At 42.9% G+C, this 144,179-nt stretch overlaps 1 pseudogene; it reads left to right on the forward strand.

The window, feature by feature from the left end:
- The first annotated feature begins 10,224 nt into the window (after positions 1-10,224).
- LOC101442623 (DNA ligase 4-like) lies at positions 10,225-108,102 on the forward strand (annotated as a pseudogene).
- Positions 108,103-144,179: the final 36,077 nt, after the last annotated feature.

The following is a 144,179-nucleotide window of genomic DNA, read 5'->3' on the forward strand; positions in this document are numbered from 1 at the left end:
TGTTAACATACTTCTGGAGGTCTTGGGATGTGGTTTAAAACTAGAACGTGGCTGACTCTACACCCACGAGATCCTGAAAGTGAGCCCCCCTTAAATTCTGTGCCCCGGGTGCCTGGCTTGCCTCACCCTCCTCCTGGCCCCCGGGTCTTTCTAATATCGACATTCCAGAGCAGGTGGTCCCACACAGAAGGGCTCCACCTGTGTGCTCGAGCTACTGCCAAGGGAGGCGTCAGAGATTCACACACGGAAACAAACGTGAACATAAAATGAGCCGAGCCAAGTGGGCCGAAGGTCCGTGCGCCACGACGGTGACCCCGCAGAGACCCGGGCAGGGCCGCTGGGCCTCGCCGAGGCCTGCTTCCCGCAGGCCCACCCGCCCGAGGTGTCAGGCCACCCACCCCGGGGCGGCTCCCATCACCCAGGCCGGCCCTCGCCGCCCTCGCCGCGCAGGCCCCTCGGGACCTGGCCTCGCGTCTCGCCCCGGAGAGCCCCCTGTTCTGGGCGCGGCGTGAAGGGAGACCAGGCAGCCCACCGTGGGCCACCCGCGCAGCATGCCAGCAGCTGCCCCTCAGCCCCCTCTGCGTCCCTGGGCCGCTTCCGGGGCCCCTGGGCCTTGCAGGGCCTGTGCTCCCTCCCCCTCACCCCGGGTGCCTCGGACTCTAGCCCTGGACTGCTCCCCTGGACGCCCGCTGCTGCTCCTGGCCAGCACAGGCGGCCTGGGCCAAGAGGCAGCACGAAGACGAGAGGGCCTGACGTCGTCACGGGGCCCACAGACTCCACGGCGTTACTCTGGATTGGGAGGAAAAGTGAACTTTGGAGACAAAAGAGACCATAGAAATGATGACGCTTATGGGTCAAGACTTTCAGGTTTTCCACATGAATAGAATATAGAAAAAAATGGGGTGAGGAGGGGGGAAACAAGGGCCATGTGTTTCCACCATAATATGGAAAAAACATTCACACCAGGAATATAGGATAAATATAATCTCAGAATTCAAAACTATGTAAACCAGTTTATGTAAAGAAAACCCCGCCATCTTTTACTGGGTCTTAGAGTCATGAAAACCCCGTCCTGGGCCCACAGTGCTGCTCCAGCCAGCACTCAGCAATCACCGCGCAAGGCGACGCTCCTGTCACGGTGAGCCTTGTTTTAATAGAGGCTCACTGGGTAAAACTTTGCTTCGTAGATTGATTTGAAGATGTTGCTCCAACTGAAATTAACAGAGGATCACTCCTTTCAAATTTTCCCACGCCTCACGTACATGCAAGTTTGGGAATAAGAGCCATTTTCTGTTCTCTTTTCTTTCCCTGACATTATCCAATTTCTACTCCCATGCTCTGTGCTATTTTTATCAGTTTTATTCCAAGATATTGTTTCAGCTTTTCTCATTCCAGTCCACTTTTCCACACCCTTCTCATTCATGTTTTCCTAAAGAAGTTTAGGAATTTGACTTCTGGCCCTGACAAGAATAAATCACCCTTAATGTGGCATGTGAATGAATATCCAATCAAAATTCTACTTGACTTTGAGCGCCTGCAACTATTTCTGCTTCACTAATCCTGAGAAATTTTAGACATCTGACCCATTCTGAGGAAGGTTTTATAAATCACAAAAAAGGAGTATAAATAAGTTTCTCTTAGGATAAGAATAAGAGACCAAAAGTTTTGGAAAGAATAGTTTAAGCCACAAATACCCTGCCAATTAAAAAATGACACCATAATTCCAGTTTATTTTTTCTGACTTTTATACACACAAACTATTTTCCTGTTTCCAAAAGATAAATTCAACTCTAGGAGACAAAACTGAGCTTGTTCATTTCTTTGCCACAAATATATTTGGGGTTTTGACTGCAAATTTTTGGAAATAAGGAACTGAAATATCTTACTAATTTTATAATTTTCACTTTTAGAAAGCAATACGGTTTGGAAGTTAAGAAATTTGATATTAACCAATGGTTAAAGTTCCACCTCTGCTACTTAGTAGCTGTGTTACCAAGCAAGTTACTTAATTATCCAAAACCTCCCTCTTCTCCTCTGTATAACCTACCTGATAGAGCTGAGTGATAATAATAATAAACACCACTCATTTATTGGACATTTGCTATTTCAGACACTGAGCTAAGCATTTTACACAATTATCCTGAAGGCTTCTCAATCCAGTAGGCTTGGAGGTCATCCCGGCTGGTGGATAAGCTGGAATTTGAATCCAGACCCTCTAACCACAGATGCTAGACTGAAAAATAACCTTAAAGTAGGTATCATTTGACATAACACATATAAAGCATTTAGCGTAATTTCTGACATACCTTAAGAAACCTCAGTAAAATTCTGCTCTTTCTGTTAAATATCAAAAGAATATTAACATAATAATATTTCAAGGGATATGGCATCTGGCTGATGTTCTGGGGAGAAGCTGACCCATGTTGGCTAGAGTCCCTGAGAACAGGGCTGGGTGACAGCTATTTCTGTCCCTTAGATGTAATACTGACTGCCCAGTAAAGAGTAGGTGGTCTATAAACACCAGTTCAGAAGGCTCACAATTATTTCCTGTAGTCCATATTTAATCTAAAATAAAAACTAAAAGAACTACAATCATCAAACTCCCAAACGAAAGCTTGGCATTAGCAACTGACCTACCCAAAGTCTATTTAGAACCAAGAGCCCATCTCCTTTCACCAGTCTATAGGCATAGGGCCATCGCCAGTGGCAGGGCCTCATAAGACTATTGAGACGTCTTCAAGATGTAAAAAATAATGTTGGCCTCTTTATGACCTTATCAAATAGTAACCACCTGCTTCTCAATTTTTATGAAGCCATATAAGCAAGCTAAGTTCTGACCCCTCCCTTGACCAAGTCAAAACGAGGCACTGAAATATCTCAAGAGAGCTTGTATATTTGGTTATTAGGAAATAAAAGATTTTCAAGGTCATTTCTACTTGAATATATATGGTTTTTATCATTTTTAATTGCTAGTTCAACATGAAAAGGAAAAAACTCATTATTTCTTATTATTTTGAAGCCAAAAATGATACATCCTTTTAATAAATTGCATTCTTACATATGATTCATAATGTAAATGATTTTAGAGATTGTTTAGACACAGTCCTGCGTTATAAACAGGAGGTCCAAAGAAGTTTTGTGCTTTGCTTATGGTCATACAACTGAGTTGTGACAGAACCCTGATTATCCCGATTTCCCTAAATTTTTCAGACACTGGAAAGAAACATGGCCCTGGAATAACCTGCAGGCTGAGTAAGACAAGAGAAGGGACAGCTTTAAAACAGTTCAAATATTCAAAACTATGAATATTTTGAATATTATGAATATGAATATGTGGCATTATGCAATCACACAGATCTGAATAGCGTTCATAATTTTACAACATTTTATTATTTCTCTCAAGGCCAAATTCTCTTGAAATTTTCCTTGCCTTTAATTTTTTTTAAAAGGAAAAGGCAAATTAAAACTATACTGCTTTGTTAACATAACTAAAGATTTTATACACATCGACATATATTTCTAGATAACTACTTTAATAATAGGCAAAATATGTAGCTGTTTGGTCGAAAACTTGCTATGCTATTACTGCTAAAGACCTATAAGTACTCAAGTCATTATTTCAAATTTCCTGTAAGCTTTCAATTGTACACATACCATTTTAAACTCAACTGAATGGACTTGAATTTAATTTTGTCCAACAATCTCTGAGGTTTTAAAAACCATTGTAATAAGAAACCTTAGATCCACATGAATCTAATTGTTATATGCACAAAAGTTTGCTTCACTGGATAAATAAATGTTGGCAATACAGGGTAGGTCTCATTACAAAGAAAATAATCAAGTGCAATAATTGCTTAGGCGTGTAAACTACCTGGAGTAGTTTCTTGGCTGGAATGAGCGAGAATAGCAGGAATAACACGCCAGCTAAACGTCTTCATGCTCTAGTAGAGCAGAGTGTGTGTTATAAAGACAGCCAAGGCACTCTTCTTTCCTGAGAGGGGCAGGACCTGGGGACTGCCTGGGTGCTGGAATGTGGCGGAAAGGAATCTGCCTAACTGAGGAATCGGCCGGGTCACAGAAGCAGATGCGGCTTCCACCTGGCTCTCAGGGTGCTCGCTCTTGGAACCCAACCTCCACATTGTGAGGAAGCTTGGGACCCACGAAGGGGCCACCTGTAGGTGCCCCGGGCGCCGGCCCTCGCTCAGCGCGCAGCCGGCAGTCAGAACCGGCAGTCAGAACCAACCGCCAGGTGTGCGAGCGAGCGAGCCTTCAGATGACACCATCACCCGCCCCGGCACAGGACGAGCTCTCCCTGCTGGGTCCAGCCAAATCGGAGATTCGTGAGCAAAATGAATGTGTCATTGTAAGCCACTACTTTTGTGGTTCAATGTTAGGAAATAGATAACCATAAAATAAGTAAATAGATATAAAGAAGAACATGCAGTTTTTGAAAATGTAATAATGAAGGGCAGGTTAATTTTCTTTAATTCATTCTTTTGGTTTTCAACCGTCTCTTATTTCCAAAATTCCCACCCAAGGAATGAATAAATTATACCAATGTAAACCTTGTGATCAGTGTGCTAAAATTAACACAGAAGTGCTCAGGCTAAAACCTGGCACATTGAAACATTCACATGTTGTACCTCTGACAAGCATTTGCCACCCAGAAACATCGAGTATTTGTACAATGTAATCAGCACCTCTTGCACTTGGATCTGGGCTGGGCTCAAGCAAATCCCCACCACAAGGGGGCTCTGCCTTCAGCAGCCCCTCTTCTTTCTTCCTAGCCCTGTGAGTGTCCTCGTCCCCTAGCCACCACCCAGCACCCGAGTAAACCACGTGTAAAAAAGCCCTATGGAAATGAGACTTTTATGAGCCAGTTGGTAATTTTTAAAGAAAAGTTGAAGAAAATCATATAGACTTTCCTATTATTTTAAATGTATTGTGTAAAAATTTTAAAAACCATATTATATAAATAATTATAAAAACATTTCAAAAGCAGAAATAAAAATATAAATGAGGCCCCATACTACAAAATAAAAGAAGTGAATTCTTCATTATGACTGAATAATATTTCGTGGCATGTATATACCAGGCTTTGTTCATCCATTCACCTGTTATGGATATCGGCAATTATAAATAATGCTGCTATGAAAATTGGTGTGCAAATACCTGTTTGAGTCCCTGTTTTCCATTCTTTGTGTATATACCTAGAATTGGGATGGCTTGGCCATAGGGTAATTCTATACTTAACTTCATGAGAACCACCAAACTGTTCTCCACAGCGGAAACACCAACAATGAATGTTTCTTTAAATCCTCCCCAATACCTATTTTCTCTTTTTGTTGAACAGCAGCCATTCTACTGGGTGTGAAATGGTATCTCATTATAGTTTAGATTTGCATCACCTAACGATGTTGGGCATCTTTACCCGTGAGTAATGGCCATTTGTATATCTTCTTTGGAGAAATGTCTATTCAAGGCTTTTGCCTATTTTTAACTGGATGGCTGGTCTTTTTGATGTTGGGTTGTAGGATGTCTTTATATATTCTGGATAACCCTTGCTGGATATTTAACCCTTGCTGGATATGTGCTTTCCAAATACTTTCTCCCATTTTGTAGGCTGTCTTTGTTTTCGTGATGAAGCCCTTTCCACAAAAGTTTTAAGATTTGATGATGTCCCATTTATCTATTTTTTCTTTTGCTGCTCATATTTTTGGTGTAAAGTCTAAGAAACCATTACCTAACACCAGGTCCTGAAGATGATTCCCTAGGTTTTCTTCTGTGAGTTTTATATTTTTGTTTTGATCCATTTTTAAATAATATTTGAATATGGTATGCAGTAGGGGTCCACATTCATTCTTTCATATGGACATCCAGTTTTCTCAGCACCATTTGTAGACAAGACTAATCTTTCCCCATTGAGTGGACTTGGCATCCTAGTCAAAAACCAAATTGACCAGGGGAGAGTGTGGACCACAATGTGGACCACTGTCCACGTGCTGCAGCCGTGCTCCAGAATGTATTCGCCAGGTGCAGTGGATGTGCCGCAATGATGGAAGAGTTTGTTGATGTGGGAGGGGTGGCGTGGGTGGGGTGGGGGTTATATGGGGACCTCATATTTTTTTAATGTATCATTTAAAAGAAAATAAAGAAAAAAAACCCAATTGACCAAAGATGTGAGGGTTTATTTCTGAACTCAGTTAAATTCCATTGGTCTTTATGTCTTTCCTTGTGCCAATACCAACTCATCAGCTTAATTTTGAAAACAATAATATTCATGAATGATTCTTTCATTTAAAATCAATTGTTCAAAATACTATTTCCTGGGGAGCGATGTAGCTCGGTGGTTGAGTGCCTGCCTCCCATATATGAGGTCCAGGATTCAATCCCTGGTACCTCCTAAAAACAAAACAATGAACAACAACAAATGAAAAAAAAAAAAAAACAGCTCTCATTGGGAAGCAGATGTAGCTCAGTAGTTGAGCATCTGCTTCCCATGTACAGAGTCCTGGGTTCGATCCCCAGTACCTCCTAAAAAATACTATTTCTTCTTCCTTCACCCCAATCTCTCAAGTTGTATTTAAGATGATTTTTTTTTTCAATTGCTTGTGGATCCTTCAAGCACAAAAGTGGAAAATTAGGCAAAACTATATCAATAAGATACATGTGAATTTCCTAGAAGAGGAAATACTAGGGATAATGCCCAATTTTGAAACTGGGGATCAAAAATTGGCTAGACATTTTTTAGCTTATTTGACAAAATTTTTGTATAAAAATATGGCTTATTTCAACCAAATAAATTCAGATAAAACTTAAACACGATGTGAAGGACAAGAAAGAAGGAATTTGTGGCATTTTCCAAAGCAAACATTGTACCAATGGAAGAGTCAATGGAAGCAAACATATTACTAATTACATAGGAAAAGAAGAGGCATGAAAATTAAAAGCTAATGGAACAGCCATCAAAGGCACATGTTATTTCTGATGGAAGCAAACGTATTACTAATTACATGGGAAAGGAAGAGGCATGAAAATTAAAAGCTAATGGAACAGCCATCAAAGGCACATGTTATTTCTGCTGCTGATTAACCACGACTTCAGACGCATCGCCTCCTCTTGCTGGGCTTTAACTGCCACATCGTGTCAAGAAGGCGATGACCTGCCTGCTCCTCCTGTAGCACCCTACCTCACATCAGCAGAGCACCCGCAGCAGGTGCTGCTGGCTCGAAGCTCATCTCCAGGCTTGGGCGGGTGCTCCTGAGCTGCAAGGGTGAATGTGTTCTCAGCACCCGTTACAGCCTCTGAGTCACTGGGTCCCTGCGCAGCCGCATCTTAGAGGGCGGCTGAGGAGCCAGCAGGGTTCTCAGCACCGCCCAGCACCGCCCAGCACCCCGGCCAGCCTGGGCCCAAGGACCCGAGCACCCGGCTTCTGCACACGGGCGAGCAGGAGAAACAGAGACAGACTCACACACACGTCCACGTGCAGGCACTTGGACACACACACAGACACACACAGACACACACGGACACTCACAGGCACTTGTATACACACACACAGGCACTTGGATACACACACATACATACATGCATAGACACACACATCCACATGCAGGCACTCGGACACACACACACACAGACACAGACTCACACACAGACACACACATGTCCACAGAGGCACTCAGATACACACACGCATAGACACACACATGTCCACACATGCACTCAGATACACATATACACACAGATAAGACAGACACACACATGTCCACACAGACACTCAGATACACACACACACAGACACACACACAGAGGCACTCGGATACACACACACATGCATAGACACACACGTCTACACATGCACTCAGATACACATATACACACACAGATAAGACAGACACACACACAGACACACACATGTCCAGACACAAGCACTCAGATACACACACACAAATACAACAGATGCACACAGACACACACATGTCCACACAGGCATTCAGATACACACACAGAGGCACTCGGATACACACACATGCATAGACACACACGTCTACACACGCACTCAGATACATATATACACACAGATAAGACAGACACACACACACACACAGACACACACACACGTCCAGACACAGGCACTCAGATACACACACACAAATACAACAGATGCACACAGACACACACACCTGTCCACACATAGGCACTCAGATACATACACACACATGCACACACACAGATAGACACACACATGCCCCATATGTGTACACAGACAAGACTGGTGTGCAGAACACACAGATACACACACGTACAGATAAGACAGGCGTGCATAATCAGCGTTGCCCCCATGACACACAGATACACACACGCGTGCCCCGTATCACACAGACAGAGCAGCCACACAGCAGGCCGTGCGCACACGCCCGACGCGCCCTGGGGCCGGTGCTGTGCAGTGTCGGCTGAGGGCCTGGCGGCTGCCCCTGTCCATCCCACACAGGACGGCTCGTCCCCCGCGGGCTGCTCCGCCACGGAGGCGGGGGACGGCCCTCAGCACGAGCGCTGTCACCACGGCCAGCAGCGCCGGTGCGCGGGGGTGTTTCTTGCAGCGCTGCAAGAGCGCAGCCGTAGCTCAGGCCCAAAGGTCCCCTCGGCGGCCCCGGCCCCGGCTGTCGGCATTGACTTATCCGTCTTTGGTGAAGCTGGTGACAGTGACGCCCCATTCAGCCCTGGATTAAGGCGCTCGCCAAGCTGACAGCTGGCACGGGCTGAACCCTCTTTGCTTATAGACTCTGCTGGATTCGCATCCGAGGCCACAGAGTCTGAGAATTGTTAATATTTCCCCCCGACGTGTGTTGGACTCAGCTGTGTAGACCAAGGTGTTTTGACAGCTGTGAGGAAAACCTAGCAAACAGCTAAGCCCGGCTTCGGGGGGCACAGCAGCCCCTGTGCTCTCTCTCCTTCTGCCCTCCCCATCTTCCTGCCCCAGAGCAGAGACGGTTTCTTTCCTCCGGCCCATGGATCGCAATCCAGAGTGCAGCTTGGGAACACAGACCTGCCCACACAGTCATTTGCCGGCGGCGTGCTTGGGTTTTACGCTGTGCCGTACAGGTGGGCTTTGAAGGAATAGATCCCGGGCACGCCACATCTCCACGGCCTTTAAGACGTGTCCCTCCAGCAGCATTCCGCGCCTATTCCACCGCAGCGCCCCGCGCCCACCGTCCAGGATCCGAGGCCCTCCTCTGGCCCGTCACTGCCCTCACCTCCTGCTCTGCACCTGCTGATGAGCTGCTTTGCCTCTACAGTGAGTTCCTTCAGGCACACGTGCCCATAGTGAAAACTGTCTCGGGAGCAGGCACGGACGTAGCAGCTACTCAGTGAAAATGGGGTGTATGAGAAGAACCATGGGTGCAGGGGCTCGCGTGCACCAGCCTGGCCTTTACGGGCCCCCCACCAGGTAAGCCCCCTCTGCAGCCCACGCAGAGCAGATGCCACAAGACGTTGAGGTGGCACGTCCTCGGGCCGCGAGCACACAGGCTGTCTTATGAGGTTTGGCAGAATTGACACTGGCAGGAGGCGTTTTCCTCACGACGCAGGGCTCGTCTTCTGGATTCTTTGGGTGTATTTGTTGCCCTTTATTACTGTCCAGCCTCCAGTGACCACACAGCTTCCTTGCTTAGAAGAATTAGCATGTTTCACAGATGTGTATTATTTTCATCTTTAAAGAACTTTTCAACTGAGCATACTGGAGACCTCCGATCACCTGATTCCACGTTCTTCTTGGACGTTCACGAGTCACGTTCAAATTCCAGGTTTGCGAGATGCGGTGGACGCCAGCAGATACGTGACTTACCTGGAAGGATCTAAACTTGTGCCAGGTATTTAAACGGATTTTCATGTGAGAGGAAGGTATTACTATCCCCATTCAAAAACTGCTGCATCTCTTGGATCTGTGGGCTCCTCACAAATAATTTCAATCACAAACACAGCACCGGCAAACACCAAGGCCACACGTGTCTGCTAAGGGCTCAGCTCAGGTGCTGCCTGTTTTAGGAATATTCTTTCCTATTGTCGGGAAGGAAAAGGCACCAGGGAATTTCGAGTTGAGTGAATCAGAGGCACAGGCTGGTTTGAGACGTCACAGAGCTTTGGATGCACAGAAGTCCTTACACTTGTAGGTGCTACAGTGATGACCCTAACAAGGGTCCCACCGGACGACGGTAACTCACCATGTCCTCGGAGCAGGACCTGAGGCCGAGCCAACAACTGCCGGACCAGAACGAGAGCGGGCAGGAAGGTGAGGGCCGGGCAGGAGCAGCTGGCCGGGCGGCTCAGGCCAGCAGGGCCCGCCTGGCTCGGGGCCTCGCGGGAGCTGGGCTCCCTCTGCCCCTTTCCCCCACTGCCCGGCCTGTGGCCTCCCTCAGGGGCCCCCTCCTCCTCCGGCCCCTGGCCCACCCGTCCCCGCGGGCTGCTCCCTCCTCGCGTTTGAAATCCACCCCGCTGCCCCTCTGGCTCACTTGTATTTCTATCAGGTTTCGGAACTTGTACGAGCCACTCTGTTTATAAAGACGTTCAAGTTATAGAGGATTTTAAATGTGTAAAGTATCCATTGTTTATTCAGCAAATGAGATCGAACTCAAGTCTGTATTAGTCTGGTCAGAAAAGTTTGCATGTTTATGGTTACCATGGAACCACGTGCTACAGTCAGCCTCTTAGGATTCAAGCACGACCTAGACCCCGAATGCCACGGCAGCAATGCTGGGGAAGCCGGGACACCCCGGGGCAGGCTCGAGGCAGGCAGGAACAACGAGGAGGGCTCGAAGTCTAGGTCTGCTGCCCCGTCTCAAGAGGCACAGCCAGGCCGGCCTGGCCGGCTCCACATGGCCAGAGCGGAGGAGGCGGCTCTCCGCGGCCACAGCACAGGTCACAGAGAGCCTCAGATGCAGAGTCGGGGGACAGACAAACCTACCCTGACAGCCAGAGGCCACAACCCAACAAGGAGAAAACACGGGTGAACAACGAGGAGAAAACACGGTGAGCTTGCAGATTTCCATAGTGTGGCCTCCTGGGAACCTCTTCTGTTTTTTTAATGTAACTTTTTTTGTGATCTATGTATCTTCAAAAAAAGAAAACAAAAAATACAGTGTGGCTGCCCAGCCACAGGCTCCATGACTCAAACCTGCAGTACCGTTTCCTCACGTGCGTGGCTATAAAATCCAGTCAAACGTGCACAGAAAGAGAAAGCACATCAAAGGGAAATGAAGAAAATAAGCAGCAGCAGAGGAAAAAAGACTTTCCTGTGTGCTCTTCTCCTAGCCAATTCAAATACTGCTTTTCAAAGGCCAGGTTCTCCCCCAGAAGCACTGCCACACGCATTATTCATCAGAGTAAAGTGCGGGTGAAAATGCAGAATGTTCATGCCCTGAGAGCCTACATTTTGTGTTTTGGATTCTGAACTAAATTTTCTGCATATAATTTTTTGTTTTTAATCAAATTTCTCACAAACTAGGTCATGTTAAAACTCTTCTCCCCATCAAACTAAAATATGGTCTATGCATTTATTGTATATAAATTACACCTTGATTAAAAACAGAAATCCTTATCTAACAAGAGAAAATATTTACCTTTAGGAGATTAAGCAGGTAAGATACTGCAGCTTTTACTATAAGCATCAATGAACAAATTCATAGCTCTATTTACATGTGAAGAACATTCTGCTTATGTGTTTTCAAATGTTCAAAGGGAAATAAGGCAACGCCCTTTGAAAAATCACTTCTCCAAAGAGTAAGATGGGAAAAGAGCAGGGTCTAGCCCCGAAACGCCATGCAGGAGAAGGAAAGTGATCAGGGAGTTAGAAACACGGAGGTGAAGAAATACTTTTCCAATTGAAAGAAACATTACAGAACTTGATGGCGCTCTGGGGAGGGTCAGATAACATGAACTTTCTTGCCGTTGTCGACAATTGTGACTAGAAATGGGGGAGGAAGTAGAAATCAATCTCTTGGTGTGTGGGGGGTTAAGAGTCAAGTGGGAAAAGGAACTGGAAGGAAGGGCTTGGTCTACATGCCCGTAGACCCTTCCAAATCACAGATTTCATGTGTGCTATGAGAGTTAGACACAGAAAAGGAAAACAAACAAACAGAATACCTGATACGTAGCAACTGGTGGAGAGTAGAGCTAGCATCTCTCACGCGCTTACTCTGCGCCAGGTGTTTCATTTACACCGCCGCGGTGACGCTCGTGGAAACCAGTCCAAGTGCAGTTACTTCCACCTTACCCGTGAAGAAAGGACGTCTCAAAGGGATGAACTAGTTTAGCTGAGTTCATCCCGGTGAGAGACCAGGCCCGGTTTAGCCTGAGGTTTGCTAATTGCAAAGCCCGCCCAGCTATTCTCAAATTCGGAGCAGGTCCAGCCCGGCCACGGGTCAGCAGTGCATGATGGAAACGCGCTCTGCCAGCGGCGAGTCGCAGAGAGCCAGGGGCTGCCGGGAGACGAGGGTTTCGGGAACGTCTCAGGGCCGAGTCTCCAGCTGGGGCCTCCCTGCCTCCCTGTGCCGCAGACGCAGCCCTGCTGCCACTCGTGCGCCGCTCCAGGAGGCGCGCCCACAGGCCGTGGGTTCTGCACGGAGCTCCCTCCCTCCCGAAACAGCACGCTCGTCTGTGTAAGTATTCCAGATGGACCCGCTTGTGCGCCCGAGAGTACGACACACGTGTGCACTAGACACAATGTTTCTCCGTACGAACAGGAAAGTTATATTCCAATATTCCTCTCTCCTCGTCTATTTTAACCATCATTCAAATGCAATACCCTTTCCTCCTTGTATTTTAACAAAAGCCTTCAAGCTCTCTGTTAAAATTGTCCCTCTGGGTAAGGAAAGCAAGAGAAGGCTGGAGAACACTCACCGTCCAGGGCCCATGCGGGCAGGTGGAACAAACAGCACAGCTGGACCGCGGCCAGGTGGGACAAACGGTCCTCGGGGACACCAAGCCCGTACGTCCTCTGCTGCTTGTTATCGCAGCCACGTCATTTCTCTTTCATACCCAGTTCTTTACTATATCAAATTTTATATTAATTTGCCAGGAATATAATCACATGACCTCTCAACCTCATATTTGTTATGGAAAATTATATTTTTTACTAAAGTCCTATAATATTTGCTATAGGACACTGAATTTGTTCAAAATAAGTGGTACATAAACTCATTCGCCTTGTGCTTTTCTGCCATTATCTGAAACATTCATTTACTTCCTCCACAAATATTAACTGTCCACGCTGGACAAGCCCTGTCCTGGTACCAGATATACAATGGGGGCCAAACGAAGTTCATGGCATTGCAAGCTCGTGGGAGCTTGCCTAACAAGACGCCAGGTAACTCTCATGTTCTGAGATGAATCACGCAAGGTGAGACTCTGCAGGGTGACAGGGTGCTATTTTAGATGGATGGTGAGGAAACCTTCTCTGGGAAGGGAATATTTGCGTGTGGCCCCAACTCAAGATGAGGGATTAACCCTTTCAACTAGCTGCGGAAGGGCTTTCCAGGGAGGGGACACCAACCGTCAAGGCCCGAAGCCTTTTGTCACCTGGCATTTGTCTGCTTTTCTCCCACCACAGTAGAAAATAAAATCATTTATTCAAGCTCAATCCACAATTCCCACGAAGCCTCATTTTCCCACAATAGACACGTGTGTGTGACAAATATGAACACAGACCTCATAATAGTGCTGCAATTTGAGGGACCACAACAAGGGCCCCGGGGACACCAGGCGGGTGCTTCGGCGGGGAGTGTGAGCTGAGACCGGGCAGATGAGGAGCAGTGTTCACTTGGCCAGAGGGTGGCCAGGTGGCCAGTGCCCCTTCTGGAGCATTCAATGCTGGGAATCCGCTCAGGTGGGCAAAGCTGGAGAACCCGAGCAGCGGCTCTGCTCGAAGAGAGTTGTGCCTTCTTGCTGCAGAACCAAAGCCATCTGGGAAAACTCAGGGTCAAACAAGAGATTGGTGACATCTGAGAACACCCACCAGGCCCTCCTGGCTCGAGAAGGCCATGGCCCAGGGCTGGGCACTAGATGGGCAACCCAGAGAGCCAAGGAGCACCAGCCAAACCCCAGCCTGAGCTCAGGCCGAGTGGTGGAAGGGAGGGGTGGAGCACCACAGGGGCTGCTTCCTTCCCGCTCAACCCGTCCCACTTGCAGAAAAGGAAAGCATCAACTTGCAGAAGGGGTCCTCCGTGAAGTTTGCTTTGATGAAGCAGAGGAAACAGGTGGAGCAGGTGCAGGTACACACCTGTGTAAGTGAGACGCATGCACACATTGGGAGCTCCCAGGGACACAGATATGCCTGCAGGAGTAGCCTTCTACCTCTGTCCCCACCCAGGGGTGCCTTAGACACACGTCTGTCCACCACAACCTCTGAGTGCCCCTCACTCGAGGAATGACTCCTAATTATTGCACTTAGTTTTGACACATGGAAAATGCCACTTTCATTCTCTAATCTAACATTGACAAGAAGAAAAAGCTGAAAGTTCCACACTTTAATTTACTTAGTGAAGATCCAAATAGTTTAGAGCAACAGTTCCTAAAGGCAGATAAGAACTCAACACACTTTATCAAACAAACTTACAGAGAAAGTCCTGACTTCCTCAAGGCCACACTGGTATGAAAGGAACAATGAATCTAGCAAGCATCTCCCTTAGCAGCTAAACATGACAGGAGAGATGCACTTGGAGAGCTGAGTTTCGGGGAGAACTTCTATTAACGGTCTCGTTGATTCCTGTTAACAATCAACATGTTCCTCCAAAAGCAAAACAACTTCTAAGTCAAAATGCAGTGATTCTCTTTGGACAAAGTCCACTTTCCTACTTCTAAGTACATGGTGATAAAGCATGATGGATTATTTAGCATTTAAGAAGAGATGAAAAGCCATTTTCAGAGAAAACTGACTCGATGGAACAGCCTTCTTTCTCCATCTTTAACTGTGCATTCCAACAGCCTACCTTCCAGAACTTAAAAATGTTAATGGAACAAGGAAATGTAGTAAAGGCCCTGCCTTTTAAAATTATTCTCAAATACCTGTATTTTTCTACTCAGGCATTCACACGTGGATTTTCATTGTTTCACGACATATATTCTTTATAAGGACCACTCGCCACTGAACGGCATCCACTAAACCTGTATATAAGGGAAAGAAAATTTTGCATGCATACTGATGTGGGCTACGGGTGGGAGGCTCTTCATCTCTTCGTAGATCACCTGCTGTCTGTGACCTGTGGGTGTGGGACAGTAAGAGGCTGCAGTCCTGCCCTCGGTGACCATGGCAACGACTCCAGTCCCAGGAAACTGTTTAACTATACAAACTCTATAAACTTTAAATATTCAGGGGAAATGCAAACCAAATGTGCTAAAAGCTTATCTAGAATGTATAAAGTCCATGCTAAAAGCTTACCTAGGGTGTGGAGGATATATGCTAATTCAAGCCTATTGAGCACTGAAACAAAGAACAATTTAACCCTTCCTCTCTGTATAAAAGGAACTCAAAATTCTTGTTCAGGGCTCGGGTTTGAAACAGAAAGCTCCCGAGTCCAGCCGGCCGTCAATAAATCATTTTTCCTTCTCAAAATCACTCCTGATTCCTAGCCTTTCTATACTCAAATAATTGAACCTCTCTTAACTTCTACAACAATACGAGGCTTAAAACTGTGTTACAGTAAGAGTGAAAACCCAAACCTTTAATGAATGATTGGTGACTGGGAGTTCTTTCTTCCCCGCAAAAGGCTTTTAAGACTTTTAAGAGTTCCAGACAGAAAAGAAAGGGTGAAACTGGTTTCCGCATAACCCCTGGCTTTGAATTATTCCTGCACCTTTTCATAGAGATGGTCGAGCTCGCTGGCCGGAGGCACTGGGTGGGAAAGGAGCGTGGAGGGCCTGGGGAGGGCTAGGACACCCGGCGCTCCTCCTCACGGTCGCTCTTTAACATCAATCACACGCGCTCTCCCGCCGGGAACTAACTGAAGCCACCTCGGGCACCTAAGAGTGGCCCAAAAGCTGGGACACCTGCTGGCTTCTGGTGATGAGAGCCAGATGGGATGTAATTGTGAGAGCAAATCTTAGACAAAATTCTGCCAGAAATACTAAGTTCTGTGAGCAAGCAGATAAAGAGGAGCCCTGCAGCCGCTGCTGTGCACAGCCAGGGAGTCCCACGCCGCCCGCGGCTCTGCCCCCGAGCTCTGCGTGGCTCCTCCGTGGGGACGGACTGGTATTCTCAGCTCCTCTCCTACCAGGCCTGCGGGGACATGGGACCTGCAAATTAAATTTAATTTTGTTAACTAGTGTTCTTGGAATACCTTTGATAACCAAATCTTTATTTTGAGTAACTTCCCTAAACAGCTCATAAAATGTTGGAACACCCTTGGAAAAACGTTGGCACACAATATTCCAGACAGACCGAGGTTAAGAGGAGATTCTCCACTTTTCTTGCCCTCCGTCCAGAACCCCTCCCCGCTGGCCTCGGTTTGGGGGGCGAGCTGGAGGTGGGCATCTCCATTTCCTGGGGACGGCGCCAAGCACTCTCCACGCAGCACTTGGCTCCCTGCTGATTCCCAATCACCTCCAGGGGCGGGATTTGGACAGGCGCGTTGGCAGTGCTCCCGAGGGCCGTGGGGACACGGCCTCCTGATCTGAGGTGCTCACTGAGTCCCGGGGATGTGCACAGAAGCAGCCCCCCCCCCCCCCCAAGCACAGTTATCATGAAGTGGACCCGGCCCCTTCCCTCCCACCCCTGTGCTGCTCGCTTCCAGTTGCCCTTGCAGCAGGTGCATGGGCAGCTGCTCCCCGCACATCCTCCCAGCTCTGCTGATGTGGCCTCCAGCTGCTCGCTCGGCGCTCAGTGTGTGACAGGTGGAGGGTGGGTCTCTGGCCTCCACGGGCAGCCACGACAGCAGGCAGTGCCAGCCGCTAGGCGTGAAACTCTCCTCCCCAAGTGGTAACATCTCTCAAGGGGCCTTGTCACCGACTCACTCCATCACGAGCCTTCAGAGCCACGCTCCTCATTGCAGCCAAACCAGCATGCGCCGTGGTAGATGTCATCTCCAGCTTCCATTAGCACCAAAAAGCCATGTGCTTGGCAGCCACGTGAGGATGAAGGCGCCGCGACTCTTTCTGGTTCTGGAGATGCTTTGCTATCCCTCCACTCTGGCCACTGGGAAACGTCTCACGCCACAAAAGAAACAGTTCCAAGGAATCCTTCCTTCAGTGGGTTTTCAGGAAGAGTTGCCTGTGAAAATTTCTTCATTTTTGATTTTGCAGGTAGGAATATGGCAAGCCAGAAAATGTTTAAATATTGTACCAGAAGGGACTCTCAAAGGCCCACTTAATTTATTCACCACCTTCAAATGTCTGGGTCAACATATCTCAAAAAAAGGTAACACAGAACACCAATCTTATAAGGAACCTCTAAAAACTGGCTCACATGTGCAAATAAATTGTAGATTTAGATGTAGATTATATTGTTTCCTCTGTCTTCCCTCCCCACCAGTCTAGGAAAGGGTCTGCAAGGGCTCTACAGAAGACCTTTGTGACACCCAGTGTTCTTGAAATACCTTTGATAACCGAACCTTTATTTTGAGTAACTTCCCTTAACAGCTCATAAAATGTTAGGTAATACTTTGAAAAATGTTGGCATACACGATTCCAGGCAGAATGAGGTTAGAAAGAAAAGCTTCCGGGAAGTGGACTTGGCCCAGTGGTTAGGGCGTCCGTCTACCACATGGGAGGTCCGCGGTTCAAACCCCGGGCCTCCTTGACCCGTGTGGAGCTGGCCCATGCGCAGTGCTGAGGCGCGCAAGGAGTGCCCTGCCAGGCAGGGGTGTCCCCGCGTAGGGGAGCCCCATGCGCAAGGAGTGCGCCCCGTAAGGAGAGCCGCCCAGCGCAAAAGAAGTGCAGCCTGCCCAGGAATGGCGCCGCACACACGGAGAGCTGACACAGCAAGATGACGCAACAAAAAGAAACATAGATCCCGTGCCACTGACAACAACAGAAGCAGACAAAGAAGAAGACGCAGCAAATAGACAGAACGGACAACCAGGGTGGGGAAGGGGGGTGTTAGGGGAGAGAAATAAATAAAATAAGTCTTCAAAAAAAAAAAAGAAAAGCTTCCCTGTTTGGAGATTCTGTCCCTCTGTCCAGAAGTCCACCTGGGGCCTGGCCAACAGAAGAACGTTCTGGTCTGAGCTAAGTCCTTCGTGCATATTCTCCCCGTGGCTGCCGCTGGGTGCTCAGCGGGGAGGGGGAGCAGCGCGCCGCCCCTTTCCACGGAGGGAACCATCACTCACTGGAGAGCCTCCTTAGGGCGCCCACCTGCCTCCCACCACCACAAGTCATGATGCAGCCTTTCTTAAATATTCATCTCCCGTCAGCTTTAACTACCTCTGTTTCTCTACTTGGCACCATCTACCTTTTTTTTTTTCTTTAATTACCTTTTTAGTTAGAAAGACCATAAATTCAGGTACTACACTAGAGATAAAACCTGCACTTAGTGCCGTCCTGCTTACAAATGACTGTGGAATGATACCTTGTACGGGAATAGGTCAGAGAGTCAGCAAAGAAAGTAAAATCATGTAGAGTGAAAATCACTCAAAAAATATTTTAGAAAGGCTTCATGATGGAGACAACGTGCCATCTCCAGAGAAGCCCCAGAGCAATGGATTGCCCGCCCCAGTGGGGCCCTGGCAGTAGACCACCAGCGAGAGCTGCTGGCTCCTTCTCCTGGGCCACGCTGTGTTTAAAACGCAGGTATTTAAACACCAGAGTCCCACGTGCCACAGCAAGATGCTGTCACCGTGAGGGGGCATGAGAACCAAGGCTGCCTGGAGAGAAAGACAAATTCACCCCTTCCCCCTGCTCATTCCCAGGATGGCTCCCTGGGGTCACAGCAAGCCCTTCAGCTACACTGTTTTGTTTTTTTGGTTTTTTTGTTTTGTTTTGTTTTGTGGTATCTTTTTTTTTTGTCTTTATTTTTTTAATGTTACATTAAAAAATATGAGGTCCCCATATACCCCCACCCCCCTCATCCCTCTCCTCTCCCCATAACAACAACCTCCTCCATCATCATGAGACATTCATTGCATTTGGTGAATACATCTCTGAGCACCACTGCACCTCATGGTCAATGGTCCACATCATAGCCCACACTCTTCCACAGTCCACCCAGTGGGCCATGGGAGGACATACGGTGTCCAGTAACTGTCCCTGCAGCACCACCCAGGACAACTCCAAGTCCTGAAAATGCCCCCACATCTCATCTCTTCCTCCCACTCCCTACCCCCAGCAGCCACCATGGCCACTTTCTCCACACCAATGCCACATTTTCTTCAATTACTAATCACAATAGTTTATGAATAGAATATCGGTAAGTCCACTCTAATCCATACTCTATTCCTCCATCCTGTGGACCTTAGAATGGTTGTGTCCACTCCACATCTATATCAAGAGGGGGCTTAGATTCCACATGGATGCCAGATGCAATCCCCCAATCCCCCTGCTTTTACTTGCAGGCAGTCTTGGCTCCCTGGTGTGGTGGTTGACCTTCTTCTCCTCCATGTTAGCTGAGTGGGGTAAGTCCAATAAACCAGAGTGTAGGAGCTGAAGTGTGTTGAGGCTCAGGGCCTGGCTATCACATGGTCAGTCCAGAGATTCAGGTCCCCTGGGTATATATTAAACCCCAGCACCAACTACAGTTTTAGCTACACTGTTGACCCAGCTCTCTTCCACCAGCCCCGTTCTCATGCTCTCCCACACCTCTCAGTTTTAATTTTTGCTTTTGATTCTTTAAATTGATCTAATATGGTTGAATTGGTGTGAACGCCCTATAATGCAAAATGTGTTTCATTATCATTGTGGTTAAACTTAAAAACAGTCAGCCTCTTTGTGCAGGGACAGGGGGCATTATTTTTCTCTTTAGTTTTCTTTTGCTTCCACTCTGCAGACGTTCGACCAGCACCTGCTGTGTGCAGAGAGCAGGGTACGTCGGGCAGGAAGATGACAACCCCACCCCTGGTCTCAGACTTCAGAAACAGACCACAGAAATCCTAGCAGAGCTGGATGAAGTCCCGTGGGGGACAGGAAGGTAAGGAGAGCTGTTCTGACTCAGGATGGAAAACGCTGCATCAAGAAAGTGACACCGACTCAGGCCTTGTAAAAGGAGTAGGAGGGTAATAAACACAGAAAGGAGGGTGTGTAGGGGTGTGGGTGCACGCCTGGGAGGGGGCCGGGAAAATATTATCCCAACGAAGCAAGAGAAGAGTCTAGAATTAAATGAGGGGAAACAAGAACTGAAACTGGAAAGGCGCCTGGGGCCAGGATGTCAGGACAGAATGAGTTGCTAGGAAACACCGGCTGGGAGGAGAAGGGAGAGCACCAAGATTCCTGGGCAGGTCGGGGGTGCTTGGCTCTGTCCACGGCAGGCAGGGCGGAATGCAAACAGCGAGAGCCACGCGCCTCCAGGCAGCGCCTGCTCCATTCTACGCCCTTTTCCAGGCGGAGTGACAGTGAGGGACGAGGAGATTCAAGGCCAACAGGAAGGAGTTTGGAGCAAGCAAACGGCAGAACCGACTTCCTCTCATGCCAGATGGAGAAGAGTCAGGGAGGCTGGCGGCGAGAATCTGCGGGAAAGTTTAGGAGCCCCGTTTTGTCCACGTATCAGGCATCCACGTGCAGACGCGTTTCCACGCCATCTCTTTTCTTTTTGAATATCCTTAGGTAATCTGCAATATTTCTGGGAAGAAGAAGGCTTAACAGCCATATCATCATTCTATGTATAAAAATCAGATTCCCCTAGTCACCGCCCAGGAGTTCTTTTTATCCCATTTGCTGTTCCTTCTTTGCCCAGCTGGGCAGTGCCTTGTTTCAAATCTGTCACTCAATCTTGTTAGTCACCTTTGTATTTCCCAATTGAGTAAACAAATTCCTATTGTCTATGTAGAAGGTCTCTGTTTAGCTACTTTTATCTCTTTGAATGCTAATTATAGTTTTTCTGTTCTGAAAGAAATTAGGGAGGACAGAATGGCTTCAGGAATTAAAAAGAAATATGTCTTTTGACCTTTGTAGCATATTTTTAAAAAGAATTCAAAAGCACAGTAAGGCTAACTGGTAATGAGTTGCTTTTGAGTATGGATCATTATGTTAGGAAAGCAATTTGGGTCTAAAAAACTAGATTTTCAATTCAAAAGTAGGCAATGATTTATTAAAAGTAAATTACAATGCAGACTATGAAATCTGACTGAATATTAAAATGGGTACAAGTCAAGAAAAAGAAATTAGGGGTATCTGAGAATTCCTTTTTCTGCAAGATGCTTATCTAATTCTGTCAGTAATAACTTTAGTGAGTTTCCCAGCTAAGGTATAAACACATAAGAAGCAAGTAAATGACTTTGTATTAAATACCTTGACTTTTAGAAATGGAATTGCATCATGAAGGCAAAGTATAAAATGGTAACTTTTTTTAATGATGTGGAAAATTTCCTGCCAGTCTAGATCAAACACCAAGCAAAGCACTTGTAGTATGATTGAAGTTTCTGTTATACATGACCTTAGGAAAAAGGATTTGTAGAAGATTCAGAACCAGAACAAGGAAAATAATGTTTAAAATGATATACTAATAATTGACAGAAATGAATGCCTTGGGAAAGACTTCACTTAAAAGCCTCAGATATTTGCATAGCTCAGAGGTAAAAATTACTCTTTGTTTTTCTCTCTTTTTCGATCCAACCACCACCACAGAGAAGAATAGGCAAATCTGATATAAATAAGAATAGCAGCATGAACTGCCGACCTCTTTTTAAAGTTACCTATATTTTTCTATAACTTGAATGTGTAAGAAACAAAGATTAGTTTAGTTTTCACATAAAGGAAGAAAATATTGATTAATGTAACCTGGCAGCCTACTGCCTCAATCTCCCACTCCCGGGTTAAACAGCAACAAAGGAAACCAGCTTAAGCCAGTTCTATAGGCAATAAAAAGATGCCCAAGAAAGAGTAAGTCAATACGAATTCAGCACTAAATTCCATTCCTTATTTGACAAAGGGGAGCAGGTAAAAACTAAAATGGTTGGAATGTGATGGGGGAAGTGGTTAATCACAGACTTTCGCAGACTTTCGCGCAGGAAAGTTAGATCTTCTCGGATGGGCTGTAACTTCTGAAGTATCCAATCTAAGGAGAAACAGAGGAAGGGCTTGAGGGCTGGGCTGAGGGGTATAAATCGTGTCATTCTTCTTTGTTCGGGGCACCAGCCATATTTTCTGGTTGTGCGCCCCTTCTTGCAAGACTGAGAATAAATTCTTTTCTTCTCCACAATCAGCTGAGCCTTATTTTCTTCCAGAAGAAAATCTCTTTCTAACAAATGCTCAGTTAAGGAGCTTCGATATTCATTTACAAATAAGTCAGTGAAGTTTTCTCCTGTTTCCCCATCTAAACATTCATTTTTTAATCAACAGAACAGTTTAATGTTATGATTCTGTACTTCTCTTACAATTAACCATACACAGTTTCCAAAGTGCTGAAGCATTAAAAACCTGGATGTAGATTACTACCATCAGCCTCTGAGAAAGCTCACCCTTCCCCTCCCAGCCCGGGGTCCGTGGTGGTGAAAAGTGGACGGAGCCCTGTTTATTTCTAAAGTGACCATAGCGAGTTCTGGTTTCAGCAATTGCAGAGTAGCTGGTCCTTCCACAGATTCCAATGATAAATTCTGGACAAAATGTAATAACCAGCTGTTTGTAGGCACGGAGAATGATAAAAAAAACAGTGGCACCGGAGGCCATTCGGCCCCTGGGAGAAGGGCAGCCCGCGGCTGGGGTCCAGGGAGCTGCAGCGTGCTCTCGAGCCTGCGTGGAGCAGGTGGGCCTGAATCGGGGGGAAGGCAGCAGTGCCCGAGCCGCTGAAAACTGATCGTGGAAGTCCAGAAAGACTCGCCCCCTCAAATGCTCACCGGACACCACGAAGCACATAATGCCCGGGCACAAGGTGATAGCTTGAAAACACTGGGCAGAAAGCAGACCGCTGCCCTCCGCAAGGGAAGCAGTTTGGAGGCGAGCCCTGCCCGACAGAGGGGTGTGGGGAAAGCCTCGGCCTTTTGCTGAAAGCAGAGAAGGGCCACACGTTAGCAGCAAAGGCCACCGCCAGGGCTAAGGGCCTCGGCCTAAGGGCCGGGCAGGAAAAGCCCTGCCGAGGCTCAGAGCCACCAAGAGGGACTGAACTGCTGCCTGGGGCACAGCTTGGGAGCCCCACATTCGGAGTCGGTAACCTCGTGGGAAGTTAGCATCGCCAAAAAGCCAAGACAGAAGAGGACAGAGTGACATTTGTTCATTCATTCATTCCCTCGTTCAACTGATGGCTTTTTGCCACACCTGCTTTGGACTAGTTTCTACATTAGGCGCTCACTAGGAGGTGCACAAATAATGACAAATCTTTAACAGATATTAAAAAACTCGCATACAAACATGTTACAAAATAGATAAATGCCAAGAAGGGAAGAGTGCTCGGAGAGCATGTGCTGGGGCGTTTGGGGTGTTAGGGGAAGGCTCTTTGGGCGATGAGGGCCAGCCAAGAAGGCAGGCAAGGCCAGGTTACTAGATCAAAGAGGCCAGAGGAGGAGGAGAGGGGAGAATGAGGAGGAGGAGGGAGCTGGGGGGCGGGCGGAGCCCACGCGGGTCCCAGGGCTTGGCCGTCACACGAGGAAGAGGCAGGGCGTTCCTGCGGATTCGCAGGGGTTCCCAGCTCAGCTGCAGGGGCTGTTTGGATAGGCAGGAGTGGTGGGAGCAATCTCTTATCATCCAAGCCACCTGGAGATACCTGCTTGATGGTGGAAGTTGGGAAAAGGCAAGAGGCCATGGGCCGTTTAGGAAAAAAGTGGCAGGGGCCATTTGGAGACACGAGGGCTTCTTATCCAGAGCTTTTGAGGTGCGCGCTCTGCCACTTGCGTTGGCCCCAGGGCCGAGCTAGCTGGGGTGCCCACCCACAAGGGAACGGAGGGCCAAGATGATGAGACACCAAGTGTAGTTCCTTTTGCACCAATACATGGTCAGAAAAGGCTTCCCCGAGAAAGAGACACTTTAGCTGAGCAGTCAAAGAACATTCTAAGTAGGGAGAAGAAAGTCTGGGGTGGCAGAAAGGTATGTGTGCAGTGACATTGAAGAGTCAGGCATGGACTTGATCTCATGGGAGAAAATGGGAAATTGCTGAAGGAACCCGGAAGCGGAAGGGACACATTCAACTAACGTGACTGAATGACACGGCTGGAAGTTAACGGTTGTGCTTTGGAGTGAAGAACGTGTAGGAGAGCAGCAGAGGTGAAAGCAAGGAGCGGCGGGAGCTGGGACTGGAGAGAAGACAACGAAGAGAAAGAGGTTATCAGGTATGTAGAGTTAATGAAAAACAGGAAAATGAGAATAAAACATATGAGAAATTTTGTTGGGAAAATATGTAAATGGAGGTGGGGGCTCCATGGCTCCCAGAGAGCAGGAAGAGAGGTAAAAGGAGGGAGAGGGACTCGATGTGGAGAGGGGCATCTCCCTGTGGGGTTGACAAGCAAAGCTTTGGGGGTGGAGATGCCCTGGCTTGTGCAGCTTGGGCTCCAAACCACACTGGGAACCCAGTGGTGACCCCTGGAGAGGGACAAACTCTAAGCGATGAGGTGGACTGAGTGATGGGTGTGGCAAGAGGACCCTGTGGGAACCTGGGAACCTGGAACTCCAGACCAGGTGCAAGTTCACATGCTATCTGACAGCATGCTTTGGTAGCGCAGTCCCCACAGTGGGGCCACAGCTTCCACCCCCCACCACCACCACTACATCCTGCTCTTCCCTGACCTTCAAGCTTCCCACGAAGTGCTGCCCATCTGGAACCTGGAAACACCAACTAGAATAAAAAAGAGGCTGAAGAAAGGATGAATAAGCTTGTGAGAATCACCCTAATCGTGCCTGAAATACTGAAATTGAGAATTCAAGTGCATTTTTAAAAGTTCTAAATGCGTTGGTAAAGGATGGGGATACACCGCAGCACGGAAGGGGCTGCCGGCTGCCTTCGGGAGGATGGCGTCACCTCCAGGAGAGACCAGGCTGGCCCAGGGATGGCGGTTGACGGATGCAGTTAGGGAACAAGTTTACCAAGCTTTTATTCCCCTCTTCTGCCTATGATTAGGCACTGAGATGAGACAGAGAGCAATCTAAGAATAGTCCCCTTTGGAGCTGGAAAGACAGTGGACTTATGGCTTTAATTTTGATGAGTCAGCACAAGTTTAGTAAGATAAGCGGTGTCACTCCCTATGAGGGATACAAAGATGAATTAGATAAATCCCTTCTCCTCAAAGAACCTGTGAGCCAATGGTAAAAATAAGAAAGTCCAACAAATAAAATGGCAGAAGTGAACAGAGGGTGATTTTCAACTATCAGAGATGCCTTTATTTTAATTCCTGAAATGGAAAGAGATCAGACCACCTGATCTCTAATTTACCTACCACTTAAAGAGCCAATTCTGCTACGATTCCTCCGCAAACATTGCCATGGATTGGGGTCATCATTCCCAGCTCTTCCCACTGGATCCTCCCTGCTTTCCTTGCATTCTTCCAGTGTTGACAGTGGTAAATCACCAATGCTGATCAATGTAGGAGTCAACCGGCAGGATGAATCATTCCACCACCCTCAAATCCTACAGATTAAATAGGGCAGAAGATGTGAGGATGGGGTTATTCCAGTGATGTTTTTCACTATGGTATTATTCCTTATAAAAATACTAATGAATGAACAATACACACTGTACAAACAAAAAAAGTTCAGAATCTATATAATCAATTTAAAATTTCTGCCCTGCCAGATCTCTTTGCTAAAACAAATGCAATTTTCAACAAAGTCTGCTATGGGAAGACGGCCATTAAAAACCTTGCCAAGAAAATAGAATATACAGCAAAAAAATAAGTCAGTGATTCAGTGTAAACAATTTAGGTATGCATTTTCATTGGTTACCCAGAAAAGAGTCAAGAACTTACTGAAAAGGTATATTTGAAAGGGAAAAAGGAGATAAGATTACAGGGCATTCCAGTTTGGTTTTTTTATTTTTTAAATATTTCCTTTCTCCTTTCAAATGTGGCCCTGTTGTCCTCAACAAGTCATGGGTTACTGTGGGATTTAGTTTTTACAGAGTGTCTAGGCCAATATTATATTCCAATCATATTATTCAAGTTTCTTTGTGACTTGGCATTAAAATCTATAAAGATAAGAAACGAACAAAACCTTGCAGGAAACCACATAGTTTTGTCACTAAATCACACCCTTACTCAAAAAGTTATATTTTAAAAAACACAGTCTGTATTAGACAGCCAAAGGGGTGCTGATGCAAAATACCAGTAATCTGTTGGCTTTTATAAAGGGTATTTTTAGGGGGAGTAGAGCTTCAAGTTTCCAGTCCATAAAGCATAAGTTATGTCCCTCACCAAAGTATGTTGTCATGTGTTGGATCAAAATGGCTGCCAACGTCTGCAAGGGTTCAGCCTTCTCCTTCCTCTTAAGGCTCCGTGGTCCAGCTTTGTCTATCTCAGCTGTAGGCTGGGATAAGTCTTGTCTCTCTGGGCTCAGCTGCTGTGGTCTCTCCACAAGGTCAGCTGCAGACTCTCAGGCTCTCTCTCTTCCCAGGGCCTCTGCTGTGTCTATGGAGCTGTCTTTATTCTTCTGTGTTCTTCTCCTCTGTGTTTACTTCCTGGGGCTCTAGCTCAAAACTCTAAACTCTGTCCTCTGTCATGTCTTTTCAACATCCTATTGATGTGGTCCAATCAAAGCCCTAATCATAATTTAATCACACCCAGAGGAACAGACCAGTTTACAAACATAATCAGTATATCTTTTTGGAATTCATCAATAATATCAAACTGCCACACTCCACCCTCTGAATTCCAAAAAGACATTACAATATTTTTTTTAAAACACCATAAATCAGTAACAATGCTAAGTCCAAAATCATATCACAATCATTTTAAAGAAATACAGTTTGCCTTGGGGCAAAGTCCCATCTGGCTGTAAACTTCTGAAACTTGCAAAAGAATTTATCTGCTTCCAATATGCAAATGGACAGACAAAAGATAAACATTTTCATTACAATAAGGAGAAGTTGGGAGGGAAACATGAGTCATGGTCCTTTACAGTTCAGTAAACTTGCAGAGCAGCCTCCATTTGTTTTCAAAGTCTGAGAGTCATTTTCAAGATGATGGTTTCTTCTCCCTAGGGCCATATGGGGACCCACCCTTTCCACATGCTTGCCCAACAGTCATTTTCTTGGTTCCATCCTCATCAAGCATCTGGGTGGCAACCAAACTCCAGACCCCACCCTCCAAGAGTGTTGCGGTGATTGCCACACTTTACCCAATCTTTGGGTTAGAGTCTTAACCCCCCTAGTATAGTGAAATGAAGAAAACATCCTCCCTAAAGTTTGGCAAATAGGCCCAAGACTCTCAGAGCAATGAGTTGGCCACCTGGTCTTCCATAATCCATGGGAGACAGGCCCGCCCCTCTCAGACCTGTGGGGCCTTGACCTCAACCTCCCTAATCCCCAGGGAATGTGTTCCATCCTCTCTGCACCCTGGGGTGGTAAAACTCTCCCTGTACATTGGGTGGGAACATTCACCCTCTTCTACTGCTGGGGCAAAGTCACCCTTTCTGTACACATGGATAAGGTTCCTCTCTTGACACAAGGCAATGTCTTAGTTCCAGATCTCAGCTTCCATGGTTTTCTTCTTGAAGTTATTTCCCTTCAATCTCTCCCTTCCAAGTCCCTTTTAGTCCAAGGTGACTGTGGTTTTGTTCATATAGCTCTCTCAAAACCTTGTTGGTTTAGCATGCAAGAAGCAGGGGTCCAAACCATCAGATAGTAAGACTTTCCACAAGTCTTTACTAGATAACTGAATCTTCAATACTCATTTACAAGTTCCAAGTTAAGTCAAGTCCTCAAATGGGGCACTGTCATCTGGGAGCTTGATTTCCAGAGGCTTGGAATTTCCATAATCAGTTTTTGTTTTCTTTGTGCCCAATAATTCAGTCCTCAGCTTATCTCTCTCATCTAGTATTTGGCTCTAAGTTGCAAGGAGAAGTCAAGCCCCATTCTCTGAGTTTACTTTGGAAAGTTCTTCAACTAAATGCCCAGGTTCACTGTTACCAAATTTTGCCTTCCATAAACACCAGGAGCTATTCTTGCTAAGTTCTCTGCAACTTAAAAACATGGATTGCCTTTCCTCCAGTTTCCAATCATTGTTTCATCATTTACTTCTAAGGCATCATAAAAAGTCTCTTCAAAGTACTCTAGGTCTTTTCTATCAAACATCTCACAATTCCTCCAGAAAATACCCCTTACCCATTTATAAAACTGTTTCAATATTTTGATAATTGCAAAAGCATGATCCCACTTCTGGTACCAAATTCTCGTCAGCCAAAGGGGTACCATGCAATCTCTCCTTCAAATAATAGATCTAAAGCAATGGTTACCAAAATTATAATTATGATTCTGTTATTGTTTTTTTATATTAAGTGTGGTTTAAGGTGATGTATATGGCTGCTAAGCTGCAAAGGGTGGACTGTGATGGTTAGGTACATGTGTCAACTTTGCCAGGTAATGGTGCCCAGTTATTTGGTCAGGCAGGCACTGCTCTGGTTGTTACTGCGAGGAAAGTTCATGGATTTAAATGATTAGTCAGTTGATTGCATCGATGGCTGACTACATCTACAATCAACTGACGAGATTGACTTCAGCAATGAGTGATGTTTCATCCAATCAGTTGAAGGCCTTAAAAGGAGAAGTGATGATTTCAGCAGTCAGAAGAGAGTATTTCCATCTCTACTTCAGCCACCCAGCTTCTGGTGAATTCATAGAAAACCTTCTTCGGTGTTCCCAGTTTGCAGCCTGGAATTTGGACTTGTAAGACAATTTTATAAAATTTTGTAATATTTACAAAATGGCTTTTAAGGTGAAAAGCTTTTAGGAAACAATCACAGATGGATCAGACTACCAACACTTAAACTCAGAAAACTAACATTACAAAGTGAGACAATTAGTTTTGCATATCCTGATGGAAATTCAGAACAGCACTGAGGAAGTAGTCTTGCCAAAAATCAAACCTGAATTTTGACCTCTAAGCTATCCAACAGATTATCCAAGAAATATAGAAAGCAAAGCAAGATATTAAATAAAATCATGGAAATGTAACCAGTGAAATCCGGATTGTGGGAAAATCTATAGAAATAAATGACCACTTTAAAAAATGTATTGCAAGAAAACAAAATAGAGGGAGGAGGAACCTATGACTAAAAGAGATTTGTGGCATATTGACCAAAGATAATGTGGACCTTGTTTCCATCCTGATTTAGAAAGAAAAACAACAAAAAAAGTATGTGAGGAGCCTACCCAAATCGCGATAGTGGAATGAGAAGCTTCAGGGCTCTGTCTCCCCACAGAAGCTTTGAGCAACCTGCAAGAACTGACAGAGATATCTTTCTCAAAGCTCCAGAAAACAGTGAAAGGACTGCAGAAAGAGGGCAAGTGCCAACTCAAGAGAAAAGCTCCTTAAAGCACTATGATCTCGTGGTGAACGGCTGGCTCCTCCCCCACCCCTCGTGCCTTGGCCCAGAGCTGGTGCACGCTCCGGGTGTGAATCCCGGATCCTGGGGAGGGGGCAGTGGAAAGCTCATGCACGTGGTTGCGAGCATGCATATCTGGCACAATCTGTCTTGTGGTAGCTTGAGGGACTCTCTGTTCCAGAACTTAGCCTGCCTGTGGAAGGCACTCACAGAGCTTTCTCACAGAATGCTATAGAGAATAGTCAAGTGGATGCCTGGGGCAAGGGATTCCTGAATGTAGGACATAAAGTACAGTGCTCGGTACCATGAGGAAACTGTTTCCTAGAGAAGAAGGGACATTTGGAACCATATAAATGGGGAATTTCTAGAGGTGCATGTATTGCCCAAGACAAGACACATGCGCAAGGACCAGTGAGCCCCTACGCTTTGGCCTAGAGCTATTCTCTAAACTCACCGAAGGAGAGCAGGCACCAGGTCAATCTGGGAATGGTGGTCTCTATCTTTCCTTTGAATTTTTTTTTGTTAGCTCCTGGCATTCAAGGAAAGCTATATCAAAACACTACCTGGGGAAACGGACTTTGGCCCAGTGGTTAGGGCGTCCGTCTACCATATGGGAGGTCCGCGGTTCAAACCCCGGGCCTCCTTGACCCGTGTGGAGCTGGCCATGTGCAGTGCTGATGCACGCAAGGAGTGCAGTGCCACGCAAGGGTGTCCCCCGCGTGGGGGAGCCCCACGCGCAAGGAGTGCGCCCCTGAGGAAAAGCCGCCCAGCGTGAAATGAAAGAGCAGCCTGCCCAGGAATGGCGCCGCCCACACTTCCCTTGCCGCTGACGACAACAGAAGCGGACAAAGAAACAAGACGCAGCAAATAGACACCAAGAACAGACAACCAGGGGAGGGGGGGAAATTAAATAAATAAATGAATCTTTAAAAAAAAAAAAAAAAAAAAAACACTACCTGGATACAATCTTAAGGAATAGGTGCTTCAGAACCTAAATTTCAGTAATAATACACTAAAATATAAAAATGTCTGGGTTTCAACCTTAGATTACAAAATATACAAAGAAACAGGAAGAAATGGCACGGGCAAAGGAGATGTTCAGAGCTTTAGAAACCATTAATGAGGAAGATCAGACTTGGAATATACCAGAAAAAGACATTTTAAAAATAATCCTAAATATGCTCAAAGAGCTAAGGGAAATAATGGGTTAAAAAATGTGGGGAAAGAGCTTGAATTTGAATGTGGGAACCTGGCTTGAAGTTGAAACGTTTCCATAATGCAGATAACAAGTGTGGGCTTAGGAACACCGGCCTTGACTAGACAGAACACTGTCTGGTCAGCATGAAAATTGTTTGCATGTGGAGATGTTTGAACTTTGTTATGGCCTGCTCCCTAGCATTGCTGGTGCTGCAGTTTTAATAACAAGCAGCCTTGAAAGTAAACATAGATAACCACTGCTTTGTAATTTCTAATAAATACAATGTGGAAACTGGGGTTGAAGTTCTCAGTTCCAGAAGCTGTTGATTCCCCTGGTCCCATCTTTATTTTCTCTCTTGTGTCTTTCTTTCTGTCCTTTTATTTCTTTAGTTCTGTGCTGCTTCCCTTTGTGTAAACCTATTGCTGAGCTAGTCTCAGAAAAAGAAAAAAAAAAAAAAACTAAAGGAAAACAAGAAATGGCAGATTAACAGAAAGAGAATATCAATAGAGAGATGGAAATTATGAAAAATCATCAGAGCTGAAGACCACAGTAACATAAATTAAAAATTCCTAGAGGGATTTAATAGCAGAAGAAGCAGCGAACTTGAATAAAACACAATTGAAATCATCCAGTCTGAGAAGAAAGAGGAAAAAATGAAGAAAAGAATCAAGAGCCTGAGGAACCTGTGGGACACCATTAGGAATACCAATATGTGCAATGTGGGAATTCCAGGAGGAGAAGAAAGGGAGAAAAGGACAGAGAAAAGATTGAATAATGGCTGAACACTTACCAAATTTAACAAAAGACATGAATAGACACATTCAATGAATGCCAAACAAGAAAAACCCAAATAGATCCACATAGCACCATGTTATAATCAAACTGCCAAATGCCAAAAATAGAGTATCCTGAAATCCACAAGAGAGAAGCAACATGCCAAATACATAGGAGCCCCAATAAGATTAACTACCAATTTCTCATTGGAAACTATGGAGGCAAGAAGGTAGTGGGAAGACATATTTAAAGCACTGAAAGCAAAAAAATTGTTAACCAAAAATTCTATATCTGGCAAAACTGTCTTTTAAAATTGAAGAAGGGAATAAGATATTCCTAGATAAACAAAAGTTTGAGGAACTTTGTCACCACTAGACCAGCTCACAAGAAACACCAAAGGAAGTTCTGCAGGTTGAAAGGAAACAACACTAGACAATTGTCGTAAGCCATATCAGGAAATAAAGATCTTACTTCCTTCAGAACTAAAAGGCAAATCAATGGTTTTGGACTCATAATGTAAAAATAAGTAATTTGTGACAAGAATTACATACAGGTGGGGAAAAGATGGGTATAGGAACATAGTTTTATGCTATTTAAGTTAAGATAGTATCAAAGCAAACAAGATTGTTATAGATTTGGGATGTTAAACTTAAGCCCCATTGTAATCACAAAGAAAATATCAGAGAATATGCCAACTCATAGAGATAGAAAGTAGAGTACAGGTTACCAGGGGTGGGGGAAAAGGGAAATAAGAAATTAATCCAAAGTGAGTGTAGGGTGAAGGTAAAGTTATAGTAATGGAGGGTGCAGAGGGCACTGCAACTTTCTGAATATAATTAATTCCATTGAATGGTATGCTTGGGAGGGGTTGGGATGGGAAGATTTATGTTGTACATATATTTCTGTTATTTAAAAAGATAAACTAGATGCAAGAATATAATATTATTACTACTAACCACAGTCCATAGGTCACTCCAGCTATATTTTTCCCATGCTTCTCCACATTCCCATCACCCTGCAGTAGTGATATACATTTGCTCTAGCTCACAAAGGACACTCTTGCATCTGTACCATCAACCACAATTCTTACCCACCTCTTGGTTTACTGTGCTATCCAGTTCCTAGATTATTCTCAAGCATTCTATCAAGTGGCATTTACATAACTAGACTACCATTTTCAGTCACATCCCCATTTATAAACTAACTGTTACTCACTGTGTGTTACCATCCACTCTATACGTTTCCACAATTTTACAGTAAAGCTAATTAAAACTTCTACATCCAGTAAACATCAGTAGTCCACTCAGTCCTTTTCTTATCTCCTTTAAGAATCCACTACTACCACCAGGTCTTGAAGATATTTTCCCTTAATTTCTTCTAGAAGTTTTATGGTTCTTGCTTTTATTTTTAGTTATTTTGATCCATTTTGAGTTAATTTTTGGGTAAGGTGTAAGATAGGGGTCCTCTTTCCTTCTTTCAGCTATGGATATGGATGTACTGTGTTGATACTGAGGCAGTATGGAGAATGTGAGCCAAATGTACACTATGGACATGATAACAATCAGATGATATTATTTTATCTGTAGCAAATGACACACCACATTGTGGTATGTTGATGGAGGTATGTTGTTTCGGAATTCTACACATGTGCAGGATTGTTATATATGTTTACAACTTGTCATAAAAAATATTTTTAAAAAATAATAATAGGGTGGGTTGGGGGAAAAACACACCAAATGTAAGATAAGGACTATGATTAGTAGTAAGATTTTGACAGTGTTCTTTCATAGTTTGTAACAAACGTCTCATGACAATGAAGGGTGTTGGTGGAGGGTTGATGTATGGGGCCCTGTATGATGTTATTCATATTTGCTTTGTAAGATCACAACTTTTACTATACACTTAATTGTTTATGTATGTTCATATATAAATGATATAAAGATAATAACAATCGGATTGGTTAGGGGAAAACTATGTTTAGTAGTAACATTTTGACAATGCTCTTTAGTCATTAGTTAAATAGGTTTAAAAACAATGCAAGTTATTGGTGGTAGGGTGAGATGTTATCTATGTTTGTTTGATGTTATATATGTTTGGTTTGTAAGTTCACAACTATTATACACTTACTGTTTATATATGTTTATGTATGAATGATATATTTCAATAAATTTTAAAAATCACAATTGTGCAACTATAGAGTGTTTATGTATGAATAAATACGATCTTAAAATGTAAAAAAAAAAGATAAACTAAAGAAATAATGACAATTAAATGTGATAAATGATACCGGATAGGATCTAAGAATGGAGGCACAAAGGCTCAAAAGGACATTACTGAAACAAACAAAAAAACCAGTGTATAGAATATAAGCTTTTGATCAGTGTTAAATACTTGAACTTGATAACTACCCTTATAGTGGTTATATAAATGAATATTCTTGTTAGTAGAAAATGTACATGGAAGTATTATGTGCTCGAGGATTAAGATGTATGCAACCTGTTCTCAAATGTCCAGAAGATGGGATGGGATGGGATGGGATGGGATGGGATGGGATGGGATGGGATGGGATGGGATGGTGGGATGGGATGGGATGGGATGGGATGGGATGGGATGGGATGGGATGGGATGGGATGGGATGGGATGGGATGAGACAGAAAGATAGAAAGAAAGAAAAATAGATAGGCAGAGAAGCGGACTTGGCCCAGTGGATAGGGCGTCCGTCTACCACATGGGAGGTCCGCGGTTCAAACCCTGGGTCTCCTTGACCCGTGTGGAGCTGGCCCATGCGCAGTGCTGATGCATGCAAGGAGTGCTGTGCCACACAGGGGTGTCCCCCGCGTAGGGGAGCCCCACGCGCAAGGAGTGCACCCCGTAAGGAGAGCCACCCAGTGCAAAAGAAAGTGCAGCCTGCCCAGGAATGGTGCCGCACACATGGAGAGCTGACACAACAAGATGACGCAACAAAAAGAAACATAGATTCCTGGTGCCGCTGATAAGGATAGAAGTGGTCACAGAAGGACACTTGGTGAATGGACATAGAGAGCAGACAATGGGGGGGGGGAGGGAGAAATAAATAAAATAAATAAATCTTAAAAAAAAAAGAGAAAAATAGACATGGCAAATTTGGCAATATATTAAAATTTGTGGATTTGTGTACCTGTGGGGGTGGGGTATGTTGGAGTTCTCTGGATTGGGTTTGTATTGTTTTTGCAACTGTCTTGTAAGTTTGAAATTATTTCTAAATAAAAAGTTTAAAAAGTACATGAGACAAAATAGGGAGTTTAAAGTTGATACTTGATTATATTAAGGAAATATTTTCAATATTTCAGAGGTGAAAATGGTATTAAAGTTGTGTCTTTAAAAGTAATTCTTTTAATTTAGAAATCATATTGAAATATTTATATGTGACATGGGGTAACATCTGAAATAGCCTTCAAAAAAAATCCTGTGCAAGGTGAAGGAAAAAATAGGCAGATATATAGAAGAAACAAGGTTGGTCATGAGTTAATGATTGTTGAAGCTTCGTATTAGCCACACAGAGGCTTACCATGCTGTTCCCTCGTCTTATGTGAATGTTTGAAATTACTCATAAAAAAATTTTTTTTTAAGAAAAAGGAAAATAATGCCTTAGGGGAAAAGGGTTATAGAGTTGTAAGTACACTGGGATGAGTTAGGATTAAGCATTTACCCAAACTGGTGTCCATGTATATTGTGTCCAGAAATTCAGACATAACCCCTACTTTCCAGTGCATTTGAAGTAAGACACTCTTGCTAATCAACTCTCTAAATACTACTTGAAATACTGATGCAGCATTGAAATTTTTTTTGCAAATCTGGCAGAAAGAAGCCTTTGGAATCATTCCTAAAGTGAATTACATTTTAGTGGGTCTCTTTGAGAGAGCTGTAATTAGCAACTCAGGTATTTCTTTTAACGCATTGACCATGAATTACATTTAAAACTAATCATCTTATTTATTTCTGCTTAAATTTCAGAAACAAAGTGATCAGTTAGAAATTTTTGCCCTGCTAGCTCCCTTTTTTAAAGTGAAACAAATTTTCTACCATAAATTCTACTAATGGAAGGAAAGGCATTAAAACATCTTGCCAGCAAAATAGAATATACAGCAAAAATAAACCAGCAATTCAGCTTAAACAATTTAGGCATGTGTTTTCATCTGTTAGCCAAGAAAGAGTAAAGAAATTCTTAACAGGAAAACATTAAAGGGAGAGAGAAGATGAAACGGTGGCACAACTGGCATTGATCAACTGGCACTTAATTAAACTGCATGGCTTTGTACATTCAAATCATCATTTTAATCAAGAAATTTTTTAAAAATTCGGAATGCATTTCATCACTGTGCTCTTGTGCCTTTCAGACCACCTTTTCAACAAAGACATCATTAACATGGCAACATCAGACACCTCCTGCAAAAACTTCCCCAGAGATTTAGTGAATGAAAGTTCAAGGCCCACTTTCTTAAGACTGGAGGAAAGTAGAGATGGAAAAAGGACTACACAAATGCTGCATCAAAGAAAGTGAAAATATTAGGTAGGAAACTTCCACCCCGGACCCACCAGTCCATTCCACTCCTACTCACTTGGTCCTGCCAGCTTGGACAAAGGCAGGATGCAGTCCCTTCCCACAAAAAGAGATTACAGAGGAACTCGCAGCACTGAGTTAGAACCCTGCACATTTCCAGTCAGGTGGACCCAATCCACAGGGACTCAGGGTGAACACAAGCTGCTGAGTCATGCTGAGTCAAAAATGGCCCCAGGGGAAAAGAGAAAAAGAGAGAGACCACAGTAGAATGGCTGGTAAGCGGCGTACTCACTCAATCCAGTTTCTCTCAGCTGGACCACCTAAACACAAAAGGGACATTTTGGAGTGACACAACTTTCTGGATTGACCCCATTTGTCTCCCCAGGATGGGATATATTAGCAGGGCAAAAAAAGAGTGGAAGAAAAGAATCACAGAGAAAAAAATGGGGGGGGGGGAGGTGTGTTAAGCTGAACTGCTATAAGACAAGAGGGTCCCAGAACAGAAAAGTGTAAGGAAAACAGGGCCCTGAGGGAGGGAGGGAATTTAAACAAACCATAAGAGCTGGGGAGAAAATTCATACAGAAACAAAATGAACAGAGCAAGAGTCCCAAAAAAAGAATAAAGTAAAAGAAGTTTCCTCCTAAAAGGGAAACAGTTGCACCAAAAGTGTAATTTTAAAATTTGTACCACATATCCAGGGCAAGAATCAGATGAAGAAGATCTGAGAAAATCTGATCATTTAAACATGGGTTATTCTAAAGACCTAGAATAAATTGGATGAAGCATCAAAGAAGAACCTTAACACAAAGCCAATCAACAATAAAACCCTAGAAAGAAGGACGAAATTGAAATACAGAGTTACTCATCAAGATAATCAGATGTCTAAACATCAGCAAAAAAACCACAAGCCATGCCAAGAATCTAGAAGATATGGCTCAAATCAAGGAAACAAATTAAAATTTCAGAAGAGACAAAGAATTTGGAACAACTAATCAAAGAATTTCAAACAAATTTCCTAATTCAATTCAAGGACATAAGATAAATATGCATTAAGAGATAAAGGATATTAAGAAGACAATGTATGAGCATAAAGTAGAATTTGAAAGTATAATAAGAAACAAACTCAAATTATGGGTATGAAAGACATAATAGTAGAGATTAAAAATACACTAGAGAAATAAAACTGCAGAATTGAACAGGCAAAAGAAAGAATTACCATACTAAAAGGCAGGAAAATAAAAATCGTATAGTCAGCTCTCCACATGGGCCAGCATTCCTGTGTGGGGCAGTACTCTGCTTAGGCCAGCACTCCACATGGGCCAGCTCACCACACATGCCGACTTGCCTTTACCAGGAGGCCCTGGGCATCAAACCCTGGACTTCCTATATGCTAGACATGAGCCCAATTGCTTGAGCCACATTGCAGCAAGATGATGCAACAAAAATCACTGATGTGGAGACAGTGGCCATGGGAGTTGCTGAAGGCAGGGAGAGGAAAAAAGAGGTATGCTATTGGGGCATTTTTGGGACTTGGAGTTGTCCTCAATGATATTGCAAGGACAGATACAGGACATTATATATCCTGCCATAAGTAGGAGAAGGCGTAAACTACAACATAAACTATAATCCATGATGTGTAGCAATGCTCCAAAATGTACTCATCAAATGCAATGAATGTACCACACTAATGAAAGAAGTTGTCGATGTGGGAGGAGTGGGGGTGTGTGGGGAGTGGAGTGTATGGGAACCTCTTATATTTTTTAATGTAACATTCTGTGTGATCTATGTATCTTTTTAAAAAATAATAAATTTAAAAATGGAAAAAAAAAGAAACACAGAGGAGACACGATAAGAGATGCAGCATATCAGGGAGCTGAGGTGGCGCAAAAGAATGATCATCTCTCTCCCACTCTGGAAGGTCCCAGGATTGGTTCCTGGAGCTGCCTAATGAGAATACAAGCAGACACAGAAAAACACATGGTGAATGGACACAGAAAGCCAACAATGTGGGGGAGGGGGAAGAAATAAATTTTTTTTAAATCTTTTAAAAAATCATATAGTCAGAAGAACAGAGAAAAGAACAGAAACAACTGAGCAGTGTTTCAAGAATTTGAGTGACAGCATGAAGTACATAAACATATGCATCATGAGCACCCCAGAAGGAGAAGAGAAAAGGGACAGAAAATTTGAGAAAAAAATGGCCAAAAATCTCCCAATCCATATGAAAGACATAAATATACATTTCCAAGAATTGCAACTTCAAACAGAATAAACCCTAATAGACCTACTCTGAGACTATACTAATCAGAATGTCAAATGCCAAAGGCAAAGAGAGAATTCTGCAAAATGTTCCTTCAAAAATGAGGGAGTGTTTAAAATATTCACAGATAAACAGAAACTGAGAGAGATTGTCAGCAAGAATCTGCCCTACAAGAACTACTAAAGAGAATTCTGAAGATGGAAAGAAAAAGACAGAATAACTTAGAATAGTGTTAAGAAATGTAGACTATCGGTAAGGGTAACTAAAAGGGTAAATGCAAAACACAATTACACTGTATCCTCAATGTATGACACTACTCTTTAATTCCTTTAAAAGTCAGAATACAGTTGAACAAGAAAAAGGCATACCTGCTGATAATGGGCATGCAAAATATAAAGTGGTAAAGTGGCGCAAAAACATCATAGAGAGAGGAAATAGAAGGATGTAGGAACAGAACATGTGTAGCCTACTTAAGATAAGTTGGTATCTCTTCATATTAGTAGGTTATAGATGTGGGTTGTGTAATAGAAACCCCAGGGTAACCACAAAGAAAGTATTTAAAATACATTCAGAAACAGAAATGAAGATGGGACTAGTCACATACATCACAAAAGATTAACTCTATAAAAATGAGGTTGTAGTAAAGGAAAACAGAGATAAAAAAAGACGTTACATATGAAAGTCAAAGGACAAAATGGCTGAAGTATTGCCTTTATAATATTAATACTGAATGTTAATGGATTAAATAACAATCAAAAGACACAGAGTTGCAAAGTGGATAAAAAAGGCATGACCCAACTATATGTTGTTTACAAGAAACTCACCTGAGACCCAAACACACAAATAGGTTGAAAGTGAAAGATTGAAAAAAAGATATTCCATACAAACAGTAACCAAAAAGAGCTGAAATAGCTGTTCTAATATCAGACAAAATAAACTTAAAGTCAAAAGCTGTTATAAGAGACAAAGAATGACACTATATATTAATTAAAGTGTCAATTCACTAAGAAGAAATATCATAAATATTTATGCACCTTACCACAGTGTCCTAAAATACAAGTGGAAAACACTGGCAAAACTGAAAGGAGAAGAAACACCTTGACAATATATTTGGAAACTTCAATATACTATTGTCATCAGTAGATAGAATATATAGAAACATCAATAAGGAAACAGAGAACACGAATAACATGATAAATGAACTATAACTAACAGATATATAAAGAACATTGTACCCCAAAATAGCAGGATTTGCGTTTTTCTGAAGTTCACATGGATCATCCTGTAGGATAGACCATATGTTAGGTCACAAAACAAGTCTCAAAAAATTTAAAAAGATTAAAAATACACATAGCATATTCTCTGACCATAGTAACAATTGGAGAAACAGAAAATTCATTAATATATGGAAGTTAAATAACACAAACAATCAGTATGTTGAAGAAAAAGTTGCAAGTTAAATCAGTGAATATCTTAAGCATAATAAAAACAAGAACACAACATATCAAAATGGGATGCAGGGAAGGCTGTGCTGAGAAGCAAATTTATAGCCCCAAATGTATACATTGAAAAATAAGAAAGAACTAACATCAAAGATGTAACAGCACACCAGGAGGAACTAGAAAAAGAACAGCAAACTATTTCCAAAGCAAGCAAAAGGAAAGAAATAACAAAGACTAGAGTTGAATAAATGAAATTAGGAATAAAAAAGAGAATAAATGAAATGAAATATGGTTCTTTGAGAACAACAAAGTTGATAAATAGCTAGACTGACAAAGAAAACAAGAGAGAAGATACAAATAATATCAGAAATGAAAGGGTGACATTATTTCTGACCCCAAAGAAATAAAAAGGATCATAAGAGGATGCTATGAACAACTGTATGTCAACAACGTAGACAACCTAGATGAAATGGACACATTCCTAGAAACACACAAACAACCTACACAGACTCTAGAAGAAATAGAAGACCTCAACAAACCAATTATATGTAGAGATTGAATCAGTCATTAAAAACCTCCCAAAAGAGAAAAGCCCAGGACCGGAAGAATTCACAGGTGAATTCTACCAATCATTCCAAGAAGAATTAATGCCAATCCTGCTCATAGTCTTTTAAAAAATGAAAGAGGAGGTAACACTACATAACTCATTCTCTGAGGCCATCACCCTAGTACCAAAGCCAGATAAATTTATTTCAAGAAAAGAAAATTACAGACCAATTTCTCTTATACATAGATGCAAAAATCCTCAACAAAATATTTGCTAATTGAATCCAACAGTGCATCAAAATAATTATACACCACAATCAAGTTGGTTTTCACAGGTATGCAAGGGTAGTTCAACATAAGAAATTCAATTAATGTAACACAACTCATAAACAAAGTGAAGGGAAAAAACACATTGATCACCTCCATTGACATTGAAAAGACATTTGAATAAATCCAGCAACCTTTACTGATTAAAGAAAATTGAAAAACAAAAATAGAAGGAAATTTTCTCAACATAATAAAGGGCATATATCAAAAGCCCACAACTGATATCGTACTCCAATGATGAAAGACTGAAAGCTTTTCCTCTAAGATCTGGTTTAAGACAAGGATGCTCACTCTCACCACTGTTACTCAATATTGCACTGGAAGTTCTAGTCAGAGCAGTTAGGCAAGAAATAGAAATATTAATAAAAGGCATCCAAATTGGAAAGGAAGAATGAAAACTTTCACCATTTTAAGATGATGCGGTACTATATATAGAAAGTCTTGAAAAATCAAGAACAAAGCTACTAGAGCTAATAAATGAATTCAGCAAAGTGTCAGGGTACAAGTTCAACCCACAAAAATCATTCATGTTTCTATACACTAGTAATGAGGAATCTGAGCAGGAAATTATTTTAAAATTCTCATTTATAATAGCAACTGAAAGAATCAAATATCTAGGAATAAATTTAACCAAGGATGTGATGGACTTGTACAAAGAAAACTATAGAACATTGCTAAAAGTAATCAAAGAAGATCTAAATAAGTGGAAGGACATTGCATGCCCATGGATTGGAAGACAAAGTATCATTAAGATGTCAATTCCAACCAAAATGACTTATAGAATCAACACAATCTCAATCGAAATGACCTACTTTGCACAATTAGAAAAGCCAATTGTCAAATTTATTTGGAAGGGTAAGGGGCCATAAATAGCCAAAACACCTTGAATAGAAAAATGAAGTTGGAGGACTCACACTTCCAAACTTTAAAGCTTCTTAGAAAGCTACAGTGATCAAACACCATGGTCCTGGCACAAGAGTAAATATACTGATCATTGGAATTGAATTGAGGGTTCAGAAATATACTCTCAGACCTAAGGGCAATTCATTTTTGACAAGGCTGCCAATTCCACTCAATTGGGGAAGAATAATCTCTAAAGAAATATTGCTGGAGGAATTGGATAATCCATATGAAGAATGAAAGAGGTCCCCTATCTTACACCATATTAAAAAAAATTAACTCAAAATGGATCAAAGACCTAAATAAAGAAGGAGGACTACAAAACCCCTAGAAGAAAAGGTAGGGAAATATCTTCAGGATTTTAGGTTAGGAAGTGGTTTCTTAGACTTTACACCCAAAGCACAAGCAATCAGAGAACAAATAATAAATAGGACTTCCTCAAAATTAAAAATGTTTGTGCATCAAAGGATTTTGTCAGAAAAGTGAAAACAAACCCTACTCAATGGAAGAAAACATTTCGAAGCCACATATCCTATAAGTGTTTAATATCTAAAATATATAAAGAAATCCTATGATTCAACAACAAAAACATCAAATTATCTAATTTAAAAATGGGCAAAAGACTTGAATAGGCATTTCTCCAAAGAGAATATATGAATGGTTTAAAGCACATAAAAAGATGCTTAACCTCATTAGCTATTAGAGAAATTCAAATAAAAGCCATGAGCTGCTATTTCATACCCACTAGAATGGCTACTATTTTAAAAAATGGAAAATAACAAGTGTTGGAGAGGATGCAGAGAAATGGGAACATGCGTTCATTAATGGATGGTAAAATGCAAAATGGTGCAGCCACTGTGGAAGAGAGTTTGGCAGTTCCTCAGGAAGCTAAATAGAAATACTGTATGAACAGGCAATCCTTCCACTAGGTGTAAACCCAGATGAATTTAAAGTAGGGACTTGAGCAGATATTTGCACACTGATGTTCAAAGCGGCATTATCCATGATTGCCAAAAGATGGAAGCAACCCAAATGTCTATCAGCCCATGAATAGATAAATAAATTGTGGTAAATGCATACAATAAAATATTATTCAGCTCTAAAAAGGAATGAAGCCCTGATATACGCAACAACATGAATGAACCTTGAGGACATCATGCTGAGTGAAATAAACCAAAGAAGGGCAAATATTATGATCTCACTGATATGAATTAATTATAATAAGCAAATTCATAGAGTTAGAATTAGAATATAAGTTATCAGGGGATAGATCAAGGGTAGAGAATGGGGACTTGATGCTTAATTCGTACAGAATTCCTATTTAGGTAGTTTCTAATGGTTTGGAAATGAATAGTGGTGATAGCACATTATTTTGAGTGTAAGTAGCAGCACTGAATTATATAGCTCAATGTGCTATATAATTTAGGTCATATATGTTACTCAAATAAAAATTAAAAGGTAAACCTAGCACCGCATAGCACAGCGAGCCTTCTTACAGATGATGGACCGTAGTTAATAGTACAATAATCTCCTTTCGTGAATTATAACAAATGTATGACACTAATGCAAGATTTTGATAATAGGGTGGTGTATGGGGAAAATACTTTTCATATGAATTACGGGCAATAGTTAAAATAGTACCCCCTAGTACTATTTTAATAATCTTTCAGCAATCATAACAAAGGTACCACACTAATACATGCAAAGTGCCACCAATTGGGGGATGTGCTGTGTTTTTTACAGGGTTTTTCTGTAAACCAAAGACTTCTCTAATTAAATCATAATAATAATAATAGGACATATTTCACAGGCCTTTGTATTGGGTGTTTTAAATGAGTTAAACCATGTAAACTGCTTCACACAGTGCTTAGAACATAAAATCTCTCTATAAACTTGCCTACTACTGTTTGAAAAATAGTGCAATTTTTAAAAAGTGTTATCATCGGTTATAACGAATGTTCCACACCACAGCAAATTGTTGTTGGTGATGTGGTTTGGGGGCATCCTGTATTTTATGCATGCTTGTTCTGTCTGTAAATCCATGTTTTCATTTGTTAAAAGCTGCTGGAAGCTATACATACCAGAAATGGGTTGGCTTTTATAATGGGAATTTATTAGGTCAAAAGCTTACAGGTCTGAGGCTGTGAAAATGTCCAAGTCAGGGCATCATCAGGGATGCCGTCTCACTGAAGGTCGACCACTGGCAATCCTGGATTCCTGGCACACAGCAAGGCACAACGGTGACTCTCCAGTCTGGGTTTCTGCCTTCTCCTTTCGGGCTCACTTTGTCCCCGAGCTCAGCTGTGGGTGATCAGGCACGTGGCTCGTCTCTCCCTCTCCTGAGGGGTCTCACCTCTTTCAGCCTCTCGGGGCCTCTTTCCAAGCCTCTGTGCTCTGCTGATTCCAGCCTCCCATCTCTGGGACCTCTCTCTCAGCCTCTTGGGGTTTCTCTTTTCTGCTGCTTGTCTTTGTTTTGTTTTTGTTTTTAAAGATTTATTTTATTTATTTCTCTCCCCTTTGTTCTCTGTGTCCATTTGTTGCATGTTCTTGTTTTTGTTTGCTTCTGTTGTTGTCAGCGGTATGGGAATCTGTGTTTCTTTTTGTTGTGTCATCTTGCTGCATCAACTCTCCGTGTGTGCGGCACCATTCCTGGGCAGGCTGAACTTTCTTTCGCGCTGGGTGGCTCCTTACAGGGCGCACTCCTTGCGCGTGGGGCTCCCCTATGTGGGGGGCACCCCTGCGTCGCAGGGCATGCCTTGCACGCATCAGCACTGCACATGGGCCAGCTCCACATGGGTCAAGGAGGCCCGGGGTTTGAACCACAGACCTCCCATGTGGTAGGCGGATGCCCTAACCACTGGGCCGAGTCCGCTTCCCTGTTGCTTGTCTTTGTACATCTCCGTATGTTTCTCCTATTTATAAAGGACTCCAGCAAGGGTTCTAAGACCCAGCCTGGGCCACATTTCACTGAAGTAATCTAATCAATGGGTCCCAACTGATTCTAATGCAATCAAAGGCCCCACACCCACAGGAAAGGATTAACTCCGAGAACATGATCTTTTCTGGGGTCCACAAAAAGCTTTAAATTGTCACAACCTACAATTTCTCTAATAAAAACATCTTTAAAAATTACGAAACAAACAAAAAATATCCAAAGAAAATGAAGAAAGGGCCCTAAAATTCTTCCTTGTCAGAGAAATATGCCTGTGATAGGTACATATAAAAATAAGACAAACCAAAAAAGCAGCACTTGCTTGTATCAGAATGTTACTGATCAAAACCAAAGAATCTCTCCTATTCATTCACTTAAAGAAAAACCCGTGTTTCTATAACAACATGCAAGGTTGGTTTGTTTCAAAGAACTTGCCCCCTTCTTGGGAGAACAGTGTCTTGCCTTATCAAGGACACCACTGTCAATACCAACTACCTTTCAGACCATCGCAGAGCTCTGCACCCTATCCCAGCTCCTTCTGCTCTGCTCACGAGGCGTGGGGGAGCTGATCAGACTCCCTAGGCTGCCCCCTATTTTTTACTGTCATCACTCCAAAGTTAGCACTGATGCTTCAAAGTCCTCCAGGTTTTTTGGCCACCTCCTGCTCCCTGTTCATGAACATCTTAGTATCTCATTCCCATTAACAAACTTCTCCAGGCCTAACCAAACATAATTACCACCAGTACTTCCCTTCTCAATAGAACCAAAGATCCCACTAAATTAAGTAAATATTCAGAATCTTCCTTCCATGTGCCCACATTCCAATAAGCATGACCACACACACACACACACACACAGCAGGTTTGAATGGTTTATGTATCACTAACACCAAGTATCAATGTTGTGGAATTTAAGAGAAGTTCAATTATTTGAGTATAGAGAGGCCAGGACTCAGGAATGATTTTGAGAAGGAAAAATGGTTTATTGACGGCGGCCGGCCGGCCGGACTCGGGAGCTTTCAGTTTGAATCCCGAGCCCTGAACAAGATTTTCAAACGTCTTTTATACAGAGAGGAAAGGCCAAATGGTCCCTTTGTTTCAGTTCTCAATAGGCTTCAATTAGCATATATCTTCCACATCTTAGGTAAGCTTTTAGCATGGACTCCAGACATTCTAGATAAGCCTTTAACGTATTTGGTTTTTGCATTTCCCCTAAATACTTAAAGTTTATAGCCCTTGCATTGTTAAACATTTCCTGGGACTGGAGCCGCTGCCAGTCCCTAAGGGCAGGACTGCAGCCTCTTACCGTTCCACACCCACAAGTCAAACAACTTAGTTATCTCTGAAGAGACAAAGAGCCTTCCACCCATAGCCCACATCATCAATGGAGTTGAAGAAATGAGAGATTAATGAAGAATGGAGAAATATGGGAAGATTTGACAATTATCTAGGCAGGATTTAGAAAAATCCTAAAGAAGATGGACAGACTTGGACAGGCCATTGAACAGAAAAGCTTCATATTATGAACAAAACCTTTTTTTGAGAATAGTAAAAATACAGTCCAGACTGTGTACTACAGAGGAGCAAAAATTAAAAAATTAGATGGGAAATGTAGCCATTTGCAGCAGGCTATAGAGAGAATTAAATTTTAAATTTTAAACATGATAAAATTTGTTTTTGCAAATTTTCTGGTAAGAGATTTTGAACAGAACATAGATCTGATAAAATTAACGAAATAGGTATATTAACCTGGTGTGAAAGTTATTATCAAAGCACAAAATAATGAAGATCTGGGCAAGCAGAAGACCATGGTATCAGAAAGAAAGGAAGAGGAGAATGGCTGCTTAAAAAAAACAAAACAAAACAAAACCAGGACTCTGCTGATGTGCAAGGAAGGGAAGGGAGCTATCAAAGATGACCTTGTTTCTGGCTCAGATGTTGAGAAACTGGAGTTGTATCTCCAGAAAAGAAGGCATAGGAAGGAAATCTGAGTTGTGGGGAAGAGATTAAGTTCACTTGTTGGCAGTCTGAGTTAGGGATTAGGGAAAGAAGCTTGTTGTTCATAAATTTTGTAGTGGAGGATATTTGCTTCAGACAGTGGAGTGGTCTTGGGTAGATAGGCAACATTTCAAGAATCAGAAAATATGGGTTCCAGTATTAACTAATTTTTTATCACCTCTGGGTTCTACAAATCTGTCAAATACAGTTAATCAAATCAGTCTCAGTTGGGTAGTCATTTCCCCCTTTCCTGCAAACCCTGGGATGTTATTCCAGTCTGGCTCTCACTGACGGTTTCCCATGACCTTCACCTTGGTTGTCCACTTGCTGACTGTTATCACCTCCATCTCCGTCCACTCCCCTCTCACCGAAATGATCATACACAATGCAGTGACAGATACCCATTGCCTTTTGACTCAATTCTAACTTTAGAAGGAAAAATACATATAGATTTGGAAATTTTCATTCTTCTAATAACCTCAACATGCAAAGTTTAAACTGGGAAAATGGTGGTACTTGGATTTAGTCTCCTTGTGATTTTGTAAGTGTCAAATGGCCTCATTGCTGCAACAGTGTCATTTTGGAAAGGGGTTGACAATTATAAATCAAGTTCAAGTGTCAGATTCCAGCAATGCCTAAGAAGGCATCGAGACAAAGGCACAGACTGTGGTCCTTGAAAAATGCTGTGTACAAATGAGTGTGAGAAGAGCAGAGGAACCTTCTGTAAAGCCTATACTCAGTCCATTTCTCACCTACAGTCTAGCTCTGCTCCATAAAGCATTTAACATAATTATTTTAATCCAAGATATTTTCTTTCTCTCATTTCTCTCTCTGTTTTTATTCAACACTTGTACTGATTGCACACATAGTACCAGGCACAGTTCCCCAGACTTCCAGCCGTGAATCTTGTTTATCTACTAATGAGCACATTAACAAGCACAGTAACACCACCACAAATGGTACAGCCCTGTCTGGTTTACAAAGCAGTTCCCGCTAAGGAACATCTGATGCCAGCAAGCCCCTTGAGTCAGACAGTGGAGAAAAAGAGGGGCTTGTTAGCCCATTCGGGGCACTCAGCAAGCAGGCAGCTGAGCCCAAGCCACGCTAGGGTGTCTGGTTCCAAATCCAGTTCTCTCTCCACTTTGCCATGTACCCTCTCCTTCCTGCTTCTTCATAATGTGGAGAATGGACAGGGAAATATGAGTCAAACACTGCTGGTGTGTGGGAACGCCTGCCTGAGACCCTGACAGTGTGTTTGCTGTTCAGCCCAGGTGAACTTGAGCTTCCAGGAGGCTAAATCAGGGCTTGCATGAGCTGACAACGCAGGTATAAGCTCTTCCAACAGCACTGCCAATAGATGATTACACCGCTGAATATTTGCCAGAGCATCGCACAGCAAGAAATAAAATTTTAAATTATAAGCTTTACACAGTGTTCACTAGAGCTGACATTTTAGTCATTATGAAAACTACTTTGATCACGGTGTTCCGGTTTTTGAAGGAAAGGATGGTTCCTTAACTTTCATCAGTTTCTCAGCAATACAAGTTTTTAATGGAAACAATATGCAGGATTAGGGAGCTTTTTCAAGGAATAAAAAACAACTGTTAGACTGGATCAGTATTATCCAATGCTGACCCATTACCTAGAGGCAAATTTTGCCACCTGCAACAGCTCCCTCCCCACACACCATTCTTACCATTCTTAGAGGTGACAAGTTGCTCTCTTCTCTTCTTCACCTTACTTTGTACTACTTCCTTTCACTCTGAGGATCCAAGATTTTAAAAATGTAAATAATTCACCTAGTCACCTGTTATTTGAGTTTCAAAATCTAAACAGGCAAACTGGATGATCACTTCCTACCCCATGAATCTATTATCTATGGAGATAGCAAGAACTCAGTGAAGTAGGGCGTCATTGCCACATGGGGGGCACTTTAAGCCCCTAGAACATTGATTACACTTGGGAGTCCCAAAAGGGTGACTCCAAGAAACACTTAGAAATCTTTTATTTTTTTTATTTTTTATTTTTTATTTAATTTTTTTATTTTTTATTGACTTTGTAATAATATTACATTAAAAATATATATGTGAGGTCCCATTCAACCCCACCCCCCCACCCCCCCTCTCCCCCCGCCCAGAAATCTTTTAAATACAGATTTCCAAGTGCAACTCTAAACCTACTGAACCAGCATTTCTGGCAGTGAGACCTAGGAACCTGTATTGTTGGCAGCCTTTCGTGGAGAATTTTGGCGTCTGCCTTGATTTGGGAACCCTGGCTTGAACTGGGGTTCTCACCGCCTGGCTCCTGGACCAGCAGCATCGACATCCCCTGGAGTTTTTAGGAAATGCAAAATCTCAGGCCCTTACTCAGACCCACTGGACCGGAACCTGTGGGGGTAGCCCAGGCACCTGCATTTCACCAAGTCCTCCAGGTGACTGTGGGGCCTGACAAGGTTGAGAATCACCCGTTAAACACGAGATGAACTTAAATTTTAATTCACGTATCAAACAGAAGGCTCTTGAGTGTTGGAGGCGTCATGGGGGTAAGTCGTAGGAAGTCGCCGTTCCTGGATTCCATGAGCTTCCAGCCCATGAGACGCCAGCGCAGAGCTTGACAGACGTCTCTGTAAAGGGCCAGGGTGAGCATTTTAGGCTTTGAGGGTCACAGTCTCTGTCATAACTACGCGATTGTAACCTGAAAGCAGCCATCGATGGTAGTAAATGAAGGAGTGTGGCTTGTTCCAATAAAACTTTATTTATAGACACGCACATTTGGACATCATATATTTTTCACATTACAGAGTATGGTCCTTCTTTAGATCATTTTTCAACCATGTAAAAATTTAAAAAGTTTTATCTCCTGGGTTTTACAAAAACAGGTGGTAGGCTAGATTTGGCCTGTGGGCAGTGGTTTTCTCTAAAGTAAAGCCCACAAGCCTGTGACTAAAAAAAAAATCCGAACTTGGGTGTTTCTGTGATGTCATCAATAAAAATTAGAAAGTCAGAGGGAGAAGCAGCTTTATTTGGGAAGAAAAATATTGCATTCCACCTTCAATAAAGAGCCTTTCTGTCATTTCCTATCGTGCTTCTATCCTGCAAAGTAGCACAACCCTTTTCCTCTGAGTGTGAACAATAGCTGACACAGTCACCTACTAAAGCAGGACGATGCAGTCTCGTCCACGCTACATCCCACGAGAATTACACAACGCCGAGAGAACACTTCCTCTTCTTTCCCACGGGCCCAGTTTTATCTGTTCATTTAGCCAGAAGGCCAGCACTTTCCACATGGTGCAGGCAATGCATCTTCCATCCAGCATACACTGCGTTACTCACTCTCTGTCCGACATGAGGCAGTGGAGATTGGCCATGGGAGTGGAAGATTTTCGTGTCTGCCTCTAAAACGGCCAGCTTCCGTTGCCTATTGCAGGCTTCAAGTCTTTGCAGAATCATAATTAACTCAGGTTTTTAGTTTTTTGTCTCAGATTTATAGTTAAGTGTCCAAGCATCTAGATTCTAAACAAGAATATTCATGGAAACACACAAGCCCTCCTCTGCTGGGACAAGTTTCATGTGAACCCATGCTGTCTCTCCAAACGCCCGCTCCTGAGCTAGTACATCAGACTCTCTGGCCACAGCACCCTAGAGTTTGCACTTCAGCACCCTGACACCCAGAGGGTGGGGCACGTCTCCCTGCATTCTGTGCCTGTGAAGGGCCTGCGAAGCCCCGCTTGGCTCCAGCCAGGGCACGATACTGGACGAAGACGCTCCAGAAGGGCCACAGCCCCACGCTTCTGGGTCATGAAGGAAATATTTTCAGATACAATTCCAACTCTAAGTCATACTTCCCACCAAAAAAGTAGGAGTGAAACAAAATTTCCCACCACTCAGGGTCAGCTGAGCAACACATGACTTGGCAGACTGGAGGGCGTCCAAACTGGAGGGGCCAGAGGACGGCGCAGGGCACCAGGTCTGCTCCACTAGCCCGGTATGCCCCCAAGCCACTCCATGATCCAGCTCCTCTGGCCCCTAAAGTCAGGCCAAGAGCTCCAGAGCTGCTTCTAGATGATCACCCCACCCTCAGCCCCAGCCTCCACCTTTGCCCATCCTCACGTGCCCTGGCTCTCATTTTTTCGGTTCACTCTTCCACTCTCAAGATCCCCAAATCGACATCCTGGCTTTTTGTCCCTTAGCTTTGCTGCATTGCTTTTGCCTCTATGTTCACTTTCTTTGCTTCTGGTGAAAACTTCTGCTCTAACTCTTGCTCCTATAGAAATTCCTGTTGGGGTCAGAAGGACACAGGACTTTGGATATATGAGAGCCAAACTTTCTTAAATGGGGGAAGAGTGACTGAATAGCCATCTATTGAGGAACTACTTGCAAAACAGAGAGAAATCCTTGCTATTAGTATAAACACGCTGTCATGAGAGCGCTGCAGCCCTTGCGACTTTCGAGGTAGGATAAAGCTATAGGACACGGTGAATGAGTAACAGAAAACCGGGCTGGAAAAATCAGAAGGCGAGAAAGACTGGTTGGCCAGAGGGGCTTCACCAAGTCCCCAAAGAGCTTGTACTTAGTTTCCTGTGATATTCTAAGTTAACCAGTAAATCCCACGTTTCTCATTCAACAACGTAAGTTCAGGAATTCTCAGTGAAACCTGTTAATGAACAAACGTGTTCTAAGATAGAAAACTGGATAAGGGATAGGGTGTGGAATTTTAAACTATTATCAAAGTCCTGGCGCAGCACAGAATATCAGGTAGGTGACAAGAGCGGCCGAAGAGTACTGCCTCCATTCCGCGGGCCGTGTGGATCTTACCATCGCCGTCCCTCCTCTCTCAATGAATGGAGGGTTTAGGTTGTGCCAGGCTAATCACATTATTTCAACCAGCCAAAACCAGTGAGCACCCTAGAAAATTCTGAGCCGCCAGTGCTGCTGCCAGTCCCAAAGATAGAAGAAAAACTGGGCCATACCCAGGTCTGGCAGGAGCTTGCCCTCCCACCTGATGTATTGGCATCACCTCTGTAGGGGGACGTCCCTCTTCTTGGCCCCCTGTGCCTGCCCCAGACCTGACATCACATCACCTGAGTTACTCTGTTCTCCCAGGCAGAACACCCACTGGCTCAGTGACAGGCCTCTGGCCAGGCTTCAGAAGGAAGGCAAATCGGAATGAATTCAGCAAGGTAGTGGGGTACCAGATGAAAAACCAGCAAACAAAACACCACGAAGCAATCTGATTGAGGAATTTCAAAAACTGGTGTAAATAGCTACTACATTTAAGCAGAAGTCAAAAGTCACTGTTTTATGTCAAGGAAACCCTACAGAAAGAGGTAAGGACTTGAACTAGGTCTTCATGAACAGGTAGGACTTAGGAGCAGGATCAGAGGGAAAAGCCACAGGGAGGGGAGCAGCACAGGGGCTAAGCGTCTGTTCCCAACTCCTGACATGTCTTGCTCTTCTACATAATGGCAGTGCCTTCGCTCAGCGTGCTTGAGAGCCTTCATTGATATATAATCCCAAGGAAATAGAAAACTGCTAGAAACACCAACTTAGCTCAGCAATGTCTCTCATGATAGCTGTGTTCACCAAGGCCTGCTTCACAGTGCTCTTCCCTGGCACGTGGGAAGACCGCATTTCCTACCATCCCCAAGGTCCAGGGGAGTCATGTGACCAGCTCCGGCCAGCAGACAGGGCCGCAGGGTCACCTCAACTCCTGGCTAAAATCCTAAGGGCTGCAGAGGCGGGCTGAGTAGCTGATGATGTTAAGAAATCGGGTCATCTCTTAGTATTATGATTGGGCTTTTTAAAAGAATCCTTATATTTTAGGGTAGGGATAGCAATTGGGAAGTTCAGGTTTAAAATGTACAGAGTTCCTGTTTGGAACAACGGAAATGTTTTGGTAATGGATGGTGGTGATGGGAGCACAACATGGTGAGCATAATTAACAGCACTGAGATAGACAGACAGATAGCTAGATAGGTAGATAGAAAGAGACAGACAGACAGATAGATAGATAGATAGATAGATAGATAGATAGATAGATAGATAGATAGATAGATAGATAGATCTGAGTGTGGTTAAAAGGGGAAAGGTTAGTCTGTATATATGGTAATAGAATAAACATTTTTTTAAAAAGCCCACAGAACTACACTACACAATGAACTGTAAGTTAAACCATGGACTATAGATAATATTAATGGTGCAAGTACAAAAATGTGTTTGTTTGTTTTTTAAAGATTTATTTATTTATTTATTTCTCTCCCCTTCCCCCCCACCCCAGATGTCTGTTCTCTGTGTCTATTTGCTGGATGTTCTTCTCTGTCCACGTCTGTTGTTGTCAGTGGCACGGGACTCTGTGTTTCTTTTTGTTGCGTCATCTTGTTGTGTCAGCTCTCCGTGTGTGTGGTGCCATTCCTGGGCAGGCTGCACCCTCTTTCGTGCTGAGTGGCTCTCCTTACGGGGTGCACTCCTTGTGCATGGGGCTCCCCTACGCGGGAGACACCCCTACATGGCACGGCACTCTTTGCACGCATCAGCACTGCACATGGGCCAGCTCCACACGGGTCAAGGAGGCCTGGGGTTTGAACCACGGACCTCCCATGTGGTAGATGGACGCCCTAACCACTGGGCCAAGTCCCCCGCCAAAAATGTGTTTTCATCACTTGTAAAAAATGTACCACACCAATGCAAAGTGTTACTAACAGGGCAGTACATGGGAATCCTGTCTTTTATGCATGATTGTTCTGTAAACCCACAACTTCTCTGATAAAGAAATATTAACTTTTAAAGATACATACTGAAATACTTACAGTGGAGATTTCTGGAATGGATTTCAAAATAGTCCAGTAAGAGAAGGCAAAGCACATGAGGACACATGTGAAACCAAATGGGCCCTGAGTTGGCCATTGTTGTACGTAATTGAAATGTCCTGTTATAAAAGTTTTTTAAAAAGAGAAGCTAATTTGAAACTCCTGCTTTCCCCTCCTTCAACAGTGACTCGAAAGACTCGTATCTTCAAGGAATATTTATGGGAATAGCTGTGGAATCCCAGGATTACTGCTTAGAAGAGAGTTGCCCTGAAAACCCAGGGCAACTTGTGTGAGCAAGATAGAAATCTTCACGTGTTGGGCCACTGCCCTTTGGGCTCCCTTGGAAGCTCAGTGTCCACCAGCCCCGAGCTATTACTTGGTAGAGCTGCTTTTAGAGGTGGCAGAGCCTGGAACAATCTGCATGGCCTGCGGCTAGACAGAGAGGTAATGCGTAAGATAACCAGCCGCAGAAGAAACCCACAGAAGGTTGTGAAGGAAGAGCTGGGAAGGGAGGAGAGGCCAAGTGGGAGAGGCCAAGTGACACAGTGAAGGCAAGGGGCTTAGAGAAGAAAATTCAGCCAGTGAAAAATCCCCTAAGGCAGGCATGCCTAAAGGACTTTCAAAAAAGGCAAATCTAACATTTAATTTTAAAATGATTATGTGGTTCTTCATGGTAATTCCATCAATTGCTTCAACTATTCAGTAAACTTTGCTATAATACCTTGTTGGGGGAAAATTATGTTAAAAGGTCTTTGTTCTGTATCTGTCAGCAAAGGACCTTGAAAAGGGAATGCCTCCGAGGCATAAGCCTTAGATGAGGCAGAAAGTCCATCAGGAAAAATGTATTGAAATGGGAGACTCCTGTGAGAATGGTATGACCTTGGGGAGTCAGAAATATGTTCAGGAGAGCAGTGACCATCGCATGAGATGCAGGGGGAAATTGAATCAACTTAATTTAAATCTCAGAGACCTGGGAGACACAGGCTGATAGCTGGAGTGTACAATTGTACCCGTCAAGCATATTGACATTATTAATACATTGGGCTCATGATGGAGCAATGACGCTCTGACACTGGTTATGATAAAACGAGTAACTCTACTGCCTCTATAATAGAGACAAGGCAGGTCTAGTTGGAGATGACTTAGAAACAAGAACGCAAAGCAAGCTGGATAGAGGGAGGAAGGTCACTGAGGACATTAAGTTTAGAGAGGTGAATGTAGATATCAGAGAGTGGATTTGTTACAAAGGGCCAGTTCATTCATTTATCCAATACACACTTCCTGTAGCTCTGTTCTGCACTGGACACTTTACCAGCTGCTGGGATACAAAGGAAGGTAAGCCATGGTCCCCGCTCTCAGGGAGCTCACACCCAAGTGGAGAAGGGCAATTAGCAAGTTAACAGTAAACCTATCTAGGGTGATAAGACAGAAGCAAGTCTGGGTGTCGGGGACCACACATAACCAAGGGTGGGGATAAGAAAGTTCAGGCGGCCAGTCCTGGAAGCCACAGTAAAGGACAGAGGAAAAGGCAGCCCAGGAAAGGGAAGACGCTTGTGAAAGAGCGGAGTCAGAAAGGAGCTGAGCATATTTGGAAAACTGAACAGGCTTCCTGGTGGGTAGTACCTAAGGTTAAAGAGGAAGGGCACGGGGAGGGGTCAGCAGATAAGCCTGAAATGGCCGCCAAGGGCAAGATCCTAACTGTGTGCCTCCCCAGGGTGTGCAGTCCCCATCCCTAAGACCACAAAAGCATCAACCATTTCCCCAGCAGCTCCTGACCCCAGCTGGGAACACGACTCACTGGATCAATTCAGTTCTGACTCCACATGGTCAGGCCAGGCCCCACGGGGGTCAAGGGCAATCCTCCACAGGACGGCCCTTCAGGCACCCGCTACGAGTTTGGGGGACCCACAACAGGCTACAAATGTGGGGGTTCCCAACACCCCCCTCGAGTTTGGGGATTTGCTCCAGCAATTCACAGAACTTGCCGAAAGCACCGTATATACAATTATAACTTTTTTTATAGTAAAAGGATGCAAATAAAAAGAAACCAGAAGGAGCGATGCACAGGGCGACTTCTGGGAGGGGCTCTCACAATTTTGCACATCCTGTCCACATGGAGCTAAGTCCCGTCACCCTCCCGCCCAGTGGTCATGTACTTTCTCAGCTGTGGGAGCTCATCTAGGCTCGGTTGCGCGGTGCCTGTAGAGTCACATTCCATAGGCATGGCTGATAGAATCAATGTCCCTGTGGTTGACCTCAGTCTGCAGGGTCCCTCCGCCCCAGGAGGACCTGGCCCAAAGCCCCACCGTCCTCAGCACCTGGCTGCCCCGGCGAGAAGCCAGCCCCTCCTCTGAAGCTGCAGGTGTGCCTGGCCCTTCCCGGAACTCCCAGGTGTGGCCCTGGGCCCAGCAGACAACAAGAGACACTCCCATCACGAGAAAGTCTGAAGATTCTGAGGTTGTTTCCCCAGGAACTGGGGACAAAGAGCAGACAGGTCTAGGTTATGCTACATCACCCTAAGGGTAGAGGGAAATACTTACAATTTAAGTTAATTAAAAAGATCGAGAGTCAGTAGTGTGGCAAATAGATCAGAAGAGGTGTGAAGCTGTGGCAGCAAGTCCAGTTAGGAGAACTACAAGAATGGCCGTGACCAAGGCGGTGGCAGTGAGGATGGAGGAAACTGGCCAACGTCAGGAAAAATTAAAAGGTCAAACTATAGGCCATGCTGGCTGCTGGGTGGTGGGAGGGAAGGAGAGACAGTAGTCAGTGGTGATTGCCAGGCAGCTTGGCCTGGACACCCGGAAAGAAGATTGAACCTGGGGGTCCCCGTGGGCAGGAGAAAGTAGTTCTGACAATCACTCCTTGCAGGCCCCTAGTTCAGAGGCTGCCTTCCTTCCAGTCAAAATACAAAGATTCCTTTATCCTTAAATTTTACACAACTTGCTAATAGACATGTTTAAGACCCAATGTGACGTCATTCAATTGACAGGAACACTCTGTTCACTGCAGGTTGGAAAAGCTACTGATCGCGCACACAGAAGTGCTGACGGGCTACAATCTACAATCAGCTGCATGAGATAAAACAGAATGTAAAAGATTAAAGGGTCCTTGTCCCCAGCATATTATGAACAATGACATCCTATGTGGTTTGACAGGCCCATTGGTCAAAATTAAGAAGTCAAGTTCCAGAAGGCATCCACACTTTAAGGAACAAACCATTTCCCAGTCATGCTGATAACTCTTCGGTAGGGCTGACACTCCTGGTCTGGAGAGAGCACCCACTCCCCAGAGCGCCCACTCCCCAGAGTGCCCACTCCCCAGCAACGCCCACTCCCCAGTAGCACCCACTCCCCAGCAGCGTGCCATGGCCTGCTCAGCTGGCCAGGAGGACTCCCCTGTGCCTGGCTCCCTGGACTGAGAGAGAACCTCTTCTCTGTTTGAAAGCCCTTTCACTAGCTCAGAAATAAGGATATAATAGTGCAAAGATTTCAAGCCTCACAGCCAGAACATGTAAATTAAAGTTCTGGTGATGAACCAGTCACTGAATCTCTTTGAGACTGAGTCTCCTCATTTGCAAATTTGGAGAGCATGTGCCTACCCCATTTACCGCCCACAGGCTCTGTAAGGTTACAGAACAAGTCACGGGTAGGAATGCATGTGGCGTTTGCATACTTCTCAATTGCTTACCATTTGTCATGATTACTCTTGGTATTCTTATCATCACATACCTTCAGGTTGAAAGACACAGCAGAGGGGGCTCTTCTAGGCACCACTGGATAAATGCACCTGAGATGAACATGAGGGACAGATGAATGTGGGAGGGGAGGCCTTCCTCTCTGCCTTCTCCCACACGCAGACCACAATGATTTTTCCTTGTTTAGTTAAAGCAAAAGAAATAAACTTCCAGGAAAGATTGACAAGAGAATAGCAGGGTACTTCTGTAACTGCTGACTACAGTGGTTTTATTTGTAATTGTAGCATGTTGTTTTTTGTTGTTTTTTTTTTTTTGGCTTTTTTCTTTTACTTGTAATTGTAGTTGTTATTTTAGCTTATTTCCTTTACTTCTTATTGTAGTCATCTTATGATAACTGAGCAATTTATAACACTGCTGTCACCAGATGCTCTTTTACAACCCATCTCAATTCCTTTACTTATTATAGTTGTTATCTTGTTAGCTGGGTAATTTACAACACTGCTGTAACCAGATGTTTGCCCCTTTTAACAGCCCCTCATTTACAGCCCTTTTATTTAGCTTATTTCCATTCTTTTACTTGTTACTGTAGTTATCTTATGTTAACTGAGCAATTTATAGCCCTGCTGTACTCAGATGCTTGCCCCTCTTAACACCCTAATTTACATCCAGTCTGTGCTTACCCCAGCTAGTTTTTATCATTTTCAAGGGCTTCTTGCACACTTACTGTACACTCCCGATTAACTGTAACTAAAACATAACCAATTAATATCTGCCAACTTAAGTCATTATGTCCACCTCCCTTTGTTTGAAACCCATAAAAACCTTAAGCTTTTTAGACTTTGGGAGACAAATTTGAGTTTTCCTCTTGTCTCCTTGCTTGGCTTCCCTGCAATAAAACTCTTAATTTTCTCAAAATCCTGGCATCACAGCATTGACTTCTGTGCGCATCAGGCAATGAGCTTTACCCACTGCTTGATAAACTTCTTCCTAGTTAAACTTGGATAAAGGAAATTTTAAAGAGAGGGAAGCCCGGCATTAAAATGACAAGACATTTGAAATAGCAAAAAACTCCGCAGTAAAGGCAAACATCACCAAGTTACACATAGAACACAAGATTTCAGAAAATCTAGGTTTTGGTAGGAAGGCCACCATTAAAGGCACAGGAAGCTAGAAAAAAAGGCCCACATCTAAAAATTACTTTACATGATTGTAATTTATTCTCATTCTTTAAAAAAAAAGAAGTAATGACTACCCAAAGGATGCAAAGACGTTATTAACAACCTATAAACAACAAACTAAGCTGCAAGACAATAAAGGCACTTATTTGGGGCCTTAGAATTGAAATTTTGGGAGCACAGATTGAGACAGCCAATTGTGTTCCTTCTAGGCATTTCCAGGCAAGGGTTTTTAAAGGAAAAGAAGAAAGTTACACAAGGTGTCCGTGGTTGGTGGCTATTTGGGGTACTGCAATTGTACCTCAGCAGAGATAGTTGAGGGAGTTTATAAAATTTTGTTTAGTATTTATGGTGTCCAGATGTCTTCAGGCTTTTCCGGGGCATCGTTGCTTGAGGCTTTGGGTACTGAGCAGTCTGTGATATCCAGCTAGACCTGCAGGAGAGTAACCCACAGAATGACCTCCCAGCTCCACTGGAAATCTCTTAGCCATAGAACTCTATTTTGTTTTATTATTTTTAACATTTCTCCATTTACATCAAGATACATCTCCAAAAGCATCATTGATCAATATTTGGTTATTAATTCCTCACCACCAGGGAGTCTGGTCCTGGCTCTTGGGTAGCCATTCATATCAGATGCTGTCTAAACATCTGGGGGATGTAAGCCTAAGACCACCACTAAGTACTAACTACACTGGTCTGGCCCCAGGTCTTGGGATCATTCTCTAACGTCAAATACAATTTACTTCTTGTCCATGTTAATTTTGAGCTTTAGGTCCCCAAAAGGAATGGATTTTCGGGCAGGGCAAGAGCTTTCTTTATATGAGAAATATGAATCCAAGAATCAAGATCTTCTAATTTAACTGCACATGGGTTAGTTAAAAGTACCTAATAGGGAAACAGACTTGGCCCAGTGGTTAGGGCGTCTGTCTACCGCATGGGAGGTCCGTGGTTCAAACCCCGGGCCTCCTTGACCCGTGGAGCTGGCCCATGCACAGTCCTGATGCGCACAAGGAGTGCCCTGCCACGCAGTGGTGTCCCTCGCGTAGGGGAGCCCCACACGCAAGGAGTGCATCCGTAAGGAGAGCCGCCCAGCGCGAAAGAAAGTGCAGCCTGCCCAGGAATGGCGCCGCCTACACTTCCCTTGCTGCTGACGACAACAGAAGTGGACAAAGAAATAAGACGCAGCAAACAGACACAGAGAACAGACAACCGGGGGAGGGGAGGGGGGATTAAATAAATAAATAAATCTTAAAAAAAAAAAAAAAGTACCTAATAAAGTGAATCTTTATGGAGGTGCCCTTTCCAATAAACTAAGTTGCCAGGCTGAAGATTGTGGTTTTGTGGTTTTGAGTATCTTCCTCTCCTGGGAACACATTGTAAAAGGATTGTTCTACCAAGGTTTCATTTTTCTTTAAGGTTTTGATTAGTTCCTGACAATAGGTTAGCATATTTTTCTTTTATGAGGTAAGGCTTATATATTCTAGAGTTTATTTTCCTAGGTTTCCCTGTTAAAATTTCAAATGTGAATAACATTCCACAAGAGTGGATTTTAGATTAAATAATACTATAGGTAAGGCTTTTAGCTATGTTAGATGGAGAGTCTCCATAAATTTAGCTAATTCAGTTTTATTTACAGAATTTGTTCTTTCTACTAAGCCTGAGGATAGGAGGGTGAAAGGCACAATGAAAATGTTGCAAAATAGGCCATATTTTGGATATTCTTTTCATAATTTGTCTTATAAAGTGGGTTCCTTTGGTCACTTTGAAGTTCCGAGGAATTCCCCAGTGTGGAAATATTTTTTCTAATAATACCTTTGTGATGGTAGCCACAGTAGCTTGTCTATAGGAAAAGACTTCAGCCCAATGGAAATATATGCAAATCATTATTAAAACAGATTTATAGCCTTGGAATGGGGGTAATTGAATAAAGTCCAATGGCCAAATTTCAAAAGGTCCAATAGGTAAGGGAAAATGTCCTTGAGAGCTAAGGAAAAGTTTTCCTGAATTATGCTTAGGACAAATTAAACAATTGTAATATATTCTCATAGCTATTTTAGGGATGGTTTCCAGAAATATTGCTTTCCTCCGTTCACTATTAATCAGTATTCTGGTGAAATCTATTATGAATAATTTCCAAAACAGTTTCCTAGTTGCAAGAATGGAGGTCTTGTTTACCATTAGGCCAAACCATGATTCAATGCAAGTTTTTAAAAGCAGTGCTTTTCCCTTTTTTTTTTTTCCTTTTCTAATCTCCTGAGGAGTATTTTGTTGAGTTATCAAGGAGTAATTTTTTAATGTTTCCAATAGAGTTGTTTTGTTCAAAAGTTAATATAGAAGCAGGAATAGGATTACAATTTGTCACTGCACATTTTGCTGCTGTAACTGCCATGTGGTTGCCAGTGCTTTTCCTCTGTGATTGCCCAAGAATGACCAGGAATTTTAATGACAATTAAAGCCTTTGGTAGGTGTGTAGCATCTAGCAATCCCTTAACATAATAACTGTTTTTTCCCCTCCATTGGAGGTTAGAAATTTCTTTGTTTCCATAATATCCCAAAATCAAGAACAATTCCAATGCATACCAAATATTAGTGTCTATATTTGCTGTTTTTCCTAGTTCAAGTATGCAGGTTCTTGTGAGTGCAAAGAGTTCAGCTTGCTGGGCTGAGGTGGCAGTAGGAAAGGAAGTTGCTTCTATTATCTCATGGTTGGAGGTAACAGTGTGTTCAACAGGATAGATTCCTGAGTTATCTTTAAGGTGTGAACCATCTGTACATCAATAATATCTGCACTATCAATTGGAATTTCTTGTAAATTTATTTGAGGTGCTAATAATCGGTCACTTAAAACTATGCACTCCTGAGAAGGTTCTCCTGAAATAATAGGAAGTAAAGCGGCAGGACTAAGGATAGACCCTGGAAGGGGAAAGTAAGAGCATTTTATAAGAAGTTACTCTGCTTGGTAGAGATACATTGAGTGTGATGAGAATTAAGAAGGGCTCCACGGAATGAATAAACATAAAGAGTTAAGGAAGATCCCTTAATACGTTCTTCAACTGATTCTAAAAAGTTTTCCCGGTCACCAATGGACCTCATGCAAGGAGCCCCTAGCTGCGGCGTCTGATTGCTGACTACCATACCCTAGAGGTTGATGCTGGTGTCTGTGTTTTGTGTAAGGAACCTAAGGTGTCCCCTTCTTCCTGGACAAGAAGTAAAAAAGGTGATTTGTAATTAGGGTGTCCCAGAACAGGAATGCTGAGCAAACTATGCTTTATTTCCTTAAAGGAATTTTGACTAGTTTCGTTCCAAATAAAGAGCTCAATCTGAGGCAGGTTAATTTAGTGAAAGAGGGAAGGCAGCTCAGACCCGGCAGAAGACATGGCTGTGAGCCCCGCCCCCAGGAACCCCCCAGGGAAAGGCCACCACCAAGAATAAAGCTGGAAAGACCCCACGAAACCCCGGCCCTGAGAATCCCGTTTGGAACAAGAATCCCATTTGGAAAGAGAGTCGCATCCAGGGTCAAGGGGAAGGCCTGGATACCTTCAAAAGGCCTCGTCATTGCCCCCCTGAGAGCTAACAGGTGAGGTAACCAATCAGAACAGCAAACAGCCGAGACCGTCCCCAACATTATGAAGGGGGAGGAAGAAAGGCTTCGAAAAGCCCTGACCCAGCGCCCTGCATGCACGGCTCACCCTGTAGCCCGATGGCACGGCCCTGAGTTCTCAGGATGCCGACACCAGAGCGGCAGCTCCAAACATCTCCCAAGGCCGACGCAACCCCCGAGCAGTCAGCGTCCCCTCACTTCTTAGAGGGAAAAGTGAGGTTATCTTGGCAGCTTCAGTTTCGAGGATACCTCCAAATGTTGCCCAAGACTAAGAGGCTTAGACACTTCCGTTTGGAGGCTGAAAGTTTAATCAGACTCAGTCTGGGATACTAGATTGGCTGACAAACTCTTCTCTAGTTTTCCTAGAATCACAGGTGTGGCCTCTAGCATAGCAGACCTCACCCACAAGTGGGTGGAAGAAGGAGAAACTGATCTTCTGTAACACCACGGGGCCGCAGTACACCCTTGAAAATGGCCAGCCATGGACTGCCAATGACCTTCTAAATTATAACCTGATCTTACAGCTAGACCACCTGTGTAAAAGGAAGGGAAGCAGTCAGATATTCCACATGTCCAGCTCTTTATTGGCTCTATCTCAGAACACAAGTTTAAATGGGTCTTGCAGGTTGTTTTTTGCTCAGGAGGTGAAACCGCCCCCAGAGAAGAGAGAACCTGAGAAGGAGGGTGGTACCTTAGATGTCCCCTTCCCGGTTCTCCCTTCATTGTAAGCTGGTTCCTGAGCCTGAGGTCCTGGAGAAGCCTGTGGCCCCTGAACCTAAAGCTCCCTTGGACCCACCTCCAGCCTCTGCACCCCACTTTATGCACCCATTCTAGTCCAGCAGGAGTCACCAGGTGTGGGGCATCTTTACACTCTACAGGGGACTTGAGAATGGTTTCTGCCCCATAAGGGAAGTAGCAAATGGAGATACAGGAACAATTAGAGCCCATGTCCCCTTTTTCCTGACAGATTTAGCTCAATGTACAAAGCAGTTATGGTAATTTTCAGAGAACCCAGCTATATTTACTGAGAATTCCAGCAGTTGACTCTAAATTTTGAGCTAACATGGGGAGAGATGCATGCTTCATGTGCTGCATCCCTAACAGTGGTGGTAAAGAAAGATAATCCTGATTCCATTGGGAATCTTAGATTTTCATAAAATAATGTAGAAAGTAGTTTTTCCTGTACTGCTAAAGTAAAATATCCATTAATTAACATAATCATGGTAAAAGTTAAGTTAATTTGATATGTTATACATTGCATTGGAAATGTTTAGAAAGTGTATAAAAATTAAGAGATGGATTTCAATATCATCAAACTCTCTTGTGCACTTAAACCAGGTGTTCAATACCCTGCATAGTGCCTCTCCATTTGAGTTATGGCCAGGTCAGTCACTATGACCTCTAAAACAATAAAAGTATCTCTGAACAAGTTCCTGAAGTGAATGGAGAATATGTGGCAGTTTCAGACTCCTGCAGCAGCCAATAATGGCTCAATATGGCCAGATGTACAGTGGACATTGCTTCCAGACTGGGTCTCTTTCATAGTGCTGAAGAGCACTATGCACCAGGCCAGTGAAACACTGGAGCCCACCCTCTAGAATCAACAGTGCTGCAGCATGCTGGCTGTGTGAAGAACATACCAAGTGGAGGAATAATTACCAGAGTAATGTGAATAGAACTTAAACAAACACAATTGGCATTATGGCCTGCTCCCATGGAGAAATAACACGTAAGGCATTGCAGATCTGGAACTAAGATCTATTAATTGCAGCTCAAAGAAGAACTTATACATTGGTTAGCACATTGATTAGTATTAAGTACTGTACCTATTTTTCTGATGAATATAATAATATCTCTTCTGTTCTAGAGCATATGCAGAGGGATATTGAACATGTTAGAAGTCCTTGTAAATTTAATTCATTTTCTAAATAATTAATGAGTATGCCTATCAGATAAAGGAATGGCTCTCTTGAGTACTGTCTTCATTTTGCTTGCCATACGTTTGTCTTGTTGCCTATTCTGTCTTTTGAGTTTATGTCTAGGACAGTGCCTCTCTTCACACCTCTCCTAGATATCCTAGGCATAACCACTGCCATGGGAACTGGGTTTGGAAGTTTATACCAAACCCAGCAGGTCTACCACCATCTCTCCCTAGAGTTAACCAACAACGTAAAAGAACTCAAGGAAGAACGCTGTTTCCCATCAACTTTGGAAGGATGCAGCCTCTGAAGTCACCTGGCCTTTCTCACTCTCATGGTCCAGTAGGTCATGGCTGGCCCCCTTTTGGGGCCCACTTACCACCATCTTCTTTATCCTTTTAGTAGGACCATGTATCTTAAATTCCAATTAAGTCTATTTCTTCCAGAATCAACGCCTTCCAGAAAAAGATATTAGTCATGTGGGGATTTCATCCAGTTCCAACCACAATGACAGACCTGTCTTCTCTCAATTGCAATAGAATAGCCAGAGGGTTCACAGTCTGTTAGGCAGGACCTACTGCCCCTAACCAGGAGGAAGGAGCTACAGAAGAATGACCATCACCCTTCAACGTCCCCCTAAGAATAAGGGTATAAACTCTCTAAGAGGGGAGTTGAAGCAAGTGAGTATAGGGAAGGAGGGAAGTTGGCTTGCGCCTGGCAGAAAACATGGCCGTGAGACACGTGACCATGAAACCCCACCCAGAAACCCCCTGAAGGAAAGGCTGCTGCCAAGAATAAAGCCAGAAAGACTACAGGAGACCCTGGCCACGAGAATCCCATCTGGAGTGAGAATCCCATTTGGAATGAGAATCCCGTTCAGGGACAAGAGGAAGCCTCAGATACTTTCAAAAGACCTCGCCATTGGCGCCCTGAGAACTAACAGGCTGCGTAACCAATCAGAACAGCACACAGCCGGGGGCCCTCCCCGACATTAGCAAGTGTGAAGAGGAAAGGCTTTCAAAAGTCCTGACCTGGGGCCCCACCCATGCGCCTCACCCCACAGCACACCTGCGGTCTATGTCTCAGATTGTGCACTGTTTCTTGTTTCTTAATAAACTGTTTACTCCCTTGCCTACTCTATGGCATGTCCTTAAATCCTTTATGCAACATAGCTAAGAACCTAGAAGCCCAGAGCCCAGAGCCTTCCACCAGAACATTTGTTTAGCTTTAAACAAGGCATGTAAAGGTTGAGCCAGCAAAGAACACTTAGGAATCTGATTTCTACGATATCTTACAAGGCCTAAAAATCCTTTTATCTGGCATTTGATTTGGGGAAGAGGGAAAGTTAGAATGCTTTAGATTATGCTGAGACCTAGGAGCAGGCCCTGAAGGAAGGGACGGGGTGAGGCCAAAAGAATGCGCTAAATGGGTGGGAACAGTGTCTACAAGAGGGTGGCATTTAGATTTTGTTTCTTCGACTGCAAGGACAGGAATATGTATTGAACTTAATTCCTGATCCTGCCTGGTCTGTTGAATCTGGTTCTAAGTGTTTCCAATTAATTTCCCCCTTTTGGGAGACAAATATATGTGCTTGAAATAATCCAAGGAAATCTCTTCCCAGAAGGTAGTTGGGGTAGAGGAGATGAATATAAATTGATGCGTGCATTGTAAAGGTCCTGAGTGAAAGGGGATCGGGGGATTAAAATTAGGCATGCTTTGTTGGAGACTCCCAGCAGTCCTGTAAATTAATTGGTAAAGCTCTCAGTGTCCAGGCTCAGACGTCTGAATAACTGAATCCTTTTGCAAAACCCACTAAGTCTTCAGTAGGATTTGGGAAATCTTATGACTATAGAAAGGGCATTGGGCTAAGGCAGGAAATAATGGAGGCAGGCAGGAGGGTTTAAAGAAGGGGTAGAAGGTTAGAGCCAGAAGTTCCCAGATAATTTTTCAAGTTTGGTAATGTACTTAAATAAGTCATTGTTAGTTTTTGTTAATTTAGTATTTGTTTCTTGAAGAGAGGCAATTTTAGAATTAGTTATATGGTTGGAAGCTTCCAGGTATCAATTAAAATAAGTATTTCGTTCACATAGCCTACTTTTATACCCTCTATTTTCTAGTTGAGCAGGCAGATATACCAATTTAGGATATCCAAAGATTCCCACTGTGGCCATTACAATTAAAGATTTTCTCTAGTGTGCCAGGTATGGCAGGATAAGATTTTGCCTGAGACAGGACGACAATTTTTGTGCATGAAAGCAGCAGGTGTGCTAGATGACGGTTCACCATTAGATTTCTTTAGATGGTCTGGAGCCCATTCTTTTAGTTAGTTCTGATTGTGAGCAATCCTAAAACCTAAGCTGCGGAGGAATTGTCTGGGTTTGGGGTAAATATGATATTTTATGGAATGCCTTTAATGGGATACTTGTTTTATCTGGTGGACAGCCTATGCTCTTAGTGGTCTGACCTACAACCAGGTGTCATTAGTTGCACAGAAATTGTCTTGAGGGTAGCAGGCACCTTCGTGTCAATCTAGCCCATTCATAACCACTTTATCCTTCCACAGGAGGCTTCTCATCAGGTGGTAGGTGCTCTAATCACATCTGAATACCCATGCCCACCAAAATAATTATTTGATTGCTCACAGTCAGAAGAGAGGTCAAATTGATTGTTAGGGAGCTGTCCTTGCACTGAAAAGAGCTGATTACCAAAGTGCGTATTTTTAAAGTCCCATTTGAGTACTTACCAGGCAAGGAAATTTTCCCTGTATTCCAAAAATGGCTAATACAAATGAGCTTCTGCCGCAAGCCCAGACCAGACAAACCAAAGTTAACAAAATGAGCTACTAGCCCAGCCCAAACCAAAAGAACCAAAGTCCAAATTGCCGTTTACCAGAAGACACTCAAAGAAAAGCTAGAACCTCAACCAGAAGGAGGGAGGTGTGGAGCTGAGGGGACCCAGTGACAGGAGCCGGGGCCTGCGGGGAGACGACAGAGCTCCAGGGGCTCTTGCCAGGCCCGCGCTGGAATCCAGGGATGGCTCTGGAGTCAGGTCAGTGCTCACTTCAGATCCCATTCCTGACACCATGTAATGTCAACCTGGAAATAACAAACTGAGCCGCCGGGCAGTGTAAGCGTAAGTAGATGCTTCCAAGTGAGGGGCCTTAGAATGGCAATTCAGGGAGCACAGAGTGAGGCAGCAGCCTACGTCGTGTCCTGTCTTGGCATTTCCAGCCAAGAGTTTTTAAAGCAAAAGAAAATTACCGGAGGTTTTTGTGGATGATGGATATTCAGGGCACTGCAATTGTACGTCAGGTTAGATGCTAACTGAGTTTTTATCCTGGTTTGTTGACCGTGTGTGGATGCTCTTGGTTTTCGGGAACATAGCTGCTTGAGGCTTTGCGTCCCATAGCAGTGTGTGACATCTGGCTAGACCTGCCTAACAGCAAACGACTCCATTTGAAATCTCTTAGCCATAGAAACTCTAGTTTGTTTTGTTTCTTTTAACACTATTAAAAGTTGTATGAAATATATAAGTCCTGTAAAAGAAAAGAAGTAAAGCGTCAAACAAAGGTACCACCTTAGTGCAAAACGTAATAATAGGGAAAACTGTGTGTCTGAGTGGGACCTCTGTATGCTCTGCATGATTTTTCTGTAAACCTACAACTGCTGTAGTAATAACAAAGAAATAAAGCATCAGTGGATTCCAGTAGGAGTAGAACTGGCACCAAAAATGAAGGCTTTGTGAGAGTAACTCAGACTCACAGAGCAGGTGACATAACAGCTAAATTACACAACTGATGACAAAGAAAGATAAATCTACAGAACTAAGAAACAAACCAAGGAAATACAATTTGAGAATAATCAATAATTCAAAGTACGTAAAATATGAAAGCAAAGTGGAAACCTCTCCTAGAGAATAAAATAAAGATGATTTTAAGGACTGCCAAGATACCAAAATCTAATACAGATACCTTGAAGGATATGAAAAGTTATCCAGGATCAATCCTCTCTGAAATATACTCAGATACCCATAGGTAGTATCCTTTAACTTTGAATCACAGGAAACTAAGAATATAAGGTATTGAGAAGAAAGCAGAGAAAGAAGATAAAGGTGTGAATTACTGGTGCTGAAGACTGAATCATGACCCCAACAGAAGGCCTGGTCCTGGGGTTGTGAACCCGTTTGTAAGATGCTGTTAGTTAAGGGTGGCACAATTGAAGGCGGGCTTAATCCAATACGGCTGAAGTCCTTACAAGCAGAGGAAAGTGGACACAGGGGAAAAAGCCATGGGGAGAAGCCAGAAGATGGACATCAATGGAACCCAGAAGAGAAAGGAGAAGAGGCTGCCATGTGCCTTGTCAAGTGTCAGAAAACCCAAGGAAACCCAAGATTGATGGCCAGCCACAAGACACAGACTCTAGGAGGAAGCAAGCCTTCTGGTTTCTGAAACCATAAGCTAATACATTCCTGTTGTTGAACCAACCCATTGTATGGTATTTGTTTTAGCAGCAAGGAACAAATTTAATGGGGATATTTTGGATTGTTCTCTACAGATCCCATCACCTGTGTATAACACCTTGTATATACTCATAGTGAGATGTCATGGAAGGTATTTCCACCAGAATTCTCTATTTAAGAATATTTTCTTACCATATGTATATATTTGGATACTTGGGAGTTGAAGTCAGGGCCTGGCAAGTGAATAACTCAAGGTATTAATTTTGCTATGTATTCCACTAAAGGAGAGAATTTTTTTTAAGACCACCAGATGGGAAGGAACCACTAACCAACTTCTTTGATGTCTAAGATGGCACCATTGGGAGAGCAGTGAGTCAAGATAAAAGGACTGTGGGACAGGCACTTCCTTATTAATGTTAGAACATATGATAGAAATCATTGTTTGGTAAGTTGGCAGCAGTCTGCTGTGGCAAATTACACTTGCTCACACCATGTGTCTCTTTTGAATGTGCAACTTCATTTTCTGGAAACTCTAAGTCTCAAGGAAGAGGCTGTATCTTACTATCTTACTATGCTCAAACTCCATAGATAAGGTGGACTTTGAGGGAAATCAATCCACAGCTAAGGGATATGGAGATGTTACACAAGAACAGAATCCAGCAAGGATAGTTTTTCTCTTAGAAGATAAAAGGTAGCTTTCTAAAGTGATATCAAACCTGAAAACCCTGAATAAATTTATCAGTGAAGTCTCACACTTAAAATTTCCTGTCAAGGAAAAATAGAGATTTTAAAAGAATGAAAGATAATTATTAAGGGATGGTGGATTGTAAGATAAGGAATAGTTAGAAATATAAAGTGAAAGTGTTGATTAGACATTTTGAGAAGCACAAAATGTAAAGAATATTTTATAAAGTGTTCCAGACTACATCAAAGGGGAACATAAAATATGGATTTTACCTCACCCCTGAAATGTATATTAAAAGTAATGTTAAGAACTGTCAAAATGTGTTAATGTTTAAACTATGTAATCTCATTTTTAGATAATATTTTCAATGGGAAATTAAAATCAGCTACAGAAACATCATTGAGAAAAGCTTACTAGGCAAAGGAAGTGTAGAAAGTGACCAGTTAAAATTTATAAGGTAGAGGAAATGAACTCCAATATAAAACATATGTTGCTGACTGGCATAAAAGCAAAATCCAACAATTTGATGCTTATAAGAGACACACTTAGAGTCAAAATGCAAGTGGACTAAGAACCAAAGGATAATTTAAGGTCTGCCAAGCTGTGCAAATTATACACACACACACACACACATACATATAAAGAGGTCACCACTACGGCAAGAGAAAAATTAAGACAAATTAGCAAGGTTACTAGATAATGCCAAAAGTAAACAAACCCAACAATATTACATTTGTATGTTCCAAAAAACATAGCAATATATTCTCAGTAAAAATGGGTTGAACATGGCAAATATAATTGTACTTGAAAGCCTCATTGGTATACCATGTCAGGTTTGGTAGATGCAAAATTAGAACATATATAAAATAAAATTTGAAAAATGGAATCAAATAAGAAATGACATAAAAATAACTCCTTAACAGAACAATGGCAGGACAGGAGACACAGTTTTTAAATCAACTTTATGTAGACTATTTTTTAAAATTGCTTTGTTCCTGGGACAAGAAAAACACAAATATCAAAAAGGTAGAAAATCTATATATCCAATATTTTTACCATGGAATGAGATAAATAACAAAAAAAAAAATCTAAAAAATTACTTACCTATGTGAAAATTTTTAAGTGATCCCCTGAATGCCTATGTCATAAAGAAAACCCAGATTACACTGGCATATCATTTAAAGGATAAAATACATATCATGTATATAGATGAAAAATTTGTAGGAAGAAGCCAAAGCAGAAAAATATAAAATAATAAAGAGACTACATACATACTGATGTTGTAGAACATACATATTATATATGTAAATATATATTATATTATCATAGGATAATATATGCCGAGGAGATATAAAGAATATAATGTTCATTGTCTCTTTTTTCTATAAAGCTTCTTAAGTACATTAAGAATCGCAGAGGATAGAGTAAGATCCAAATAAGGCAAATCTCTATGCTGTGACTGTGAGTATGTATTTCACAAGGAGATTTATCAAGGTCATAGAGACATTAAATATTATAAAAGTATAATATTTAATGTGAGAGGAGCAGGGGGCTGGGGTGTGGGGTATATGGGAACCTCATATTTTTTAATGTAACATTTTTTGTGATCTATGTATCTTCAAAAATTACAATTAAAAAAAGAAAAATTATAAAAATAATAATAATAACAAGTAGTAACAAGAAAATTACGCATATGAAACACTTACTCTGGCCTAGTCACAATGTTCAACACTTTTCATGTTTTATCGCATTAACCTATCACTTCCCACTCTCTATTACACTTATTACTCTCAGCATTCACAAAAAGCCCACATGTGCTAGAAATTAGGCAGCCTATCAAACAGTTACGGTGAGGAACAAGGACTGTCATAACACTGCTGGGAATTTTTGTTAAAGGTCCAACTTGCAAATAAATTTTTATGACAAAACTGGAAAACTAATACTTTTAACATTCTCAAGAAGCTAAAATAAAATCAAAAGAAGTTATTGCCACTGGCTGGATTTAAGATAAAAGGGAAAGAATTTGAAGTGTGAAAATTTTATTAAACATGACATCTTTTTTTTTTTGGTGTATTTTTCCCCCAACCCACCCAATTATTTTTTTCAAATAAAGCAAACTTTATTTTTAAAGAGCTTTCAGATTACAGAAAAGTTACATCCAAAGTATAAGGGATGGGGAGTGGATGTAGCTCAGGTGGCTGAATGCCTGCTTCCCGTGAACAAGGAAATTGTATTGTATTGAGATCATGATCAGTTACTGCATGCCCACTATCATACTGATTTGATGGATTTGGCTCACACCATATGTTTATTCCAACTTTTAGATTTGGGGTCACTTATGCAAATAAGTCTATGATATTCACTTTTAAAAATCCAGCTATGACCATCTCAAAATATAATTCCTTATCTTTTATTCATGCCAAGAATGCCTATTGACTTAATGGGGACACAGGAATCAGTGCCAAATGGACCAGGAAGAAAGATAGCGCATGAAGTGGCCATCACGGCAGTGCCGCCATAGCCTCTGTGGCCCTCTGGCCAGTGTAGTCTCAGGGTCCCACTAGTTAACAAGATGAAAGAAAAACAAAGCACAAAATAGACTTTCCTTGGGGGGTATTGTACTATTTCCTGGCAGTTTGAATCAGAGCACTCAGGCATTGGCATCAGTTCAGCTGTTTTCATGGAGGAAACAACAGTATTATGGATCATATTAAATAACTTTCAGCAACTGCGTGAGCAGAGTGCTAAGAGCCTGTGCTTTGGATTTTAAATCTGGGCTCTTGCAATTTACTATCTGTGTGACCCTGGAAAGATTATTTACTCTTTCTAAGCCTCAACCTACCTATAAAGTGGAGACAATGATATGTACCTCCTAGGGTTGTTATGAGGATAAAATAAAATATGTAGCATTTAGCACACATCTGACAGTAATTGGCAGTCCTTATTCTCACTCTGCTTTGCCTTTGACTCATCACCTTCATTAAGTACTCTTCTTTTACCCAGGTAGTCTATTCTTCCTCCTCAGTTCAGAGTTAGGATAGAAATGCTGATCATAAGAAGTGGTTGCAAAGATCCTGAGTGTTCCCAGAGAGGCGCATCACTATGATAAGTAGTTATTTACTCACCAAATGTTCTGTTCTCCAAAGGTGATTGTGCTTGTACATCTGTATTTCTGCCAGTAGATCATGGAAGTTTCCATGCTACTCTTTTTTTTTTTTTTCTATTTCTGTTTACAAGTTTATTTCTGAGTTGCAGATATTATTTCCCCTTCTCCAGATTTTTAGAATTTCCTTTATTCCTCCATTCAATCTCGGGTGGCACAAGCAGACAGAAAGTGAGAGAACCTTCTTTTTCTTATATCTGTAGTGGTAACTGCTCCAGGTCCTTCAGAGATACATTCCATTAGACTATTTACTGAGCAAGATAATCTAGTTTCATTTTAGCCAATGTTTTTGCAAAGTCAGTAGAAATAACCTTTAGAACTTTCTTCTAAGTATTTGTTGGATGCTTTAAGATAATCCTAGCTATGTTTTATTTTATTTTTGGTTTTGTGCTTTGAGGAAAGAGCAGTCACATTTCATGTAAGGTGTGGAGAATTTAGAGTGGTAAATAGAAGTGAATAGCTATTTTTGCAAAGAAACATTCAATTGTATGTCACCATCTGTCCTCAAGAATTCCTCAGATGTATTGGAACAAGGGGTAATGTTGGTTACTGAGTATGATTCAACAATAAATCTTTCATAGAAATTTATAGTACTATCGCTATGGTTAAGGGGCTATTTAAACATATATTATGGGAGACTGTACAAATAATGCTAAATCAGTTTATTTTTTGGATACATTTTGTTCCTTTCATTATCCCCACTTTGAGGCTTATCTCTTAAGAGTAGGAACACGGGGTTTCATTTGTAGGGGAGAATTTTTGGAGTGTATTTATTGATTGTCACCACACACTGACTATCATTATAAGAATAATCATGAAAAATGTATTTATAGGCATTTAATAAACTCTTTATGATCTTTTAAAAACTAAAATCAATTCTGAGTTGCACATGGGGAGCTAGGGGCAATTATTTGAAAACAAGACTAAAGCAGAGTTGTATTTCATTTGAAATATTAATGAGTATCAACATTGTGAAAATGAAATATTAATGAATATCAACATCTTCTTAATTTCTACACCATTGAAACTATTTGTAGGAATTTTGTGTCTGTAAATAATATGTCATGTTTAGAGGAATCCAAAATGGCAGAGTTGGGAACAGTGGGCTGCATTCCTCCTTCAGAAACTGTGGGAAGATAAAGAATAAGTAGAACCAAGTGTCAAAGAAGACCCTTAACACAAAACAAAACAAAATTAAACCCTAGACTAGAAAGAGACGATAACCAACTGAAAAAGCCCATCAAGACAAACAGATGTCTAGACACCAGCAAAAAATTGTAAGCCATACTAAGAAACAGGAAGACATAGCCCAGTCTAATGAACAAACTTAAAAGAAGGAGGGAACACAGAATGTGGAAAAACTAATCAAGGATTTCCAAACAAATACCATGAATCAACTTAAAGAAGTGAAGGGAGAGATAAAGGATATTAAGAATAGACTGGGGGAACATACAGAAGAAATCATAAAAACACATAAAAAGATATCAGATCTAGTGCGCAGCTGATTGCTCAGAAAGCCTAGATGTTCTTGGGTTAACCCGTTAACAGGCTGAAATACGGAGTGCAGTGGCACTGCCCAACTTCTAAGGCACGTAGTTCCCCAAAACCAAGCCATGCTCTAGCCCTGGGCTGGCTGTCTAAAATCACCTGGGGGACTTGGGAAGGACACGGGTCCTAGGACCACTGCCAGGATCTTATTCGGGATGAGGCCCAGATTGTAACAACTTCTGTGGGCGACTCTGACATCCAGCTACTGGGGAGCCGTTATACTGGGGGATGAGTTCAGGCAGGATTTCCTCTTTCCAGGAGGAAGAGGAGGCCCCCAAAATAATCAAAAGCCCACAGTTAGACCAAGGGCTGGCATAAGGTCAAAGAGGATGAAAGCTCCGACTTGCGTTGGGACTGCCTTTTGGTGATCACCTTCTCGCCCTCTGGAAGCCTTCCCCGTTGAATTGCTTGATGGGGCTCTTTCCTTTTCTTTCCTCCTTATGGCAAAATTGTGGTCATGAGGTTTCTGAGGAGCCCAGGGGATGGCTCACAGGAAAAAAGGCCTGGGCAGTTTTCCTAGATTTGCTACTGACCAAGGAGATCAAAGAAGTCTCCCAGTTCACATTTGATCCAAAAAGGCTACAAGGGTATCTGGGCTTAAAGCACTGATTAATAATAAAGTAGACTTTTTCCAGGGTATCTCACTAGTATCTCTTTTCCTCTTTCTCAGATACCTAGACAAAAAGACAGTAACTTTGGTGGATGTAGGTCAGGGCTAGCAATCTGGAATTTCAGTGGAGTCACTTTTCCCCGATGTTGTACTCCACACTCTGCCACCAGCCAGGATCATTTTTCGTTTTCCTGTCTTTGGTCCAAATCAGATATATACTATATGTGCAGTACTATAGGGCTGCAAGATAAATTACAGGTTACTTACCTTTGGGCTTACAATTTAGTAGGAAAGCATAATGCCTTAAACAATTAAAAAATTATCACTGCCCTAAGAAGCTCTTGGAACTAAATTACATAGTGGAAACACTAAGAGAAACAGTATGCAAAGTCATGTTGAAATCCAGAGACAAACCTCAATTTCCAACCTTTCTAAGACCTTGTCAATTGGCTCTTCTTTTCATTCTATGAGCGACTCTGCATCCTTCCAGTAAGTTGGTCAGAATTACTCTTTGTTGTTTGCATCAATGATCTCTAGTTGATACTGGTAAATTGGGGATTGTATTCTCATGGAGTGAGTTATCAGAGGGAAACTTGAGAATCTGAAAGATGAACCAGGAAGCAACTTCTATGAACAAAGGACAAGGTCATAGGAACCTGACCAGAAGAAGAATGAAAAGAGAGGAAAGACCAGGAGACATTTTGAAAGAACAAAATTTGGTGTTGGGGACTGAATCATGCCCCCTACAAAAGTCATGTTCAGGTGCCAACCCCTGGTCCTGTGGGTGTAAAACCGTTGTAAATAGGACCTTTGAAAATGAATATCATAGACTTATTTGCATAAGTGACCCCAAATCTAAAAGTTGGAATAAACATATGGTGTGAGCCAAATCCATCAAATTGGTATGATAGTGGACATGCAATAACTGATCATCACCTCAATACCACATTTATACAATTCTCTCTTTTTAGGTGGAAGAGGGTAATTGACAAACTTTCTGGTTACATTTATATCCTTAAAAGCATTTTAATAGTGCCAACTACTAAATTGGTAGGAAAAGTATCTTGAAAGAATATGATTTCATTAAAGAAAAAAGAAATCTCATAATTGAAAAAAAAATAAAGAAAAGGAAAAAAACACAGAAAAGTAGGCTTTTGAGAGCAAATTATTAAAAAAAAACAGATGTCTAGAAATTTGATAACCTTCATCATGGTAATGATGAAAAAAATTCTTGTATTCCCAAGCACACAAAAGCAAACACTTCCATGGCCAGTAGTCACAGGTTCTTTCTATGCAAGAATGCTGTATTGTGCAGAATTCTCAAGAGAAATATTCCTGCATCTTTTTTTTGAATTAATTTATTGAAGTATATCACTAATACATAAACATACATAAACAATAAGTGTATAATAATAGTTGTGAACTTACAAAACAAACATATGTAACATGATACAGGACTCTCATAACTCACCCTACCACCAATAACTTGCATTGTTGTTAAACCTTTTTAACTAATGATTAAAGAGCATTGTCAAAATATTACTACTAACCAAAGTATGTTCCCCCAACCAACCCTATTACTATCATCTTTCTATCATTTATATATGAACATACATAAACAATTAAGTGTATAGTAAAAGTTGTGAACTTACAAAGCAAACATGCATAACACCATACAGGGGTCCCATACATAAAACCTCCACCAACATCTTGCGTTGTCATGAGATGTTTGTCACAAATCATGAAAGAACACTGCCAAAATCTTACTACTAATCATAGGCCTTATTTTACATTTGTTGTGTTTTTCTGCCAACCCACCCTATTATTATTTTTTAAATATATTTTTTATGACAGAAGTTATAAACTTATAAAACAATCCTGCACATGTGCAGAATTCCCAAACAACACCCTTCAATCAACACACCACAATGTGGTGGAACATTTGCTACAAATAAGATAATATCTGATTGTTACTATGTCCATAGTGCACATTTGGCTCACATTTTCCATACTGCCTCATTATCAACATAGTACATTTTTCAAATAGATGCAAGAATATTATACTATTACTACTAACCACAGTCCATAGGTCACTCCAGCTGTATTTTTCCCATCTTTTCCACATTCCCAACACCCTGCTGTAGTTATATACATTTGCTCTAGCTCACAAAGGACACTCTTGCATCTGTACCATCAACCACAATTCTCACCCACCTCTTGGTTTACTGTGCTATCCAGTTCCTAGATTATTCTCAAGCATTCTGTCAATTAACATTTACATAACTAAACTACCATTTTCAGTCACATCCCCATTTATAAACTAGCTGTTACTCGCTGTGTGTTACCATCCACTCTATACATTTCCACATTCTCACAGTAAAGCTAATTAAAACTTCTACATACTTCTTGAACATCAGTAGTCCACTCAGTCCTCTTTTTACCTCCTTTAAGAATCCACCACCTACTACCAGGTCTTGAAGATATTTTCCTTTAATTTCTTCTAGAAGTTTTATGGTTCTTGCTTTTGTTTTTAGGTTTTTGATCCATTTTGAGTTAATTTTTGGATGAGGTGTGAGATAGGTCCTCTTTCCTTCTTTCAGCTATGGATGTCCAATTCTTTCAGCAGCATTTATTGAATGGAATGTTCTGCCCGACCTGTGTGAGTTTGACAGGCTAGTCAAAAACCCCTTGGCCATACCTGTGAGGGTCTGTTTCTGAACCATAAATTTGGTTCCATTGGTCTATTGTGTCTTCAGGCCAGAACCATGCTGTTTTTACCACTATAGCTAGGTAACATAACTTAAAGTCTGGAGGTGAGGATTTGCTTTCCCTTTTTATGATGTTTCTGGCTATTCAGGACCCCTCACACTTCCAAATAAATTTGATGATTGCATTTTCAATGCTTTCTTTAATGCAGGTGGAATTTTTATTGGGATCGAATTAAATTTGTATACCAATTCAAGTAGAATTCACATTTTAATGATATTAAGTCTTCCAATCCATGAGCATGCAATGTTCTTCCAGTTATTTAGGCCTTTTTAAAATTTCTCTAAACACTGAGTTGCACTTTTCTGAATACAAGTGCTTTACATCGTTGGTTAAGTTTATTCCAGACTATTTGAGTTTTATCTGTCATATTTTATTTTCACCACCCTTTTGACACTTTTACTTACTTTTATTGATACAATCTTCATTTCTAGACTCTCTTCCCCTCTCTTGTGTCTTGTCTCTTCAGGCTCTAGCATACCCTTTAGTATTTCCTGAAAATCTGGTCTCTTGCTTAATAATTCCTTCAGTTTCTGTTTATCTGTGAATATTCTAAATCTCACCCTCATTTTTGAAATACAGTCTTGCTGGATATAAGATTCTTGGCTGGAAATTTTTCTCTCATAGTATCTTCTTCTTATTATTATTCTTTATTTTCTTTTAAAAGTTACATTAAAAAAATATGAGGTCCCCATATACCCCCCACCCCACCCACACCACCCCTCCCACATCAACAAACTCTTCCATCATCGCAGCACATCCACTGCACCTGGCGAATACATTCTGGAGCACCGCTGCAGCACGTGGACAGTGGTCCACATTGTAGTCCACACTCTCCCCCAGTCCACCCAGTGGGCCACAACAGGACACACAATGTCCGGCATCCATCCCTGCAGCACCACCTAGGACAATTCCAAATCCTGAAAATGCCCCCACGCCATATCTCTTCTTCCTCTCATAGTATCTTGAATATATCAGACCACTGTCTTCTTGCCTCCATGGTTTCTGATGAGAAATCAGCATTTAACCTTATTGGATATCCCTTATATGTTATACATTGCTTTTCTCTTGCTGCTCTCAGAATTCTCTCTTTGTCTTTGGCATTTGACATTCTGATTAGTTTGTGCCTTGGAGTTGGTCTATTCAGATTTTTTAGATGGGAATATGTTGTGCTTCTTGGACAGGAATATCTATGTCCTTCAAGAGGGTTGGGAAATTTTCTAACATTATTTCTTCAAATAGTCCTTCTGCCCCTTTTCCCTTCTCTTCTCCTTCTGGGACACCCATGACAATTATGTTTGCATGCCTTTTGCTGTCATTTAGTTCCCTGAGACCTTGTTCAATTTTTTCCATTCTTTTCTTCATCTGTTCTTTTGTATGTTCACTTTCAGAGGCTATTTCTTCCAGCTCACCAATCCTTTCTTCTGCCTGCTCAAATCTGCTGTTATATGATTCCAATGTTTTTAAAATTTCATTTATTGCTCCTTTCATTCCCATAAGATCTGCTATTTTTCTATGTGTGCTTTCAAATTCTTCTTTGTGGTCATCCAGTGTCTTCTTAATATCCTTAATCTCTTTAGCCATCTCATTGAATTTATTCAGGAGATTTGTTTCAACATCTCTGATTAGTTGTCTCAACTCCTTTATGTCATCTGGAGGCTTATGCTGATCCTTTAACTGGGCCATAACTTCCTGTTTCTTGGTGTGGATTGTAATTTTTGGTTGGTGTCTTGGCATCTGGCTTACTAGAGTATTTATTCTGGGTGCAGTTTTTCTCTTCAGTTTAGGGCTTCCTGCCCTTTCTCCCTTGCTGGTTGTGCAGTAGGAGCCAAGCATGTAGTTGGTGCTATAAGCTGTGGAGGTTCAAGCTGCCCTTTTTGCACCAATGAAGCTTCCTCCAACTTTCTCCTTTACCAGGGCTAGGGACAGATTCACAGCTGTGTGGAATAATCCCAGTGCAGGCCTAGACCATAGTTGCCCAGCAAGACTGATGAAGCTTCATACTCCTTTTCCCTCTGCCTGGGGTTGGGATGGAGCTGCAGGTGTGGGCAACAATCTATGCAGTGAGGGTCCAATATCACCACAGTTACCCTGGTAGACTTCTGATTAGTCAGTCTGTGCCAGCCAAATGTTCCTGCAGCTACCTGGATAGGCTGTGCAGGGCCCGCCAGCCTCCTCCCTGCCAGAGGTGGGGCTGATGCCTAGGCTGGGGCTGCAGGCCGATCTGGGTGAAAGAAACCAGTTCCTACCATCACTGTGATTTTCGGTCAGCCTGGCTTCCCCTCACGCTGGGGACAGAACCAAAATGGTGATCACTGGCCTCTTTCTGACTTGGGTTGTTTCACACCCCAGCTGTCCCCAGAGTTATATCTTAGCCAGCCAAGGCTACCAATCAGTAGCCAAAATCGGCAACCAACCATCTCCTCCTTCCCTTTTTTTTTGGAAAATGTTCCTTCCAATTCCAGCAACAGAATAGCTTCTGGAGCAGCTCGTGCCACCAGAGCAGGATGATCATCAGCATCCACGGGTTGGCCAGTAATTTCCCAGAGAGGCTGGCTCAGGTGCCCACAACTTCTTTCCTGCTGGAGGGGGCACTGGGGCCTAGGCTAGAGCTGCAATCTGATCTGGATGGAAAGAAGCCAGTCCCCACCAGCAATGGGATTTTCAGTGTGCCCTGCTTCCTGTCATGCCAGGCGCAGAGTTAAGATGGTGACCACTGGCCTCTTTCTGGTTTGGACAGGCTCAAACTTTAGCTGTTCTCAGGATTATACTTTAGCCTGCTGAATTTACTCATCAGTAGCTGAAGTTGGTGCCCAACTGTCTCTTCCTCCCGTTTTGCGGAAATGGAGCTTTCAGTTCCAGCCATGGAACAACTCCTGTGGCAGCTTGTGCCTCCAATGGAGGATGGGCACCGGCCTCTGGGTCATGGAGCACTCTACTTACGAGTCTTCTCTGCAGATGGGCAGTCTCCTCCTTCCACTCCCCCAAGGACATTAAAGGATGCTCTTCTGATATCCTGGAGCCCCCAAACAGGTGCTTCAGCTAGCTCCAGAGAGCTCTGGGTGTTTCCTAACTGCACTGTAGCAGGAGCTGACTCTAGGAGCTCCTTACTCTACCTCCATCTTGCTGGTTTTCTCCCTGCCTCTTTTTAAAAACTCTTCACTGAGGGAAACGGCTGTGGCTCAACTGATTGGGCTCCTGTCTACCAAATGAGGTGCCCTGGGTTCTCTTCCCAGGGCCTCCTTGTGAAGACAAGCTGGGCTGCACCTGCAGAGAGCTGACAGCCCTCACCCCGCAGAGAGCTGTAGGCCCGCGCCCCATGGAGAACTGGCGCAGCAAGATGACACAGCAAAGAGAGACAAGCAGACACAGAAGAATGCACAGTGAATGGACACAGAGAAGAAACAGCAAGCAACCAGAAAGGGCAGGGCGGGGCAATAAATAAATAAATCTTTAAAAAAAATAAAAATACAACTCTTCGCTGAGTTTTAAGATAATCCTGTTTTCTCACAAATATATTTTAATGTTGGACACTCATATCATGTCAATGACTGACATTATAAAGAAAGAAAGGGGGAAATGGACTTGGCCCAGTGGTTAAGGCATCCGTCTACCACATGGGAGGTCCGCAGTTCAAACCCCGGGCCTCCTTTACCCGTGTGGAGCTGGCCCATGTGCAGTGCTGATGCGCGCAAGGAGTGCCGTGCAAAGCAGGGGTGTCCTGTGTAGGGGAGCCCCATGCGCAAGGAGTGTGCCCCGTAAGGAGAGCCGCCCAGCGTGAAAAAAAGTGCAGCCTGCCCAGGAATGGCGCCGCCCACACTTCCCATGCCACTGACAACAACAGAAGCGGACAAAGAAATAAGACGCAGCAAATAGACACAGAGAACAGACAACTGCGGGGGGGGGGGGGGGGGGAATTAAAAAGGAAGGAAGGAAGGAAGGAAGGAAGGAAGGAAGGAAGGAAGGAAAGAACTATCATATATAGCTTTTGACAGGAAATGGATGAGAAGGACCAGTCCGACAACACAAGAGGATGGCGAGGCTCACATGCCCATTTATTAGGAATCAGCAACGTGAGGTGGACATGGAAATATCTGTTCTAAGAGCCCACTATTATATTCCACTACCAATCCTGTTAAAGATGTCAGGTCCTGTCTTCTGGGAAAACCAAAATCAAAACACCCTTATCAGCCAGTTTATATTAAAGGGATATTCTATGATCCAAATATTCACAGGAGAGGAAATGCCTGTTGCTGCTTGAGCCAGATACCTGAAATGGAGATAACTTTTGGGGGAGGGAGGAGTTAGACAAGGCTAAGATTCTACCCCATGGAACGTTCTTGTTCCAAAAGGAACACGCTCCAGCCTCGCCCAGAGCAAGCTTTCATCAGACCCTCAGTGATTATGGACAGCTGTCAGGGCAAGACTGGGGGCTCGGGAATCAGAGAGCTGGGGTGTGCCCCGCAGCTCTTCTGCTTGCAGACTGGGTGGCCTCGGGCAAGTTTCTCAACCTCTCTGGACCTCCGTTTTCCTCCCTTACAACAGGGGACAGTATTAGTATCTACCTTGTGGTCCTCTCCCGAGGAATGAAGGAGTGAAGCTATGTGACTCTAGTATGTTTTGATAGTTCTCCCAAACAAGCCCACTTCTGAGTCCTAAAAAGAACCGAGGCCAAGGCTGCGTGCGGTTATGGAATTTTCCCAAAGTCACAACGTTGACGTGCCGCAGAGGTGGGCTCGCAGCCCCCTGCTTTATGTCACGGGGTGTGATGTGCCCTGCCATCTTCGGGACCACACTCGCCCGCCAGGATGTGATTTTCCAAAGGGGCAGGAAGCACATGGACACTGCATGACCCCAGCTCACGCCTCACGCGGGCCGGAGCTCGGTCCCTACTCAATGTATGGACCTGTTAACTGAATACGAGCAACCAAGGAAAGGACGCGGGGCCGCCCACTTCACAATTTTAAATTACATCATCATTTACTTTCTATTTCATGTTCAGTGTGGCATAAATTCTGTGGCTATATCCAGAGGTGCTTACCTGCAAACTCTGTACACGTTAAGGGACAGAGAGGAGACTCCCATTCTATCTAGTCATGGAATCTCGCAACCATTTCTCACTTCACTCTTACTGTCCACGTGCTTTTCCTCCCATCCCCTTTTACTATTTTTTCATCCAATTTTTTCTTCAAAATGCAACTCAAAATTTTGCATTGAAATGAGAGGAATCCTTCTCACCCGCCTTTCAGAGAGGGTTAATATCTCAAAACACATTTCCATTTTGAGAGTTGCAAAATATATGTAGCCTCGTATATGTGGTGATAGTTAAATGCACCCAAATGACACTGAGGTGAGACAACCGGCCCACTCAGAGCACATGTCTTCTTCCCCAATCTTTCTCCATCTCATTCCTAATATCACATCTTCTGTTACCATAGCAGTAATGGGAGAAGTGATAGCTATCCAGAAAACTGACTATCCAAGTATTTAAGGAATGGGGAAAACAAGCGGGTTGTGAGAAACACTGACCTGAGTTCCCCTAGCAAGCTCAGGACGGACCCACTGACCCCATCTCTTCCCCATCGACTCCCAACAGTGGGCCTGGCAAGGGGGGAGCCCGGGCTTGCTGCCAGCTCTCCCCAGCAGGTGCGGCTGCTCCCAAGGCGAGCTCGAGGGAGTCCACAGACCCTGAGAACGTTCGCATGTATCTGTGCACTTTTCTGAGGTACAAAGCTAGCTCTGATTCGTCAGTCTCAGCATCCGTCAACGGCCCCAAAGAGCTAAAATCCACCCAGCATGCTCCCGTTATCCCTGCCTCCCCACGAGTGTCATTCCAACCCAGCCCGCAAGGCCCAGCCTCTGCAGGCCTCGTGCTCCCAGGCAGGTTAGCAGTGCGGGTAAGGGCGCCGAGCAGGGGCTGGGGGAAAGCGCACCCCTGGAAGCTCATTTTCTCATCTTCTTTTGTTTATTTATTTTAACAAAGTAGACGAGAGTGGAAGTGTCCCTTTCCTGGGACAACAAACTGCAGGTTTGGGGATTTCTTTTAAATTATTAAACTGCGGTAAATGCCTCCTGCGCTTGCTGCCTGAAAGCGCTCTGCAGTTGTTCTTCCAGGGAGTTTTATTTATGTGGGGCTCCCCTCTTTACAAATTCTTCCAGTAGGAGAAATTCCATTTCCTTGAGAAGTTAATCTATAGATACCAAGTAGTTATCTTAATTAAAAGTTATGGGTGCAGATGTGGCTCAAAGAGTTGAGCGCCTGCTTCCCACATGGGAGGTCCTGGGTTTAGTCTCCAGGGCCTCCTAAAAACAAAAGCAAACAAAAAGCAAACAAATGAAGACAGCCAACGCAGGGGAGCCGATGTGGCTCCGTGGTTGAGTGCCGGCTTCTCACATATAAGGACCTGGGCTCAATCCCTGTCTCCGATATCTCAAAAAATAAAAAAGTTAGCCTCCAGTACCAGTGGAGAACCAGTGCAGGAGGGAGATCAGTGGCTGGAGAAATGACCTCTGTTTCAAGATTTCTATTTCTCTTTGTCAACTCATTAAATAATAGAAAATTAGCTAAAATGATAAAATGTTTCCCTAAAATTGAAAAGCTCATACAAGGAACACACCAAAGGTTGAGCTCCCTGCATCACTTCAGCCCGCTCTCACCCCTGTAGTACTGACCCTGGACTTTTTCTCATCAGGCCATTCTATGTGGTCTGTAGAACTGGAACTTGGCAACAACAAAATAAAAAATAATAATAGGAAACAATTTGAATAGCCAGACACTGTTGCAAGAGATTTAAATACATTAAATCATGTAATACAATTCCAGGAATTCCAAGAAGGCAAATCATTATAATCTCCATTTTATACATGAGAAGAATAAAGAACTAGAAATACTATTTTATTATATCAAATGTTCTCAGTTACTTAAGTCAGTCATGAGATAAAGTGCCTGGAACTGCTTTGTAAACATAAGGCACTATTTCAAATGTCATCTATTACTTTTCCATTTCAGTCAAGTTTTCCAATGTTTGCTGCTGCAGAGACAGCCAAATGCCAACTATCACAAGACTGTGTGTCTTAGTTTACTGGGCTACATGGACAAATACCACACAATGGTTTGCTTAAACAATGGAAACAGGTTGACTCTCAGTTCTCAAGCTACTTGAGGTCCAAAATCTACTGCACATCGAATTTTCTGAGCATCAAAATCCCAGCTTCTTGATTAGGTTCAAAACCTGAGAGTGATACATCACTGCTTAAAGTTCACCTCCATGTTCATCAGCGCTCACGCATCCATTCTCTTCCCAAAGGCTTGTCAGTCAGCTGACCCTCTTCTGCTTGCCCTGGCAGTTCCTCAGCTCCAGTTCCCATTATCTCTCACCTTGACTGTGTCACAAACCCACTGTACCCCGCCACTGGTCTTCCCAACTCTAGCTTTTTCCTCCATTCCATTCCCTCCAAGCAGAGTTCCCTTCATAAAAAGTCCATCTAACCAGGCTGTCTGCCAACTGGATACCTTCAATGGCACCCACTGCAACCAGAGAAAGCTCATCAGGCAAAATGTTTCTAGGTGAAAGGATGTGAGACTGAGTTCTAATTCCATTGCTTACTGATTCTGTGATCTTGGACATGTTGTTTAACTTCTTTGAAGCTAAATTTCTTCATGTGTATAATGTGATTATATACTATTTACCTGGCCAATCTCATAGAAAATGAAAATTAAAAAATGATATGTGATTAGATTCTTTGAAAACTATGTAATTCATTTCAAATATGTAACTCTTACTAAAGTCCAAACTTAGTGACCTGGTAGTCAAAGCCTCCAAAATCTGACCACAAGCTACATAAACAGATCATCCCCCACCCAAAACAAAAGTGTTCTCTAGGTTTCCCTTCTCTGTACTTTGCCACTTCTGAATATAGTTTTCTCTGTCCTGTGTCAGAAACCTGTTCATTCTTTACAGCCAAATACAAGATTATCTTCCTCAATGGCATCTGCAATCCATCAGAACTTAATGCCTCCTTTCCCTAGGATTTCACACCACTTTGTTGCTATTTGGAGAATTCTTACTATATGCTTAGCATTGTGTAAATGCCTTTTAAATACTCCAAGCATATTACCCTCTCAGTGAATCCTTGGAGGTAGACACCATTATCTCCATTTATAGAGGAGGAAAGTGGGTCTTTAAACAGCCAAGGCCTTGCTCAAGTCTACACAAAATGTAAAGTGTGGGACATGGGTTGGCCAGGTCTGTCTCCCTTTGGCACTCCTGTTTTTAACTCTGTATATACTCATCCTTTGTGTCTCTGTATAACTCTGTATGTACTTTAGTGTCTCTATGTAACTCTGTGTATACTCATCCTTGGTGTCTCTGTGTAACTCTGTATATACTCATCCTTGGTGTCTCTATGTAACTCTGGTATATACTCATCCTTGGTGTCTCTATGTAACTCTGAAGATCCTCATCCTTGGTACAATAGCCCTGACCAGAATCAGCCCCATGATATCAAAAATGCATTTATCCATCTCTCCTACAAGACTGTGAGGTCCTGGAGGACCAAGGTCATTTGTTATCCATTTCTACTGCAAGTTACTAGCATATGCTTTACATATAGCAAAATGATCAATGAATGATTAATGAGCTGAGATGAACTTACAAAATTTTTATTGCTCCTCCAATTATAACTTTCTCTCCTCAACTCCAGTCTCCCTTCTCCCCTGCCCACCCCACCCCCCCTTCTTTCTCTTTCTCTTCTTCCCAGCAGGTGCTAAGCCTAAGTAATTCAGTTTGGGATATAGAAAGAATGGATGAGGAGAACCAGGTGGAAGGTACTGTTGTCCCAGCTTAATTCCTGGTGTTTTAAATGAAAATTTTCTATTGGAGTCTCATGCCCTTCACAAAATATATAAACATGATAATTTTTGCTTAAGAACTGGCTTTAGTGACCAAAAATGAAATCTAGTGATTTCTAATGTGATCTAGTGATCAAAATGAGTTGATACTATTTTACATTATAGTTATATATTGCAAAGCACTTTGTATAAGGTTTCTTCTAAAACATTAAAATCATACTACTAATAATATAATTTTCCTTCCTTTTTTTTGGCAATAGAGGAGAGGAGAGAGTTATGTTCTGGTCTGCTAGGCTGCCAAAACATAGATACTTGAAACCGGTTGGCTTTTAACAGGGAAAATTTATTAGTTTACAAGCTTACGGTTTTAAGGCCAAGAAAAATTTCCAAATCAAGGCACATCAGGCAATGCTTTCTCCCAGAAGACTGGTGGCTGGCAATCCTGGACTCCTCTGTCACAAGGCAAATCACATGGTGGTATCTGCTGGTCTCACCTTCCCTTCCAGCTTTCATTGATTTCAGCTTCCGGCTTTCTCTCTTTCTCTTTCTGTATTCTTCCCATTTATAAAGGACTCCATTAAGATGATTAAGATGCACCCTGGACCATACCTTGCAGTAACCTCATCAAGAGGTCCTGATTACAATAGGTATACACCCACAGGAATGGATTAGCTGTAAGAACATGCTTTTCTGTGGTCCATACAGCTTCAAACCCTCATAAGACACATCTTCTAACAAGAAAGAATTTGAATTCAAAGGTTTTAGAAGAACAACTTGGAAACTGTATTTCCTTTTAAATAGCAAGAAAATGTATTTTTCAGCTGACCAAAGTAGCAAAGACACAGCTCATATTAAGTAAGATTATAGTACTACAAAAACAAAAAGAGAATTTAGATGTCTGTGGGCTGATTCTTTGGAATGCACTCCCTTGAACAAATGAAGTGCCTCATAGAAACCTAAATAACCAAACATTCTACAGAAGAACAGAGATCTTTGGTGTCTCCGCTGACAGTCAAAGGCAGTTCTAAAGGGAAGAAGAAGGTACTCTTTTAACCAAAGGCGGCACACACTAATGCTTCAGCCACACCATGGCTCAAGTTACCCTTAAATGTCCAGTTCCATTGTTATAATAAATTCACTTCCTGAAATAGGAAGCTCTCATCCTAGAATATTACTTACAAAGAAACAATTGTGCACAATATTTCCTCTTGTCACACAAGAAATGTGGAAATGGGGGGTTTAAGAGTCAGATGGGAATAAAATTTCAGTTCTCCAAAGCTGTCTGAAAATCCCAGAGGGAAGACAGTCACAGTTTGTAGCAGTTTGATAAGGTTATGAATTCCAAAAATAGATATTATATTATGTTTGGATTATGGCCCATACCTGGGCATGATTGAGTTATGATTGGGGCTTTGATTGGGCCATGTCATTAGGGCATTGAGTTCCCGCCCCTTGGTGGGTAGGGACTCTCAGATAAAAGGCATGGCGAAGAACAGAGTTGAGGGTTTCTGATGTTGGGGTTTGATGCTGAAGCCTTAAGCTGGAGCCCCAGGAAGTAAGCTCACAGAGGAAAGAGAAGCAAGTCCTGGGAAGAGAGGACCTGAGCCAGGAGAACACAGAGGAGTAGAGACGGCTCCTTAGACACAGAAGAAGCCCCAGGGAGATAGACAGAGCCCTTCGCCTCCTAGTCTACAGCTGACCTTGTGGAGGAAACAGAGGAGCTGAGCCCAGAGGAACCAGGAAGCCTGAACCCTGGCAGACGTCAGCAGCTATCTTGCTGCAACATGTGAAAATAGACTTTGGTGAGGGAAGTAACTTAGGCTTTATGGCCTGGTATCTGTAAGCTCCTACCCCAGATAAATACCCTTTATAAAAACCAACCGATTCTGGTATTTTGCATCAGCACCCCTTTGGCTGACTAACACATAATTCTAGTGTTTTATAATTAGAAGGGACCATAAGAGCTCCTGTAGTCTTACAGATGAGAAAAATGAAACCAGAGATAGCAAATGACTTGCATAAATTCATATGTCATTTAGAGCCAAAGATCAAACTAAATTTCAAGTTCTTTATGCTCTGTTTAGTGCTTCTCCTTATAAATCATACCACTAATGTATGGGGCTCATACTCAGGAACCCCAGAGTAACAATTTCTATTTGTTACAATCAATAGCCCTGATCAGGTTTTGTGATATTGGCTGCCTCTGTCATTAACAGGCTCAGGGAAGTGCCAATTTAATAACTGTATCTGGCATTTAATATGTTAAGTATGTCCTGGACCCTGGGCAAAGCACTTTGCATGTTTCATCTCATCTAATCCATCCTGCAGATGAGGCTTAGAGAGGTTCTTTTCCAGGAGCCCGAGCTCGTAAGTGACAGAGTTCGGACCCAAAGCCAAATCCAGAGCCATCCACTGACCTGTGCCTGATAAAAGTAAAATACAGCTTGGTTTAACCTGCATGCTTTCAGCACAATGCCTTTTATTCACTGGTATTCCTGTGTGTCTATACCGCAAATTCATTTTTTAATTAAAAATTACAACCTCCTGCAGAATTTATATCTCCCTAGTTAGAACAGTCCCTGGCACATAATTGGTACACAATAAACATTTGTCAAAAGAAATTTTAAAAATGAACTGAGGCAGTGCACAGGCCTGAGAGCCTTCTAAATACTTTTAAAGATAAGTGTGTGTGTTGGATAGCACAAGGTAAAATGCTAGCCCCATGTAGAATGGGCTGATTTAGTGAGAAACATGGCCCCAGAGAGAGGGCAGGTCCTCGCCGGCTCCCTGCATTGCGTTTCAAGGTCAGCCAGCCAGCTCCAAGGACGCAGACGTGCGTCCCAGGCAGAGAAAACCTGGGAGCCGTCAGCAACACATCTCCTGAAGGAGTGACTCTGACGCTACCACCTGGAAGATGATGGGGAAGTCAGGAGCTGACCAGGTGACCCCGAGGGAAAGCACACAAAAGCCCAGGTTAAGAGAGCAAGCCCAGGGGAGGCAGTAGGGAAGTTCAGTCCAGGAGAGGCTCGCCTGTGGCGGAGGGCAGTGAGCGCTGAGGCTGGGGGAGGGGGGGAGGTGACCGGGCCCCGAGGCTTCCTGGTGTCTGGCGTTACTCCGAGGGCCGCGGGGGGCGGGGCTGGCTTTGAGCAGCAGAGGGCCAGCAGCAGCACAGTGGTACGTGCCCACCCAGGAGTCCGTGACAACGAGCATCACCGTGGCAAGGGGTAGAGGTGGCAAAGCAAGGCCCACAGGCCAGAGGCCAGTGTCAGAGATGGGTCAGAATCGCAGGTAGACCACAGAACTTTGGGGCCATCCAGGATAGAATCAGGGCACTTTCAGAGATACTGGAGAGATTCTAGTGTAGGCTGTGGAGTCTCCCTTAATCGTGGAATGGATAAATGAGAAAAGCATGTTTTATATACGTAGCAAAACGATTTCGGCACCAAGAATTTTCTCAAAGCACTTTAATCTTCTGCTAATCAATCATTATATTTTTATGTATGAAAAGTCTCTATTATCTGAATATTTGCTAGAACATGAACCACTCACATGAGTATCCATTTTAGGCATGTATATGTCAGTTTATAGGTTACATGGAGCTCTTCCCTTCGTTTTCCTATTTGACACTTGAGTGGTCCTTTGAAGCTGGCAGGACAGTGAGCAATGCCCAGGCTGAAGTGGAGGCTCGCAGAGGCAAGGTGGCCAGAGCCCGTGAGCAGTGACCGGAATGTGGATCTTCTGAAACTCAAAGTTCTTTTAGCTACATGATCAGCCATAGTAGAATTTAATGGCTTTTTCTTATTTCTCCATTTGTCCACACCAGAGACTCCAAGGAATCCATGCAAAAAATACTGCTACCTACAACACATACTCACAGGAATAACTACGTGTAATCACCAAGAAGATTAAAATCAGCTAATATTGTTGTCTGGAGATTTTCTGAATCCTAATTGGGATATTGGGACTGATCAATTTTAGTACAATTAAGCTTGTGAACAATATTTGACTTTAGGACTGTCTTGGAAAATTGGGGATATGCCACTTTATAGTCATCATAATAATATAATGGTGACAAACATCCATGGAATGCTTACATTATGCAGGGAACTGTTTTAATTGCTTTACTAGTAATAAGACATCGATTCTTGATCATCAGTATAATCCTGTGACCTGGATTATTGTTATTATCTATATTTTACACAAGGGAAAACTGGGACACAGAGATCAGGAACTTACCCCAGACCCTGAAGCTAGTACATCAGAAGAGTCAGCCCTAACCCTGGTTAACACTGAACCAGAATGCGGGCCCTTAACCACTGACGCTCTGGTACGTCTCGCATCATCACCAGCAAAACCTCTATCTTTAGGATGATGTCATCAGCGTGGTGATATAAGACATCCCCTGGGAAAGTCTCCCCTCAGAAACAACTAATAACAGGACAAATCCTGCCTATGAAGTTTGGCCTTGTGCAACCCCATGGCCACATGAGTCAATTTTATAAAATCTCATACTATTTACAGATATCTCCTGTTGGTTCTATTTCCCTAGAGAACCTAACTAATTCAAACTCCTATCTGAGTTTGAACTCTGGAGGATGAGAGAGACAGGAGAAGAAATCTGCAAATGCTGAATCAAAGAAAAGGAAAAAAACCACCAAATCTGGTAGGAGATAAGGCAGGCTGCAAGCCCGGAAATCTGATAAGGGTCCTCGATGAGTCCCCAGGAGACCACGGCTAAATGAAGTAGAGATGGAAATTCTCTGAGTGCTGGAATCACTTCTCCTTTGAAGGCCTTCAACTGATTGGATGAGATGTCACTCATTGCTGATGGCAAACTCCTCAGCTGATTGTAGATGCAACCAGCCATAGCTGCAATCAGCTCACTGATGATTAGACTTCATGAATATGGCCTTGTATTACAATTAGTCCAGGGCTTGCTTGACCAAACAACCAGGTACCATTACCTGGCCGAGTTGACACATTAACTTAACCATCACAGAGATTTATGCCCCATACCTGCCAGGCTGGACCCCTCCAACACACTTGGTTCCATGGAATGTGGTAGTCGCATAGAGGCAGCATGGCCCAGGCCCCCCATACCTCAGATGCAGACTACAGATCTGTTCTGACCACTGTAGTGACTTAGAGCCCCAGGTATGTCCAGACACAGGGACCAAAGTCCACCGAGACCCAGGGTGGAACACAAGTGGCTGAGGAGTGTCACGTATGAAAGAGTCCTCAGGGGAAACAGACTGCAGTAAGGGGAGCACAGCTCAATCCATGTCTGAGTGCTGGTTACCTAAACAAAAAGCAACACTGTTGGGACTGACCCAGCCTGGCTCCCTGGGTCGCGACATCCTAATAGAGAAGTAATCAGAGGCAAGGGGAGGCAGGGGCACTGGAGTGCTATAAGGTAGGAAGGGTCACAGAACTGGAAAGTGTAATGAAAGGAGGGCACTGAGGGAAGAAAAGAATTTAAATGAATCATAGGAGGGGGGAGACATTTCTACATAAAATCAAACAAAATAGAGCAGGATTCCTGGAGAAGGGAGAAAGGAAATGAAGCTTTTTCTTAGAGGTGAAACAATTGCAAATCAAAGGACCATCTTCACAGTTGTACCACATATCAGGGCAAGAGTCAGGGGAAGACCAGCTGAGAACATCTGAATAGTTAAACATGGGGAACTCTAAAGGTTGAGTATAAATTGAATGTAAATTGTCAAAAAGAGCCTCAAGACAAAGCCAAACTACCATAAAACCTGAGGCAAAAGGGAAAAACTGACCTTAAGAATTAGCACATCAAAACACTCATTTGCCCAAGCATCAGCAAAAAATTACAAGCCATACTAAGAAACAGGAGAATATAGCTTAGTGAAGGGAACAAACTAAAACTTCAGAGGAGACACACAATGTAGAAAAACTTATCGAAGAATGTCAAACAAATTTCCTAAATCAATTCAAGGAGATGAAGGAAAATATAAATAAAAATAAACTAATGTGGATATAAAGCTAAAGGATATTATTAAGGCAGTGTGTGAGCAAGAAGAAGAACTTAAAAGTTTAAAAAAGAATCATAACAGAAATTATAGGGATGAAAGTCATGATAAAGGAGGTTACAAATGCACGAGAGGCATACAACAGTAGACTTGAGGTGGAAGAAGAAAGACTCAGTAAGCTAGAAGACAGGACAATTGAAACCATCCAATGAGAAAAAAAGGTAGAGAAATGAATAGAAAAGATTGAGGACTGTCTCAGGAACTTGATGGCAGTATGAAGTACATAAACATATGCATTATGGGTGTCCCAGAAAAAGAGAAAGAAAAGGGGGCTGAAAGAATATTTGAGAAAATAATGGCCAAAAGTCTCCCAATGCTTATGAAAGATGTGCATGGCAGGGGATGGATAGAGAGATTGAACGGTAACTGCGAAGGGGTGGGGGTTCTTTAGGAGTAATGACGATGCTCTAATAGTGATGGTGGTGATGAATGCTCTACTCTGGGTGATACCAAAACCCATCAAATGTACACTTTAGATGGACTGTAAGGTATATGTATATATCTCAGTGGAATTGCTAAAATAAAAATAAATACATATGTCTAGGTGTATACCCAAAAGAATTGAAAGCAGGGACTCAAATATATATTTGCACACCAGTGTACACAGAGGCATTATTCACGATTGCTAAAAGGTAGATGCAGCCCAAGTGTTCATCAAGTGATGAATGGATAAGCAAAATGTGGTATATATATACACAATGGAATATTATTCAGCAGTAAAAAGAAATGAAGTCCTGATATATACAACAACATGAATGAACCTTGAAGATACCAGGTTGGGTGAAATAAGCCAGATCCAAAAAGACAAATATTGTATAATCTCACTCATATGAAAAAAATTTGATTATGCAAACTCACAGAGTCAGAACCTAGAATATAGACTAGCAGAGGATGGACTTGGAGTAGGCAATGGGGAATTAATACTTAAATTGGAAAGAGTTTTCATTTGAGTATGTCATAAAGTTTTGGCAGTGGAGGGGGTGATGTTAACACAACATTGTGAAAGTAATTAGCAGCACTGAAATACATAGAAAATTTAGGTTATACAAATGTTATTGGAATAAATTTGCTTAAAAAAATCTCTGCCTCCCCAAGAAGGTACTTGAACTTCAGATACTACTTCCAGAAATATCAATACATCAGTGATATATGTTAGAGAGAATAATTTAGAATAACAGGATATTGCTATCTAATTTGGCAAATTAACAAAAGGACAGCTGTGACTTCATCACTATGAAAATGATAAATAGCTCAGACATCAATATTCTATTTGAAAAGCAAATGTTGGGCAAATACTATCTGCCCAGCCTTGCGGTAGACCAAGGATAATGCTGTTTTAGTTTGCTAAAGCAGCTGAGAATAAAATACCAGAAATGGGTTGGCTTATATAATGGGAATTTGTTAGGGTAGAAGCTTGCAGCTCCAAGACCACAAAAATGTCCAAGTTAAGGCACCATCAGAGATGCTTTCTCACCAAAGGCTGGCTGCTGGCAGTTTCTGGACTCATGGCAAAGCAAAATGGCGGCCAGTCTCTGCTTTCTCCCCCAGGCTCAGCCATGTGTGACCAGGCACATGGCGCATCTCTCCACTCTCCTCATTGCTTCAGCTTCAGCTGCTCCGCTGATTGCAGGCTCCAGCCTCTCTCTCAGGCTCTCGGGGTCTCTCTGTCTTTCTACAGCTGCGGGCGATCCTGGAGTCCTTTCTCACGTGGCAGGGTAAAATGGTGGCTGCCCTTCTCTGTGTGTTTCTGCGTCAAGTTCTGCATTTACATCAGCCTCAGGTAAGAGGGCGGAGACCCAGCCTGGGTCTCACCTCACTGACTAGTCCAATCAAAGGCCCTAAACCAATCTGGTCAAAACTGAGCTGATCAAAGGGTCCCTCAACTGGATCTAAGGCCATCAAAAGACTCCATTACCAGAGGAATGGATTAGCTCAAAGAACATGATCTTTCCTGGAATTCACAAAACTTTGAACTGTCACAAATGCAAAAGACAGAAATTATGTCTGTGAGTATCAGACCTCAAGGAATATCCAGTCATGAATGGAGAAATGCAGCCATTGAACATTTAAGTAACAATAGCTGACATGGAATACACGCTGGGGTCGGACACTGTTCTTAACATAATATTAACTTTTTAAATCCTCACAACATCTGGACTTCACAGGGGCATGGTGAGGTGAATTAACTTGCCCAGGGTCTCAGGCAAGTAACTAGCAGAGATGGGATTTGAGCCTCTGCTGTTGGGCTCCTGAGCCCACACTCTCCACACAGCCTTCCCGTCCAAGGCTCTGCTCTGAGCAGAAGTGGGCTCGATAAGATTGAAGTTCACAGGGAAAAGCAAGATGAAGACTTGAACTGGGAGAGCGAGGGGTTGAAAGGGGCAGAGAAGAGAAGAGGGAGGAGAGCGGGGCCCCAGGGAGAGCAAGGGGTTGAAAGGGGCAGAGAAGAGAAGAGGGAGGAGAGCGGGGCCCCAGGGAGAGCAAGGGGTTGAAAGGGGCAGAGAAGAGAAGAGGGAGGAGAGCGGGGCCCCAGGAGGAGAGCGGGGCCCCACAGCAACAAGAGTGCAGTAAGCAGAGCCCGCCCTGGAGGAGCGCTCCTCGCAAGCACGGCGCGTCCACGTGCAAGGTCAGGGGCCTAAACTTGCCCCTGCAAGTGGGTTTGCCCAGCAGTGGTCAAATGGGGCTTGAACCCGGAGTGCCGGAACAGGACTACAATTCCAGGCATTATTCCGGGTTGGTTTTGCCGCCCTTTTGCTCGGAGACCCCTGGGCCACGGCTCTCTCCCGGGCTTTCCCTTCCACCTGCCTGCTCTCCTCCCATCTCGCGGTGGAGGTGACGGCCACCTAAACGTCACACCCATCACTGGGCTAACCGTTACCAGGAGCAGGACACGCCTCTGGCTGTGTCCCCAAGGAGTCGGACCTGAAAGCCGGGACCCAGGACACTGTGGGCCAGCGCCGCTGGGGGGGGCACTGCGAGGGGCAGGGTCAGCCCCGCGCTCGGCCTCGCCCTGCCTCGCTGGCGTGTGAAGCACGTGATTGGGACACCCCGGCTTGCACCAGGCTGGCTGGCCCCCTGCCGCCCCCGCGGCTCGGCCGCTCCTTGCCTCTACCCCACGTGGGTGCTTGCGCTCGGCGAGTACTTTAGGCTCCAGCCTGATCTGCCGGCCCAGGCGTTCCGGGCTTGAGAAACCAGGAAGCCGCAGCCTCACGGGCGCCTCGAGGACGAAACCGATTTCTCCAGCGCAGCTGAGGCCCTGGCCTCGTCCGTGTGAGGGGTCTGGTTCCGCTCTGGGATTTACCTGTGCGGTTTACCTTTCTGTGGCCAAGCATCCCAATGGGAGGAAGAGTGAGAAGAAGGGCAGGGAAGGGCCTGCCTGCCTTCACCGCAGCAGGGGCGGGGGTGACTTCTCCAGCTCCCCAAATCCCAGAAGCATGATGAATCCTCACAGAGCCAGAAAGCTGGGACTGTCAGCAGGTGGGCTCTTGACTGGGATGCTGGAAGCACGAGGGAGCCTTCTGGGGTGGTAAAAATGCTCTATATTGATTTTTTTTTAAGATTTATTTATTTATTTCCCCCCCCCTTGCAGCTTGTTCCATTCTCTGCTGTCTCTTCTATGTGTCCATTTGCTGCATGTTTTTTCTGTATCTTCTCGTTTCCCTTTACTGGGTCATCTTGCTGCACCAGCTCTCTGTGGCCCACGGGTGTCAGCTCTCTGCAGCGTACGGGCCAGCCTGCCTTCACAAGGAGGCCCCAGGACGCCAACCTAGGACCCCCCGTATGGTAGGCGGGAGCCCAGCTGATTGAGCCACAGCTGCTTCCCTCTATATTGATTTCAAAAGTAGGTACGTGGGTGTGTAAAGATGTCAAAGCTAAGTGAAATGTGCACGTAAGGTGGGCATCAGCAGAAAAGTAGCAAAGTTCAAACGAGAGCTACAGGTTAGTTAAAATAGTCCTGCAGCAGTGGTCACTGTCCAGTCAATATGATTTTTTTGCAGCTTTTCTGAAGTCTAAAATTATTTCAGATTAAAAGCCCAAAATAAACCAACAAAGCCACAGGCCTCACTGCGGAGCGGATCCCCGGCCAGGAGGGCGCTGGCAGCCTGGGCCGCCTGCGGTCACTGGCGCCCTCGCGGTGGCCCTAATGACACAGCACAGGTTAAGGAGTGTAAATAATGTGGATGCTCCAGGAAAGAGGTCTTTTCTCGGCAAAGCAAACTCATCCAGAGAACAGCCAGACAAACCTGTCCCAGCCAGGTGGCCTTCTGTTGAGGGCGGGAGGAGCTGCTGTACAGCAGGCAAGGCTAGGAAGGAGGAGTGAGACGTTCTCCACACGACAGCTTTGTTTTTTATTTTTAATGATCTTTTCTTAAAGTTAATAGATCACACAAAACATTACATTAAAAAATATGAGGTTCCCATATACCCCACTCCCCACCCCCCCACCTCCATAAACTTTTCAATTGTATTTTTGGAAGATACATAGATCACAGCCTTTGAAGTTCACATTTCCTACAAGAAACGGCAGAACGTCAGGCGAGGAAGACGGGAGCCCTGAGATGGGAAGCGTGAGACAAGCCTGCGCCCGCCCGGTCCCCAGGCCACAGCCAGCGGTGGAGCCGGTGCAGACCCCCCTCCCGCCCAGCGAAGCGGCGGGTGCTGGAGGCGACCAGAAGCCCAGGGCAGGCGGCCAGAGCTGCCCGGGAGCCCTGCTCGGAGCCCGCGTCGTCTCCTGGTCCATTTTCTTTGCAGCCAATTTCGTTTTCTCTACCACTATCGTAGTGTTGCTACACACCCATCACCAAACCATGTGCAAATTAACGTTGAGATGGTCTTTGTAAGTCTGTAGGAGCAATGCCTTACTCAGCTCTTTCCCACCAGCTCACCACAGGGCTTCAGACAGCAAGCATTTAATACATCAAAGTGCATCCTCGAAAGAAAAACTCCACTCCTACTCTATCCTTTAGAAATCTATTATCATGGTCATATTTGAAACTGCTATTTTAAATAACACATATTTTGGCCTAAACTTGAACTTATTATGCCCACATCAAACTCTGCTGAAGATCTTCCAGCCTAAACTTGCAAATCCTAGACATTTATACATGAGACTAAACTGTAATTTTCCAGTGAATTGGTAGAATGTAAAAGAATAAACCACTAAGGATTAATCAAAACTTCAGGGGGAAAAAATGTCCTTCATCTTGCCCTAAACCACACTCTCTCTTTCTCTCTCACACACCCCTGAGATCCATAAATTGCTCATTACATACAAAGTTTCAATCAAAAGCAAGTGTTTTCCCAGTGGGAAATAAATACTCACTGGTTTCAGGTCATTCATTCTGAAAGTAGGAGAACTAGAATTTTCTCAGCCATACTTTATGGCTGTTAGACATATTCTATTTTCTGATAGAAATCAGCAAATGGCCAATATGACATATTTTAAATTTTTATTTTATTAAAATAACAAGAAGCAAAGGAATGGAGAGGAAGAATAAGAGTTTAATAATTTCTAAGACTGTTCAGCATACACCAGTATGCACACTGTAGTGAGTTTGAAAGATTTTTATTTACTGAACTACTGGTTACTTACAGTGGAGGCTGATATTTTAAGAGCTGAGTTCAAATCAGGTTACATCATTGACTAAGAGCCCGTCGCCATTAATTTTTTTTTTCACTGAACGTTTAATGGAACAATATGTGAACCCTGGCCATCAGTCTAAATCTGCTGTGACAGCAACTGATTTTATAACATTTCCAGTAAACTTCAAATATATTTCAAACAACCATACATACCAAAGTTCTTATAGTTTTGTTAATCCTCTGGTGAAAAATCTGCACAATCGCCGATCAAGTCACTGAAGAATTTTCCTCCTTTCTTTGCCACCACCAGCACTGGTCTTTGTCGTCGGTCTTCGTTCTACTCTTGCGTTCCATCTGCTGTTTTCTTGAGGTCCTTGTGTTCTCATACAGGCCGAGCCTTGCAAGTCTGTGTTTGGGCTCATTTTCTTTGCATAATCCAAGGAATCCTACATCATGGCAATGCCTGTTGTCTTGCCACCACCAAGATGAGTTCTGAATCCAAACACAGAGATGATGTCCGGTGTGGTCTTGTACATTGGGCTGGTTTTTCCTGGATTTCTGTCTTCTGTTGCCTTCCCAGGGTGAAGGACACTGATGACCATTCTTTCCTGCTGACGTGGCCTGTTGGTCATGAACTTCCTCATCCAGAGAGTTACCATTCATGATGGCGATGACCTTCAGGCAGCTAGGGCGGGAACGCATCCCCACTGATTTTTAACTATGTCATATCTAACCATGCCTCGATGTTAATCGTATTCGAAAAGACAAGACACTAAATCCCTATATATATTATTATTGCTTTTCAAATCAACTTTACTGGGTACAATTTATGTGAAGTAAAAGGCACTCATCTAAATTCAATGGATTTTGACAAAAGGTTTATATTTTCCCCTCCCTCAAATTTCCCTAGTGCGACCATTCCCTACTTCCTCTGCCATTAGGCAATCGCCTGGCTGCTTTTTGTCACTATAGAGCAGGTCTGACTGTTCTAGAATTCACGGCAGTATATACTCTGGTTTTTTTCATTCAGCATTGCATTTTTAAGATTAATCCATGTTGTGTATATCATACACAATTCATAATTTTTTATTACTGAGTTTACTCTATTTATGGATATGCCACAATTTATACATTTTTTATGAAAATCTAATTTTATTAGAAAATACATTAAGCACAACACGTGATAATTGTTGAACATTAACATTAATTCACTAAAAATCATGATAAATTTCCGAAGTCAAAAAATAGACCCTAAAGCAGGCAATATACTGGTTGCCATAAATTATTTCTATTAATAAGAAATATAGAAATTAGTTAACTGAAGACTTTACATGAATGTGTCATTGAAGGAAATGATCATTAAGAAAAAGATGAATTTTAAGAAAATTTTCTATGATTGAATTGTTCTTCAGTGATATCATCAGTTACTGAAAACATACAGTTGGTGAAAACTGAGTTCGGCAGAGGGCGGGCTGAAGGCATGAAAACCTGGGCGGGAAAGGGGCATCAAGAAGGGGAAGAGCAAAAAAAGATTCACTTTCATTTCTTGATGGACATTTGAGTTATCTCCATTTTGGATATTATGAGTAAATACATGTGAATAAAATTCACACAGAAGTCTATCTGTGGAAATTTTCATTTCTCTTGGGTAAAGACCAAGGAGTAGCATGGCTGAATCCTATATGAAGTCTATGTTTAAAGTTATTTAAAACTACCAATTACTTTTCAAATAGCTGTACTATGTTACACTTTACCAGAAACATGTGAGAACTCCAGGTGCTTCACATTCCAACGCTTGGTACTGTGAGTCGTTCATTTTGACCATTCTAATAAGTGTATAGTGGTATCTGTGGCTTTAATTTGTATTTCCCTGATGACTCATGATGTGCTTATTGGCTGTTTATGTACCTAGTTTCCTAAAGTGCCTGTTCAAATCTTATGATCATTTCTTCAGTTTGGTGGTTTGTCTCATTACGCAGTTTACTTTCTTCACACATCATGAATACAAGTCCCTTGTCAGACACAAGTACAGTGAGTACTTTCTCCCCATCTGTTGCTTCCCTTTTCATTTTCATAATAATGCTATTAACTTTGATGAACAATTTATCAATTTTTCCTTTCATGGTTAGTGCTTTATCTGTCCTAAGAAATATTTGTCTACCCCAAGGTCACAAAGATGTTAATTTTGTATGTTTTTTCTAAAGGTTTTATAGATTTTGTTATATATTTAGGTCTATGATCCATTTAGGATTCATTTTTTAGTGGTGTGAGGAAGGGTTGAGGTTGATTTTTTTCTGTATAGATATCTGTATTAGTCAGCCAAAGGGGTGTTGATACAAAATACCAGAAATCTGTTGGCTTTTATAAAGGGTATTTATTTGGGGTAGAAGCTTACAGTTAACTGGCCATAAAGCATAAGTTATTTCCCTCACCCAAGTCTGTTGCCATGTGTTGGGGCAAGACATCTGCAGACATCTGGCAAGAGTTCAGGCTTCCTGGGTTCCTCTCTTCCTGGGGCTGCTTTTCTCTCCAGGCTCAGCTGTCATGGTCACTCCACAAGGCCAGCTGTAGACTATCAGATAAATGGCTCTGTCTCTCTCCCCAGGGCTTCTGCCATGACTAAGGAGCCATCTCCACTCCTCTGTGTTCTTCTCCTGTGTGTTCACTTCCTGGGCTCCAGCTCAAAACTCCAGCATCAAAAACTCCAACATCAAAAACCTCCAACTCTGTCCTTTGCCATGTTTTTTATCTGTGAATGTCCACCCACCAAGGGGCAGGGACGCAACACTCTATGGACATGGCCCAATCAAATCCCTAATCATAATTTAATCAGGACCAGGTACAGGCCAGTTTACAAGCATAACCCAATATCTATTTTTGGAATTCCTAAACCATATCGAACTGCTGCAATATCTAATTCTTATAACTCTGTATTCTGAAAAATATACACTTTTCCCATGAAATTACCTTGGTACCTCAATTGACAAATTACATGTGGGTCTTTTTCTGAACCTTCTATTCTGTTGCTTCTATTGATCTATGTCTGTCATGGGTCAAAATCATCCTGTGTTGGTTACCATAACTTTATAATAACCTTTGAAATCAGGTAGAATTAAGCAAGTCCTTCAATTATTTTTTTCCTTTTCATATCATTTTGGGAATTGAAGAAATGTCCAAAATTTACATTTTAAAATTTTAAATGTTTATAAACAAACCTACCAGGATGTTGAGTAGAATGATGCTGACTCTTTAGATCAATTTGAAGTGAATCAACATCTTGACCACACTGAATATTTTGAGCCACAAGTTCAGCATCTCTCTCCAGTCACTCTTTGTAAATTTCTCTAAGGAATGTTTCCCATTTTCAGTATTGAGGTTGGGAACACATGATTATGTCCTCCCTCTCTGGGTTCCACCGTAAGCCTCTCCTTGCATTGCCACCCTCTAATAGCGGATGTTTAGAAAGTATTTTGGATTGTGAAGACTTCTCTAATATTTCTAAAGGGTTTGGTCTCCAAAGAAACTGCCTCTTCAAATGGCTTAACACATTACGTTCTTCTGGAAACATTTATAAATAAATTGCCTCTGTATTTTCATGTTTTTAAAATAAAAGAACTTCATAGAAAAACCAGGAAGAGACGTCTGTTCTTCAGCTGCTCTGGTATCTCATTTGTTTCACTCCCAAGCACAACAGCACTTCAGCCTCAACACTCTTGCCCAAAACATAGACTGTGTTATTACTTACAGCTAAATAATCAACTCCAGACCAATGGCGCACAAGTCTTCCCAGAGGAGGAACGATCTTCACTGTCCTGCAAAATCTAAATTAGAGAGCCTTGGAGCTCAACTCCTGTTTGTAAGTCAAGAGGGAAATGGGGAAGAAGAGGTTAAAATCCCCCTCACTGGAGCCAACCGCACACTCTCCAGCTTTGACTAATTAAGGTTGTCAGCCTTCCCTCCAGGAAACTCCTTCACCTTTATTAGGACTAATAGGCAACAGAATTTTGACTTCTGAGAGGTAAATTTATAAATCTCTCAAGACCGAGAGAGGACAAGCTGGGCTTATGTGCACAAGTAGAATCGTTAACTGTGGGCTCCACGAGACACTCAGCTAAGAGTATACTATTTGTTTCAAGGCAGGAGTGGAAGGAGATTGAGGAAATGGATCTGAACTAAGGAATATTTTATTTTAACCAAGTTTCATAGTAGGGCAGGTAACAGCTGCATGGAGCAAGAATTTGAATTTCATGGTGTGTCAACCAGGGAATATTTGTACTTTTGCAATTCTGTCTTTACATGTCTGGAAAAGACTATTACTTTCTCTGAATTTTATAAGTCATTTTTATGCATTTATTGATATGAAAATGGGTATTTCAGCTCTGGGAAGAGAAGACAGTAAAGAAGGAAGAAAGGTTGATTTTTGGTTTGCCTTATTAACACATAAAATCCTATGTGAAAGGACCTAAAAACTTCTCTTAAACCATAAAATATTTTTAATAACTCCATTTGAATGTCACTTTATTTTAAGGCTCTGTGTTTAAATGAACAATAAGATAAATATAACTTCTCATTGCATATAAATTTTAACAAAGAATTCAGAGAATTATAACCAAAATTTTTATTTTAAAAATTATTCCTTTTCAAAAGCCAGTTACAAAGTCCCTAGTTGACTTAAGTCGTCCATGGCATGCATGACCTAATGGTTTTAAGCCAATACAGTATTCAGAAAAATATAATTCTTCTACCTCGACTGGTAGCCATACATCCTGTTCTTAGTTCTGTTTGGAGAGATTCTTTTCAATATCTAATCGTTTTTTTTTTTTCCTGGTCTTATCATTGTCTTTCATCATGCTTCCAGAAAGATCTTTCTGGAACATAAATCATTTTCATTGCTTTCTTCCTTAACATACCAGACAGTTTTTCAATGAATTAAGAAACAAATTTCACATGCTTTAGCATAGCCTAAGGTTCCTCGTAACTGGCTCCAGCCCCATTTCTTTTCTTCTACGTTTACCAAGGCAGAATGTTCCATGAGGGCAAGAACTGCCTCTATGACATTTTTTTTATTTTTGTGTCCCAACACCTAACGTTTAACATGCACTGGCTCTCAATGGTCAATGAGTGGATGGATGGACGGATGAATGAATGACCTCATGTCTTTCAGGCCTGCCTTCAGCGACAGTACCCTAATGAAAGAGTTCAAACAATGTTTGTGAAGGTGATTATATGCTTCTGGGAGGGATCCTGGGAAGTCTGGCATATTTACATTATCAATTTTCAAAAAATTTTAGATAAGAGCAAGGGCTTTGGATTATTCATTTCTGGGTTTCTCATGGTACCCTATACACAATAGTTCCTTTAAAATTACTTGCTGAACAAAATCAAATGTTGCTCATGTTCCCAACTAAACCTCTTCCTTCCTTTCCTAGAAATAAAGTCCATCTCTTGAAACGGTTTTATGTGCGGCACTGCCACAGAGGGAGATGCAGAGAACCGTGACGTGATTCACATAACCGTGCTTATGGTGCCCAAACGCCATCACCACCAGTGCTCTGAGAAAGGTGTGCCAGGTTTTAAGGAAGAGCATCATGGAGAAGGTGAGACCTGATACGGGCCCTGCAGGGAGCAAAAGGTTTAGATGGGGAAGGAGGTGTGCACTCCCCAGAAGGCAGGAGCTTGAGCAACCGGGAGCAGCACAGGCAGGGAGCAGAGCAGCCGTACTGCAATCCCCACTGCCATTTCCTTTATGTGGAGCCATTAGCATAATAGGATTACATATTCCTTCTGCCCAACAATTCCACTTTAATTTTACTGCTGTTCTAAACAATTTAAAAATATATTCTTGCTGTTCACTAAGCCACAATGCTAATGAGATAGCTCCTTTAGCATCAAGGTTTACTCTGAAGTAATTACTTCTATCTACATTTTGGCTTTTTCACTAAAATGTGCAAATGCGAAGAACCAATTCTGGAAGTACTTTAACAGGGTTTAGAACATATACTTTCATCTGGAACAATGGCTCCAGGAGTCATCAACCACATGTGAACAGTCATCCATAAAAATAATTATTTCTATTCAAAACAAATGACTAGACTCAGTTTCCTAGTCCCCAGGATTTTACTGATGACACCCTCTAAGAGTATTTGTGGTAAATTTTAGTTTTTGCACTGTGGTTTCTCGCTCTACAAAGTATTCTCTCTCTTTCCATTTTGTTTTTGCAAATTGGTGGCATTTTGTTTTCATTCTTTATAAAAGTTGCGACAAAAAGAATAAGGGAAATGAAACCTAAAGAATAGGTTTTATTCATGACAGGTGGATGTAGGGAAAGAAGCAAAGATGAGAGAAAATAAACTGCTAGAAGAAATTTTATTATTTGTGGACAGCATGGGAGTGGGAGTAAAGGTAGGTTAGGGCATCAATATTCTTGTCTTTAAGAAGACAGAACAGGTATACCCAGAGCTATCTTGGGTCTTATGAGGCAGGCATGCTGGAGTATTAGGGGCAAACAATTACTGGGCAGGAGGTTAAATGCCCCTGAAATAAATATAAAGTAGATGCTTGGGATTATTCTATGGACCTCTCGGTTTTAGAGCCAAATGACAGGCTGTGCTACAGAGGCAGATGTACACAACTATGAAGGCACACTGGTGTACCTGTACGTCAGTACCACTCATTGAGGCAGCAGCCTGAAAGACTAAACCAGGAAACTCATCTCTGGCTTTCCCTTTCAGAATGTGCCCTGCAAGCAGAAGCAGCTTGTGGACAGCTAAAGCAGTGTAAGGAGGAACTAAGTTAAAACAGCCTGGGGAAAAGGATTAAAGCTTTATGATATATATCTGCTTCATAGAGGAAATAGAGGGACTATCCAGATTCCTGTAAATGGGGGGATTCCTAAGGCCATAAGTATGCACAAACCCACAGCAAGATGCAGGTTCAGAAAAGACAGACAGAATACTGCACTTCACACTTGCCTCATACTGAACTGCTTGATATAAAGGCTAAACTCTGAAGGAGAATACAAGGGAAAGCAGGCCCAATTTACAAAGACCATGAGAGGTGCTTTTTGCTTGGTTTGATTTTGTTAGCTCTTGGCACGTAAGGAAATCTCTGTCGTATCACTAGCTGGATACAAACTTAAGAAATAGACAGCCCTGGGACTAACTGCCAGAGGTAACAAATCAAAATATTAAAATGCATTATGCAAGAAGATAGACAAAGAAACCGGAAGTGAGATTCCAGCCACACGAACAGGATAAAAAGTCAAAGACCATCAATGAAGAATACCAGGCTTTGAAATACTAGACAAAGACTTAAAAGAAAATTTTTTTTTAAAAGGATACCTGGCAAAACCAACTTATTTTGGCCTCTGATTCCAGTTTGGTGGTGTTGCCTTCAGCCCACTTTAGTGGGAAGTTCATTCAGTGGCTGGACAGAAGTGACCTTGTGTTCAACCAAACAAGCCTGACTTAAACCAGAGGGTCCTGCAGCTTCTAAGGCTGCCCCACAAACTTCACACACCAATGCAGTACAAGTTCCTTTCACAGGATCATGTTCAACTTGTGAACAAATACAGAAAAATAAAGGATATGCAGAAAAAAATCAGACACTTCAGTGAATTTTTAGATTCTTATAGAAAATTTCATGATGCTCTTCATAAAAACCAAAATGATGTCACAGACTCTTTACCAAGCAATAAGACATTCTTCCTCAGCTAGAAAGAGAGAGAATGGCCTATGGAATCAAAGAAACTGTATTTGCTAATCTTTATATTGAATTGTATAATTTACTGAGAGAAGGAAAAGATACCCTTAAACTTTTAAATTACAGAACACCTACTGGAACTCATAAAGATGCCGGAGACTTTGCAATGATTGCCTATATCATACTGAAGACAAGATATTTACAGAATGGAAGTTTAACCATAGAGCAAGTAGATGACATTTTAGACTCAGGTTGCCAGTAATAATTCTACCAAAAAAAAGAACCTAGTAAAGAAGAATCTTCTTCAGCTTATAACTCAAAGCTCAGCACTTGAACAAAAGTGGCTCATATGAGTGATTGTAAAGGACTTAAATGTTGGTTGTAATCAGAAAATTGTACTTTCTATTTTTCATAGTGATGCTGCTAAGTTGCGTAATGTTGCCACAGATCTGGAAAGTCTGCAGGCACCTGCATGAGCCTTCACTAGGGCCCTGTGATATTTCTATCACTTTATTTTCTGCCTGTAAACCAACGCTAGCTGCTGCAGCAGATATTCAGCACATTGAGAAGGATGTGAAACTCCAGAGCTTCTACATTGAACCAAGCTGGATGGTGAGCATGCACACATGCACAGAGCTGGGTGTGTATGCAAGTTCTCCTGAAACTGATATGGCTTCTATACTACTCCTTTTGGTGCATCTCCATGTGAAGGTCCTTTAACACCATTTCTTCACAATACATTCAAAATAGATTTACAAACGTGCAGTCTTGACCGTGAGTTAATGGCCTATAATTCTAATACCCATACTTTTGTGCGAAAAGGAAGTTAGATATTAAATGAATGGTAGAAGATTCTGATCTGCAAACTTGTAATTGTGCTTTTGACATATTGATGGCTAATAATAAAAAGCTAGGACATGAAACCCTGAAAAAGGTATGGAATTTTACTAGTAATTTTACACCAATACCAGGTAGAATAGAAATAATGCAGAAAACACAGGCTCATACTAAGAAAGAAGTAACATGCTTTGAATGAAGCCATCGATAAAAGAGAAGAGGGAATTGTGATAAAATACCGTCTACCGTTTACAAGCCAGACAAAAGAGGTAAAGGATGGATAAAATTAAACCAGAGTACATAAATGGAGTCCGGATGAACTAGACGTCTTAACTGCTGGCGGCTATTGGGTAGAGGTTCCTGGCGTGGAAGGATGCCCCGCTTTCTGCGCAGCAGCAGAGAAGCCTCCTGCCGGTGAAAGGCCCCCTGTCATACTCTGCCGTGTTGGCTCGGGTTACACCTCGAAAGAACTGTATGATCTGGGTTTGAAGTAGGCCAAACCTTGGGAGCCTTTTCACAAAACACTCCACCGGGTAGCCTTTTACGTGGTACAGAGAAGCCAGAAGTGCACGCTGAAACTTGTAACTCTGTCGTTGTCAGATTAAGGCAGCAGAGATTGTTCCTAGCGGTATGTGTAAAACCGACCGCACATTGCGTTTTCCACAAGTTAAAAGACAGGAGAAGACAAAGAACAGCACGAATGCATGACTCTGGATGACTTAGAGCAACTTGGGGGAAGCAGCTGCAGTGCTCACGACTAAACACCGCCTGCAGGTGGTGGTGAAAAACCACAGGAAAACAAGCGGAAAGTTGCCCCAAAGAGTAATGAAGTTATTGGCATTATTGAGCACTTAATAGCATGTAATCTTTCTAACATAAGCAGTCTCTAATATATTTGAAGATGTATAGCCATCGAAAGCCTGATCTGGGCGGCCCACTTGGCCCCGTGGTTAGGGCGACCGTCTACCACATGGGAGGTCCACGGTTCAAACCCCAGGCCTCCTTGACCCGTGTGGAGCTGGCCCATGCACAGTGCTGATGCGCGCAAGGAGTGCCGCGCCACGCCCGCATAGGGGGGCCCCAAGCACAGGGAGTGCACCCCGTAAGGAGAGCCGCCCAGTGCGAAACAGAGTGCAGCCTGCCCAGGAATGGCACCGCACACACGGAGAGCTGACACAACAAGATGACGCAACAAAAAGAAACACAGATTCCCTTGCCGCTGACAACAGAAGCAGACAAAGAAGACGCAGCAAATGGACACAGAACAGACAACCAGGGTGGGGGGGGAGGGGAGAGAAATAAATAAATAATAAATCTTTAAAAAAAAAAAAAAGAAAGCCTGATCTGGAGAGCAGAACTGCAGAACTTGGTGGTTATATAGTACCAAACCCGTGGCAAAAAGTGCATAATGGCAGGGTTTGGGAACGTCAGAGGGAAAACATACTTTCCTGCAGTAAGCAAGATGCTGTGAAGCCTGACTGGCTTTTCAAGTGCTTTAAGACCAAAACCTGTGTGCCATGGCAGAGTTGCTTTGTGATTCGTGTGTCCATCAACAAACTTGCTCATGAGTATGCTTGCTCTGGTGATGGTTATTTTATTGATTCAGATTTGAATCAACTGAAGGAGTGGTCTCAGGAATTAAAAACGCTAGTGAACAGAGCCTTGAGGAAATGCCTTCTGATTGCTGATGCAGAGTATTGATGTTCCTGGAACAGCGCTCCTCTTAGCCTGTTCTGGAGCTACACTGTTTATTTGGACCTGTATGCTGCTTGTTTGTTTTTTTAAGGAGGTACTGGGGATTGAACCTGGGACCTCATATATGGGAAGCAGGTGCTCAACCACTGAGCTACATCTGCTCCTATATGCTATTATTAATGACTTGAATACCAAAATTGAGGGAACAAGATTAGCTATTAAACCCTCAGAGCATCAATTTCATGGAGCAAAAGTAGTTTCTTACTTAGCTGAGGGAGTGTCTCATGTAATCATTGGGGGACCATAGCTGTGTTGCAGATTTGGAAGCTTTTCAGTGAACTCTTAAGAGAAAATTTAAAATCCTACATGAAGGTTGGGTGACTGATTCAATAGACAAGTGTGATTTACAGGAGGAAAATCAATATTTGATTCATATCTAGCTTTCCTAGTGAGAAAAAATCTGATAGACTCATTGCAGTATATGGTAATCATAAAATATTAAAACACCCTGGATTTTTTTCTAACATCTATCCTGTACAGCATTATTAGGCATAGGAAAAAAATAATTTTAAGTTTTGAGATTGAAAAGACTCTAAATGGCCCAAAGCCCAGGAAGAAATACTATTAGCAGTATAGTATTTGTTGATTTTTATACCCAAGATAAAATCAACAAGTTTAAAGAAGAGGTGTTTATATGACATCGCTATAGAACTCTAGAATTTTGACTCAAATATTATACATTCAGAAGCTTTCAGAGTCATTAAAACTCTTGACTTTTTAAGCAGAATCTTCTGAAGTTAAAATTTTAATAATTGTTTTTATCTAATGAAGGTAGCATTGCAAGTAAAAAGATTAGAATTGTTCCAATTGGTCTCAGAAAAAAAAATCTCTTAATTTGAAAACTAAAATTCCTCTTTTATATGTGAAATGTTTTCTACAATTTTTAAAACTTCTTTATTGAAGTTTATCATTCATATATGAACATCCATAAACAATAAGTATATAGTAAAAGTTGTGAACAAGGATAAGCTCATTAATAAAACCTTGTTAGTCATGTTGTTAGCTAAATTAATTAAGGGAAGGTGAATGAGACAATGTTTAAAAACTTAAAGCTGGATTAGTCTGATTTGTTAAATTTCAATTTTATAAGTACCTGGCCATGTTTATTTTTTCCTAAAATATAACATGTTTTAAAGAAAATACTTTTATATGAAGTTGTACTCTAGTATAAATTATAGTCACAAAGTGATTTTCCTAGATTTAATCCAGGGAGTAGGTATTAAAATGACATGCATGTTGAATTTTCATTAGAAGTAAATTGCTTTGAATTTTTAAAATGACATTTATCCTTAATTTATTTAAAGTCAGTGTGTACAATCTATATGGTTTTTGGTTTTATACACAAAATTTTGGAATAGTCTACATATTTTGAAAGTACGTTTTCATGACAATATTGGAATTTGGGAACTGAGGTACTAGGTATAGATTATTTGTAAGTAAATAGAAACTTCATCTGAGCAATAGAACAAATGTGTATGATTTTGCTATACTTCTTAATGTAAATAAAATACTTAACAACTATTAATTTTTTTTAATGATCTTCAATATGCTTAAAGAGATAAAGGAAAACTTGGAGAAAGAACTAAGGGATACCAAGAAAATGATGAACAACTTGAGAATCCCAGTAAAGAAATAAAAATTTTTACAGGAAACCAAACAGAAAATCTTGGGTTAAAGACCACAATAAGTAATACGAAAAAATCCTGAGAGGTTATCAACAACAGACTGGAGCTGGCAGAAAAAAGAATCTGGGAACTCAGCGGCAAGACAATTGAAATGATTCAGTCTGAGGAGCAGAAGAAGAAATACTTTTAAAGAGAGAACAGAGCCTACGAGAACAGCAGACCCCCATCAAACATATCAATACTTACATTGTGGGAGTCCCAAAAAGAGAAGAAGGAGAAAACTGACAGAAGGAATAATCAAAGAAATAAATAGCAGAAAACTTCCCAATTTTAACAAAAGACAAAATACACACATTCAAGAAGCCCACTGAACTCCGAACAGGATAAACCCAAAGAGAAACATACCCAGACACAGAATAGGCTGTCAAATACTAATGATAAGGAGAAAGTTCTGAAAGCTGCAAGAGGAAAGCAACCTGTTTTGTGCAAAGAAGTCCCCCAAAGTATTTAGTGCTAATGTCTCATCAGAAACCAGGGAGGCAAGAAGGCAGTGGGACAGAATATTTAAAGTACTGAAAGAAAATAATTGCCAACCAAGAATTTTATATCCAACAAGGCTGTCTTTCAAAATCAAGAAAGAGATTAAGGTGTTCCCAAGTAAACAAAAGCTGAGAGCTGATCACCACTAGACCTGCCCTATAAGCAATAACACAGAAGTTCTTCATACCCAAAAGAAATGACACTAGACAAGGATCAAAGTGGCATAAAGAAATAAGGACCCCCCAGTAAAGATAATCACTTGGTAATAATAAATGTGAGTAATATTATATCACATTTTTTGGTATGTAACTCTACCTTTTACTTCTCAGAGTTTCTAAAAATGCAAGTGCATGAAAGAAAATTATAAATCTATGGTTTGGGACATACAATGTGTAAAAATATCATTTATAACAAGTACAACAAAAAGGTTGGGGATGGAGAGTTATAGGAATGATGCATGTACATGCCACTGAAATTAATGTGATATAATCTCAAACAAGAGTTTTATGGATTTAGAATATTAAATAATCACAGAGAGCAAGTCTGGAAAGACACAGAAAGAAATGAGAACGGACTCAAAATGGTACACTACAAAAAATCAAATATATATGAAAGTATGCATTAACAGAAGAATTGAGGAACAAAAAAAGATTTAAGACTTACAAAGAACAAATAGCACAATGGCAGAAGAAAGTCCTGCATTATCACTAGTTACTTTAAATATACTAGATTAAAATCTCTAAACAAGAGGCAGACATTGGCAGAATTGATGAAATAAAGGCATGATAAAACTATATGCTGTTTATAAGAGTCTTACCATAAATTCAAAGACACAAATAGGCTCTAAGCCAAACTCAGCATATAAATGCATTGCCTTCTGCCCAGTGTGGGACATGACTCCTGGATGAGCCTCCCTGGCACCGAGGGATTACTACCAAGCATCAGCTGATGATGCAACTAGAAAAAGACATTGAATAAAAGGGGAAACAGTAAAGACAAATGAGTTCATATGGCTAAGAGACTTCAAAGTAAGTTGGGAGGTCATCACAGGGGTCACACTTACACACATCTCAGCAGGATCTCAGAGACAGCCAAAGTAGATACAACCCCAAGTATTGGTGCTCCTGAGACCTGTGGAGACATCTAGGTCCTATGGTCATGACAGATGGCTCTGGAGTTCATTGCCTTGCCAATGGGGCCTATTTTGGAATTTGTGCTCCTGAGTGTGATAGAGTTGGACTCAGATGTAACCTCTCTACATATGCCTCTTCTGTCACTTTTGCTGAGCCTGTGGGTGGCACTGGGGTTGGTGTATGCTTGGGAGACTTGAATCTCTGGACTGAACTGACTGCGTGCACGCTGGGTCCCGAGCCTCAGCAGAGTTGCAGCATCTGCTCTCTGGTTTGGTGGACATGCCCACATCAGCTAACAGGGAGGTGGGGATGGTCAACCACCACATCAGGGAATTGAGAGTCTACAACTGCAAGCAGGAGAATCCCATCCATCAGCCATGTGGGATCTAGGCTCCTCTTGAGTTAGAGGAGGAGTTGGCATTGCCATCCCAGGGTCCTCAGGATGGAGGAATAAAATATGGATTAGAGTGGACTTACTGGTATTCTAATATAGAATTATTGGGACTCTGGAAATGGAAGAAACTGTATCATTGATGTGGAGACAGTAGTCACAGGAGTTGTTGAGGGCAGGAAGAAGGATGGAGAGGTGTGATATGGGGTATTTTCAGGACTTGGAGTTGTCTTGAGTGATATTGTACTGACAGATGCAAGACATTATATATCCTGCCATAACCCACTGAATGGACTGGGAGAGAGTGTAAACTACAATGTAAACTACAATCCATGCTGTGTAGCAGTGCTCCAAAATGTATACATCAAATGCAAAGAATATGCCACACTGATGAAAGAATTTGGTGATGTGGGAGGAGTGTGAGGGGGGGAAGGGGGTTATATTGGATCCTCTTATATTTTGTAATGTAATAGTTTGATTAATCTATGTATCTTAAAAAATTTTTTAATCTATATATTCAAGTTTTTAAAAAGACACAAGTAAGTTGAAAGTGAAAAGATGGAAAAATATACCATGCAAATAGTAGCTAAAAGAGAGCTAAGACATCTATAACAATATCAGATAAAATAGAATTTAAGTAAAAAACTTTTACAAGAGACAAAGAAGACCACTATCCACTAAAAAAGTAGTCAATTTGACAAGAAGATATAACAATTATAAAGACCTAATGTCAGAGCTCCAAATTATATGAAGCAAATATTGACAGATATGAAGGGATAAATAGACAGTTCTACATTAACAGTAGGAGACTTCAATGTACCATTTTCAATAATGGACAGAATATCTAGACAGAAGATCAATAAGGAGATAGAAGACTTGAATGACCCTAAAAGCCAACTAGACCTAACAGACATTTTTAGACTACCTTATCCAAAAGCAGCTGAATACACAATTTTCTCTAGTGCATATGGATCATTCTCCAAGATAGACCATAGAGCACAAAACCAAGTTCAATACATTTAAAAATATTGAAATCATACAATGTATCTTTTTCAACTACAGTGAAATCAATAACAGAGGAAGAACCGGAGAATTCAGAAACATGTGGAAATTAAATGACACAATCTTAACCAACCAATGGGGCAAAGAAGAAATCACATGGAAAATTAAGAAATATCTTGTGGCAAATGAAAATGAAAATACAACATACCAAAACATATGGGATGCAGCAAAGGTTGTGCTAAGAGGGAATTGTGTAGCTCTAAATTTTTACATTTAAAAAAAAAGAAAGATCTCAAATCAGAAACCTAGCCTCACGACTGAAGGATATAGAGGTAGGTGAGCAAATTAAACAAGCAGAAGGAAGGAAATAAAGTTTAGAGCAGAAAAAAATAAAGAATAAAAAAGCAGTATAAAGAATCAACAAAACCAAAATTGTTTCTTTGAAAAGATCAAAACATCATGTAGGATGACAAAGAAAATAGAGAGGACACAACTAAAAACAGAAAGGAAATGGGTGACACTACTGCCGAGCACTACAAAACAAAACAAAAAAGATTATAAGAGAAGACTATGAAAAACTGTATGCCAACAAATTAGAAAACCTAGATGAAATTGTCAAATTTCTGGGAATATACAAACTACAAAAAAATAGAAGATCTCAAAAGTCCAGTTACAAGTAAAGGAATTGAATTAGTCATCAAAAGCACCCCCCAAAAAGGAAAGCCCAAGACCAGATGGCTTCACTGGTGAATTTAACCAAACAATTAACACTAATCCTGCCAAAACTCTTCCAAAACATTGAAGAGGAGGGAAAACTTCCTTATTCATTCTATGAGGCCAACATCACCCTAATACCAAGTCGAATAAAGATACCACAAGGAAAAACAAATATCACTCATGAATATAAATGCAAAAACCCTCAACAAAATACTATCAAACCAAAACAACAGCACATTAAAATAAATAATTCTTTTGATTATTTAATTATTGATTAATTAATTCATTTTCACTTATTTATCCCAGGTATGTAAGCATGGTACAACACAAGAAAATCAATTAATGTAATATACCATAGTAACAGAACAAAGAAAAATGCATGATATTCTCATTTGATGAGACAAGGCATTTGATAAAATCCAGGACCCCTTCCTGATATAAACACCTTCATACCCTATAACGAAAGACTAAAAGCTTTCCTTCTAAAATTGGGATCAAGACAAGAATGCCCATGGGAAACGGACTTTGGCCCAGTGGTTAGGTCATCCGTCTACCATATGGGAGGTCCGTGGTTCAAACCCCGGGCCTCCTTGACCCGTGTGGAGCTGGCCGTGCGCAGTGCTGATGCGCGCAAGGAGTGCCGTGCCACGCAAGGGTGTCCCCCGCGTGGGGGAGCCCCACGCGCAAGGAGTGCGCCCGTGAGGAAAAGCCGCCCAGCGTGAAAAGAAAGAGCAGCCTGCCCAGGAATGGCGCCGCCCACACTTCCTGTGCCGACAACAGAAGCGGACAAAGAAACAAGACGCAGCAAATAGACACCAAGAACAGACAACCAGGGGAGGGGGGGAAATTAAATAAATAAATAAATCTTTAAAAAAAAAAAAAAAAAGACAAGAATGCCCAGTGTCACCACTATTATCCAATATTGGGCTGGAAGTTCTAGCCAGAGGAATTAGGCAAGAAAAAGAAATAAAACACATCCAATTAGAAAGGGAAAAAGTAAAACTTTCCCTATTTGCAGATGATATACTCCTAAATAGAGAAATTTCTGAAAAATCCACAACAAAGCTACTAGAGCTAATGAATGAATTTAGCAAAGAACTGAGGTACAAGATCAACAATCAACTAAGAGTAGTTTTTGCTATACACTAGTAATGAACAATCTTATAGGAAATCAAGGGAAAATTCATTTATAATAGACACTAAAGCAATCAAATAGCTAGGAATAAATTTAACCAAGGATGTAAAGGAGTTGTAAGTAGAAAACAATAAAACATTGCTAAAAGAAATCAAAGAAGACATACATTATTGGAGAGCATTGTGAATTGGAAGTCTAAATATTGTTAAGATATCAGTTCTACCCAAAGAGATTTATAGATTCAATGCAATCTAAACCAAAATTCCAACAGCCTTCTTTGCAAAAATGGAAGTTTATAAAGAATAGTCATCAAATTTATAAAGAATAGTCAAAACCATCTTCAAAAAGAAGAATGAATTTGGAGGACAAACATTTCACAGTTGTAAAATTTATTATATATCTACAGAAATCAAAATAGCATGGTACTGGTACAAGGACAGGCATATAGACCTATGAAATCAAACTGAGTTCAGAAATAAACCCTCACATCTACAGCCAATTGACTCTTGACAATAGAGCCAAGTCTACTCAATAGAGAAAAGGATAATCTCTTTTCCTGAATCTTCATTTGCAAAATAATGAAGGAGGACCCTACATCATACCATATACAAATATTAATTCAAAATGGATCAATGACGAAGATAAGAAACTAAAACTATAGAATTCATAGAAGAAAACATAGGAAGGGACAACAAGCAAGATGGTGGCCGAGTAAGGAGCTACTAGAGTCAGAGCATGCTACAGGGCAGTTAGTAATCACCCAGAGCTATATGGAGCTATCTGAAGCACCTATTAGTGGGCTCCAAGAGACCAGAAGAGCATCTTGCCACATCCTTGAAGGAATGGAAGGAGGAGACTGCCCATCTGCAGAGAAGATTCATGAGCAGAGCGCTCCAGGCCACAGAGGCTGGTGCCCATCCTCCACTGGCAGCACAAGCCTCCTTGGGTGCTATTCCATAGCTGGAATTAAAAGCTCCACTTCCCAAAAATGGGGGAAGAAGAGATAATTGGGCACCAACTTCAGCTACTGATTAGTAAATTCAGTGGGCTAAAGTACAATCCTAAGAATAGCCAAAGTGTGAAACTGTCCGAGTCAGAAAGTAGCCGCCATTTTAACTCTGCTCCTGGCATGAGGAGAAGTGGGGCAGACTGAAAATCACAGTGCTAGTAGGAACCGGCTTCTTTCCATCCAGATCAGATTGCAGCTTTAGCATAAGACCCAGCCCCATTGTAGTCGGTGCTGGGTTTAAGATATATGTAGGGGATTTGAATCTCTGGACTGATAATATGACACCCAGGCCCAGAGCCTCAACAGACTTCAGCTCCTACACTTTGATTTATTGGACTTACTCCACTCAGCTAACATGGAGCCTAGAGTGTCTACAACTGGAAACGGGAGGAGTGCATCCAGTACCCATATGGAATCTAAGCCCTCACTTGACATAGATGTGCAATGGACACAACCAATCCAATGTCCACAGAGAAAATGTGGAATGGGTGTGGGAAGGGTAGCCATGGGGGCTGCTGGGTGTGGGGAACGGGAGGAAGAGATGAGATGTGGAGGCGTTTTCGGGACGTGGAGTTGTCCTGGATAGTGCTTCACGGACAATTACGGGACATTATAGATCCCCCCAGGGCCCACTGGATGGAACGTGAGAGAGTCTGGGCTATGATGTGGACCATTGACTATGGGGTGCAGTGATGCTCAGAGATGAACTTACCAGGTGCAATGGATGTGTCATGATGATGGGAGAGAGTGTTGCTGTGGGGGGAGTGGGGGGCGGGGTCGGTGGGGTTGAATGGGACCTCATATTTTTCATAATGTAATTAAAAAATAAATAAATAAATAATTAAAAAAAAAAAAAAAAAGACCCAGCCCCACCTCCAGCAGGGAGGAAGCTTGGGGTACCTGCGCCAGCCTCTCCAGGAAAATGCAGGCCATACCACAGAAGTCAGTGATAAATCTACTCTAGGGGCACGGGCTGCTTCAGCTATTCTGTGGCTGGAGTTGGAAGCTCCATTTCCTAAAAACAAGGAAGGGAGTGATGGTTGTCCACCAACTTCAGCTACTGATTAGTAAATTCAACTAGCTAAAGTATAACCCTAAGAACAGCTAAAGTTTGAAACTACCTAAGTCAGAAAGAGGTCAATAGCTGCCATTTTGACTCCATCCCCAGCATGAGGGGAAGCCATGCTGACTGAAAATCACAGTGACAGTAGGGACCAGTTTCTTTCATCCAGATTGGCCTGCAGCCCTAGACTAGGCTTCGGCCCCACCTCTAGCAGGGAGGAAGCTGGCGGGCCCTGCACCAGCCCCTCTGGGTAACTGCAGGCACATTTGGCTAGCACAGACTGAATAGTCAGAAATCTACCTGGGCAACTACAATCATTTTGTACCCGCATGGCATAGATTACTGCCACACCTGTAGCTCCATCCACACCCCAGGCAGGGAAGAAAGGGATATGAAGCTTCATCAGTCTCTCTGGGCAACCACAGTCTAGGCCTGCGCAACTTGGATTATTCCACACAGCTGTGGCTCTGTCCCTACCCCTGCCAAAGGAGAAAGTTGGGAGAAGATTCATCGGTCCCTGGGGCAACGAGAGCAACTTGAGCTTCCACAGCTCATAGTACCATCTACATCCTTGGCTCTTGATACACAACCAGCAGGAGAAAAAGGGCAAGAAAGCCCTAAATTAAAGAGAGAAACTGCATCCAGAATAAATAGTAAGCCAGATGCCAAGACACCAATAAAAAAATTACAATCCACACCAAGAAACAGGAAGATATGGCACAGATAAAGGAAAAAGATAAGCCTCCAGATGACATGAAGGAGTTTGACATAGATGTTCAAACAAATTTCCTTAATAAATTCAGTGAGATGGCTAAAGAGATTAAGGATATTAAGAAGACAATGGATGAGCACATAGAAGAATTTGAAAACATACATAGAAAAATAGCAGGTCTTATGGGAATGAAAGGTGCAGTAAATGAAATTAAAAATACAGTGGCATCATATAATAGCAGATTTGAGGAGGCATAAGAAAGGATTGGTGAGCTTAAAGAAATGGCCTCTGATAGGGAACATACAAAAGAACAGATGAAGAAAAGAATGGAAAAAATTGAAAAAGTTCTCTGGGAACTAAACAATAGCAAAAGACATGCAAACATACGTGTCATGGGTGTCCCAGAAGGAGAAGAGAAGGGAAAGGGGGCAGAAGGACTTTTTGAGAAAATAATGGTAGAAAATTTCCCAACCTGTTGAAGGGTATCTATATCCATGTCCAGCACAATGTACTCCCATCTGAATAAATCCAAATAGACCAACTCCATGACACATACTAATCAGAATGCCAAATGCTAAAAACAAAGCAAATTCTGAGAGCAGCAGGAGAAAAGCAAGCATAACATATAAGGGATACCTAATAAGATTAAGTGCCAAATTTTCACCAGAAACCATAAAGGCAAGAAGACAGTGGTGTGATGTATTTAAGGTACTGCAAGAGAAAAACTTCCAGCCAAGAATCTTGCATCTAGCAAGACTGTCTTTAAAAAATGAGCATGAGTTTAGAATATTCACGGTTTGTAACCAAGAGAAACAATGAAGAGTGTGCTATGGTCTGAAAAGAAAAGACAGGAAAGAGAGGCTTGAAGTAAGTCTATAAATGAAGATTATATCAGTAAAAGTAAAAGTGTCAAAAGAGTGGTGAAAATAAAATATGACAGGTAAAACTAAAATATTTTAGAATAAACTTAATGAACAATGCAAAGCACTTGTATTCAGAAAACTACAACTCAATGTTAAAAGAAATAAAATAAGACCTAAATATTTGGAAGAGCATTCCATGCTCATAGATTGAAAGACTAAATATCATTAAGATGTCAATTCTACTCAAATTGATATACAGATTCAAAGCAATCCCGATAAAAATTCCACCAGCATTTTTTAAATAAATGGAAAACATGATTATCAAATTTCTTTGAAAGGGTAAGGTGTCCTGAAAAGCCAGAAACATCTTAAAAAGGAAAAGCAAGTTTGGAGGACTCTCATTTTCAGACTTTAAATCATATTACCAAGCTACAGTGGTAAAAACAGCATGGTACTGGCATAAAGACAGACACATAAACCAATGGAACAGAATTGATGGATCAGAAACAGACCCTCACAAGTGGTCTTGTGAAGGGGTTTTTGACAAGTTTGTCAAACCCACCCAGCTTGGGCAAAACAGTCCATTCCACAAATGGTGCTGAGAGAACTGGATATCCCTAGCCAAAAGAAGGAAAGAGGACCCCTATCTTACACTTTATACAAAAATTAACTCAAAATGGATCAACCACCTAAATATAAAAGCAAGAGCCATAAAGCTTCTAGAAGAAACTGTAGGAAAATATCTTCAAGACCTGGTGGTAGGTGGCAGACATAGTAATAGTAATAGGCTGGGTTGGGGGAAAAACACACCAAATGTAAGATACTTTGGTTAGTAGTAATATTTTGAGGATGCTCTTTAATCATTAGTTAAAAATGTTTCACAACAATGCAAGGTATTGGTGATAGGGTGAGGTTCTCACCTCCACTACAGAGGTTCTACCACCACTGTATGATATTATGTTTGTTTTGTAAGTTCACAGCTATTAGTATGCACTTATCATTTATGTATGTTTATGTATGAGTGATATATTTCAATAAACTTTTTTAAATTTAAAAAAAAACATAGGGAAGTATCTTCAGGACCTGTAATTAGGTAATGGCTTCTTAGACCTTATACCAAAAGCATGAGCAAAAAGAGAAAAAGCAGATAAATGGGACCTCATCAAAATTAAACTTGTGTGCATCATAGAACTTTATCATGAAAGTAAAAAGACAACCCATTCAAGGGGAGAAAATATGTGGAAACTACATATCCAATAAGGATTTAAGATCCAGAATATATAAAGAAATTCTACAATTCAACAACAAAGTCAAATGATCCCATTTAAAAAGGGGCAAAAGTCTTGAATAGACATTTGTCCAAAGGTGATAAATTAATGACCAAAAGCACATGAAAAGATGCTAACATCATGGGCTATTAGGGAAATGCATATTAAAACCACAATGAGATACAATTTCACACTCACTACAATGGCAACGATTTATCAAATGGAAAATAACCAGTGTCGTAGAGGATGTGGAGAAACAGGACCACGTATTCATTGCTGTTAGGAATCAAATGATGCAGCCACTGTGCAAGACAGTTTGACAGTTCCTCATAAGTTAAGTACAGAATCACCATTTGACCAGGCAACCCCACTCCTAAGCTTATAGCCAAAAGAATTGAAATTAGGGACTCAAACAGGTATTTGCACACTAATGTTCACAGTGGCGTTACTCACAATTGCCAAAGGATGGAAGCAACCCAAGAGTCCATCAACTGATGAATGGATAAACAAAAGGTGTATACACACAATGGAATATTATTCAGCCAATAAAAGGAATCAAATTTGGATTCAAACAACAACACGGATAAACTTTGAAGACATTATGTTGAGTGAAATAGGACACAAAGGACAAAATATTGTGTGATCTCAATGATATGAAATAATTAGAATAAGCAAATTCATAGATCAGAAACTAGAATCCAGGTTACCAGGAGCTGGGGTGGGGTAGGGAATGGGGAGTTGATGCTTAATGGGCACAGAGTTTCTGTCTCAGATGATGGAAAAATTTTGATAATAGACAGTGATGGAGGTAGAAGAACAACAATATGAATGTAATTAGCATCACTGAATAATATATTTGAATGAGTTAAAAGGGGAAGGTTTATGTCATATGTATGCTACTAGAGTAAAAATTAAAAACAAGCATAGGATTATACAACACAGTGAATCCCAATGTAAATTATGGACTATAGTTAATAGAATAATTATGACAATATTATTTCATCAATTGTAACTATGGTACCACATTAATATAAACTGCTACTGTATGTGTCAGTATGAAGGTTACAATATGGGAACTTGGTATTTTCTGCACAGTTTTTCTGAAAAACTACAACTGCCCCAGTAAAAACTCAATTAATTTTAAAAAGAAGCTCCCAACAAATTTAAAACACCCAGGGAGAGAAACTACTAATCAAAATTAATAGAAGTTATGAAAGTAGATAACTCAGATGGAAATAACTTTAGAGATTATCCAGAGCAGTGCTCCTAACTTTTCAGACCCCCTAGCTCCCTTGACAATTTCAGTGAGACCCTCTGAAGTCCCACATCATGTACTGTGTTCTAGAAGCATTCTGTTCATAAAACCTTTAGATACATATGACCTAATAAACACTCAGGATATACTAGAATTTTCCAATCAGAGCTACTATTTTCCCAGAATGAATAGCACCTCCTTCAAAAAATTTTGATTTATTCAATAAATTTAAAAGAACAGATACTTTCCTTGAAAAAATAAATCCCAAGAGCTCAAACATAAATCCAGAATATATTCTCCTAAATTTTGTTTTGGGAGAGATGTATAAAAGGAGAAATAGTCCATAAAACACAGACCCACGATGTCTGGAACCTTTGCAAATCAAATCAGCATCTTACATAGGGACATAGTCAAAACAGCATAATCTTAATTTTCTTCTAAGTACAGTGAGCTCTTTTATTTCTCTTGAAAACACGAGAATGAAAGAAAATGTTTCTGACGAGCACATTCTTTCAAATTAGTTTTAGAACTAAGAAAAATCAGCAAATAGAAATATTCAACAAGTGTAGAAAGGTGAAATGAGGAAAGATATGTAACCACTGTTTTTTGTTTTCATACAATTTAACAATTCATATACATCTTTATTCCATCTATAACCAGAAAACACAAGTGTGAAGCCTCAATTTGGAGAAAAGCTTTGAAATGTAAGGCCACTCTTTTATAGTGGTTTTAAGAACATGGGCAATGGAAATGAAGTTTGATTCTTTTCCAGGCTGAGCTAAGCTGAGTCTGTGTTAACCTTTTAGAACCTGTTTCCTCACTGTAACATGGAAGAAATAGCAATGGCAGTAACCTCATGAGGTTGTATAAACACTAAATTAGATAATCCCCGTCAAGTGTTAAACACAATAGTCAGCACAAGAGACAAGGCGGGGAGAACTATCCAAAGGAAAAATGAAGGCCAAATAATTCCACACCAAAGAGCGTTGAGTGGAAAACAGAATAACATGTGTCATGTACAACAGCCATCCTTTAAAATCCTTTAACATACAATGTACCAGCATCAAAAGTTTGGAGGGAGGGAGAATTTCACAGACGTCCAAACGAAAGAGACAAAACTTGGAAAAGAAATCAGAGACTCCCCACCCCACCCCTGCCCGGCCGCTTCTCCTTTCTCTGCCCTTTTCAGAATTCGCCTCCCCGGGTGGGTGATGGAGCCCGGCGTGGCTGACGCTGCCCTTTCGGCCACACGGCCACTATCCAAACTTGGCTTAAAACTTTAAAAATGCCTTTATGCCTCCATTTTTAAGAATGCTGTCAATAAGCTAAGTCTTACTATTTAGTGCTGCTGACCTGTGGGATACGATGATAAATTATAAAATGTCATAAAACAGACCGAGAAGCCTAAACTGCTCCAAATACCTCGCCGTCCACGCAAATACGGATGAAGATCGTCACACAGACAGAAGGCCGCACGCGGCGGGACGGGCGCTGGGCTCGGACAAGGGCCACCAGCAGGCGGTGGCCAGCTGAGGGCAGGGCCGGGGCCGGGCTGGTGCAGTGGCCACGAGGCAGCCAACGCTCGCGGCTGACCTCTGCCACCCCGTGCCACCTCGCCCCCCACCAGCGTCCTGGGCCAGCGCGGCCACCGCCCCCGGCTCAGCCCGAGCTCCTGCACAGCCTGCGCGGCCCTGCCCGGGTCGCAGGAAGCCTTTAGCCTTTTAGGACACAGAGACCCTTGGGGGTCACCTGGGCCGCTCTGCCGGCGCCTTCCCAACACCACTCCTGCCCCAGGGCCCCCTCGGGGACCAGTGCCAGGAACAGTCGGACGGGCCGCGGCCAGGACAGGCCCAGCGCGGACCGCAGCGTCCTCGGCAGGACAAGCTTGACCCCTGAGAAGACTGTTTTTGGAGAAGGAGATAGAGGGTTCCCTGCCTGACGAGGGAGGCAGGGAAGTATTTACACAGCAGCTGGCGTGTGTGACGATTAGGAGAGAGGAGGGGAGAAAGCCCTCGGGAGAAACAGGTTTCTGTATTTTCAGTTCGAAATGGTGCTCTTCTCTTCTCTCAAACCTACTGAAGTGCTCTTCGCTGTCCTGCACGTCCTAATGCCAAAAACAACTCTCCCGGGCTAGGCTCTCCGTGAGTTTTTGTGTGTTTTTTTCAACTCAAGCCATAAACTGCAAAGGACACTAGCTATTTCCAACGTGGCTGTAACGAGGTGAGGCTAATGGGGCGGGCGTGGGGGGCACGTGGGGGACCCTTGGGGATTTGGAGCTAGAGGGAGGGCACAGGGAAAAGTGCTGAGCTTTGGCACACACGCGACAAAACGCTCCCAAAGCCTCGTCGCAAAGCCGCCCTGCACGCCCTTCCCCCTAGGACGCTCTTTCCACGGGATGCCCTGGCTCTCGAGTGGCTTACAGCCTGCCCCCAACTCCCCTTCCCCCAAATTTAAATTACTACCCAGGAGAGAATCCTAAGAATGAATTCCATTTTCAGATCATTTGTTTTATACAGTGTTATATGGGCAAACTAGTTTTATGTAAACATGTCCAAAGAGATTCAGCCATGAAGACAAAATTCAAGCACAGTGTGTTCTCATCAGTCACAATTATTCTCCTCCGACCCTATTTCCTCCGGTGTGCTAAGAGGCCTCCTGGGTGCCCACCCCAAAGGAGGCAAGAGCAAGCACCTTGAGGTGGTGGTGCTGGTGCCTTCTGCCCGTGGTAAGAGAGGCCCCAGGGCTGGCTCTTTAGCGGGGCTCTTGGCCCCAGGCTGCACACTCAGACTTCCCACGGGCATTGTTCCCTTAAGCTGAGGTGCTGGAGAGGGGCAGCTCCAGTACCGCCCTGCTTCCCTTGCACAACAGCGACTTCTTCCACTTTCTCAGGGAAGGCGAGCCCCTCCTTCATCTGGAATAGCACAAAGGCCACCGTCCACGGGCGGAGAACCCGCTGGAGCAGCAGCGACGTAATCCCGAAATTGGCATTGTGGTCACAAAAGAAAACAACTGCAAGCACTGAGCCAGGGGTTCTCCAAATCCTTCTTTTATTTTTCAAAAAAAAAAAATTTGAATTAGGTCATCTATTGAAAGATCCCTAAAAGTATCTGATTAAACACGAGTGATTTTTTTGGCATGGAACTGGAATTGAATGATTTTGCTATATATTAAGGAAAAAACCTCCTCCCATTCCTGCCTACTGATTTATGTAAAAACGTGCAGTGTTATGATGGAAAATAGGGATAGCTCTAATACTGAGCTCATTGTCATAAGAAATTATAATCATAAAATTTTGCAATAAAATTTTACTTCTGTGTGTTACAAGTATCAACGTGAAAATAACAGCAAATGCATATATGGTGTGTACGATGGGCCAGGTACTGACCTAAATGCTACACGTGTGTTAGCTCATGCAATTCCAGTAAGATCCCTCTGAAGTAGATAGTTACCCCAAACTTGCCCAAGGCAGAGCTGGGCAGGACTGGCTTTTGAAGCTAGGCAGTCTGACTCCACAGTTTGTGTTCTTAAACATAACCCCATGTTGTCTCAATGCATATATAATAGATATACTTAGGGACTTTTGCATTTATAACCAAATCTAGAAACATTTTTAATAATTATGACCTTATGACCATAGTTCATTAAAAGATTTTAATTTCATTTTTCTTTTTCAATACGTCTTTGGCTATTCGAGGCCTCTTTCCTTCCCAAATAAATTTCATAGTTAGTTTTTCTAGTTCCTTAAGAATGCTGTGTTGATTTTTATTGGGATTGCTTTGAATGTATAGATCAGTTTTGGTAGGATAGACATCTTAATAATATTTAGTCTTCCTATCCATGAACAGGAAATATTCTTCCATTTATTTAGGTCTTTTTTGATTTCCTTGAACAGTGTTGGGTAGTTCTCTGTGTATAAGTTTTTTACATCTTTAGTTAAATTTATTCCTAGGTATTTGGTTTTTTTATTGACTATTGTAAATGGTATTTGTTTCTTGATTTCCTCCTGACCTTGCTCATTATTGGTGTACAGAAATGCTACTGATTTTTGGGCATTGATCTTTTTATTGCAAAGAAATATGATATAGTAGTCAATGAAAGCAATTCAAGGGAAAAAATGTATTACATTAAGATAAAACTTTGCAATGAAAGTGGAATGGAAATATGTGCTCAAGGAGAAAAAGGAATCATATAAAATTACAATGTTAAAAAGTCACATATTTTTCTATTTTTAAAAAGAATTTTATAGTTAACACTTGTAAACCTACATACAGGCCCTCCATTAATACTTTACCTGTTTTGTCAAATATCCATCCATCTATCCATTGCCCTATCCATCCATATATCTTCCCAATTATTTTTAAGCATTGTTAATAGTTCACATATAATAAAACTTGTCTCCTTTCAAGTACAGTTTGAGGATTTTTAGTAAATTTGTGATAATTCTGCAACCATCTCTACAACCCAGTTTAGAACTTAAGTCATTCTAAAAAGCTCACATGTGCAGTTGATACCCTCAGCCCTGGCAACTGCTAACCTGCTTTCTGTCTCTCCAGTTTTGACTTTTCTAGAAATGTCATATCAAGTCAATAATGAATTATGCATCTCTCATGGCTGGCTTCCTACACTCAGCATCACATTTTTGAGGTTCATCCAGATTGCAGCATGCATTGTACTTCCACCCTTTTTATGGCTGAGTCATTTTTCACTGAATGGACATAACTCATTTGGTTTGTCCATCCATCCATGGACATTTCAGTTTCTACCTTTTGTCTACTATGAACTGTGCTACTCTGAACATTTGTGTAAATGTAGTTGTTTCAAGACATAGGTTCAACTTTCTCAAGTATAGACCTAAGAGTGGAATTGCTGGGTCATGAGCCATTTTTTTTTTTTAAAGATTTATTTATTTATTTAATTTCCCCCCCTCCCCTGGTTGTCTGTTCTTGGTGTCTATTTGCTGCATCTTGTTTCTTTGTCCGCTTCTGTTGTCGTCAGTGGCATGGGAAGTGTGGGCAGCGCCATTCCTGGGCAGGCTGCTCTTTCTTTTCACGCTGGGCGGCTTTCCTCACAGGCGCACTCCTTGCGCGTGGGGCTCCGCCACGTGGGGGACACCCTTGCGTGGCACGGCACTCCTTGCACGCATCAGCGCTGCGCATGTCCAGCTCCACACAGGTCAAGGAGGCCGGGGTTTGAACCGCAGACCTCCCATATGGTAGACGGACGCCCTAACCACTGGGCCAAAGCCCGTTTCCGTGAGCCATTTTTTTAAAATTATATACTACCTGTTTCCTTCTCTCCTCCCCTTCTGGGAGTCCCATGAAACACTTATCAATAGGCATGACATTTTGCTTTCTGAGGCTCTGATCATTTTTCTTCAATCTTTTTTTCTTTATGATCTTCAAATTGAATAATGTTTAGAGATCTATCTCCAAGTTCACTGATTCTTTCTTCTGCCATCTCAAATGTGCTATTGAGATCACCTAGGAAATATTTTATTTCTTTTTGCCACTCTAATATTTCTTTATGGACCACTTTTACAGCTTGTTTCTCTACTGATAGTCCCTATTTTGGGATTGTTACATTTCCTTTTAATTCTTGGCACATAGTTTAATTCTTATTGGGATTGTTACATTTCCTTTTAATTCTTAGCAAATAGTTTAATTCTTAGAACATATTTATAATAGCTGCTTTGATATTTTCATCTGACAAATCTAGTATCTAGGTCCTCTCAGAGTCATTTTCTTTTTATTCCATTTTTCCTGAATATGGATTACATTTTGTGTTTCTTTGCAGGTCTGCCAAATGTTGGGAGGAAGCTGGACATTTCCCATGATGCAGTGTAGAAGTGATGGGCCATCTGATGTTCCTGAGGGGTCTGTTGTCATTACTGTACTTTGCCTGCACTTAAACTTTGGAATCTGCCCCCCTGGGGTGTGTAGCTGCAATGCCTCTCCTCAACTTTTCATTCCTGCTGTCATTTTTCAGCTTGTTTCCTCGGGTTGTCCCTGAGTCTGCATTCTTTAGAAGTCAGCTAATGGCTCAGCCACAATTGCTAAACACCTTGGCTGCCAGCTCCCATGCCCTGCCAGTCATCTCCACGTGGCTGGGGAGCACATTTGGAGTTCTGGCCAGTTTGCAAGCCTGCCTGCCTTATATCCTGTGCTTGGGTGCAGTTTTCTGATCAACCAGGCTCAAGTGCCCCTTCTGGAGTGCTCCCATTTGCAGGACCTCCCTGTTGATTTTCTGGCTTCTTTGCAGCTCACTTCAAACAGGACCACAACCTTGAGCTATTAACATTTCCACTGATTTTGCAAGTTTTAGTTAACAGAATCATCATTTTTGTCTCCACCCTGCTGCAATCAGCTCACAGTAGGCTGGCTGGAAGGGAAGTCAATGCAGAACTTTATGAAATAAAGGTCAGAGAGAGACACAAGAGAGGAGACAAAGATGGGACCAGGGAACTCACAGCTTCTGAAACTTAGCCTCGACCCTAGTTTCCACCTCGTATTTATTGGAAAATACCAAGCAGCTGTTTGCTATTAGAACTGCAACATCACTTACAATAATAGGGAAAAACTGCAACATCTAACAACTGCAACATCTACAATAGAACAGGTGTAACATTTACAATAAGAAACAGGTAAGCCAGTTTCCCACAACACACCCAGACTTGAGCTTGTCCCCTCTAGCAGCAATGCAACGTATGTATATAAGTCTGTGGGCTCTTGCACACAGTTCTACCCTGGTCAGCTGTCGAAACTACAGCTGAAGGAGGAGGCTGAGAGCACAAGCGAACAGGCAGCGGTGCAGATATCAGGATGATGTTGCCTGAAGCTCTAGACTCTAATCAGTTAACATGCTTCTCAGTTTGTTGTCTGCCTTTACTCTGCAGAGCCCTGAGGTGTTTGCTTTTGGCAAGTTGGTTAGTTTTATGCTTGTCTGTTGTGGAGAGTTTCTCCAAACACCTTGTGCCACCACAACTGCACATCCCTCTTATATATTTTTAAAATAGATGATTGATAACAAAACACTCATGTATTTACATTTCATTGGTTATATATAAAAGAGTAAAATAACATTTTTTAAAATCTCATCAGTATTTACAGTATGTGGGAAATGACATCTTTTAAAAATTCTTAACATGGTGAAAAATTTAAGATACCAACTTAAAAATATCTGTGGGTTTATGCAGTTTTTAAACATTAATTTAGTGGATACAAACCCCAAAAGCTTAAAAGTTAAAACTGCTGACCCTAGACAATTGGAAGTCTACCAAAGCCATCTCCTGGGCCTGGAGAACTGCCCTCTAGTAGTTTGAAATCAGCTGGATCTAAGTTGAATCGAGCCTGCAGAGTGTGCCCAGAGTGACCCCTCCCTTACCCTTTTACATCCTCATAAGATTTATCACATACGAGGTGCAGCACACCTGAGCTCCTGGAGAGGTACTAAATGTGCTCAGCAACATCCAAGGGTTCAAAGCAGGCTAGCCATCGCTTCCTTAGATGCGATGTTTCATATTAGGTACGAGACTGTTCCTATACGCACCAGGCAACACCCACTTGTAACTTGAAAGTAGCAAGTAAGAATCATTTAGTAGTTATTCTGAGATTCTCCAAGTTTTAGGATGGCAGCATTTTATTATTTTTCCATAAAAACATACATTTTATTATAATCTAATGAACCAATAATTGCACTTTATCATGCAAGTTGTTTCCTCTGCTTGAAAGAGATTTATGTTGAAGCACTTGCAAAAAAGAAATACAATATAATACAGATTACTGACAATGAATTAAACTCAAAATAAACATTCTTGTACTAAACATTAGTGTGCATGATATATATAAAATATCAAATCAAGTAGAAAATAATAATTTACCAGCAACCAACAAACTAAGCATCTGAGAAGGACAAACTATTACCCCACGTTGCAAATTTCTCCCACATTCCAATATATTCCACAGCGTGGTCTCAGTGGCTCTCTCTATGGAGAGAAGTGGGTGGTTGAGGATGGGGAGAAGAATGGGACTCATTTGTCACTTAATGCTTTTTTATTTTTTTTCCCTCTCCCCTTCCCCCCACCCCCCAGTTGTCTGCTCTGTGTCCATTCGCTGTGTGTTCTTTTGTGACTGCTTCTATCCTTATCAGTGGCACCAGGAATCTGTGTCTCTTTTTGTTGTGTCATCTTGCTGTGTCAGCTCTCCATGTGTGTGGTGCCATTCCTGGGCAGGCTGCACTTTCTGTCACGCTGGGCAGCTCTCCTTACGGGCACACTCATTGCACGTGGGGCTCCCCTACACGGGGACACCCCTGCGTGGCAGGGCACTCCTTGCGCGCATCGGCACTGCACGTGGGCCAGCTCCACACGGGTCAAGGAGGCCCGGGGTTTGAACTGCGGACCTCCCATGTGGTAGGCGGACGTCCTAACCATTGGGCCAAGTCCGCTTCCCCTTATTGCTTTTTTGTACCTTCAGAATTGGACTTCTAATAACCCATGCATATAGTGCTTCTTCCAAAAATAAATAAATCATTTTAAAGTATAAAAACTGAAAAATATCTTCTAGCTGTTGTTTAAGCAATATTCCTAATTAACTCACTAACAAAGTGACCCAGTGTTCTTAGGATAAACATTAGCAAATCTAAATTAGGGAAAACAGGCCCTCTGGAGGTAAGTCATTGGAATCAGCAAACAGAAATAAACAAGTATGGTAAAAAAAACAAGCAAACAAGGATAAGCTTCAGGATAGAAACAGCGAACACTATATGAATGAAAGAGTGGGGGGTATGGAATTCAGGGGGAAATTGGGGATTTTATTTATTTACATCGCTTTTTACTTCTAGGGTATATGGCAGAGGGACAAAAAGACTTGGTGATTTCAAACTTGAAAGACACAGTCTAATTCTCTGTATTACCAGTTGTTCCCATATGACTATTTTCAGGAGAAGTAGCATCACGGAGAGGTTAATTTACATAAAGACACTTGAAAGAATGTGAGATTAAGTGCTAAACATGTCATTTTTATTAGAAATAAACAATCTAAATATTTATGTAACTCGGCTGTGTCTCTGGTGAGCTCTGAACATAGTTAATTATCATTTTAAATTGTAAGATCAACCTGTAGGAAAGGTGGAATTGAAAGACTATTAGAGAAGGATCTTGTTCATGAAACAAGGTAAACAGATAACGTCCAGGCGCTTGTGATGGCTTGAGCTACATACCCCAGAAACCCGTTCTTAGTGCCTTTCTGTGGCTGTGACCCCACTGTGGACAGGGTCTTCTGACAGGACCCCTCCAGGTAAGGAGCGGCCCAGCTCAGATGGAGGGGTCTGCAGCCTGCTGCTGGCGTGCACAGGGCACAGGGCCACGGGGGCAGCCAAGAGCTGGAAGTCGACAACCCGAGAGAAAGGAGAAGGGCTGCCCCGTCTGCCGTGCCATGGAAGAGCCCAGACCCTCAGCGATCACGGCAGTCAGCAGACACGAGCCCTGGAGGAAGCCCACTCTCCAGCCCCTAAAAGCTGAGCCAGCAGATTCCCGTAGCCGGGCCAACCCAGGTGGGCATTCATTCAGCAGCCAGGTGTGGGAGGAAGGGTGCCCGGCTTGCCACAGTAGCAAACAGTGCGGCAAGAGGTGATACTGCCTCTGCCCACTGGGCCTAGATAAGGTGACCACGCCTGACTAGGCCTTTGCTGCTAGCGGCTGGCCGGCGCTGCCCTCCCCCTTTCTATCTCCCGCCTAGCCCAACATCCGGCCAGCTCTCACTCCCCCTTTCCCCTCCCCTATTCCAAACCTCTCAGCCAGCCCTCCCTTCATCACGCCCCTCCCTCTACCCAACCCTATATAGCTAAGTGTACTTCCGTAATAAAGCAGACCTGTTCTTGCGCTCAAGCGGTCTCCGTGGTTTTTTCCCCAACCGCGCGTCCCCCACGCCTGGAGAACCGGTGCTCCCCTCGGGAGTACCCCCCGCCGGCGGTTCGGCAGGAGCGAGCCCCCCCCCCCCCCCCGACTCTTGGGCCTGAGCGAGGCTAAGCCCTCCAGCCCGACAGCAGCCAGGAACACAGGCAGTACGATAGATGTATTATTTCCCCACGACTCTTAGGTAACAGCGTGCCCTGTGAGGACAAGATGCTCCAGCATTCAGTTTTCATCTTTTCTGAAAAGATGTCTTTTTGATCGATTTCACAACGGCCTTTTGTGCCAGCTGCGCTGTCATCCCCGTTTCAAACTCCTCAGAGGCACAATGGGGTTGACTTGTGCGTCTGTCTGTCTGTGTGACAGGGGGACTAACATGCATGGGCCCCCATTTTTAAAACCACATATTCCAATTCAGAATGCACACGAGCAAGAACACGCACGTGCTGCCTGGAGGCCCTGCGCCTGGAGCTGCGTGGCAGCTGTCGGCAGGAGACCGAGTGCAGGCTGGGCTTTACGTTCTGCAAGTCGGTGGCCTTCAGCGCAGCCCAGGCCCCCAGCCCGACCCGCTGCCGAGCTCGGCCCAGAAGGAAGAGGCAGACCGTGAAAACAGCCTGTTTGCTCAGAGAGGAGGGCTGGAGTGAGCGAAGTGTGTTGCCGGTAACATCCATCACTTACAGCGGACCCTGAATGCCCTTCAAACCGCCTGTCCACATCTGTCTACAATTTTAACAAATGAGTACACACATCTAGAGACCAGAAGATGCTATCATGATTTTTCTCCCATTTATCCTTCAAAATAAAGTCAATTTGCTGCAAGCAGGCAAAAGTCCACTTTAGAGCAATCTCTGAGACACTCGCCAGAGGCTGGTGGTATCGGCGCTCCGATGGTTTACTTATTTCCTGATGCCAGCAGAGGCGGCACCTGGCACCTTCCCCAGCTGTTCCCTATTAAAACAAACTGCACACATTTGGAGGAGCTGGTGAGCGGGGCGATGACGCATGCCTCACATCCCAACTTTGAGTCATTCGGGGTGTGAATAAGACAGAAAGCTCTTTGAGAAATTCCACTTAATACTGATTCAAAAGGGGGAAGAGGCCTCTCTGAGAATGATTTTTTTTAAGTCCCTGTTTTATGCATGGTATTACAGAAATGATACAAAATAGCTACATTCTGTCTTCTAAAAACATCTGAAGGCAAGATGGGAAATAACTCAAAAAAAGAACAACTTGGGATATTTGGAGATCTCAGATTCTCTTGCAAATATCATCTGAGAATAAGTATGAGCCTAGCAAGCCTGTCTTTGAACCTTTTTATAGTACAAGGATAAACTATTCTCTTGTCCTCTCAAGTATACCTTAAATAGAAACTGAGACATGTCTTAGACACTGAGACATCTGTTGCTCGCCCAACAGCCACATGCTCTCTGCTTAAACTGGGATGCACACTTTCTGCTCTGGGTGACGCGTCACTCCTCGTCCTGTCTCGCCCTTTGGGAGGCACGATGATGCCCCAGGGGGGTGCGGTTCTGCGGAAACTCAGGACTGGTGGACCCGTCCCCGAGAAGGTCGCAGCCTCCACAGCCGGGAAGGGAGCTGCCTGGCGCTGCCCTGGCTCCAAAAGCCGGCTCGTTTTTTATACGGATGAACTGCTACCCCCTGCCTGGGATATCAGGATTTGCGTTTCCCTCACATTTTCCAGGCTGCCTCAGCAGATAGGTAACCTGAAGACCAAAAGGCATTCTGAGACTTGGGGGTGTTTTGAGTTCCTTACGGGGATACTGGGAGGAAGGCTCTCGGTACGGACGGCGTGCCCCGTGCTATTCCCATTAGACTGCCCACAGCAGTTTTTACAAAATGAATCTCAGTTTTATTTAACTTTATTTCACTTCAGTCTCAGTAGCTGGTAATTTGGGTTTCTCGTTTGGCTTTTGCTTTTGACAGCTGGCAGGTCTGAACGGCAGGTGCCTGTGCCGGCGTTTAATCACACCCTTCGAGCGCGCTGTGATTAAGGGGATTAGCCAGCACCTTTGGGGCCACTGCGGTTCTGTGTAAAGTCAGAACATGGTTTGGTGGGTCTGTTTGTGTGAGCATCGCTTCTCCATGATGTCTGGCTTCTGTCAGAAGCAGTAGCCTATTCCAGGCTGGTTAAGAATGGGTAACGGCCAAATACCAGTCATAGCACAACTTGGGGCTCATGAAATGCAGAACGCAGCTGAGGCTGCCTCAGTGGGCCGGGGGGGCCCACGATGGAAGGAACGGCCTTGTTGACGTCACATAGGCGTAAAATCCTTGATATTTGCCAAGAGGTACCATCTTTATGGTGAAAATCCTGCCTATACTTGGAGTTGTGAGGTGTCCTGCCATGGTCACTTTCTCCTTGCACGAGGTCAGTGGAGTGAGTTAAAGATGAGGACCTCAGGACCCAGCGTCACCTCGCGCTGGCAGGGCGGCCTGAGCAAGCTGCTTCTGCTCCCCGGGGCCCCGCTCTCCACCCGTAAACGGAAGACACTAGCAGGAGTGCCGTGAGCGTGAAGCAAGCAGGACGGCCTTGAGAACGGGCCGGGCAGGGCGAAGCTCAAAAAGCCTTAGCCAGCTGCGTTATTCTCAATATGCCTAAAATACCCTGGAGAATGTTACATTTTATGGTAATTCACTTTTGAATAAATATTTGTATAATTAAACTAAGTAGGCTTTGAATAAATATTTGTATGATTAAGCTAAGAGAAATGACTATGTTTTGTAAAAACACTCTGGCATCAGATGCGATGCGAGGGGAAGGAAGTTTGCTCCTGCGGCACTCGGCTGCGGAGCCTCGCCGGGCGCCATGCATCGGTGGGAGCTGAGCGGCACGTGCCACCCCGGGTGACAAGCTAAGAGAACAACAGGCCATCCAAAGGGAAGCAGGCTCAGAAAGCAACCACGAATCAGCGTGATTGAAAAGCAGAACGAGGTCCACTGGCTCAAATGACAGGGAAGGAGAAACGCGTCACTCTGCAGGCAGGCCGCTGTGCGCTGGGAGGGACGAGGGGCAGGGCGGCAGGAGGGCGCTACGTTCAGGCTCGCTCTACGGGAAAAGTACACGTGGCTCACAACACAGAATGACCATCCTGAAGGAAAAAAACAGGCTGTGGTGGTCTCCACAATTTAGATCCAGATTTAACAATAAATTTGAAAATAAAAATTGGGGCCGAGAGCTCCTGAGAATTACTCTGCCAACGAAAGGGCTGCGGCCAACAGCGTAAAGGCACAGGCATTTTGGTTCACATAAGGTGCCTTAAATTGCAGCAACTCTGAAGTATAATTACCTATAACTGAAATTGCAACTTTTTTTAAATGGGGCATTCTCACAACAGAACACAGGAAAGGATGGACTCTTCTTGGGGTGAAGAGTCAAGGAAGGACTTTTGGTTTGTTTTCCCTGGAAGAGGATACACCAGAGAAGTGCCCTCAGGTCTGAACAGCGCCTGGGTAAGTTTTTCCTTTGCCAACCTAAGGACTCCAGGCCCATGTGGAACCCAGAAGGGTGCCTCAGGGAACGGTCAGTGGCCAACACCTGTTTACTCACCCAGCCAACATTTAGTAAGACTGACTCCATCCCAGAACCGGGAACACAGCAGCCACCGGAGCCACGTCCTCTTTCTAGCGTAGTTTACATTCCACTGAAGGGAGCGAGCAGCAACCAAGAGCAAGCAAGAAACTATAGGTGGGCTCGGGTGATGGGAGGTGGGAAGCAGGGTGGTGGACAGGGTGGCCAGGAGCTGCTCTAGGGTGGGCGGCAGGGGCGGCCTCCCGGGAGGTGGACGTCGAGCTGGGACCCGAGTGTGGAGAAGGAGGCGACCGCGGCAAGGTCCAGGGGAGAGCGTGTCAGGCGGAGCAGAAGCCGGCGCGCGCGCCAAGGGCTGGACGGAGGGAGGTGACGAGGGACGGCGCGGTAGGAGGAGGGCCGGGAGGTGGGCACTCCCTGGACGACCCTCCGGGCTGGGGGAGGAAGAGGGGCGTCATGCTCGGGAGGGGAAGCCGGCGTGAGGATTCAAGCACAGCCGAGATGTCCTGCTGGTCTCTCTTAAAGACGGCTCTGCCCGGTGGGAGAATAAAGGAAGCAGAACTGGAAAGACAAAATTAGGAGTGGCTTGGGCTGAGAGGTAACGACAGCTTTGGTGAGGAGAGTTTCGACAGAGGTGAAGCAAAGTAGACTGATTTGAGATAAGGTTTAATGATGTGGACAGACAAAGCGAAAAGTTGAGAGTGTTCAGAATTCTGGTTCGCTGGCTGGGCACATAATGGGGCCTTTTACTGAGCCAGGGAATATTTGGGGAGGATATCTGAAATGCCTTTTAGCCCTCTAACTGGAGATGTACATGGACGCCTGGGCGTCTAGGTCTTAGTATTTACATGGGGAGACAGCCTCGAGAGTCAACAGCTTACACCAGGTCTGGAAGGCCACAAGACTGGAAGAGAGCCCTTCAGGAAAGAGCACAGCCGTGGATAAAAATGAGAGCAGCCTCGCTGCGGAGGCCCAGGAAATGCCCACACTTGCCGTCGGGCTGGAGCTCCACGGTGGCCGCCTTCTAAGCTGGTCCCCAGTGAGCCTTGGCCTTGGGCAATTCCCTCCCACGGTGAGTCAGGGCCAGCACGTGTGGCCATAGAATACTCTACAGGTGATGGCGTGGGCCTGTCAAGGCTCCGTCCTGAAGAAATGCAGCAACCACCTGGCTTTCTTTGCTCACTCGAGGGAAAGTGCCCCGTAGAACCACAGAGAGAAGCCATAGAGACGGCCGACTGCAAGCTGATGAGACCCCAACCCACCCCTAAGCTCCTAACCCACAGACACTGAGAGAGGCAATAGAACACTGTGTTAAGCCACGAAGTTTGGGGTGATTTGTTAAGCAGAATTAAGACCGGTCCTGATGGAGGGATAAGTGGAGGGGACCAAGGAGGAAAAGCCCAAGTGCTTGGAAGACAGCCAGGAGAGCCGAGGCAGCAGCGGAGGAGCTGGAGGCTTGAAGAGAGGAGACCTGAAACAACCATTCCGGGGGAAATAGAGACTGAGCCTATAGGAAGCTCAGAGGGATGGGCAGGTGGCCACGAGTCCCTGTTTGAGGATCCTGTTCACACATCACTGGGGCACGTTCTTCTCCAGGAATATTTGGCTGCTTGGATGCTGGTGGACTAGGCAGGAAATTGTACCCATATAGTTAACTATTGTGCAGGAATAGTTAACTTGGGTTGTGGTTTTGCCGGGTGAATATGAAGAAAGGAGAAAGTGACGGGAGTTACTGGCAAAAGGAGGGGTGATAAAGATGGACCGTAGGCTCTAAAGTGGGTGAGAAAGTGAAGATGTGGAGGGTAACTGAGCGAAAGGCAGAGGATCAGAAGCCTGGAGGCCACGATGGGATGGAACACGTGGGGAGGAGCCACAGAGGAAGAGGGGCGGCAGCAGTCGGCCCCAGGGGGCCTGAACTGATATCAGGGACACAGTACAGTCATTGATGGAGAAAAGGAAATAACAACTATTCTAAAATATTAACTAATATCTACTAAGCACACACTATGTTCCACATATAGATTTGAGAACCTTTCAAGTATTATTTCTCCTCACAACAACCCTCGTTTCACAGATAAGGAAACTGAGGCTTGGAAATTAAAAGAGCATGCCCAAAGTCACACAGCTAACAAGTAGAAGACCTGGAATTCAAACTCAGGCTCCAGATTATCCACTTCTAACGTGTCTGTCCCAATCACTGGAGGAGTCGCCAGCTAAGGAGAGCAAAGGAAGAGGTATTTGTGGCACTTCCCTTTTTGGAGGAAAGTGGAGGAGAGGTGATGATCTGCAGTTACAGAATACCTCGTCCATTTCACTGCCTGAGGTTCATGACTGGAGAGGAAAAACTGTGGCCTTCCAACCAAGAGGACTGCAGTGTTATCAAGGGAAATTTGGGCCTCATTACTCAAAGTCAGTGAAGAGAATACTAAGAGGAGGAGGCCGTAGAAGAGCTTGCTGAAGACAGTTCTCAGGCGCAGAGTGGAAGTGTTTGGGAAGGCACGAAGAAATCGGAGGGCAAATCAGATTAGGTGTCCAGAGTAAGGAAGAGAATGTCGACCGGAAGCCTGGGAGGCTGGGACTGCTGAGCAAGGGACAAACAGGCCTAAGTAACAGGATGCGATGGGCCCACCGTTCTCTCAAATAGAGGGCACGGACCCTGGGCAACTCGTCTCACTTGTAGTTACCTGGGGACGAGTGAAAGCCCCCTGGCGGCTGGGTGTTAGGGACCCTGACAGGGGAAAGTCGGGGACGGCCTCCCACGGTGCCCTGGAGGAAGACGCTGAGAAAGGCTGGACCTTCAGCGACTGGTCCAAGGGCTCTGGGGCTCTTGTAACCTCAGGGTCACGTGGGAAACAAGCCTACACTGAGCCTGTAGCTGGGAACCCAGAGCTCCTCCAGCACAGGGCCCTTGGTAACTTGCGAGCCAGAGAAACTGGGTCCTGTGATCCTTAGGTATTTAGGTGGCCGAGAGAGGGTGCAGCCTCGGGGGTCCTGGGGTTATTTTCTTCTATCTCCAACCCACTCTCTAGGAGAGGCCTGATTTTACGAACTTTCTTACCAGAGGCTGGAGCAGTCAGCGGATAATTTAGAAAAGACTGGCACTCAGGAGGGAGACTTTACCCCAGACTCACCTGGCGGTTGCCCCTGGGGAGAGGGAAAAGGAATAGAGTTTTTCATGTAGTTAAGGGAGATTTTAGATGCACCTGCAATGTTTCATTTCCTGGGGCATCTGGAAGAATTTCCAAATGTTCAGTTATTGTTTCGGGACTGTAGGAATATAGTTGCATGTTTTACTTTTCTTCTTTATGTTTGTTTGTTTCTTACCTTTTCAGGAAAAAAAATAAAACAGGAAAAGCAGCCTATGAAAGAATTACTAAAAATATATAAATGCTTGAATAAGGAATAGTATAGTCAATGTAAGGAATTAAAAAGAAATATATAAACTTAAAATTAGAATTGCAGGATATTTTGAATAGGAAGCATGCTGGACCACATCTGCCTTTTCCTCTTGCTTAAATTAACTGATTCACATTTTCCCCCAAAAAAACTATAGAATTGCTAATGCACAACTATTCCAATTAGAGTGAAACACTGTTTCAGCATGCCTGTAGCAAACGCTTGCACAGACATGCATTCGCTTTGAGAAGTCCAGCCCAAAACCCATAAAGCAATATGGCCTCTCAAAAACATCATCCCCCAAGAATTCACACACGAAGGTATTTCACCACAGAACAGATTCACTCAACATAAACAGCAGACAGAATAATCAGGGCCCAGGTGAGCATCCCATCAGCAAGCAGCCCACTCTCACTTTACAATTCTTCAAAAATGTATTCGAGGGGTGCGTTTCACGTTTTACTTCCGGGTGAAGAAGGCCCTTCTGCACTTGCTGAGCTCAGGGTCAGAGAGAAAATCCCACTTCTCTCCAGATGATGACAACACAGGTAGGAGCAGAGCAGGGAAGCAGTGCCCAGTGCATGCATAAAGGGAGCTGATGCCACTCAGGCCACAGGATACAGAGAGAAAGAGACTAGAACAAGGCCTAGGGGTCTGCTAAATGTTTCCAGCTCTCTAAGACGATGCCACAAGGCGCTCAGCCTCCAGAACTGGGGCGGGATATGTAGTGGAATCAGAGGGCTCCGAGTTCAAACCCTGATCTTCTCCTTTCTAGGTGCATTATGCTGTGCAAGTCATGGCACCCCCCTTAGCACTGTTTGTCACACCCGTAGGTGGGGCAGGGAGACCCTCGCGGAGACACAGAGACGGCAAATGTGTGCACCTCCTGCCTGTGACTCCCAATGGCAGGCGTCATGAAAAATCAGTTCATCACTCGCAAAAAATTGAAAACCAGCACGATAAATGCATTGCACAGGACGCTATCTGATCTTGCACTCTCACCCACACCCCCATTCGAACTTCCAGAGGACAGATCACCTCCGCAAGGATTCCGCCGGGACGACAGTGGCATCACTGACTGGCTTGCTGAATGCTTCGGCTGTGCTGGCCTTGTGCCAAGCTAGTCCTCTACTTCATCTTGCCCAACGCCTGAGGCAGGTTCAAAGGTTATTCCTATTTTTCATGTGAGGATGACCTACTAATGGTAAAGTTGAGACTTGAACCCATAACTTCTGACTCTAGAATCTCTGAGCCGAACCACTGGGCTATGCTGCTACTCCATCATGGGTAGATTTAAAAAGGAAGGAAATTCTGGAACCACTTCTCAGGAAAAGTTCACCAGGACAGCACTTCAAGTCATACACGATTTTCCTTATATGAAAATTATACTCTACTTCTTAGTATTCAAGCCCTAATTCTAAGAGCTTTGATATTACAGTCTTTGTCATACATAATCTTGATCAAAGTGAATTCTTGGCAGTTACTAGCTATAATCTGAAACTGAGCTGCACTTGCTATATCACTTAAGAGAACACATTCAACAGTAGGTTGCAGAGCTTCCTAATGATCAAGCCAAATATATATATATATATATATAGTATCTGCTTATTTCTTTACCAGGTGTAGCAGTTTGATATTATTGATGAATTCCAAAAAGAAATATTGGATTATCTCTGTAAATTGGTTTTTTCCTCTGGGCATATTAGAGTGTATTGGATTCAGAGGTTTCACTTTTACTTGAGTAAATCATGATTAAGGCTTTGATTGGGCCACGTCAGTAGGATGTTGTGTCCCCACCCCCTTGGTGGATGGAGACGCACAGAGAAACCGCACCACAGAGAAGGGAAGTTAGAATTTTGAGCTGGAGCCCCAGGAAGTAAGCACACAGAGGAGCTTGGTTGTGAGGAAAGAGAAGCAAGCCCAGGGAAGAGAGGAACCCTGAGCCCAGAGAGAAGCAAGACCCTGGAAGGGAGGAGCCCAGGAAGCCTGAACCCTGGCAGACATCGGCAGCCATCTTGCTCCAACACGCAGCAAAGAACTTTGGTGAGGGAAGTAACTTACAATTTATGGCCTAGTAACTGCAAGTTCCTACCCCAAACAAATACACTTTATGAAGCCAACAGATTTCTGGTATTTTACATCAGTACCCCTTTGGCTGACTAGTACACCAGGTAAATAACCTATCATCTGCTCCAGTAAAGCGTTTACTGGCCATCTGAATGCAACCAATGCAACAAGCATGAGTTGGGAAGCAGACTTGGCCCAGTGGTTAGGGTGTACGTCTACCACATGGAAGGTCTGTGGTTCAAACCCCGGGCCTCCCTGACCCACGTGGAGCTGGCCCATGCACAGTGCTGATGCGTGCAAGGAGTGCCCTGCCACGCAGGGGTGTCCCCCGCATAGGGGAGCCCCACGCGCAAGGAGTGCGCCCCACAAGGAGAGCCGCCCAGCGCGAAAGAAAGTGCAGCCTGCCCAGGAATGGTGCCACACACACGGAGAAATGACACAAGACGACGCAGCAGAAAGAAACACAGATTCCTGTGCCACTGACAACAGAAGCGGACAAAGAAGAACATGCAGCAAATAGACATAGAGAACAGACAAAGGGGCGGGGGGAGGGGGGATAAATAAATCTTTAAAAAAAAAAAAGCATGAATTAAATTTCAAAATACACAAGAATAAACCAGATAGACGCATGGTTAATAAATGGTCTGTATTTTCAATTTTCACTAGCAGAACCACTCATGAAATAAAGCCTCTATTCTTTCCCCCATTTTTCAAAGGAATTCAGATACACCGTTATCAACATAAACTAGCTGCTGTTTCACTATTATAATGAAATTATCAAAACTGAATATAACAAACTTTGAAAAATGAAGTTATGAATTTTTAATGAATTTATAATAATAAAAAGAAAGGCAGTCATTTTATTTCCAATTACTGACTATGTGGGGACATATGTCTCTTCTTCAAATCAACGTCCCAAATCTCATTACCAATAAACAGCTCTCATTTTACCAACTACGCCCAAATGTAGCAGTTCAGAAGTGATTATATTAATTAAATGCTAGAAATCAAACTATACATCTAGCATATTGAATAAATAATAAATTTTCCATTAATTTCTATGTTCTTCGGAAGAAAATAAAAATTTTTAGACGCTGAAATCAATTAATAGGTGTGGATAATGGCATAGTTTCTGTGGGGTTAAAAAAAAAATCACACCCTAGAGGCTCCTGATAATAGTTTTTAAATAATAAAATTCTTTTAAACTACATATAGCTGTAAAGAAAATCTTTTATGGAAGACAATCAGTATTGAGCTTTCACAAATAAACAACATTCAATTATGGTTAAAAACCTCAAAACTATTGCTTTGCATTCTCACAAATGTAACAATCGCTGTCAACGGCTTGACTTTTCCAATCTTCACATTTAAACGCTGCATTCCATCTGGGTCACGCTCGGTTTCCCGCCTGGGAATCTAACCCTAATGAGCAGGTCACTGCAGTGGTCACCCTCCCCCTCCAGGAGACCCCTCGGTCCCCCCAGCCCCCGGCCCGGCCTCTGCCCGCTCCCTCCCCAGCCCCCGCCCCGGCAGGCCCTGAGCTCCTTGGGTCACACACCTTCCCACCTGCTGCCCGCGCCGCTGCCCCTGCTGCCCTTCCTGCGTGGAGCCTTGCCCAGTGTCCTCAGCGCTGTCCCTTGAGCCTCAGCTCCAGGCAGCCGAGTTGGGGAAACGCCTGTCGTGGGGCTCCACAGCCCTGGGCGTGCCTGTCCCTGGGGCTCTTACTCGTGTGCCTTGCCAGCAGGCTCCCAGCAGATGTCTTGGCTCTGCGGGCCACAGGACACAGTCTAGCTCGTTTCTTATAAAGCCCGGAACCGAGAGGCCACGGGAACCTGATGGAGACAGCCCAGCCTTCGCCGAACTGGGAAATCTGGTCTCTGATGAGGGAGAAATGGAGGCAAAATGGGCAGAAAAGGAAGAGAGAAGCCACGGCGCCGTGAAGAGGTCAAAGTACAAAGGCATTGTCCTTCCCATTTTCAGTGCCCAGAGACCACGGACAAACACCCAGCCGTGGGTTCCGTGAGAGTCTCACGTCTCTTTCCAATAGATTCCCATTTTTGTTTTTAAAGTTTTAAGTGTATCTGTTTCTAATCAATGAAGCACTTAAATAAAATAAGTGAACCATGAAAGTCTGTTTACTAAATGAATCGCTGGTCGGACTGTCTTCTCGGGATTCCTTCTTAGCGCTCAACTCCCAGGGGCATGTCCAACTCTGCACCTGCTATTGAAATAGTAATTTTTAAAAGAACAGGAAAATTGACAGTGCAGCTGTATAGGATTTTAGAGATAAAGACTTCTGAGGCTAATCAATAACTTCTACCTCCGCAGTCCCTACTGTATTAAAGACTAATTAATGTAGACAGTGAAATGAAATACCTGGCCCACGGCCCCAGCGCAAGCCCGACATACCACACTTCCTTATTTCTCTGATTTGAATACAAAAGGGAAACAACTGTGCTGTGACATTGGCTGTTAGAAAAGTAAACCAGGCAGCGGTTTTAAAGTTTTCCAAAAGTAGAGATGAAGTTCAATGATAAAGGTACAGATCTTTAAGACCTACTGTTCACTTAGTAAACTATGATCACACCTATTTTTTCTGCTTAAAGAAGAACCAAAAAGGACTCTCAATCCCAGCTTTCTGAAATATTTGTCCATCGTTTTGAAGTGCGAATGATATGATTTCATTAAGAATCATTGGAGAAAAACAAATTACATTAAGGATTTTTAAAAATCACCTTCTTTGCAGAAAAACCAAAATTAAAGTTATCAAATAGTCATTTTTAACAAAAAATATTTCTCATATTTACAGTGGGTATAATTTACTCCACAATCAACCAAAAACAACCAATACTTACTTAAAGCTAAATGCAAAATACCAAAGAAAAACCTTTGCTAAAGACTTAACTGCCAGTTACAAAAGCTCTGTCCATCGACAACACTGCACTGATGATTCCTTAGATGCAGAGAAAACCCAGCCCGTAACCCCTGCACTTTCATATGGGAAGAGCACGTCTTTTGGAGGGCCAGAGGGCAAACCATTGGGGACTGAATACTGATCCCCACAAAAGGCGTTTTCGGGTCCCACCCTGTTCCCGTGGGTGAGAACCCATTTGTAAGCAGGTCCTTTGAAGATGTCTTTGGTTAAGGTGTGTCCGAGGTGGAAGAGGGTAGCCTTAATCCAAAACGGCCAAAGTCCTGAGAAGCAAATTAGACACAGAGAGGAAGCCACAGGAAGCACCTGGAAGCTGGGACTCAAGGGAACCAGGGCAGAAAGAAGCCGCTACCGTGTGCAATGCCATGGATGGAAGAGCCCCAAGATCCTGGCCCTGGAAGGAAGCAAGCCTTCTGGCCTCTGAGTCTTTGGGCCAGTAAATACCACTGTATAGTATTTGTTTTAACAGCAAAAAATTAATACAACCTCAAGCATAAATGTTATCCTTCTCTCCATCCAACTGTGGATGGCTGTTAGTGTGTGTTTTAACTTTTGGCAAATTATATTTTAAGTGTCTCTATCCCCTAGAAATCTAGATTTATGCTATCTTTATTCAAAGTGCCTCACCGATACTTTTTAGGTTAAATCCTTAAGGGCAAGTGGTTGATGTCAGTCTCCTCATGAAGGTGTTTTTACAGTGATTTCAAAATCGATATGCTGACTGCCTTAGTTTTCCTGAGATGCTCTCACCAGTACTTGCGATGGGTTGATTATACACGGCTCATAGTTGTGAGGATGGGAGTCCAAAACGGAGGCATCAGCACGGCGATGACTTCTCCCGCAGGCTGTAACAGATTTCGTTGCTGGCTGCCGCACTCCTTGGGGTTCCTTGGCCAGATCCTCCCTTTCTCTTCCAGGTCCGTTTGACCTCTGGCTCCACCTGTAGTCTTCTCTGTCTGTATCTGAGTTTCTTCTGCTTATAAAGGACTCCAGTTATCCAGATGCAGCTTCACCATCCCTCAGTTGGGCCGTACCTTAACTGAAAATAACATCTTTAAAAGATCCTATTTACAATGAATTCAAACCCACAGGATTTGGATTAAAATTAAGACTATGTCTAAACTGGGGTACATAGTTCAATCTATCACACAGACTCTTTTGGACAAAGCCCTCTTCTACCAAGAAGATGGGTCATAATTTTAAAAACTAGACATGGTTTTTTCTAATGTTCCCCAAAGTCCCCCACCATTTCTGTTTCTCCTTTAATAACATGAGCTCATAGGGGCACTTTCCTGGTTAAATGTTTCTTTCCTTACTTAAGGACATTTGCCTGGACACTAGAAATCACCCAACTACCTCTCCAATGCTTTGACAGGCTCTAAGAATGTACGTACATGGGGGTACTAAGTTTTAACACAATCCTCAGAGGGTTTATTACCTTAAAACAAAAAAGATCTTATAAACAATATGAAAGCTTTTTTGTGCAATTAGGACGAAGATTGGAAAAGACCAGAGAGATATCAGTATTATTGAATTTCCGGAACAAGATTTATAAAGGTTTATTTTCATAATAAATTACATTCATGAAACCAGCTTAATCTAAATTCCAAAGGGTGACAAATTCCTCCAAGGAGAAATGCGACACCTAAACTTTCACCTTTGCACAGCATGGGGGGAAGAGACCACAACCACAGAATTAAGGGAAAAGGGTGGAATTTCAACAAGTTCATAACTGCTGCGTGTGGACCAGCCTGTCGGTTTAAAGTTCCTGGAAACCCCAGACAAGGGGCGTCTGTCCTCCTCCATCCCTGTCTTGGTTCCAGGGGATTTACTAGGTGCTCACAAGGAAGGTGGGGGCAGAGGAGACCCGGCACAGCCCCCCGGGGAAGCAGGGC

Source organism: Dasypus novemcinctus, chromosome 20 (genome assembly GCF_030445035.2).
Source record: "Dasypus novemcinctus isolate mDasNov1 chromosome 20, mDasNov1.1.hap2, whole genome shotgun sequence".
NCBI lineage: Eukaryota > Metazoa > Chordata > Mammalia > Cingulata > Dasypodidae > Dasypus > Dasypus novemcinctus.